Consider the following 144,179-nt stretch of genomic DNA (forward strand, 5'->3'; position numbering starts at 1 on the left):
AAAGTGCTATTTCACTCAGACCTCCGGCTTCAGCTCGTTTACAGGTTATTAATAACAGCAGAGAAAGGAGCAAGCGAGAAAGAAACATATTTCCATGGAAAAAAAAAAGCAAGTTTTTTTCACACATGCACTTTGTAGTCAAAGGAAATATTTACCACCAGCAAACTCCAGCGTGTCAGAACATGTTTCCTCCGAAGCAGAAGAGAGCCTTAAAAATGAGAGAAAAAGCATGTGCAATTCAAAGATGAAATGAAGTGCATGAAAGCTTTCCAAACTCAGTACCACCAGCCCGGAGCCTGATGTCAAGACAATGTTGTAGCACTGTAACACAAAGCTGCAGAGAGGGAAACAAGGAAATTAGCAAACGCCATTGGTTTTCTAATATTCATTTATATATATTTTCAGTAAATTATGTTTCTGTCATCCCTCTCTGCCCCCCCCCCCAAAAAAAAAAACCCACCAAAAAAAGAGGGGGGGACCTCTAACTGCAGCTGGACGACACTGAGAGCCTGGGCGTGGGATGGACTGCCGGGAGCTCCTTCCAGAGCCCCGGTGGTCACGCAGTGGGAAGGACACGGAGGCAGGTCGGCGCGTGTGAAGGAGAATCTGAGTGTTCTCTTCATTAAATGTGTGAGATAAGGCCGGACGAGGAAGGAGAAGAATCCTACAGTAAGCAAGGGGGCAGAAAAAAAGTAAAAAAGATTCTCCTCCCACCCACATTTCTAAGTTTCGAATTTAAGCACAACGGGCAAATAACCCCCCTCTGAAGAAGACCCTCCAGCCCCCCTCCCAGAAAAAGCAGCCCCTGTAGACTTTGCCTATATCCTCGTCCTCTTTACGAGAGCGGGTGACATAAGTGGGGAGCGTGGGGACCCCTGGCCGGCTGAGGTGTCGCAGGCGGGAGGACAGCTGCCGCAGGTGCGCGGCGGCAGCTCCGCGGGCGCGGAGCGGGGCCGGCGGGGCCGCCTGCACGTCCCGCGGCGCGGCCAAGGTGGCAGCAGAGCCCAGCGCTCGGCGGGCGGCAGGGACGGACGGACGGACGGAGGGAGGGAGGGAGGGACGGAGGGAGGGCGGGTGGCGCCGGAGCCGCGGGGGGAGACCTCCGCCGCCTGCTCCCCCCCACTCGCTCTGCTTAAACTGGTGCATCCCGCCCCACCCCCCCGCGCCTTTTTAATCCCCGTTATAGTCTGATTACTTGGACTTTAAACAATTCCCCACCCCCCAATCGCTGTGTGAGGCACGTAGGTATTTATTAGCGCACTGTTTTGCACGGCTGAAAGGCAGCAAACTGAAAGGAGAATATAGAAACGTACTCTCTTTAAATTATCTGTGATCATACGAGACGGCTAGCCTGGAGTGATGGTCCATTGATCCATAATACAACCTCACTTATTTTAAAGAGAATGTGAAATGGGCTAACATTAAGAAATATTATAAAAATGAAAGTGTCTTTTTCATAAATGTCTTTTTTTTTCCCCCGCTATATTGTTGCGATGACTTCTGCAGCTTGCAAGACAGAGGGTAAAAGGAGCTGGGAGTAGCTCTGTAACTGGGAGGCAGGTCTAACACATACTGAATAATCTAAATTTTTGTCAATAACGTCAAATTTTGGTTCAGGCCTCAAATTCATGATGCTAACAGAAGGAAAGAAAATAACAAAGTGAATTCCTCATCAAATCTGGGGAAATCAGCTTATTTAAAAAAAAATGGGGGAAGGGAAGGGAAGGGAAGGGAAGGGAAGGAAAGAGGAAAGGAAAGGAAAGAGGAAAGGAAAGAGGAAAGGGAAAGGAAAGGAAAGGAAAGGAAAGGAGAGGAAAGGAAAGGAAAGGAAAGGAAAGGAAAGGAAAGGAAAGGAAAGGAAAGGAAAGGAAAGGAAAGGAAAGGAAAGGAAAGGAAAGGAAAGGAAAGGAAAGGAAAGGAAAGGGAAGGAAAGGGAAGGAAAGGGAAGGAAAGGGAAGGAAAGGGAAGGAAAGGAAAGGAAAGGGGACATTTAGAATAGCAGACCAATGAGTTATTAAGATATTGTTATTGTATTGAATTCTGTATTATAACAATTAAGATATTGTTATATTATATACTAGACAAGATGAAGGTATGAATGTGTTCCTTTCCACTTTAATAAAACAAATTAAGCACCTTTAACTAGAACTACATTAGATTGGAAAACATCCACACCCAACGAGTATTTTCTTTGAGCTCTGACTTCTATGCTGAACCTACTGGTTCTGAAACAGTCTTTGGCAGAGTTTGTGATATGACTCAAATGGTAAATTTCTACCATTTTGGAGTGTAGGGATTGAATTTTATTTCCAAATAAGATTAGTAATAAAACTTAAGTATGCCATCAGACTGTCCTTGTTTGTCGTGTTTCTCACCAGCTTTCTTCCCTCCCCCTTTCCCTTCAGCCCACTGTTACCTTCTTTTCTTGACTTGTATATGTTGTTAGGTATCACCTTGTAGTACTATGCATAATGCCTTGGGTTGCTGCACTTCATAGCCTTGACCTAGCAGAGGTTCTCCCTTCTTTACTCCAAGGGACTTCTGCATTTAGCTTTTGACAGTATCATGATAAACTCTTTCTATAGATTGCCTTTGGCCATCCTTCACTGCCTTGTCCCAGGAGACACAGGAATCTGGGAGCCTTATAGATCTTTTTGTGTGTGTGTGTGTTGAAGACCAAGGAGGATTTTCCCAAGGTTTTCTGTTTGCAGCCTCTTTGTCAAGTTGATTTCCAATAAAAACACAAAATAAGCTGGTCAAAATCTATTGAAAATCTTTTTTTTTTTTTTTTTGTCCCCTTCCCTTGTGAATACCTTAGAGACTCATGTCAAATTTTGTTCAAATCAAAATAGATCTACTGAGATGCCATCTGATAGACATGTTGGAAATAGATACGTAAATAGGTAAGACAGGAAGACCGGACTGTAACATTTTATTATATTTAAAACAATAAAAAGTATATTTTTCTGACCACATTTTGTGACCAAAGTAAACTATGACAAATTGCATCACATATCATGCCATCTCATTTTAAGCAAAAAGTCTATAGGGAAGACAAATTTCTATGTATAATTTGCTGGTTGCTCACTTTAATTTTCATGCTGAAGACAGTTGCACAAATATAGATTAATCCAGCCAGCAATTAATTGCATCTGATGAAATTTAGGTAATTTAAATGGCTAAATCATGATAGACATAAGAATCCAGCAGTCGTTAAACATTGTTATGCATCAGTTCTTTGTTTTTTTTTCTTGTATGCAAAATGCAAGAGAAAAATAGAATAATGAGAAAAACAACTGGCTGAAATCAACACACGTATGAAAAAAAAAAAGTTCATTTATGATTGACCTAACTACTTACCATGGTGGGAGAGGAAGGCATAAGTAAAAGCTGGAGAATATCTTACAAATGGCCTACGTAAGTTGTTTCTTTAACATTTTCTAAGCAAAATCATTAAGGTCCTTTTCATTGTTATAGCCAGCTTTTAAAATAAAGGAAATTTTTCCATCTCTGGTTTTGTCACTGAACCTTTATGTTTCTGGAAAAAAATCCACACACTTGTATCAGACATACTGTAGCTGCACTATATAGAATGGAAACACCACCACAGTGAAAGTCACAGAGCATTCATTAAGTTGCCCCTTATACATTCATCGGTCTTCTTTTATTCTAAGTGGAGAAGGCTAGAAGGCAGACTATCAATCTACTCTAGAAAAAGCATCACTTTCTGATCGCAAGGCCATCTGCATTATCTCCCGAGGGACCTCAGGAGCTCACTCATTCTAATTTTCTACTGATTAAAAAAACAGATTCATTTGTACTTTCTTATCCACAGGTTCAGCAAGCTAAAACCATTCTTTCACTTTTGTGTCTGTTGAGTCCATTTCTGTAACTTTTTGTATTTTCAAAGGGATGGTTACAATTATGGAAGAGTGCCTTTATCTAAGAGGAGCCAGTTTTCTTTCAGCTCAGTAAATATGCATGGACAGATTTTAGAATTATGAATATTTATAAAAGTTGGACGAGAGAAAATTATTTTTAAACAATTAGCCTGGTCAAAGTCGCTCAATATTATTTAAAGATATAACATGAAAAAATTGCTACAATTTATAATATAGACCCAGGGCTCATAGCATAGCTCTTATAGCTTTATAGCTGCTTGATTTCCATGCAGCACTTTATGCAAGACTAGTAAACTTTGTTCTTCAACATTTTAAAAAACCTTGAGCTCTATCTGACAACTGTTGTTAACTCCCTTTCTATTCCAGTATAAGCTAATTATATGTAATAGGATACAAAGGAGAATGTAGATTTTCTATTGAAATGTATTGATTTTTGCTTTTTCTAGATTAATCCCTTGATTATGATAAAGAGGTAATGCCATTTTGTAAAGCCTTTTCTAATCCTTCCTGTTTATTTATTTTAGAAGATACTGTTGTAAAAGGGATAGGTGAAAGGGAAAATTGGTTTCAATTACCTAAAGAAGAAGGTATAAAACCATTACCCTGACCATCAAGGTCAAGAATCAGAGGGTCATGATTACACCTCTAAACTCAGAAATAAATGAGCAATAATCTTTGCATGCTGCTGTACCAGAAGGTCCCCTTTCCAGGGGCTATTACTAGAGGGCAGAAAAGCATGTCACCATGGTACAGACTGATCACCTGAAAGGAAAGCAAAAAAAAGAAAAAAAACAACCCAGGCAGAATGACTAGGCAGATGGTATCTGTTTTGAATCCTGATAAATTGGCAGTAAGCTTTCAGGTCTTTGAGAGGATTTTGAGGCAGTGAAAATATCTTGTGAAACCATTTGTCTTGCTCTTCAGCAGTGCAAAGCACCCACATCGCAGATTTGTGGACTGAGGGGGATAGGAAGGTTGTCACAGCAGTCAACAAGTCTTCACCAGTTTTGAAACACAGGGCACCAGCTTAATTTTGTTCAGTCCTAAACTTTTTCTTAAGATCTAGTAAAAGAGAGCTTATGCCACTTCAATAATCTCTTTATGAACAGGAAGGCATTGCCTTTTAGACTTGGAAATGTTAGAAGGAACAAGGATCTCTGATGAGATACACTGAACCAGTGAAAGGTTCAGCACCCATCCAGGTAACCATGGTCTGCTGGCAGAGAAACAGAAAAAATGTGCTTTAATGAGGGATGTGTGCTATGTGGAGGCAGAAATGCACTGCTGAAAGGTATGAGGCTACTTACTACATTGATGCTATGAAGAATATTTAGTCACTAGTACCAGTAGATTTTTTCTTAATTTCATTCCCATACTATAGCAGAACTGGGAAAGATTCTAAATTTATTTCCCCAATGGGATACTGAAGGAACCTTCTGGTGTGAAAACCAATCTGCAGAATTGCACCAGGATTGCAAATTTAGGGTGAGTTTAATTCAGCTAGGGGTTGTTGTTAGGGAATTCCACTCCTCTTGGTTTTCCATTTTGCAGTCTTTGCAGTTCTCAAGACCTTGAACAGTCCCTGGGGAATGACCTATATCAGCTTTGTGTGTACTATATTCATTCAGCCTGTGAGAAAGTGCTGAGCATTTTGTATAAAGAAAACAGCTGTATGCAAATGTAACAGCACATGGGAAGGTTTTTCTGGGGATATATATATATATATATTTAATTGTCTTGCAGAATGAATAATTAAGTGCTTGCGGTCTGTTGCTCCTTTGCTTTTGCCTCGAACAGACCCTTCCTCAATTCACAACGAGCTTCCCTTCAGTTAATTCTCCTTACTTGTTGGTGATAAATTTCACTTGAAATCAACCATGGGCTTATTTAGTTAAACGCACCACACATACAATGTCCTAGGCAGAGTAGTTAGGAAGAAGAGTCAGAAATATACCCCCAGGATAAATTGAACTTTTTACTCGCATCATAAAATGATCTTCCTTTCTGTGCCTTAGGCAAAAAGAATGCTAAGAAGTTAAGCTATTCTTTTGGTAGGGTTAGAGAAGGCAGTGAAATCCTCCCTGAAGAGAAGGAAGCAGCTTGACTGTGTAATAGTTTATTGGTGACTTTTAGTCAGTCCAAAAAAAAAAAAAAAAGAGTTAGGGAGAGGAGAGTTTTCGGGATTTGACTCATTTATTTTATTTCTGAAGCACATGCATGGTTGTCAGCGTTCGTTCAGCAGAGGGACAGATTTCTGCAAGCTCAGAGACAAACTAGGTTTTCACTATAGGAAGGAACATCTTTGGAGTTTGTTTTGTTCATTTGCTCAACACAATTTGCCTCAACCGCTATTGAACAAAATAGGCTAACGGTATACTTCCATTGTCATTGTTCTTGGATTTCTCTGGTCTCTGACCCGTTGTTGGCTATTAAACGTTGTTATGGCCAGTCTTGGCATTCTCATGGTTACTGGCTTATTGCTGGACTTATTGTCAGGGAGCAGTGAGAGCAAGGCTGCTCCACAAGGGAGGACGAGCTGGAAGCTAAGGGTGACGCCAGGCAGAGGCAGTGCCCTCAGCCAGTCCTGCAGCAGGGAGGTAGGGTGGGCAGAGCAGGGTCCTGGGCACAGGGTCTGTTAGCAGTCCCAGCCACAGCAGGGTGAAGAGTCAGGCTCAGGATCCACCCGGGGCCAGAGGCAGGGCTGGAAAGAAGGCTATCCCATTATGTCCAAGGTTCATCCAGAAGATAGGACTGGAGACCTGCACACCTCCAGCAGTGGTCAGTCCAGGTCTGGGTGCCAGCCCCAAGCTGACACGGAGCCCCTGCACCAGAGCAGAGGGTGTGCGGGGGCTCCCAGGGGAGGATGGACCATAGCCTATGGGTGCCCCCAGGACTCTGGCATTTATGATATTAACCACCAGCAACTGCATACTTGACTTACTAAAACCATGTAATACTTCATTAATACATAACATCAGCTCTCTGAAAGGCCATTTCATAAGTTCACAAGCAAGCTCCAGCTCTTGTCTCAGATTTTTATGATTTTACTAATCCATACTGGATATTCTATTACATTAAATATTTGAAAGATATGATATTTCATCTACATGTGAGAAAGCTTTTAAGCTCATTGAAGATAGTATCAGTGCTTCACTTTTCTTAGTCTTTCTCATTGCTGTACAGATTGAACAGTCTCACAGAGGAGCTGCACTATTACCATTTTGAACAATTGTATTATTTTCCTTATAATTGATAATTTGACAGAGGTAACTTCTAGAGTAAGGTGATTACTTGAGACACTCAGACTTTTGCAGTCACCTAAACTAAGGTGGTTTAAGAAATTATTGCTCTTTGCTGTGCTCCTGCAGGTACTTTCTGTGCAGCAGTTATTACTGAGATGTATTCTTGAACCTCTGCAGTTGACAGCAAAAGATGTACTAGCACTGACCAGGGTCAATTTTCAGCTTCCTTTTTTATGGTAGGCTGTAAACTGGTAACTATCAGGAGTTGCTGCCCATCTGAAAAAGCTCCTCCTGTTGAGGGAAAATGAGGAAAGAGTTGGGTGGACAACTGGGGGAGGTAACAACTTTAACCAGCCCTGCTTGATCCCCCACTGCAAATGAGTCAATAGTCACAGCCTTAATTTAAAGGGAAAAAAATAATCTCTAACTTTCAAGAACACAAATCCTCAAACTGTAAAAAACCCCATAAAACTAACAAGCCTATCAACCAACCAATACAAAGGAAGGGAATAAGATAATTACTGGAAAAAAAGAAATTCCTAATCAATATTGGGTTAGATTTCCACATCATGTTGTAGATTACCATCATGATTTCCACTAGAAAGGCAGGGTTTGAATCTCATGATTTTCAATTTTGTGACTGAGAAAGGATTGGACTTAGCAGTTCTGGTTTTATCTCACTTCTTGTTACTGCGAAGGCTGCATTTACCTGTGTTGGGTTGTTTGTTTTTCCTTTTTTATTTTCCCTTCTTTTTTTTTCTTTCCGTATTCCAAACTGGCCAGAAATGCTGAATCGTGTTTGTGCCATGTGATATCTAAGCTAAGGAGCACATTGCAGTACCTGTGCACTCTTTGTTGCCCATACCCATGCCCATACCAGGGCCTGCTCTACTGTCACTTACCTTATGCTCTTATAGAATTGATTTGATTTCGCTAGGCTTATTCTAGATTGGCAGGGGATAATATTGAGAAATTTATCATCTCCTAGGAAATGTGTCCCTGGAGACATGAGAGTAGATCCTTTGGGCATATCTCTTCTGTAGTTGTACTAAAAGAGAGGGCATGAAATTGCTTCCTGTAGATTTGGTTACTATTACAAATCTGTCGTTCTATACTTCTGAGAGATAAACGGACAAAAAATGTCTCCTGCTTTTGCAGGGCAAACTCTATTGAGTCAGCTGAGTCAGATCACACTGACTGCACAGCTTTTGATGCCATGAATCAAAGAATTGGTATAGCTATGCCAACACCCTGCTACTTCTGGCTGTGCCATTGTTTGACACTTTAGAGAAATGTGCAAAAAATCCATAAACTTCCTGGCCAATTGTTCAAGTTACATATCTTGATTAAAAAAGTTATGGATGAAGAAACAGAAGTCAGGGAAACTGATGATCTTTTTCTAGCTGAGTGCTCAGATAGACACCTTGCATTTAACAGTACGTGAAGAAGCTCCCTTTTGTTTCTCACTATTTTTCTAAATGCTCATATTTTATGAAGCATGCGCATACTAATTCACAGACATACACGATTGGACTATTAAGACTCATTAAATGCATTGATTTGTCTTTCTTCTTTCTGTTTCTTATCAGTCATTAATGATGCACAATGACTTGTCTGCTGATTTTTTTATCTGTTTTCATCTATATTCCTCATATTTTATCTCGAACAAAGAGTAGTCTTGTGCCATGAAGGCTCATCAAAGTCATAATTACATTTCATTCATCTGCATTGAACTGTCTGTCATCTGTTAGCATTTTGAATGCTCTATATGTCTTTCTGCACTTGTCTGCATTCTTCCTCATTATTTACTCCTCCTCGACCATCCATTACTGATTGCTAACTGCTTTCTGCTTTCTGTTTTTAATTTTTTTAATTACCAGCTGTGTTTGTAACCTTCTAGCAGTTTCAAATCAGAAATACTGGTAATTCTTTTTTTCCACATTAAGCAAGTGTTTATACTTTTAACACTAATGTTTATCTACAAGACCAATGTGCCAAAGCAAGGCAGGATAAATCTCAGGACTGGGGATCTGTTATATCCCACAGCTGTTTACACACTTCCCAGTCAATCTTTTATGCTCTGGACACTGTCCTTGACATAGCCTAAAACTCAAAAGCACTCCAAATTCTTTGTTGTAAGTAATTTTTTTTTGTGATGTAAAATTGTCAGCTGATAATTATTAGGGGGTAAGGACTGTTACTGATGTTTTTCATTCCTTCTTGGTTTTATTATGCATCATGTTTTATTTTTATGTTATTAAAATATTTCCTTAGTTTTTTTCTTCTCATGTAACTGCTTATGCTTGTCTTTGAGATCTTTTTCCTCCTAAGTACCTGTTTCATCATTTATTACATCTTATTTTAAAAGAGTATGTGTTATCAGCAAAGCTGTCTTTTCACATATATGCAATACCTGGCAAAGCTGGGTCCCAAAAAGTGATTTGCAACTTAGATGAAGAGCCCAAATTTCAAAGGCCTGCTTTGAAATAAATAAAGGTCAAAAATATTAATTATGGGCTGTACAGATACTGTATTCCTTATCTGTAAAATGGGACAAATGAGCATCATTTCCTTCACAAGGAAATCCTTCTCATGGGTAGAGGAAGGTTATCAGATGGAAGGTTCCTGTAGAAGGATAAAATAGTATATACTTTATGGTTCAGATTCTTAACTGACATGCATTGGTATAACTTAAATGGAGTCAATGAAACTCTGGTGGTTTATATAAAAGGAAAACATGAATGTGCATGGGTTTGTTTATTTGTTTTTGCTTTTAACAGAGATTCAGGCAGATCTAACTGTGGCATCATTACATCATACAGGCCGGTTTCAGAGGCCTAGGAACTTTATTTACTTGAGTTCAGGTGAACAAAGCACTAGTTATTGCTTAGTAATTCTTTAGACTAGAAATAGTAACAGGCCACAAAAAATCTGCTGAGGCTTGGTTTACTTTCATATTTCTCTGTAATTCATTTTTCTACTTTCACTAAAACAGAAATTTCTGAAAGTGTGTGCAAACTGTTAAATAGCATTAAGAAGAGCAGAAGGCATCACAATATTGAACAATACTTCACCAGCCTTCTTAACTTTTCATATGCTGGTTTAATTTAAATTAATTTTGTAAATACCAGAAATACTTTATATACTCTGTACCACAAAATTAAGCAAAACAATCTTTAACAGGTGTTATATTTTTAAAGTAGCAGTGTAATCATCTAAAAAGTCTATGAATCATTGCTAGAGTATGCCTAATTTGATTTTAAAATGTTTGTATTAAGCTAGTAAGTTTTAACTGAGAAAGATAACCAAACTCTTGATAATCCATCATGATGGTTAATTGTCTTCAATGCTAATTATACATTTGAGTTGGTCTATCTTGAATTTTCAGCCATTGGTCCCTACTACAGACTATACATAATTTTATTCATGCAACTACTTATAAATGAAGATCAAATGACATATGAACCTTCTCTTCACAAGCAAAATGGATTCAGGTCAACTCTCTTAAGTAATGAATTTTTTTTTCCTCTTTTCCATTCTTTTGTTGGCTACCAGTTCCTTGTCAACTACAGCATCACCCATCCACACATCCCAGCTGCCAAAACAGCAGAATGTATCACCTGTTATCAATAGTGCCATTCATTCTCAAGAGACAATCAAGAAATAGGTACTTATCCAAGACTCCTGGCAGCTATCCATGTTTGAAAGATTGAGGAATTCTATTTCTAGTCTATTTCCTGATCTTCATCAGCATAGAGCATAACATGACTCTGGAGAACTTCTGAACTTCCACTAGAAACAGCTAGTCACACAATGGGAATGGGAATGGAACAAGTTTGCGGTATCGCCTAGGCAGCCGGTGAAAACCTCATTTCCAACTGCAGCAGCCAGAAGGATCTCCAGTCTCCTGACCCTCAGGGCTACAGACAGGACTTTACCTTTCTTCCCATGTCCTCTGCCTCTCTGCTGCTCTGTCGCAAATGCTGTCAGTTTTTTGTCCAGCCATTTCACAGCTTGCTTGTTCCTGCCATTTAATTTGCCTTGCTAAATGCTATAGCACATTCAAGCCTTTTGACTGACTCTTCTTTGCTGCCATTTAATCACCTTTGCTAGCTTTCACCTCCTTTCTGTCAATGGATTGGCTGTTCCACTGCTGCCACTTGTGTAATTAAGGTTGTTATTTTATTCATTTTTGCTGAGGTATGCTGTGGATTAACTATTTCTTACTATTAGTTCTTAACTTTGACTTATTTATTGCTTCAAAGGACATAACTCTTCATGCTGCCTATTTTTCTCCTGTACTCCTTTTCCCTCGTACTCCTTTCCCCTCCTTCTTTCCCCTACCCTTTCATTTCTTATCTTCCCCTTATCTTACCCCAGAATCTCAAGCCCTAAATCACAAAGTGCAATGTAATAAGCACAAGTGACTGTGCTCTTATAACTTACAAAAGAAAATGAAAAAGGGTCAGGGAAAATGCCCCAGTTAATCTCTGCTCCTTTATTTTATACAGCCATTTTCACTCCTGCAGGACAGATAGCAAATGCCAGCAACTTTCAACTTTGCCCCAACTTGCCCACAGGCAAAGACAATGTGAAGTGGAAGATGAAATGGCCGTGCCCCATGGACATGCACATCTTCTAAAATGACATATTCTTACTTTTTTTTTCTTTTTTCTCCCCACAAACAATATCTTCCCTTAAAGTTTTCTCCTTCTGTGTTACCACCAGTGTTTTGTTGTATCTAAACACAGCACATGATATACCAGGGACCACCGCAGTCTTCGTTCTCAGTTCTGCTTAGCAATGGCAGGTGAAAGCGAAAACTCCGTTCCAGCTTATATAGCTGACAGCGTCATTTAGAGCTACTGTCCGCTTGACTGGTTATTGCTACAGCCTCTCCACCTAACAGTAACTGCCCAAATTCAGTGTTTTCTGGCTCTCCTACTCCTGTCACACCACTTCCAAGGAAGTTTATGAGACGAAGCAGCCTGAGACAGCTGTAAGCTAAAGAGATATTGAGCCAGAGGCAGAATCTAACTGTGTTCAGGACCTTGTGGCACAATTCCTGATCAAGAAGAGGGTCTCCCACTCTGTGGGGTTGCCACTGAGAATCTTCTTCATTAACCAAATTGGGGGGAAAGAACTTTTGACTGGAATGGGTGCAGCAGTGTTTTAGGCCACATATCCTAAGTCCTTGCCCCTCTTCTGATAACAATAAGACTATGCTGTGACTGAAGCTTAATAGATACCTTCTGGTCATCCATCAGAGCACAGAAGCATTTTCGAAAAAAGAAGGATGTGACCTGTTTTACATTTTGGGAATACAGTGGCCATATTTTGGTCATTTGCTGAGGGAGGATTATGAGGGCCTTCTAAAATGAGGCAACCCTTGCCATCTTCATCCAAATAGTTCATCTGACTTCTACTGTATTTTCTGCATGTCTGTGACCTCTCTCTCCTCACCAGCTCCTCCCTCCAGAGTGAAAGGGTGACAAGATTGCAGGTGGCACCACAGTTGATTTGAAAGCTATTAACAAAGTGAATCCCCTAAAACAGATGCAGGGAGCAGTCTATAATTTACACTATGTGCAGCCTTTAATGGAAGTGTGAGAGGAAGGCTGAAAGGAAAATCAATGATATGAAAACTAAAAAGCGTGAGGTAGGGATGGAGGAAAGTTTGGGAGCAGTGGATATTTGAAAGCTGTTTCATATTCATTCATTTAGATTCAGTATATTGTTAATCAGCAGCCTGCCATTTTTAATGTTTTGTTTTTTTCTTTTGGATGTACTTCTCAAACCATGAAACAACAGGACAAACCAATTACTTTTCAGTGTTAAATGCAAATTAAGGTTGTTTGCTCTATTACCTTTTGCAACACAATATTCTGTGAAAATAATTTTTCATTAGTTCTTTCTAGCATAGGCAGGGATCTTCATGCATACATATGTACAGTGTACAAATGTACATATACACAAATAAATATATTTGTATAGCCAGGGATGGGCCTATACTGGAACAATCTTTAAGCCAAATTCAACATTTATACAACTTGTCTCTCTGTATTATCCTAGTGTGTTTGGATTAAGCAGGTCTGCAGCTGATAAAAGACCAGACACTCTCCCTTCTGCCCTGTACAGCCTGTACATCTAGGAGATGATTTTGGAAGTGCTAAGAAGAGGAAAAATCACTTCCTGGCATGCGTCCTACTTCAGCTAAACATGGCAGCAGGCTCTTTTCCATTGCTTACCTGGTGGTAGTGCTCTGCGAAGGGATCCCCTCACCACAGGACTGTCTCCTGCTCAGGTTAGTGGATATTGTCGAATTATGTCGGCCCTCTACCAATCCCAAATCCAGCTGGACAGTGGTGAAAGAGCAATGCCCTTTTTGAGCCAGTGGGAATCACAGAGCATCTAGTCTGGATGTCTTGCTCAGTGGCAAATCACTGAATGCTGGGTGGGGAAGGAGTCTCTTGGTATCGTCAGAATGGAAAAACCCCCTCTCCTATCTTCTCAGAAGACAATGATTAGCTGAAGGTAAACCCTTGTGGACTCCAGTCTTTCAAAAGATCCCATAAAACTCACAAGTCATCATGGCTAGCAGTAAATGCCTTGCTGTGTTGAAACATCAAAAACTTCAAGTTTTCTTGCAGGCTCTGAACTCTTGAGTCATAAAAATTACATCAGTCTGATTGCCTGCTTGCTTTTCCCCTGTGGTTTTTTTTTTCTAACTTAAGAGAAGTAGTTATTTTCATAGCAATATCATCTCTTAAAACTGGAAAAGCCTTACAAATGATGTTGCAAAGGTTTGATATTTTCTCAGGGATGGCAAACCTGTGCTGTTTCCTTCACCCTGCCATTCTGGATTTCTGTAAAGTAGGCAGGAGTTGTTCTCACTGATTTAATCCTCAGTTTCAGTCATACCTGTTACAAAGTAGGTGGCAGATGTTCTGCATCCTCCGCATCTCAGAAAAAGGTTTACATTGATAGCAACTGTATTAGTCTTAGATGTCATAAAAACATGCAGATGAGTGCAGCATGCCAATATTTTTGGCACTGGTAAGCAAAAAGTTGAATTATGAACAAGTTGCTGCTGTAATCTCAGCTGATCCAGTGATTAATTGTGTACCTACTGGAACTTTGTGCACATTTCTGGTGGTTTGTAGCAATATTCAGGTTTAGCATTGTTTTTCATAGGTATGCTTGACTTGCAGCTAAAGAGTAGAGAGACTTTTTAAAAGCTGTAAAATATATCATACGGGCAAATAGAAGAATATGGGAGAAATGTGCTAATTACTACTAAGGATGTTTAAATGAGTTTCCTGTGTATATTTACCTGGGAGACTCACGCTGCTTGATAGGAATTTTCAGTGATTATTGTCTAACCTCCTAAATAATGTCCTCTTTAATTCTAATGGAAAAGAAATAGGCTGGAAAGTCATAAGCAAGGCTTTAATTTAATTTACTTGCTTAACTAAAGATAAACAAAATTTTAAGATAGCTCACACTTAAATAACCAAAATGCAACAAACCCAGAGAGAAATAGATACTTAATGGAAATTCAGTAAGCCAGAGATCTGAGACCAGAGATCACAAAGATTTGTGAAATATGTTTCTGATGGACAGAGATATTAAGAAGTTCATGACCAATATATACATCTTGACTGGCACAAATGCCTTTGACATAGTCATTCCAAAATGTGCTGTGACTTGAATAGCTTATTTTCCTTGGTGGGAAATTAGCATGAACCAGAAGAGGAAAAGTAGAGTTTATTCAGAATGATGTGTAATATCTCCAGTAGTACCTTGCACAAGTGCTAGAGAGGTATATGGGCATTCAGGACAAAATCCTTAATGAGACAACCTGACACCCAGGGCATCGCTTCTCTTCCAGGGGCTTCCTTTCCACTGTTAGCACAGTACTGGTTTACTCTAGTTCAACACATTGCTGAAAGCAGGGTCAACTCATTGGCAGATGAAGTTGCTCAGGGCTTTACCCTATCGGACCTTTAAAATGTCCAAGGATGGGGACTGTACAACCTCTCTGGGCAACCTATCTCATCTTGACTGCTCTTGTGGGGAGAAAGTTTTTCCACGTATCATGTGAACTGCTCTGTTTATGCTCCTTGTCTCTCATCGTCCCACCACACATCACCGGGAAGAGGCTGGCGCTGTCTTCTCAACACCCTCCATGTAGGTGTTAGGTCACCCCGAGGCCATTTTCTTCTCCAGGCTGAACAAGCCCTGGTCCCTCAACCTCTCTTCACAGGGCAAGTGATCCAACCGTGTTGGTGCCCCCTGCAGAACTCACTCCTCTTTATCAATGTCTTTACTGTATGGAGTGGGCCAACACTGGACAAAGTAGTCCTGTAGTGGTCTAGAGAGGCGTGTAAATGGGAATACGCACTTCTCTTTTAATTTCCTGAATGTGCTCTCCTCCTGATCCTACAGCTCAGGATGCAGTTGGCCCTTGCTGTTGCAGGTGCACACTGCTGGCCCCTGCTCAGCTTGCTGCCCACTATGACCCCCAGGACCTTTTCAGCTGAACTGCCGGCAACTGGTCCATTCTCAGCCTGTAACACTGCAAGAGGCTCTGCTTCCCATGTGCAGGACTTTACCTTTGTCTTTGCTGAATTCGATAAGGCTCCTGTTGGCCCCATTCCTTCAGCGGGTCTGGATCCCTCCACCCTCAACTGTATTGACTGTTCCCCCCCTTCTTGGTGTCACCTGCAAACTTGAAGAAAGAGCACTTCATCACCTCCTTCAGGTTATTGTTAGAGGTGCTAAACAGGACAGATATGTATGCAACATTTGTGTTTCAAGAATTCAAGTAGTTTGTTGGGTCTTTCTGGTTCTAAGACTCAGAAAGTCTCTCTCCTAGCTGTTCTTAATTCTGACCAGCTGAAGTGATTTGAACTAAGGTTAAATTGATGGGCTGTATTATAACACCAGAAAGTGTTTTTATTTCACTGAAAATGTTGTCTGAATGAAGATTGAAAGATTGTGTGGTTCATAATATTAGGCAGGCTTTCAACAAAGGGATTTCAAGAAAATCTCTGGTTCAGCAAATGCATAAAAGCAAGTCTTTTGATTTTCATAGCTGTACAGTGTGGTGCTGGCAGGGTGAGCTCGGTGTATAATTATCATTTCTAAGAATGAATTCTATTAAAATTGAAATAAAAGATCTTTGTGAGGAAATACGAGCTCTAAAATGTGAGTGCTACATTTTATGGATTGTCATTATTTTGAAGCCTTAAAATAAATAAATGCTTCCAGAAGCAAACACAGGCTATTCAGATGCTAAATTCTTTTGTTTTCGTAAGTGTCCCTTTGAATGCATTGAATCCAGCATTTAGCACTTCGCATCTAATTAATTTGTTATCAGGGAGGAAGTCAGGGAGTGATGCAGTTCCCCATTCTCATAAGTACCAGAATCTGTTTTTAAAACTGCGGAGGTAGAGCACTAATAATAACAGGTTTCTCAGCTTAAATACTATTTCCCTTCCAGCTCCACATCATACCTTAAAGAAACCCTCCCCCAACCTCACGGGGAAAAAAATCCACATCCCCCAAAAAAACTCCTTAGCAAAATATAACCCTCAGGATTTTTTTCCATTTGTAAAGTAAATCACATCGTTCTTTTATTCTGCTTTGAGAAACCTCTTTCTCAGTACATTTTTAAGTTAATGGAGATAATATTCGGGGAAGATGAACCAAGGAGTTTGCATATTTTCTATAACTAAACTTCCAAGAGACCAATTAATTTTAACTGGAATGATGGAGGGACAGTTCTGTTATTCACCTTTTCAAAGTGCAGAACAGGCCTTGCTTTTACTGAGTAGGCTCATCAAATTTACATCACCATTTAATTAAATGTTTGTAGAAATAATTGACCTCAGGAGTAAGTCATCTGGTAATAAATAGATTCCACTGTTTCTAAATAGTATTTTACTGACTCTGAGATACTATTCATAGCCTGGTAGCTTTGCCACAAACCTCATCAGTAATTTGTTTAAATGCATATCCCATTGTAAAATTGACTGTGAATCAGAATGAAGTTGAACAGCAGAGATTTCAGAGCATTGTCCAAACCAGAAAATAACATGCATTTCTCTGAAACTTTTCTTTTCAGGGACAGATCAAAACTGAGATGAAAAACCCCAGACAAACAACTCAAACCCTGATTTATTTAGTGTCTTTATGTTTTTCTATTTTTTTGACCTGCTTAAGTAATTGCTTAAAGAATTTTGTGCATATCTCAATTTGAGTTCAATAATGTTTCAAGTAAAAAGGCAGGAGCTTTTTATTAGTTTTGATGAAATACAGTGATAACCTCAAGAAACCAAAATGCACATACATTTAATGTCCTCCCTCCTCCAAACTATCGATTTATTACTCTGCTTTTGTTTAAAACCTATGAGCTGAGTTCAGAGGTGATGTGTAAAGTGTGTAATTTAGAGTCCTTTATGCTCAGTTAGACACCTTAAGACCTACTTACACTCACTTACTAGAGTATAAGTCAGTGAAATGGAGTGTAAATTGATGTGATTTACATGTGGAGGAGCTGGAAGAGTGAGAAGGTATTACCTACAGGAGGGAACAGACTTTTTATGGGCACTTTCTAATATTTAGCTGGTTTTCTTCCTACACCTCTGTACCCTGAGTAAACACATTCGCCTTTGCCTGCTGAGCTCCTGTGCATTTAGTGAGACTTTCTGGGCCAAAGTCACTGATGATATGTAAGAAGGGTGATAGGAGTTGTGTGCTGAGGAGTGAGTATAAGGTTTATAAATAAGTAAGTAAAGGCTCTGGTTCACATTCCTCTTTGTAGTTAGCTGCAAATCCAGCAGTTTTGTAGTTACTTGTCATGACTGAAGATTTTCTCATCTAAGGTGCTTGCTCTGCCTTCTCTCGGGAAGAATTTTACATCCAGTGCACGCTGCATGTTGTGCCCTGGTGCCTTGTTTGACAAGCTGGCAGTAAGAGGTAAGCTCTGTCATGTTTTCTGTGGGATAAGAACGTGCACCTGGCAGCTACCACACTGCTGTAATTTCACACTCTTACCTTGTGGTAAGTTGCTCTTTTGCCAAGTGAGCTATGTAAAGCCTTGTCAGCTCCCAGAACTGTGCCATTTGAAACATGTTTGTTGAAGCCCTACCAGTACAGAGGCAATTCCTGCAGGATAAAGAACCATGAGCCCGTTAATCTCAATTTCTACTGCCTTAAAAAACTCTGCTGATAATACACCAATTTAATCATTTTAAAAAAATCCTGACCAAAATACTTACCCTAAAATCATGGTTATACATAAGCAAGACTCAAGTTTAAAATGAACCTGAAGCATAATGAACATATGTGGGGAGAAAAGAGAAGGAGGAGGAGGAGTAAAGGAGATATAAACTATCCTAGTTAAGACTCTGGGAAGACTTTGTCCTGGACTCCTCTGGTAAGTTTTGCAGCATATGTCAGATAAAGTGTGAAAAACAAAACAGAAAAATCTATCCAGCTTTTGCTATGCTGGCAAAACCAGACACATTTGTTCTGGCCAAAAAATGTTTCAGCAAGTGTAGTTCATTTTGCTCAAAGAACTAACATGGGCTTTTCTTTTTTTTTTTTTTTTTAGTGATACATTTTTATAGAAAACCTTTACTAACTCATTTTAGTGATGTAGTTATCTATTTTAGTATACAAGATGATAAAGGCATCCATATAGGTATGGTCTATATGTAAATTTTTTGTTAAGTATATTAGTATGGCATACAGGTACAGTTAAACTTTATATACGGGAAGAGTTAAGTCTTCATATTTTCCTGTGCAATATATTTTTTTTTTCAATTTTCTTCACAGCTAAACTGTAAATAGGTAGCTAAACCACAATAAGAAAACCTACTCTGGGATTAAACTGGTATTTCAGTTGGCATTCAAATCTTGATTTATTCTAAGAAGATTTTCCAGTTCAGCCAAAAGCTTTTTCTGTGTAGGACTGAATCCAATTAATGCTTTCTAAAACTGTAGTCAAGACAAGGAAAGTCGCTTTTTGTTACATATTAGAATGATCCTATGTCCCAATATTAACTCAATCCACTTTCTATACATCTAGCTTTGTCTTAATTAGAGTTTTTGAAGGTGCTAATTAGTTCCCGCTAGCAAATAAAATAAGAATTTTCATCTTTTTCTCTTTTTTTCATTCTTTTCTGAATGAAATCTTAGAATCACCCTTAAATTTAGGCATATGCTTTTTTCCCAGAGAGTAATTTTGGTTCTAAAATTATGTACTTTAGTGTCACCCACCTCATCTATTAAGTCCTTCTTTCAATAACAAAGACATGAAGCCATCAAAGAATTTTGCCTAATTGGTGGTCACAGTTACAGCCCATTTTCAGCTCATTGTTAAACTGTACCTCACAAATAAACAAATATTTCATCCTACCTGTTTCTATTTCAAAATAGTAAACATTATATTTTAAAACAAATGTTTTAGAAGAAAAAATAAAATCCAGACAAAATACAGCATTAATTCTGAGATGAGAAATAAAAAGGAGAGTTTGCGAGATATTGTAACTTAACTGAAAATAGGGATTTATCATGTTGCTCTTTGTTGAAAAAAGAAAGGTGAAAGTATAAGGAACTAAGAGACGAAATATGCCTGCTGGCTTACATAGAATATACCCAAAGAGGATAACAAATATGAGGTCACTTGGAGAAACTGCTGATGTCCACGTGAGCAAATCTTTATTTTAAGGGAAACTGACTCAGCAAAACAAAAAGTTACAGCAAATGTCAGTGAAACAATTTTCTAGGAACCAGCAAGGCATTAGAAAGAGTTTGTATGTGTAAATGCAGCTGAGGAACCAGCAGGCTGTCCCCGCAGGAGCTCTTTCACTGGCTGTGATCAGCAGAACGCCTTGAACAGGGTGAGACCAGGGCCACTCGCAGGGTAGCCCTAGCTGACATGGGAGCTTGTTGTAGCATAGTCATATGTGTGGAAGTGTTGATTTACCAGCACCATTCTGACATTTGGAAAGTCAGACTATGGCTGTGGTGTCATGCACAGATGTTTTGGAATTAACTAAAGGGAATATAATTATCTATGATATTTATGTGTCTCCAGTTACTGTACTATTTTGGTGTCAGCTGTAAAGCTAGGATAATGGCACTGGCCCAATGAGATACTTCTCTTGCCATGGTTCTGCTGAGTGTACAAGGAGAAGCTTTTATATTCCCTTGTCTTTCTGCATTTTTGCTTTTTGTAAGATACTTGCAGACACCTCATTGTGCCCCTAAGATTCAAAATTAACACAGTAAAAGACAGAAAATAAATCAGGATGGTGGATTTTTTGAATACAGTCACTGGAGATGTAAATCCACCTTGGCACAGACTAAGATAGCAGTTGAGGAAGTGGATTCAGACTGTGAACTCTTGTAAGACAAAGACCAAAAAATACTTCATAAAGAATTTATTACCTAGATTCAGTCATTCTTCTTTTTCTTTCTCCTGTTTAATTTGATCAGTTTTCTTGGGGAATTTTGAGCTGAAATTATATCTAAACTGTAGGGTTGGGGGTTTGGGGTTTTTTTTGTTGTTTTGGTTTGGGTTTTTTCATTTCTGTTTGGCAGACTTCAGACAGTTCAATTTGAGGATACCAGAATTCATCAAACAAAATTAAAAGCTATTTGCCAGCATCTTCATCTCCCCACACTTTTAGTAAACATCTTCAACATTTTTTTCACCAAATTCATCACTGTTGGTATCAGGCAAGGGAAGAAATATAAACCTGTGTAACTGCCTTTAAGCAGTTACCAATGCTATGTAATTTAAAGACAACAAGGTTTTGAGTGTATTAATTAATTTTCTGCTTTGTAGAAGCCTTAATAGCCTTTGCATGAGTAAATGAGGCATTTTCTTCAAACATTACCCTTACATCTAAGCAGTTCCTATAGATGTGTAAAATGTACAACATTAGCCAAATTCATCTGCTTGTTCAAGCCAAGATTCTTTTTTATAAAGGGAATGCATAGCTATTTGTAGCTGTTTATTCTATAGATGCTTATTGACTATGATCCTGAGTTACTTGGGAACAGTTTTTAAAAGCTATATTGTAGTCTTAAAGAGCAGATAGGTTGCTAGTGGGATTTTCAAAGGTACCTCACCTTCTTCACATTTAGGAGTTGAAATATTTTATAAAATCTGATCCCTGAGGTTTATACATTGACATAATCCCAACCTTTTATCTGTGCTCTTCTGTTTTGAAGGGCAGACTGGCATGCAAAGTTTTTGTTCGTGGGTTGCATATTTTTAGGGTGAAGAAAAATACACCTTCAATAGTTCACAAAGGCACACTAAAGTCAAGGACCCACATTCTGCTATGATTGAATGATTGTATCTTCACTGAAGTAGAAAGAGGTGCTCCAGATTGTCAGAAGTGTGAAATGAGAACAGGATCTTTCCCTAACATGCATCACTGTGAATTTTAACACCACACATATGTCTAGAATCCAAAGAAATTCATATCTATATTTGGCTTTGGAAGCATATGACATTTGAGTGAGCAGTTTTCTCAACCAAGAAGAATTAAAAATAGCAGATAAAGGTATCTAATGAAGAGCAAAATCAGACACAAATGGCATATGAATCAGTGAACAACTGAGGTTATGACCTCTTTCATTGATTCATGAATAGTTTATATCCTCTTGATCTTTATACTAAGCACAGATATTCCTGATTTTATGATTCTGCCTGCATTGAAAACAGCACATTCCCTGATCACGGACAGGTCTCTGTTGGGTCGGGTTTTTGCTACTGTGTTCATCAAACAAATTCGTATTTGCTGTTATAGAATGAGAAAGAGCAATCCACGGCAGTAGTGTTAATGTTATACCTCACCACCTGTATTTCAGCTTCAGCTGTAAAGGTAGCTATTGGTATTATTAAAAGAGAAGTTTATTGAAGTAATAATTTATTAAATGCCTAGACCAGAGTCACAGCAATCCATGAAGAGAAGTCTCTCTAAGGTCTGGTCTAATTGGTTGGGAGTGATCAGCTGTCCCACACAGAGGGAGACCTTGTGAACATTTCTTGGAGTAGAAATACTTATTGAGATCTTTAATGGAAAGCAGGAATAGTCTGTGCTTCAAAGTAAGTGAAATATTCAATGGGTCTGTCATATCCTGAGTTTCCTCCTCTCCATCTTTTTCCCTTTGTGAGATTTTGATGGTGATATTTTGGGCTTAGGCCCATGCCACTTATGATCTTGCTGAAACTTCCTTTTTGTATCTGATATCTCAAGCAATAAAGGAAGAGCACAGTTCCTAGACAGAGTCCCAGAGTGCTCTCCAGCTCCTTTTTCCTTTTGCCTGTAATATCTGCTTGAAAGGTGCAACATGGTTCTCAGGAAAGATGCATTTTCTATAAGCATTAGCAAAGCCCATTAAAAACTCCATGGAGTACTTTTCACTTGCTCATACAGGAGAGCAATTTTTCATTGTTTGGAGTGCTCTATCTGCATTGTTTTATTAAACAATATGAAAAGAAACAATCAAACTCCATCAAAGCACTTTTGATAAAAGATCCCGGCATGTATAGAACCCCAGGCAAATCCCTCCTCTTAGGTCAGTTGCCTACTCCCTACAGGGGGCACTGGTTTCACAAGTAGAGAGTGGTGGCAATTGGACCTTTTCTCAGTGAGGAGTAGCTGCTCTTTAACTGGACTGTCTATTGGATGAAGCTGAACAGGATCCTGAGCAACTCAGTCTTTCAAAGCTAAATCTAACTTAGATATTCTCCCTGCTTTGAGTGGGTATTGGACTAATGGCCTCTGGATGTCCTCTCTGTCCCTAATTACTGCATGATTCTAAGACGGTATTTTGGGGTTTTTTTGGTCCAGGTTGTGGGGCTTAAGACTGAAGTTTGTACCTCTCTATTTCTACAGGAAAAAAATTGTAGTCTTAAGAATAACTTCCTTAAGATAATTCAGTAACTTGCATCCTCAGGAATAACTGAGTCAATCAGTAAAAAGAGTAGGTGACACTGATCTTCAAAACATAAAGAAAGTACACTATATTTCACCATTAAAACTCACCTCCTTATCCTTGGGATTCCCTTTTAAGACAATTAGTGGGCTAGCCAAGTAAACTGCGTCTGAAGCCATTGTTCAGAACCTCAGAAATCACAGAGTACAGCCTGGCTGTTGATGTAGCCTGGTACCCCAGAGGGCAGGCTCTGCCCTGACAACATTGCGTGGAAACCATTCATTGAGTATGCTCTCACTGTTTTCAGAGTGTATCCTGGACATCCTGGTTAAGAAGTGTCAAGTGACTTCTCTCTTTCCCTCCTTGACTCTTCAGACAGACTTGAGTGGGATAAAGTGAATGACAGTAGTAACATCTTTCATTGTTTGTCTACTTTGGATAATCATTAGTTCAGAGTTTGGCTTGACTTGGATTTGAACTCTGATTATCTCCTCTTGCTATGTTATGAGCTGCCTCAAAAAAATGACAGGATAAGTGTAAAACTCTCCTACCAAGGACAGAAGAAGATAGCTAGCACAAGGCATATGCTGTGGCAGGAACAGCTGCACTAAAAGCTGTCTCTGTTTGGGACGGAGCTAATGAGAAGTAACTCAGAGAGAGAAGGAAGAAAAACTAAAGAGACACTATACTGTTGCAGTGATAATTTTTCCAGTTATGTTTTAAAGACCACACTGCCTTAGTCATTTCACCAGTGTTTGAATCTGGGAAAAATAGAGAAATAATACATGAGTTCCAGGAAGAAGTTAGAAATACATTTATAAATGTATTCACTAGAATTATTCTACAAAGAACTCGTAAGCAAATGTTGAAGACTTGACATATTCATAAAACTCCTGAAAGGTTCATCTCTGTGCCCAGTGTATTTCAGCTGTTATTTCTGCCTTCTGAGTACATTATCTTTATAATCTGGTTAAATAAACTGTGGCTATGAATCCAAGTTTTTATTTTGCTGGTGAGTCTTTGAGCAATACTTAGCATCACTACATGTGGTAATTACGAGCAGAGCAACATCAGTTTCTGCATTTAGGGACAATTAAACAAGGGATCAGTTGTAGGATACATAAACTACAGATAGATGGAAATAGTGATTCAAGTCACTGCTCCCTTCATAGATAATGGCTCTGCTCTCAAGTCGAGTTCTTGTGACGGTGTGTAAGTGCTGAAAGAATGAAATCAGCTCAAAATTTCAGTGTAGCAAAAGCTGTATCTTGAACTTTGCTCTGAACTTCTGATCCCATAGAGATAATGCTCTTCTTAGTGCTGCTGAACTCCTAAACTATATATAATATCCAGAGAGTCATCTCTGCACTGTCGTCTTCTTAAGAGAAAACTTTCTATTATGTGCCCATGAGTAAACAGATAGGATCTGAATATTACTTTTAAACAAAGCTTAGGAATCAGTCACTCTGCTTATTTACATATCTCTGGCTATATCCTGAAGGGCGGAAGAGAAGAAAATTGCTTAAGTACCTTTGAGGATATTGCTATTAGACACTAATGTTGCTCCTTTTGGCACAATGACATAGATAAAGAGAGATAGACAGCAAATATCAACTTATCAGGGACCTCAGCAGAGAGACATACTTATATACAACACATTTACATAAATCATTTTGCCTCCTTGCTTCGGTTTCCCCGTCTATTAAATAGCTCTGTTTACTCTTATCTATCAGAAAGGGTCTTCTAGGGATAACCCTCATGAACTGTGCTAGCATGCATTCAACATTAGCTCACCTACTTAGTAACAAATAATACCATAATTTCATAATTGTGATTGCAATAATGTGGTGAATTGACTCAAAAAATAGAGTAGAGAGAGTTTTTACAGTTATTTAAAAGTATAACTTCTGAAAGTTATCTGCTTTTTCACTGCTGTTCAATCTCTTCAGGGACATGAATTTCCTAGGAAAATTCCTGTTGCTCAGACAGAGGATCATGCGATCTCATGCTGCAAATATCCTCCCTCCTCTAAGCCAAGCAATTTTAACCCACTTACAATTCAGATCAGTTTATACTCAGGACAGTTGCTTCAGTGAACAGCTGGTTGTGTGCAGTTGTCTCAAGTCAGTTTTCTCTTTAATTTGCCTTAAAGTTCTCTCCCTTGAGATAACTTATTAATGGACTAGTGGACAAAACCCATCAGGTTCCACCACCAGTAGCCATAATTCTTAACTAAATATAATCAGAAATAAGGATTCACTTGCCTGAAATAAAGTGTAGCACAAAACTGGTGGGACAGCAGAATAAGGTTCCAGGGGCTTTACAGCATAATTCTGTTCTAGTTGATTGTTGACTTTGATGACAGCAAGGACAAGATCAGAGCTTTCATATCTTCTGAAGGGAAATTATCTTAGTAAATACAATCTTAACACAACTTTTAGGAAATGTATGTTCACTCATCTCACTCATCTTAATTTTGCTCTTTTTTGCCTGAATTTTGTTGCAAGGCTTGAAAAATATAAGTATCAGGACCTTTTAAATCAAGACTAGGGGAACAGAACTCTTTCAAAGTGTTAAATAGGTGTGCCACTGGCAGAGGAGGTCTAATGATTTGGTGCACTGGGCCCATGAAACAGAAACAAGAAGTTCCATTGGCAATTAATGAGAATTCTTGACTGATTTTTAGCCTGAATATCAAGGCTATAATTACAGTCTTAGGACCTTAGTGACTCGGTAAATTAAGGCACCTCGGCTCCCTCTTTATAGATTTTTTTTTTTGCATAGCCTTTCTAGCAATTTTGGGGCATGTAATCTTCTGGGTGCTGCATATCATTGTGTAAGCAATGTAAAATAAGTTCAGTTAAACAGGAAGCATGAACGACTGCACCGTGATCATGTTTTCAGTCACCCTTGTTTTCTGTTTCCAACGTCCATATTATACAGTCTTCCTTGACAGAGTTATTAAGGTTCTTTTCTCCCAGGAAAATGAAATTATACATATCAGATTTCCATTCAGGATGTGGTTTCTAAATAGCATCACCTTGCTTTTTACATAACTAGGACTCTGGGAGTGTCTTTCTTCTGTGCTCTTTTGATATCGGTGCACTGGCTTCACTGGACTACCTTCTAATTTGTAGCAATTTTGGTGAGAAGAGATTCAGGTCTGTCATGACGGAGATTTGCATGAGCAACTCTTCATTCCACAGGCAACACTGTCATTTAACTTTTGATGGGAAAGTAGAACTCAGAGTGTCTGACCTATTTATCACTTTTTTGTTCAGTTTTTTGAGATAAAAGTGTCATATAGATGAATCGCAGACAGCAGAGTATGTGTGTTTAGTTACTGTGTCACTTTTGGTAAATCAAATAGAAAAATCTTTTGTAATCAGCTAGCCTTTAGCTTAATAACACTTTTGATAAATTGCATATATACAGTAGGTTATCAAACCCAAACATTAAAGACTTCAGTTTGACACTGCAGGAATGAATCATATGGACACAAAAGGCCAAATTTACAATTCTTTATCTGGAGTAAAGAAAAAAAAAATCATATCAGTTTCAAGACCCGCACTAATGACTGAATAATGAATTTTGGATCTGGCCTAAGGAAGTTAAAGATATGCTTGAAGCGTAACTGCTCATTACAACAGCATTTCCAATTCCTTTACCAGTGAGTTTTAGCACTCTGTGGATCATTGTTCTGTAGTTTATTGTATGGTACCGTGAAGACAGTCCTCCTTATATTCTTTTTTTCCCCCTTCTTTTCCTAATTTATTTGCATGTGTTGTACCTTTTCAGCTTCCCCCACCCCCACCCCGTGCTCGAGCTGCCACACTCCAAAATAGGTGAGTGACAACAGGTTTGACAGCCTTTGGGGTGGTGAAGGATCTGGCGGGAGCAAGCCTCCCCAGCATGCTCATCAGGTTAGTAGGGATAGTGTCATGGATGGCAGTGCCATATACTCTTGTCAGCCAAGGGTGTAAAGTGATTGCAGCCAAACCTTTCCTCACAACAAAAGGAGGAAAGACTAAAGAAACCTTCACAAGATAGCGAGTTGAAAGATTATAATGCTTTCCAATTTATAAACCAAGGCTCCCTTCAAAGCACTTTGCAAACGCGCCTGCTTCTCATTTCTGTCACTTTCACACTGTAAAGAGGCCTTACAGTGACTGTAAATATAATTTATTTGAATTTTATAGTCTTTTATGTTGCTGGAACAGTGTGCCAAGGCTTCAGCGTAAATACAAATTAAAAGCCAGCTTGTGTCATTAAGGCCTTCACTGGCCTAATTTAGAAATTCCCCTCTCGAAAGGGACATCACGGAGGCAAAACAACTTTACAGGATAACCCTGACTGCACAAGGGAAACATTTACTTCAGTTTCCCCAGGACTCAAGCATGTCTTCTCTTCAGCATATGTGTGTGCGCACGCGTGTGCGCGGGCACGTGTGTGTACACCTACCTCCTTCCTGTACCTTTAGGTGGCCAACAGCTACAGAGACCCTCTCCAAGGAGATGACAGTAAAGCAGGTATGTCTGGCCCGTTCGCTGGAAAAAGGTGGGCGGATGCTGGCCGTAATGTGGTGGCAGGCCCGGGAAGCAGCTGTCCTTCTCAAGGTCAGCACCTCAGCAGCAGGGATCTACCAGCAATTTCAGTTTATGCTAACACGTTAAAACAAAAATACAATCTGTCCCATTTCAGTTTGCATTAAAACGTGCTCTGTTTTCCTTGCTGCAAAGGCAATAATCCTAACAACCACTGGCAGATGAGCAGGACAGAGTGAATAGTGAGCATTTACCATGTTTGTCATCCCTATTATAACACGCCACCAAACACACGACTAAACATCCCATTGCACACCCTCCTAATAGCCAGGTAAAACATGATTTTCACAAGCTCCTTTTGTCACAGGTAAAAATAATTGTAGCCTATTTAAATCTGGTAGGTGAAAGACTCAAAGCTAAGTGACATTTTCGGGGTCAGAAAGAGAATCAGCATCTGTATTTGCAGTGGAGTGCCAGAGCCCTGACTTTTGTCTTGTGCTCCCACTGCTAAATCGTATCTCGTAGAACTGAACGGTGGTGATGAATGTGCTGTGGAATTTGCTTTGCAAAACAAATATTTAACTTTCTACAGATCATTGAAGACCTGATAAAACTCTTAAGTGTCACCTAGCTGATTTCCTTTTCTTTTTAATCGAAAAATCTCTTTATTCTTTTCATCTAAATGTAAGGTTCAAATACAATTGGACAGGTCATTTACAGTTATTTTCAAATATCATTCATGCAAATAGGCTTCACAGAGTCAGAGTGTTCTGAATGAGACTTTGAAGGAAAAATTCCCATTAAAAGCATCAGTTATTTCAAAAATAGGAACCACATTCATGATTATTCAAGAGGGCCAATGCTTCCTTCTCGCTTTCGGGTGTGGAGAGGCAAATGGCCAGGAACGGGGTGGGGGGTGATGTGCAGAGCTTCGGCAGCCTGGGCGATGCTCCCCTGCACACAGGCTTGTGGTGCAAATTCCACAGTGGGGAAGGGCAGACCAGGAGCCAAGCAAGCACTTCAGAGAGCAAGATAGCCAGATAGATAATTCCTTCCCAGCAAAGGCAGGGGAATGCCGAATGCTGATAATTCATCCACGTCCAACCTCCAAAATGGGAGATTGAAGAGCACAAAAGGCATTCAGCATGTGACAGGAGAGGGTTGGGATTTTTTTTTATTGTTTATTGTTTACAGTACCTTCTTCTGAGAATTGAAGGCTTTATGTTTGGACAGATAAGCAAGGACAGCACAGATGCTGAAAAATATATCCAAATAAAATGTTGGTAGGAAAAGCCAGTCTGAAAATGCCAGTGTGATGGAGGGGTTCTGCGCATTTTACACAGTTGTTTTTCAGCTGTTTTCAATAAATTAACTAAATACTTTACCTACATCATTTGTTATTCATATTCATTTAGATAACTGTCAATAGCAAGATTATAATTTAACAGAATATTTATTTTTTTTTAGTTTAAGATCTTATAGATTAAAATTTGAAGTATTTCATGTCAAACTTTATTCCTCCTTCACTCCTCCCTAGAAAGCAAAGGAGGCCTTTTCACAAGTGTTGACATATTTAGACTTGTCGAGTTCTGATATATATTAAAAAAATGCTTAAAAGAAAAGCAGTCAAGGCTTAGGAAGTATTAGGAAAGGGACTGAGTATGAAATGGAAAACATCATTGTGTTGCCATATATGTTGGTGGACTGCCCATAGATTCAACATTGAATTAATTTCTGATCTTCTCATCCTAAAATAGGATACAGTAAAACAAAACAAGTTGCATCAAAAGGAGAGAAGGCTGATTAAAGAAACAAATGGCTTCTATATTAAGGACATACAAATAGGTAGGTTAGGATTATACAAGACAGAAAAGACACAAATAAGGGGGAAATTACAGAGATCTAAAGGAGCATTATTTGCCTTTAATTTGCCAGCATTATTGGCATGTTTATATGCAATGACTCTTCGCTGCTTCTCTGAATACAGGAAGCAATGGAAATCAAATTAGGTTTTCATATAGTAGGTTCAAGCCAAACAAAATGTTATGGGTTTTTTTTCTACACAAAAAAGTATTAGTCTTTTCAACTTGTTGCTACAGTATGTTGCCAATGCCAAAAATTTACATAAATGTAAAAAATTATTAAGCAGGCCCAGAGAGGAATAATCTAGCAAAGGCTAATAAGCATAAGGTACAAACTGCTACTTAGGAAGACCTTCAACTTCAGATCAGAGGAAGCTATTAGATTATACTAAGCAAGCACCTCTTTAATAAAATTTGCCATGTCTCTATACTGTTCTATAGATAACTACTGTTTTTGCGTCTTCCCTGGTCAGCACCGAAGACAAGAAACAGGACTACATGTATCTATCTTTTGTTCTACCAAGCTAAGTGACTCTTCTTCTGGAGAACAATAAGTCTGAACAAACATCCAAAATTTAGCAAAACTAAATATTTTGATTGTCAGAAAAATGTTTGCCAGGTTGCCATGATTTAAGGTAAAAGAGAAATAGTAAAAAGGCAAACTATCTATTTACAAGACAGAAAATTTTATTTTCCTCCCACACCTATTCATATCTACTTGCAGTCTTTACAGGTAAGAACATACTGCTGGTAAGGAGACTTAAACATATAATTACATTAAAGATATAGCTAGTAAAGTAGTAAAACAGATAGCACCAGATAATACAAAAGTAAGGCTTATTTTATATTGGACTATGTTTAAAATGAAATTTTATTATTATTTTTGGACCAGCTCCATTGAAAAGATTAAAGAATCCCTTCGTATTGTTTTTGTGATGTTTTACCTTGGAATTATTTTGTTATCCTGCTTGCCTCAGTTGGTTTCCCCAACTTTCACCATTTAGTCGTCTAAAAGAGCAATTTAGAAGATGTATATTTTAGCAAAACAAAGTAAGTGAATTTTTATTACGCTCTGCTCTGCAGTGAAATGATCTCTTCTGCTCTTTCTTTGCAGCTAATTATACAATCTCCTTCAAATTCTTAGTAAGCATAAATCTGCCTTTTATGGTGATTGATACCAAACTACCCTGATCTATAGAAATGGGGCACACCTAATCCTAATAGCACAAACCAAAAGGAACTGAATAAGAAAACAAAATTAAAAAAAAACCAAATCTTCAAAATGTGAGGAAAAAGCCTGACTTTATTGCCCCTAACTATGGTATTCTAAGTGTTCAAATTGGGTTTCACATCATTACATCTGGAAAGTCTTAGCTACTACTTATCAGATTTATACTACTATTACCACTTTTAAGTCAAGGAATCCTGATGTTGTATAGGAATAATTTTTGTTAAACCAACTGAAGCTAAACTAACTGTAGCTGGAAAAAAATCAGATAAGCTTTTACACAGAAACTGTTCTTTTTTCCTTAAAAAGAAGACATTTTCTTTTCTGTCTCAGAAAGCTGGACTATTTTTTTCAGTTATCACTCATTTCAGTGACAAATATTTCCTCTTCCTACAAAATCCGAATTTCTTCTAGCCTTAAGCAATCATGTCTCTGAGAGCGCTACTAAAATAAAGAGATCCTGAAGAACCAGCAGACTGAAAGGTGACTAAGAAGAGGTTGGAGCCATGACTATTTGCTTAGGAATAGATATCCTTCTGTTACCAGTATAAAGGGGCGGTGATGATCTAGCACAGTCAGAACTGAATCTGCTTGCTCTGAACAGCTGGGAGAGCAAAGGTGAAGCATGTGCTATTTAGTGTAATTCCTTGTGTCAGAAAAATCCTGAGTGTCATGGGAGTGATGCATTGCCTTGGTTCGTCAGACTGGTCCTCCTGTGGTACAGATTGTGTCTGAGTTTGTCTGAGTTTGCTCAGTGTTTGAGATAAGGAGACTTGGAATCTTTCTAAAATCCCTTAAGAAACCAGACACCTGAACTGCAAACAGATGACATAAGCAGCAGTGGTCAATAATTTAGAAGTTTATCTCTCCTTTGTACAATTCATTCAGTGTTTAAACATTGATTTTCTTGAAATCAGGATCAGGCTCCTGGGTTCTAAATTAATTTTTAACTAATGTACAGAAAGGAATGCTTCATTAAATTGCTGCTACTGCATTATTTGTGACAACCCCAACACCACTTTTTGCTCTTGCAGAGGCCTCAGTTCAGTGGCTCCTCATCCTCCAAGCTCCTGGAAATCAATAGCACTATCTTCAGTCCCCCATCAAACAACAAAAAGACTGTCAGCCTAAACCCCACATAGGAGTGAAGATACGGAAGCTCATGTGATCATTATTTGCATTTAAGAACAAAATAAGGGTTGAGAAATACTCTTTTAAAGCTGAAGTGTTATAGTTTGTTGTTTACCTAGGGCTTTGGGTGAGAAAGATCCTTTGCTTCATGGGCTCTTTGTGGACTCCCAGGTGTGTAAGAAATCCTGACCTGCCGCCTGAGGTCAAAGTCTGAATGTTTTTTTCCTGAAGCTTTCAATTTTGCATAGAGCTGCTGGACTAGAGTGTATTAATGTGATACTCAGTTTACCCTCATTTTCCTTCCATTAAGCAAAACGTGGACATTCAGTAAATCTGCCAATCTGTTATGCTTGGCGTTACTGGACTAGGTCAGGCAGTCTGAAGTTTTGAGAAGTGCCTTCCTTGCAGGAGCAATTAGGACCTGACAATCTTTTATTTGTTCTTGTCACTTGCAGGCTTGTTTTAAATATAATAACAACAACAAATATAAATACAATGGGATGATTTTTACTACACCAAGCTCATTTAACATTGTTATGTCAGGTTAAATTATATTTTTAAGAGGAAACCACAAAATTTCCCATTTATTGTACCAGTATGGTAAATTACAACACTATTATTAAGATAGAAAACTCTAAAAAAATAATACTATCCTCGCTAGTTTTTCAATTAATTCTACAACGCCTCTGCTATATAGGAATATACAGAGAAATAACAGCCAATATATGTCCATATAGATGAGTTTGCATGTAGCTGCTACACATTTCACTTAAAAATAAAGCTGCTTATGTACATTCTGTTGCATGTTCTTACAGCTGTAAATGGACAGAGCGTACTTTGCCTGTGAAAGCAAACACAATTCCACATCAACAGGTAGGTCATAGGGCTACATTGACCCTTTGTGGTCAATGAAAATAATGTTAGTGATTTCAGTGGGCTTTTCAGTTAGATTCTGGGTATATGTACCTATGTCATCGGAAATGTACATTTCAACTGCAATAGCAGACAAAAGTATTTACAGCAAAATTAATCATCCTTAAGGCATGACTATTTTGCTTTCTTTTACTAACCATAACTTGCTTGGTTTTATTCAGGAAGCTTTCACACAGCTTCACACTCATTGCAGTAAAATAAAAATAAAAATTATTTAAACCTTTTTTTTTGCCTCCTTGCATAATTTTACAAAAGAGTTTGGTGGTTCATGAATGGTTTCAATTAAGTAAAAATATGTTTAATTTGTATAAATCAATAATTTGAGATAATCATGTTTAGAAGTTCAAGTGAACAGAGTGAACAGAGGAAAATGCCTCTTCTAATCTTGATATTGTTTTAGGCTGAACACGTTTCGTTGCTGACATTTGATTTTGTTACTGGTTGAAGTTCAAATTACAGCCATGGAGGCTTATTTGTTTCAGGTTTAAACTTCTTTTTGTTTTAATGTAGCTGCCAAGTCATGAAAAAAAGTCAGATCATACAAATGACAGTTTTAAATAGAAAAATATTTTATAAGGCAGTTAAATTTCATGTCTTAGCTTCAAAGAAGAATGGGTTATTTCAAATTTGCAGAGTCGCTAGCAAGCAATTTTGTATCTGATTTGCTTCATTTGTAAAGGCAAGCTGAAGCAAGCAATTTCCTGCTGATGTTCACAGTAAACATATCCCAACATTTCACAAAGCATCAGAGATATTAGGTTCTAAAAGCTAATTTGGAATACCTGATGAAGAAAGAGCTTTTCTTCTAGTTGTCTGTTTCATCTGATAACCTTTCTAAATGCTCTGACAACAAGCTGGCTTACATGTAAATTTTGTGTCTATTCAGAATGAATCTCTTACAAAAGTTAAGAAATAGTCCAGGACAAAGAAATCTTGAAGGAATCATATTCTGTTGAAACGTATGATTCTGTCAAAACTGTATTTCTTATATCGGGTACAGTTTGCAAAGTTTCTTTTTGTGGGGGAAAAAAAAAGAACAGTCACCACAGTGTTAAAAAATCTCATTTTACCATTTTCATAACAATGACGTTTTGCTTTTGATTTTACCACTTGCATTTTACTTTCTATTTCTGCTGTGTTTCCCTCCCTTGTGTCACTCCTGCTAAAACTTACCTTCCTGGATGGTCTGGAGTCGTGGTGGTTTGTTATACAGTGGAAATTCTTCACAAAACAGAAGTTCTAGCTCCTGCACAGCTCTAAGAGCTGCCTCTAGTGTAAACAGATTTCCCAAAAGCTCTTTCCTGTCCTATGCAGATTTTATGTAAATGGGCAATAATTCTGCAAGAGCCCACTTGCAAAGTGTCCAGTGCTTGGTACAGCTAAAGTAGAGGTGACTAACTGAGGAGGTCATAGACACACATCGCAGGCAATTCAGGACAGACTTGGCTGTCCAAATTGAAAAGGGTACGCTCCCACAGCGATGGCCTGGGCCTGTGGGTTATTTTTAAAGTAAAACATGAAGTCTGCCCACTTCAGTGTAAGGAAAGGAACAAACAGGGGTTCTCGCTCCAGGAGGATGCGCAGGGCTGGAGATGAGGAACGGCAACTGCCCCTGTGCCACTGGGACCCCCACCCGAGGAGGGGTGGGTGACATTTCTGATGTGCTCCTGAGCACCGAGTGTCCCTGTTGGCTAATTCTCATCTAGTGATTGCTGAGCCGGGGGATGCTGAGTGGCTCCAGCCCTCCCAGCTGCCTTTCGGCGTGCTGCTGTGAGGGGTCTGGCTCGCTGAATGTGCTCTGCAGGGAGCCGGCACACTCAGCGCAGAGGTTTCTGTGCCCAATTTTTTTTAGTCACCTAAGTCCTTTGTAGGCTCTGGCCTTTTGTAAAAATAAAGCTGCAGCTGAATCTGAGGATATTTACGGTAGGGCTATCAAAAACGAAGTTGTTTGAAAAAATCATCTCTTGTTCAGATATCAGAGTGCACTATTTTGCAGTGAAACTATTTGCTGAATTTTAATTACTTGACAAATCTGAAGAAGAAAATTTTTCTGGCTTGATTTTAAAAGTTGTGTGTATTTGTAGTGTCAGTTAGGTTCAGTGCTTATACACTGTTGTTTATGTTAAGTATTCTTCATTGTTATTACATTTATATTGTTCACATAGTCACTTTGGTTTTTTGTTTTGTTTTGTTTTCCGCGGGGGTACATATTTTCTTCCTTTAAGGAAAGAATATATTTTTCATGGATGCACACAGCTTACTGTTTTGACTGTTGCTGTGTATTTCTGACAACATATTCAGGCTTTTTTGAAAGTTTTGATGTAACTGGCTGCCAGCATCAGAAAGAGTATTTCAGGACTGGTGCTTGAAAAGTATTTACTTTTTCCAGGCCCGTTGAATAATGAAAACATGTTTAATTATTTCCAGCCTTTGGAATGGTGTACAGTGTAATTAACTATGATGTGTATTTCCTGGCTAATTAGAGGAAACTGTAGCACCAAGCTAATTGGACACAATAGTACTTCTGAAGAGCAATAAAACAACTTTATCACTTCCTGCAATTGTCATAAAAGTAGTATGGATACAGTATGTAAAACAAAATTAGGAAAGCTGTGAAGATGATCTTCATAGCGAGATGAATTCCTAACTGTCAGTTCATTTCAGAATCAAGTGTGTCTTTGCTTTATTTCATTCAAGCCTCCTTCCTTTTAAGTCTAGCTGCCTGCCAGCATCCCAGACTTCACCTCTCACAACTCCCCACACTGCCTTCCGCGCAGGCAGCAAAATCTTCCCCTATAGCTACTTGGATTCTCACTAATCCACTGTTGCAAACTCTCAAGATTTTATGACACAGCTCACTGATATTTGCTATTTGTCCTAAAACCTTAGCTTCTGGAGTCATACTAATTTTTATGAATTTCAGCTTTCTTGGGAGGGGAAAAGCATCTATAGAATAAGTCTGAGAATGGATTCTGTCATGTGTTAAAAGGTAAAAAAGAAACTAGGCAAAAAAATACAAAGTACATCAATGATATCATAGAGATCATCTGAAGGATTTAAAGCTAGTTTCATCATATTGGTGAAGTCAGCCTCCAGCTCCTGAGCTTTGACTGTCCAAGATTAGAAAAAACTATTATCCTAAGTTCCATTACATGAGTGTCTGAGAAAGTCTGGCTATCCTTCCTCAGATTCTTTCAATACTTTAGTAATCTCATCTGAAAAAAAAAGAAAGAAAAAGAAAGAAAGGAAGAAAGAAAAGAAAGGAAGGAAGGAAGAAAGAAAAAAAAGGAAGAAAGAAAGAAAGAAAACTCTCCCTACCAAACACAAGTATTTCTATCTTGTTGCTTTTTCTTCATTGCTCTTTCCCCATTTTTGTTATTTCAGGTTTTAAATGATCATGGTCCTCGTTTTAAACAGAAAGGTAGTTTTGCCTGAATCCACCTAATGAAGCATTATATTTACATTTCTTTCAAAGTACAGCCTAAATCTTTCTCTCTGGGTCTGTGAAGTATTTCAGGGGTTGACTTCTGAGACACAGTACGCAGCAGAGTCAGGAAAAACTCAGCTAGGTTTAATGCCAGAGCAAAGTTGGTTTTAACTGTGGAAGTAAGAAAGTGGCAGAAATTTTCTTGTTATTCATAGAATGACTACAGGAAAGGCAAGTGAGTTGCTCCTTTGTGTATGTCAAAATCCTCAAAGTAGTTAAAGATGGAAAATTTAATTTTGCCTTTCTCTACTTCAGTACCAACCAAGAGACTAGTTCTGACCTCGTGGGAGGTGGCAGGTGCCTCTGCCACTGCTCCTCACCCCAGCCCAGGAGGCTCCAGACAGCGGCATCTCTCTTACAGCTCCGTGACCAGGGGTTTGGTGTCATGTAGTTGCCTTTCATGAAGAGGAGAATATGACACTACAATAAGATCCCTCTTTTAAAAGGCATAATCATCGTATTTCTTTCTTTGATTACAAACATGGATTATAGTCAGTACTTTCTCATCTGATCTGGGATATAAATGGAGAGTTAGGAGTGGAAAGCACATCAAAACCAAAACACAGCTGAAAAGTTCTTTTAAATCTTAACACCTATGATAATATTAGTGATCTTTACAGTGCAATCATGGGGAAGTGTCTCCATGTTCTATGCTTTCTTCTAGGCAGTCCCATGCAGTCATACCTGTGACAATGATGGTGCTGGGAAAAATTAGCAGTGGCCTGATCTGTGGTGGGATCTGTTTATGTCTAAAAAAGTACAGGTTACAGGTCATAACTACAGTTAAACTGTAACCTGAGACTGCTCATATGCACTCAGACATGAAATGAGACTGTAAGCTCCTGAACCCTCAGCAATAATACCATTCCCATTGATGTTATCACCAGTTAAACTGTACCCACTGGGAATTAATTGTCCAAAAAATCCAAGCATAGAAAAAGCCACTGTGAGTGCAATTATTCACTGCAAAGGGAAAGAGATTAAAAGCATTACAAAAAAGATATTTTCCCTACACATCCCATTGAATATGCACTTGTATAGATTAAATACAAAATGTTATGACATTTTCAGACTTTTACTTAAAATGGCTCACAGCTAACAAAAGTAGACACTTAATTCTGCTAGCTTTGATACACAAATGTTCAAATAAATTAGGCATTAGGGAGATAACCTGCAGAACTATTTGCACTTGAGCTTTTCTTAAAGGACTAAGTCTGTGTTTTCCTTTTAATTTCTCAAAGAAGAGCAGTAGGCCTTGTGTCCTCAGCACAGAGAAGATGGACAGCACAAAAAAATTAAGAGAAAACAGACACAGAACTGAGTTTTTGGGGGTTTGTTTGTATTTTATTTTTTTTTTTTTTCCCAAATCCTTCTCTGCCTACTGCAGTAAGAGGCAGCAACAATATCTTATAGTGACAGGGCCCTGAGGGTACTAATAGGCTTTAATGGTCCTGATCTGCCACACCTGGGGCATCCACCTGCAATGGTCCCAGAAGCCTCATTTAAGGTCAGATTTGGGAGTTTAGTTTTTTTCTGAGGTGATCTGTTTCTAGCTGTCAGTCCTGCATGGGCCACTTGTATGGGTATGTTGTGTTGTCTCCAGCCCTCTCTTTCTGTTCACAGTGTTCTTTTGTCACTGACTGGGCTCTCTGCTTGCCATGCTGGTGGCTCTGTTGGACCCTGTTGCCAGCAGTGGGTCTGCCAGCTGTGTTTGGCTCCTGTCCCCCTCAGCTCCCTGCTGCCGAGGGGGGCAGCTGGCCCTTGCTGTTCCCTGATGTGTACTACGTGTATGCTGCTTGATCCCCATGTGGTGCTCTGGAAGATAGTGACCATCTTGATGCCTTTCCGGTAATGTTCTGGGAGAAATTTCCCTTTAGACCATTGTTTAGTGCATCACTTTTATCTCAAGCATGAAAGGAAGAATGGTTTTTCTTAAGTAGTCAAGGATTACATGATAACTTAAAATACAGTGGACTAACTTTCGAAAACAGTGAGCAAGAGCTGTTTCTACCGGTGTCAGAGGCAGATATGGTGTTTGGTACTCCTGCAGCTCAACCCCCTCTACGTTAAGGTCCTGGCCCATGCCTTGGAGAAGTTTTAATAACTCCAGTTTTTCTGATTGCTCTGCAGGCTGATTTGTGCCTTTTGGAGGTAACTAAAGCACAGAGTAATTGAGCTGTGCTCTTAACTTGTTCCTACAATGGGGGCAAGAAACAGATGATTAAGAGCTATGCATACTGGATATATGCTAGCCAGGGGAGGAACATTTCTGCTGGAGGTACGGGATGGACTGCCTTTGATTCTGTTTGTTCCTTCACAGCAGTGAAAAGGGGGCAGAGTGAATATGTATGTCTCAGAACAGGCTAACCTTGCCTGTGTAAGTTCTGTTGTGTCTGAATCTCCACTAATATTAAAAGAGAATTTGAAGCAGTCACGGGTATATTGCATCCTAATGCACATAGAGCTAGGGGATGGATTTAAGTCCTTTGCATTTTTCTGTGATAGCATGGAAAGGAGATTAATTTATCCACTTGATGCACTTGGTTGCAGTTACAGTCGTCCAATAGAGCTGAGGCAAACTTCTAAGGTTTACTTATTAGCCCAGATTTAAAAACACTAATATATACTAGTTTTCATTTTGCAAAACCTATTGTGCATGTGGAAGAAGGAATAGCTCAGGTTTTGGTAGTTCACAGTGAAGTTTTTGTTCAGACTGGAACTGGACCTGAGGAAATGGTCTTTTTCTCTGGTTTGCCAGCTGATACTCAATCATTCCTAACAACGCTTACAAGGAACCGTCTTTTGTGCATTGTCCTCATCCTCATTCCAGGTTTTGACTAGGACTGTGAAACAAATAAAGGTGGGGGGGGAACAACTTAGAACAGAATTACTCTCAGTACAAAGCCTCAGTTACATTTCCTTTCTTAAGTACAGTAAGAGATTCATGAGTGAAGGACCCTTAGGATGAACACATACATGTGACATATGCAATACTTTTCAGTGAAGGATAAACAAATGCAAAGTACTCTTATGGGCCACATTTTTTGTTGTAAAATATCTTTGTATACTGTGTTGGGAAGGGTTCCAGTGATTCTACAACTACACTGGGCCACAGAGGGGTACCAGTACATAAAACACTTACTAAAAAAGAATAGCTTATACCACCACCTCCCTGGCTAAGTTTAGATACCTTTTTTGCCTGTTGGTTATGGGTAAGGAAAAGATGACTCTGAGCTAACTCATTCACAGCCTCCCTCGTGTCTCCATTAGGTTTTATGGACATATAACAAACAGGGGCAGTTCACAGCTCCTTGATTTTTAGCAAGTTATGGTTGGTGCACACACAAGGCTGAAGACAAGACTAGCTAGTGTTAACTTTAATTCTTATTCACTCTTCCCTTCTCCACTTACATTGTGTACCACTCCTTTACTTCTCTGTGCTTAGTTCTTATTCTTCCCTCTTTTTAATTTTTTTGTTTTGTTTCAGAAACAAAGACTAATTAAACTGATATTAACACTTACAATGCAATGCTACTGTGCAAAGTACGATAAATTTCTAATAAAATCTGTTGGGTAAATACATAACCAGAAGAAAAAGAAGTGTAAAGAGGGCATGAAAGAGTTGAGCAGTTTCCAGAAAATTTACACTTCTGGTATGTTTTTGTCTGAGTTTCAGGAAGTATTTAGGAGAACAAAGACTTGATTTGATAAGTTAAAAATGTGCATATAATGGAATTGTCTGGAGATATGTCACATACTGTTGTAACTGAAGTCATGTTCATTAACAGAGGCTTTTCAAGTGTTAGTATGTATTGATTAATGACAGGATTAGAAGGATCAACAGCCACTGTGACATGCATGCTGACAGACACTATTCTGCCATCTGCAAAAGGTACAAATTAAACTAAAATGCTGAAAGTGAAGACTCTTAAAAAGCGGTGAAAGTCATGGTTTCTGTGCCTCCTGTTTGCTTGGCAGTTGCCTTGAGTTTTAAAACCTTGGACATGTAGATTTCTTCTGCAATGTGCTGGGGAGGTACCAGCACAGATACCAGGACCCAGCTTCTCAACAGCCAAGACTCTAACCTGGGGATGGGACATGGGAGAAGAAGATAGATTAGGCACCTTAGATAGTCAATAAGAAAAACAGAAAGAAGATGCTTGTTTGATTCTGCCCACTCCCTTTCTCTACTTGTAGGCTGAAGTCTCAGACTTTTCCATGTTTATTCAATCTTTTCCTTTAAAATGGTGCTAGGGGTGTGGGACAGTGACAACCTTCCTTATATTTATTGATGATTATGGTGAGCTAGTCTGGCTGAAACTCTGAAACAGTAGACTCAAATTCAAGTTCCTGCCAGTCTACAGACATTCAGATCAGCAGTGTCCAACCTCCTAAGAGAACAAACTGTTCAGGAGAATGGTAGATTGTCTCTTTCTTGCTGCTTTCAAATCAAGTGAGTGTTTTTCTGAAATCATATTTCAGTTGACATAGAGCATTTGGCTCTCTGTCAATGATAGCTAACTAAAATTCCTTAGATTACAGCATGCAGACAATCTAATACTCACCTCTGGCTTTACAATCTGTTGTCAACAGCCTGCGACTTGTAGGTCAACTGCTAATCCCTACTAGACTGTTCAATAGACTATGATTTCAGCTTCATTGTTTTTTCTCTCACTGTGTGCATTGTATTGCTACATGCTTTAAATTGTTTTCTTAGTTGTGGAATTTATCATTTCAAAGAACTGATAGAACTGTTCTTGAGATTTACTATTGGGCTTGGAGTCCTTTTCACGTATTGATAACTTGTCTGGCATAACTGTGATGGAAGAAGATTGGGTTTTTGACCTTTTCTTTCTTCTCAGTCTTGTTTATGGATCAGATTTTTTTCTTGCCTTAGAATAATATCTACAAGCTAGTAAATATCAAGCATACTTCCTTGAGCTTACTGGCTGCTAATTATTGCCCTACCAGACAACTTATTGGTTTTGTATGTATGTATTATTAGCATGCTTTTTTCCCCCCACTTCATTACAGACCACGTTTATACAAATGCTGGATGGCTGCCTAGTTTTGTTTTTCTGTATATACAGAAATAACAGAAAGATGTGTATAGTGCTTTAGAGTTGGCAATGGTCAGATCATGTGAAATCAGTTTTGAGGACAGTGTTAGAAAGTTAAGTGATATGCTTTTTCTAGCAATGGTATTAGTACACTGAGTAGAAATGAGCTTCAGCTTCACTGGTAGTAAAGATTATTTGATTGTTCTTGGGAAGGACTGCAAGAACTGTAGAGACATCCATAACTATCAGCAGTGTATCAGGTGCAGACTTGAGGTCAGGTGATAGGCTGGAGAGAAGGCTGCAGCAGGCGGTACGCTGGAAATTCTGGGAATGTTATGTACTACAGGACACCTCACATATTGTTTATTCAGGCTTCAGTTTTCTACTAAGTACAGTTATGAAGACCCCAGACAAAAAAGCAGGCTAGAAGAAGGTGACACTTAAAGCCTCTCTGGCTTCTTTCTTTTCTCCCACCCATTATGTTTTACAGCCAGAATATAGTATGCTATTTATCTAGTAAAAAAGGATGTCTTAAAAAAAAAAAAAAAGGCAAAAAAAGAGTGTAGAATTTCTGTGATCCTGTCTATGTATTTATATTTTAAAGATTTCACTTTCATATAAAATCTCAAGCTAGCTGTCCACCCACTCTGCTGGGGAGTGATGTGTGTCAAGCGAAGCATCTCCAAGTCCCAGAAGAAAATGCTATCTTTGTAAGCTTCTCTGCAAGACATCTTCTTGATAGGATAGTCCACTTTCACCCCCTCACTTAGTCTGCAGCAGTTTTCCCACCCAGTCTGCTCCTTTTCATGTTTTATTTTCTTAAGGCTTTCCCATTTCCATCCTTAACCTATGCACACTTTTTCCAGATGTGTGGCAAACATTGCCTTTTCAGAACACAGTTCTAAAAACAAAAACATTCCAACGGCTAATTTATCTCAGAACATTGATGTCTTTGTGTGAGCAGATACCAGATGAGTTCAGAAGCTTGGGGGAGGCCTCTCCTTCTAGCCTTCCTGGTAATATGAGTCAAAACTCTGTGTACTCAGCATGAAGAGGAAACCTGCTTCCTCTGGCACCGGATGGGGCAGAAAAATATCTGCAGCTGAGCTGATATTAGTCCTTATGATGTTTTAGTTGTTGATTTTGAGATTTGTAATTTTATGATTTGGTATAGCCATTCTGTAATGATTACAAGGTGTGCAATGCTTTGAATTCCTTTTAGCAAAATGCTTGAAGCTGATTTCAGTGACAGATTGCAAATTTGAAGTCAGAATTGGGTCCTGCAATTTGGCCTTTCTTCTCTGATGGGATGACCTGACCCCTATAAGAAAGTGATGTAGTACCTATTGAAGCTGCAGGAGATCATGGCCCAGGTTTATGGAGGTACAAGCCTTTTTAATAAGCTGCCATTTTATCTCCTAGTGGTGGAGAATGGGAAAATTAAGGCACTGAGGTGAATGTATAAGCTAGATCTAGGTGGTGGCATGAAGTTTGTCTCTGAGAACATGAGTAAATAAACACCAGTAAGATGAGACCAGAAGTTCTGGGATAACTCCAGATAAAGCTCATAATAAAAACTCTTGTGTGTTGGGAATTTCTTCTGAAACTCCAAGCGTTCTGGAGAAAGTGTAGTCTTCAAATTAACTTAATGAATCTTAAATTATTTACTGTTTCGCTGTACATGGAGGTGCTTCTTAAAGGCATTTTAGTTAGCGTTTGCTTTGAGGCTGTTGACTTTCCTTGAAAGCTAATCCAAGCCCTTGTTTTGTTCAAACAGCTCATATGTGTTCAGATTATTTCTTAGAGCTTTATGGAAAGAGCCTGAAATATTTCTTGGCTATGTTAACTGCTGAATATGCATTCCAGGAAATATCTAATGGCTCAAACCAAGCCCATTGCAGCTGCAGTAAAAGAGATGTTCATAATCTTAAACATCTTTGAAAGATAAATGCTGTAGTAATGGATCATGACAGTTAAAAACAAGGTCCTTTCTGGTCTTTGTCATTACTCAGTAAGATAGAGACTTAGCACTACTTGAATAGTGTCAAGAATTATTTGTGAGTAATTTAGTTCACAACTGACACAAACACTTATTGAATACACCCTTTCTACGTGTGATCCATCCTAGTAGAGGCATAGTTTGAAAGCAAATGTACAGAACATTTCCTTTCAAACAGGCTTTTCTAAATGCAGATGAAAAGTGTCAGTTTCCAAGAAATGTTTTAGTAATGACAGGACAAACATATTGGGTAGCACAAGTATCTGCATAATTTTTTGATCCCGAATTTTACATTGTGATAAAATGGAAATTACTTTCCCTGCCCATTCATTCCTTGATCACAGCTCTGAGATTGACAGTAAAGTGGAGCCTTGTGTAGGTAGATGGATAGGGTGAAATCTATGCAAAGTACAGTATTTTCCCACTGAGTGTTTTCCTGCAAGTTGTCAACCATTCACAAGACAATAATGATCTTTAGTCTCAGTCAGCTTGGATCAGGAAAGATGCATTGATTGTTTTCATCATACCTTCCTATGTCGTGCACAAACAGCATAGTACTTGTTAATTTTAATTTAATTTTTATTACCTAAAAGTTTTTTCATATGTGCCTATGAAATAGGGTAAAAGTTTTTCTTTGATTATACACTTTCATTCATTTTGTTGCATCTCCTTTGGATCTTCAGAGTTTGAACCTGAGACCTACCTTTTATCTTCAGAGGTTTTTGGGTGACTGTTAGTACTGTTCATGTGTTAAATGCAGGAGATTCTTCAACAGTTTGACAGAAAGTGTGAGTGACATTTGATTAGATAGATTAGGTTGAACTACTCAAGTTTGTCTTGTCAGTTGTAAACATTGTTTCATTCCCTCTCTGCAGATGAGGGACAGATTTGTGTACTGTATACCATCAGATCAATATGCATTAAAGGCAGTCAGTTAAAGGAAAAAAAAAAAAAAGATTTTGTGTAATTGGCTCACTAAGGACTACAAATGAATTTATGGCAGGCCGTGGTTTCAGTGGCGTAAATTATCCACTGTTTTACTGATTATTAAGCATAAATGGAAGGATAATCTAATGTCATTACACGATCACTTGCAGGATTTAAACTTCCTTTTCCAGAAGACTGATTTTCCTGGCTTCTATTTAAGAAATGTTGAGTACTGCTTGTTCTTTAAAAAAAAAAAAAAAAAACACCACTGGAGCTCCTTCAGAAAGAGGCTTCACTGAAGGATGGTTTCATTCCTAGTCATGTTTGTCATGTCCTGTCTATGTAATTAAAACTAATTTTTTTTCCTCCATTAATAGGGTTATTCACTGTCTTTCAAAGGACTAAATAGTAATTTCTTGGCTTAATATTCTTAAAACTGTTTCTTGAATGAAGTTTGCATTTTTACCAGTGTTTTCAAAGCCCAAAGAAATCCATTGTGAATTCCTGTGATCCCTCAAGGCCAACAGGAAACCAAGCATTTACCTTTACTTTAGCTACTTTTAAAGAAATGTGGTTAATCAGGGATAAGAAGGATCTGTTTTTTGAGGAATTAAGAATGTGCTAGAATGTCATACAGATTAACCTGTGGGTTGATAAAAACACAGGGACTAGATTTCCCCTAGATTTCCTCTTCAGATGAGTTTGCACCTGAGAAGTGGATGGAATGCTGATTCACCAAAACTGCTTGTCAGAATCTTATAGTTTATATAGTTTAATATTTTGTAGCCATTAAGGATCCTCCCTTCTGGTTGCATTCCTCTGAGCTGAAAAGGAGGAGGAGGAATGCAATCATGATTCAGAGTGAGCAGGCAGGACCATCTGAGCATTGTTTCTAACAGTTTTTGCTGAACAGTTACTGTCCCTACACATCACCTTTCTGTATGGTAGCTGCTAAGTTGACCCTGACCTTTCAGCATTAAAAATATAAAACAAATAAAGGTTATTGTGGACTCTTTGGGATCCTGAACTATCAGACTGTTACTACAGTTTGGCATTGATGCTTTCTGTGTCTTTGCTTGCTGTAATTTCATTTATTATAAGCAAGGTTGAACTTGTTTGGTAATAGAATAGTTTATCTCCAGAGTTATCAGCAGGCAGTAGTCTGTCTTCTGAGAAAGAAGTCAACAGAGTTACCTTCTAACTGGTTTTCAACCTGCCTGGCAGGTATATTGCAGAGCATCCTTGACTTTAGAGACACCAGGTCTTGCATCCTCAACCAGTCTGGTGTATGAATGTCTGGAAGCTGGTGTCACCATGCTGATTCAGCCAGCTGGGAATGAAGGAGTGTCTGTGTGGTTGCACAAACCTGGAATACAGCTCCCACGGCTGCTGAGATTAGATCAGCCTGAAGGACAGCATTAAGAAATTGGAGTCTGTGCATGTGCGGCAGGCACCCTGTCAAAGCTGATTGGATCATTTTTACTTTTCTGATGTTCCAAACCTAGAAGTGCTAGGGAATGTTACACTGCTATAAAAAAAACATTCTTTACTACACCTACCACCAAGCACAGTGTCTTCTAAGGCTTGAAATATTTTATTTAACTAATATGCAAATTTAATTTTAAGTTGACTGCTTGGATAAGAAATTAAAGATGATGTGTTTTCTTTAGCTGCACTAATGAATATATTTTCACACTAAGGATGATTGACTTTAAACCTTGTCTGCTCCATTAACCAGTGACAGCATACAGCATTAATCCAAAACTACTTCAGTACCTGATTTTACAATTGAAAAATAAAAATGTTTGTCTTGCAGGAGAATATTGTTGGTGAATTAATAAATATTTCCGATGCTGAGCCAAAACTCCATCTGGAAGTATCTGAGAACTAATGTCTGTGATTTTTTTTTTAAAAGACTTTTTGGCATTTTTTTGGCAAGAACAGAAGTGATAATAGTACTGAGAGCACCATAGCCAGATTGCTCCTCGGGGAGGGCAGGAGTGGTTTGGTTTCTATGTTGTTGCTGCTGTTGTGAATCTGCTGACATCCCTGAAATCTCATGGCGTTGTTTTGAGTTTGAGGGCTACAATTAAGATTAAAATCTAGTTCATCATCACAGCTTAGTCCTAAAGGCAGTCTCTGGGCCAGAACAGGCCCAAGGGGTGTTTTATCCAAATTGTGCTTTTATGCCAGGGGAGGCAGAGAATAACTGGCTGGGCAATAAACCATTCTGTAACAACTAACGCTGTTTATTACTCCTGGAAGTGGCTTGGCATAAAGATAGGTGGATATCACTGTCACCATGATACTTACACTGACCAAGGAGTGGACACTTTCGGTGTCTAATATAATATCCATCTCCCATGGTGACCAAGACTGGGTCCTGATTAAGAAACTGAGACTCAGATTAGCATTGTCTTTGTTCAGTCCTGTTGGACAAGCCATGTCTCTCATTGTTCCTTAATACCTTCTTATTCTTTCCTTCATCAATAAGTCAAGTAATTCTTACTTGTCAGTCTTGGGAGAAGTGATGGATTTAATTTTAGGATTTGTCAGAAAAACAGCAATTTCCAGTTTCCGCTAGACAATACTGTTTTTCACTGAGTAGAGCTTTCTCTGAGAATGTCTGAAACATTATTTTAACTGTTTTTACAGCAAAAGTCTAGGTGGAAACAATCAGCTGATAAATACAGGATCTGAAAACATTTGGGCATGTGCAAGAACTGCGGGAAAAGTAGATAATATAGATCACAAACTGAGTAAAAAACATGCATGCTGTTGCTAAAAAACGAACATCAAATTGGGCATGTGAACAAAGCTGTAGTTTGGAAGTCACAAGGGTAAACTGTAAGGATTAGGCTTTCAAACATGAGCACTTTTTGAGCTCATTGCTTGAGTGATTGCTAGCCCAACTGAAGAGAGCTAAGAAAACAGTTTAGGAGATAACCTACAAATCTGGAATGAAACAACAGTGTTTTACATCACAGAAGATAAAGAGAAATATGCCAACAGCTTTTAAAGGCATAAAAGGTTGCTGAGAAGGAGGGTGTAATCTGTTATTTGTTTATGTAGTTGGTGGAGCAAGAAGTAATGGGTTTAAACTGCACAAAGAAATTCCTCCCGAGGTCTGTTTTAGCCCCTTTTGCCTATGATTATATATTACTATAAATATTCTAAGCTACATTAAATGCAGTTGCAAATGGAGTCTTCTTTTAGATAAATGTGAGAAATGAAGGAAGCTGATTAAAAAAACCAAAACACCCCCCCCCCCCAACATAGCACACCACCACTAAACCAGTTTCAACTCCCCAGGAGATTTTCATGTTGCTATGTGGTCTGTGAGCTTTGGAAGCTGGTGTTTTGAGTAGGGAGGTGAATATTTTTGTGGGAGAAATCAGGGCACTCAAACAGATTCAGAGAAACAAAAAATCAGGACTGTTCAGAGATGAACTCACAGGAAGAGAGTGAAGACTTCTGAGTTGAGATCCTACTCAGAAACTTGGAGAAGTGATGAGGCTACTGTTGATTTGCTTTGTTATGTTCTCATAGGAAAAAATCTTCCTTCATTTAAGAATAGAAATTAACAATAAAAGCCTAGTTCTTTTGATATAAGCCTTCTTACTTTTATAAAATATAAAAAATGTGCAAGATATACTTTATTTATAATTATTCTGGTCAATAAAGAGTATAACTTGATTATTAAAATATTCAGAAATAATTTTAGTCCTGACTTGGAACTGGAGAAAATTTCCTAATGAAAAGCAATTCTGGGCGTGTGTTTTATTTCTTATGTTTTTATTGACATACCATAATTAACTAGGTATGGCACAGAACTACTAAGTGTACTCAGTATTTTGTTATATCAAGTGAATGTGTGGGAATAATATCTGGATCAAAGCCTTTTTAGAGACCCTTACTACACATATGAATACACATATGAATTTTGGGTCACCAAGATACTTGGACAAAAGGATGTTTCTTTCAAATGAGGCAAAAATTGATAAACTATATAATAACTAAAAACCTGACAAGCATGCTTAACTTGTCTTCCAGGATAGGTCTGATCCACATTGCAATTAACATTTCAAATGTCGCCAAAGTTCAAATCCTGAATCTTTATTTTTGCAAAGTGCCAGCGATCAGACTGATCCTAAATTAAAGTTTTTTGGTCTTCTGTTCTCTTTCTACTTCAGGATTATATATAAATCATAGCATAGATCAGGTAGTTTACTGTATAAATCATATTAGATCTGTTATATCAGGTTACTTCTGTGTTTGAGAATATCATTCACCTATGTGGTCATAAATGTGAGTAATCAAATCTCATGCTTCAGGGCATTGTTTGATCACTTTTTAGCACAAAAAAGCCATTGTAGCATAGCTTCCTGGAAAGCATTGTACCATTGACTCTTGATTTCATCTCTCTGATAAGTGCTTCGTTCAATAGAACAATGGAATAGAAAGCCTGTGTTTGTAAACAAATGAACTTTATTCAATGTAAAAAGCTATGACCCTCAGCAGATAAATGCCTGGTCACTGGCAGTCTTAGACACAGACAGGGCTATCAACATTATTTGGGATGTTCTTAAAGAGATAAGGGACTCTGTGAAATTAAAGTTAGGGAGAAGTCTGATGGTGTTATTTCCAGTTGAAACGAGTATTAATACACAGTTCATTTCACAGGGCAAATAAACACATTAACAAAAAAGGAGCATGTCCAACCAAAAAACCCCACCATTAAATCCTTAAGATATAAATAATATTGACAGCAATGTGTTTCCTACTTGGAATTGGTAATTAAGAGCAGAATGATGACCTACAGGATATTGACTGAGGTGCTGCGTGTGAGAAAATCCCAAATGACTAAGTTCTCACTCTGTAGAATACACCATTTGTCAGTAAGAGCATGTTACACATGCTTAGAAATATAACATCCTTTTTATGAGGAGTATAAAATGATTTTGGTTATGACACTAACTTACCTTTTTACATGGTATTTATTTCTTTTTGTATAAAATTAGGGCGAAACTAGTAAGTCTGCAAAAGATCCAATAATACTGAATTATTGTTATTAAGACTTTTTATAACCATTTACATCACATTGCATTTTTTTTTCCTAGCACACGTTAGGAAATATCATGACCTGTCTCTTTGCCAGAGTTGTCAGAATGAGTTCTATACATTTTTTTTTTTGCGATATAAGATTTGTCTTAGTGGAACTATCAACCCTAGAGCTATGTCTCCTGCTATGGATAATGGTGGAAATGGGAAGTTTAATGTACTCCCTCCCACTCCTACTCTCACAATCCACCCAATTCCAATACTTCATCATGGAAAGATATTTCCTTCTGATCCCTTTTCAAGCTCTGGAACACACTTATTGACAAACCTTGTAGTTTTGTACCTGTAGGTATCTGTAAAAGTTGATTTTTATATTAGTAAATGTATAATCCCTTTCAAGAATGCACCCTAGTAATATTTTGCAATAGTGAATTCCACAGTTCAATTAGATATTATACTCATGATGATGTCTGTGGTTGAGACTTATTTATAGTTCTACTGTTTTAAATTTGGTTACAAGTGGCTTTGTGAAGCAAATAGATTTTGTGGTACAGCACCAATGAGGAAAAAATAAAGTAGAAGAGACCATAAGCAATTACAAACAAATGCAGCACCTTGTCTCAGGTTTCAATATATTCTGCTTCTCAAAAGATACTGAGATGAGTTTTCTCTTAAGGCTTGGACAATCACTGTAAGATCCTGTTACAAGACTGACTACTGAAGAAAGGTTATGAAGCTTAGAGTAAGACAGATCTGTCTTCATAAATATTGGATGGAGAAATGGATATCTCGTCATCAAGCGGGAAATCTTACAATTTAGATTATTTTCCCCAGATGTTGTATCTCATTTAAAAATAGTCTTGCAAGGTTCTTATCCAGAGAAGCTCTGCTGGCCTCATCACTCTGACGCTGTAGCTGAGCTGTCTGGCAAGGGAGTTCTTCCAGCTTGTTCATTCCTACCAACTGGTAGGACTTTGTCATCAGATGTCACTCCTGACAAATCTGATGTCCACTGACAAATTTAACTGTAGAGCAAGCCTATTCCCTGCTGGTGACCAAGTGAGCTGGGACTTCTTCTCAGAGTATGTGGCTGTATTTAATTGTGTAAGTTTAGACTTTACATTTTGATGCCTCCTGGAGGAATAGCTTGACTGGGCTCCTGTTTCAGTGCTCAGGAAATTTCCCTGCAGTCTTTGTGGACTTGCCAAATAAGCTGCTCTCACCTCGAGCAGATAAATGGGGCCTCCCTCTCTCCGCTCTCAGTGAGCGCCATGTTGTTGCCCACACATATGCGGAGGGGTAAGAGTCACTTGCCACTGTTGACGCAACAAGGGTGTAAATCATACAAGCAATTTTTGTTTTGTGTGTGCCCTGTGTGTGTAGTAGGAAGAATTGGGAGTGCCTGACTCATGTTTTGCCAGCAATCAAAAAATCTTCCCTGTATCAGAAACAGGGTAATTTCAGTGTGTTGAGGTCTGATCACGTCTTTCCCACGGATTGCAAAACTAGATTATTCACTGGCTCTATCCTTTCTGGCCTTATTATACAGCTTCAAATTAAGTGCTAGCAAAGGGCTATACTACTCTCCATCCTTTGTATGACAAAACTAGGTAATTCAGGCCCTGAATTGTGAAGCTGTGGTTATCTTGATAACTGTTCAGTGGAAACTCCATTCGTTACTCTCTAATATTATCATCTTTCCAGATTTTTCTTCCCCAAAATCTCCTAAGTATAAGAGCATCTTTTCTTTCAGTCCCTTTGAAAGACTGATTTATTATCTGCTGGTCTTGTTGAAATTTTTACTTCAATTGCTGTAAGAAATTCAATCCTATGGCTGATATTGTGAAGCATTAGAATAGATTCATAGATGTTTAAAGCTAATAGCTACCTGTTAGTCATGTAAATATGATCGACAGTTATCATAGTAACTTATATTTAATTAGAACTTACCTTAAAAAAAGTTAGCTTACTGCCAAAAGAAGTAATAAATAAAGCTATATGTTATTTCTATTTTCAGTGTGTATCTTCAACTTTCAGTAACTCACTTGCTTTGCTTTGATTAGTCATTTAGTATTTTTTTTTCTTAAGGTCATTAAACACTGTAATAAGTCACTTTCTTTTTGATAAGCAAAAGAGATGGACCTCTCTATGCATCCCCTCACTACATTCCCCGCCCCCTGCCCCCCCCCCCCCCCGGTGTGTTTTCCTCAAAGTCCTGTATAAATAGTAGATCTTGTTGTAGTTTAATATCAATCTTGCCAATTCCTGGGTGGGGGGTGGGGTGGGGGTGGAATCTTCAGTCTTACTTGCCACTCCTCTACTCACATTTTCTAGGATTTCATTACATCTTCTTCCTGTGGCAATATGGTGATTTTGAGAAGTGTCTCCACATCCTTTACCTGTCTAGACAGCTGGGTGGAAAGCAGAAGAATCATGCCATAAGGAATTCAGTCATGTACAGTGCTTCAGCGGATTGGGACCCAGAAATTGACTGTGCTCATGAATGTTGCTGTAATGTAAATAATGCTTAGCCAGTCTTACCTGGCTCCCAGGTCTGCATGCTTGCAAAAAAGTAACATGTTTTGTCTGGTATTATTCCACTTGATGAGCCCTTTCTGTATTTCTTAAAGATCTTTTTAATAGGTGAAAAAAAAAATCATTATTTCTCAGGCTTTATTTCTCTAAACAGCCATTTTGGCTTTGTTTCCGAACCCAATCAGGTACTATGTATTGAAGTTATAACTCACTTTTCTTAGTTTTAGTTTTTTTACTAGTCCTTTTTTTGACATAAGGGAGAAATTGCGAAAAAAAAAAAATCTGCTCATTACTATTAAGCAGTTGAAAAGTACAAACTGCATTACAGACATTTCCCTGGAGTTAAAAGTATTTTGGGAGGCATGCAAAAGTGTTTAAGATTCAGGTGTCTGTCTCTTTCCTTCAAAGACATGAAAAGAAACAGACTGACTAACCAGTAGGTGTAACTTAGTCACAAAATCCTACATGTAGTCATCATAATTCTAAACTATTATTCCACTGCCTATTTTCATTAGTGCTATCAACTCCCCTGCACAGCAGGATTTAGAGGTAAACTATATCTTGTAGACATTTTTCAAAATAAATATGTTCTTTTCACTGAAGTGTCAAAGTTGAAGAGTTTATAATATCATGATGATATTTAAAAATATAATGTGAAATAATCCAAAAAGATGGTGGGGTTTTTGCACATGGAGCTCCTACCTCAGTTAAAATTAAGCATCTTATTTGACTTTCCTCCCTTCCTCTGAACAAATTCTGTGAGATTTAACACCAAAGTAGTCTAGGCGAAAACTATATTTCCTGGTGAAACTGTCATGAAAAATTTTACTTTGGCTTTCTAGCACAGTAATGTTTCAAAAAGTAATATGCTCTACTAGAATATTTGAATCGAGTTTTTATACCATTAGCAACCCTTTTTCTGTGATCATATGTGTTGTATACAGAGATCTTCAGGCCTTAACATGGGGTTGTGTGTCCCAGAACATATCTGAAAGATGTCACAGAAGTTCTCTGAGTTTTATGGACTCCCAAGCATGAGTAGCTCCATAGAGGTATAAGACATAATGTATTTCTGACAAGCAATAGAGCATTTTATATGTAATTCAAGAATAATCTTATTTTAAATCAATATTTAAACTCTAGCTACAAAATTCAAAATGAATGAAACCTTGGTATCATCTTACAAGTTGGAGTCATGAGATTAAAGTTAATTTTACGGATTGGGTAACTGAAGCACAAAAGTATCAGGTATGTGATTCTACAAAAGGTTGAGTCTACTGAACTCTCTTTAAATCAGGTCTGAGTTAGGCCTTGTCATGATCTTGGTGGGCATGCTCAATGTTGTTATAAGTTGTTCAAACTTACGGAAAAAAGGTCTGTGCCATAGATAGTGATAGAATTTTTCTTGAGGATGAAACAAAACAACTATAATTTTTTTCCCAGATGGGCTTTCCTGAACGTCATTTTATTTTGTTGTGTGTATGAGAGATCAAAACAACCAAATGAGCCTTGGCTCTCAAAATATGAAATAGAATCAGTGTCATAAAAGATTTTGGCTGTCACATCCACAGCCCTAGTTAGCATATGCTTGGTTGAATTTAAGTACTGAAAAGGCTGGGAAGAGCAAGTAAATCCCCATAGTGGTGCCAATTGTGAAACAAATATTAGAAAACTGGAATTACAACACATGTGACCAATGTTGACCCACAACTATTTTGAAGGTATCTGAAGCTCTGACTTTAAAAAGGAGTCAAACATAATTTAACCAGGAAAACACAATGCTGAGTTGCTAATCACTTCACTTACATGATGATGTGCAACTCTCAGGAAACTTTAGTTCCCAATGGGAAGTAAAACTGATAATGGGCCATGAAATAGCCTATAGGATTCTTAATAGGATGTGGGATACTTTGCTTGCAAATTGTCTGATGAAATTCAGTCTATGTCCTTTATGACTGGCTGTCATATCATGCAGTGGTGGTGAAGTGCCTACTGTGTAGGAAATTAATTGCTGCCTTTCAATTAAATACATTCCCAGTGAGTGGACAAGGGTCACAGCTGGTGAGGTTTTTTAGACCCTGCAACTTAGGAAACTAAGAATGAATGGGACTTCCTGGCTCATTAAATCCAGTCCCGTAGTTCTCTAGACTGTCTGTATCTTAATTGTTATTTTGTAAACCAATCAAATTTCATATTAAATCTACTTTTTTGTGCTCAACTCATGCTGTTACAGAAAAAAAGTTGGATAGTGAGAACATGATGCAGATGCTTTAGAAACCATTAGAAATCTTCTAGTCACATAATAAATGTGTTCTGTGTGTAAACCACTGATTTCTCTACCAGCTTAATCTTTTATTTGAATAACTCTTAATCCTCTATAGAGCTTAACTCATATGCTCTCTTTATACATGGCAATAATATTTTCTTCAAAACTCTTTTTTTTGGTGGACTATGAAAGTAAAATTCTTTTAATCTGTATTTTTTCATTCTTTCAATCATCTCAGACTTTAATTTTTTCTGAAAACTAGTGATAACAATACATATCGTTCTAGATGAGATCTTAGTGCCTTCTATTTCTTCTGTTTCTATCTTGCCTGATACTCACTAAAATTATTCTTTTTTTAAGGTGTATCAACACATGGCTTGCAGTCAGTCTCTAATTTACTCTGCTTTTCTTAAGGTTCTTACCTGCTGTGGTTAGAATTCTAAGACCTTTCAGTTTTATTGTGGACAGTCTTGATCCAGTCTTGAAGTAAGACTTACTGCATAACCTTGCATTTCATTCTGTTGTAATGCATCAAATTAGTTTTTACTGCAATTTTCAAGGTCATCCAGTCCTTTTGTGTGTCATTCTGATCCTTAGTTAGCAAACATATATACCTACTACTGAATATTGAGAGTATATGCATAATTGACAATGTCTATGACAGAACTTTAATAGGCGAAGTTGGTGATTGGTGATCTTTTCCATACATGTAATCCTGTGGTTGGCTTCGTTATAAACTTATCCATAAGGCTATTTCAATACCATAACCAATGTATTTATCTAGAAAGAATGCAAGCATCATTATATATAGTGAAGCATATATATAACCATGTAAGTGGATTTATATGCATATATACATCGTATATGTAGTTGTCTTTCACTTCTTACATTCTCAACTATAAGCTCCTTCTTGTCATTTTATGGCTTTAGATTACATCTTGGGTAATACGCTTTGCATGTAGATGTGCCCTTCAGTCTACAGTACATTTTTAAGAATCATGTTGTAAGTTATTTGACTGGTTTTTGCAGTACATTTTGACTGATGAACCAGAAGAACACAGAGCCAGCCTTGCCACGTAATAAAATAGTTAACAATGGATTTTAGATGTAAATATATATAGGGATAATAATGCTATGTTGATTGCTGCGTTGATTTCTTTTGCTGAATATGATTAAGAGAAGATGCTAACCCTAAGCTATTTAACGTTTTTCTCACCGAATTAGAAAATAAACTTTAATCCTAGTTGGTGTCAAGAACGCCAAAACTTACGTAGTGATAAATAATGTAGTGGTTTTAATAAAGGTAATAGGTCAGTGATACAGGCTTGATCTACTGGTGACCTGGATACAGAAAAACATACAGTTGCCAAATGTAGGGTCCTTATAGGAACAAAATAATTAGATTATATTTCAGAATGGAGGCATCTTTTATGGGAAATAAAAAAGCTCAAGTCTGTGTAGAATGGAAAATACTTATATTGCAGTATAATGTCCTATAGCTTACAGGGCATCTGTGTGATATCAACCCTGAATGCCTGGAGATAAATCAAAAGAAGTTATTAGAAAAACCTGACAAGAATGGTAAAAGGGTGCCCTTGAATCTTCATCTCCAAAGATGGTCTGGATAATAAATATGAGTGGATATTTCTTACTCTTCACCTTCCTGATGGAGACCTTTTTGCCAAAGTTGATGGAATAGATCAGATATCAGTGATTTTTTAAGATCCAACTAGAGGACTGAAAATGAAAGTTCCAGACTCCTGCATGCTGGCATGGACTGAGACAGGATCTACAGTGAGCTTGCTATTACTTGGTCATTAAGAGAGCACAAGATACCAAAACTCAGTCAACCCTTACTGAAATAATGCTAATGTATGAAGAAAAAAACTTATTACAGGACTGATTTTAAATATCTCTCTCTCTCTCCACACACACTCATTGCATAGTGTAGCAGAAACAAAAGAAACTACCATCCAAAAATAGTATTGCATTTTAGTTAAGGAACAAAACCCCCAAAGTATATTTAAGAAAGGTATTAGGCATGTGTATGTGCAACAGTATCTTGGCAGGTAAAAGGAAGCTCTCTGTGTTCCCAGAAACTCAGATGGAAGGTGATTGAACCATGAGGTTTCATCCCCCAAAACAGGGGGAATAGACTGATCATTTCAAGAATGTGGAAAAGCAAGCTGGAAAGTGGCACCTAGCCAGAGACTGTAAAGGAAATCCTTGTAACCAATCAGCTGAACATGTGCTTAAGGCCAAAAAGGCAAAGAAAATCTGTGGATGTTCAAAGTCCTACAGAGAAAAAAAAAAACCCTGATAAATTTTTGGTAGGGAAAGAAAGGCATACAGCTTGCTAATCACCGTAGTAGACAGGGAGTTAAGGCTCAGATTTTTCCTTTTCCTTTAGATCTTTATGGCTACTCTGTTCAAAATAAAAGATTCAATTTAGATTTCATAAATAACCTCTCACTGACTGGTCAAGTGCTTGATATATCTCAAAATAATTCCCTTATCTGAAGTCTAATATGAACTTTGTACCTCAATATCAGATTGCTCTTTATAGAGAATTTTATACTCTATGCTCACTGGGCATCTTTCAGCACTCACATTGTGTAGTCATTTACACTTGCAAAAAGCAGCACACTGAAACATTGGTTCATTTTACATCCATATCACAATCATCATTTGTATGGATGACTACTTAGGATTCAAGGCAAGTAAGAACTGGGACATGCACAAGCCTTTTTGTCCTGCTCCTCTGAATAAGTTTATTCCCTCAAGGCTACAGAAATGTTCAAGAAGTTAAGTGTTCAGTCAGAACAGAAGTTCTGTAGGCTGCGTGGGGGCAGAAACTACCAAGGAATGTTTCGTATCAAATTTACACCCAACCGAGTGGGGATGAGTAATTGTTAGGTGAGAAGTTGCTATAACTTTGTGTTAGCAGTTCTGAGTTCAGCTACAAGATATTATCTAAGACTCAATGGAGAGCTGACTAGGTGACTCAGAAAATTAGTAATGGCTTATACAATCATTTCTAGGTCAACAGTTTGTATATATTTAACTTTATTGTTGCAAATCATCGCTAGCTTATGTGGTCTCTGAACTAATTGTTATTCTGTATTTGTTTTAGTCAATGGATCATTTAAAATAACTGCCACAGCAGGCCTTATTTGGCATAGCTGCTCATTACTGCAGTAGAAACTAAGACCTGGATGGGTGAGGAGGATATAAATGCTCTCTCAGCCCTAGAAGTAGCTCTTTCAAAGCAGGAATAAGATGCGTGCAGTGTAATATGGAAAAGGTAGAACTAAGAAGTTTAAAACCAGCTGAGACAACTGAACTGTCTAGTCTGATACTCACTATAAGAAACTTAAATTTACTAAGTTTTCCCTGAGCTGACCCTGGTATCTTGTGTAAGTGACAGCCAGAAAGATGTTTAGAGCCAGAATCACCTTGTAAGATGCTTTCTCCTCTCACTTGGTTACTAGAAGAGTGAAGGCTTTTTATTTTGAGCACATTATTAAAATGCTTGAAGCTGGATGACACAAATGCAGGTCGGTCTGAATCTGAAGAATCATGTTGCTTCCTTTAGCTGCTTATCTCCAAATCAATGTTTTTCCAGTGCTTTTTCACTTCTTCTCTCTAAAGAATTGTGTGCTTTATTTCTAATTGGAATTTGCCTGACTTCAGCTTGCAGTCATTAGTTATGATTGTCTTTTCCTAAGGGTTTGGATAGGTCTTTATTACCAAGTATTGCCTTCCTGTGAAAGTTACTATGTATCATAGGTAGGTTAATTGAACAATTGTAAATGTTAGTGATCTATTAATGAAGAATATGCTGTGCTTGAATTAGAACTGAACAATAATACTGACTTTTAAATGCTGAACATTTCCTTAATGCTTTGAAATTATCTAGCAAGTCTAGAAGAATCTGTTGTCTGAGGAAACTGGGTTATGTATGGTTAAATACGTAATAGCAAATCACTGATACTTATTTATACATAGTCCCCATTTCTCTTGCTGTGTCTGAAAAGAATTGATTATATGTTAGTGTTATTGTGCAAGAATTAGGCATTTGAGATAATTTTAATGAGTTTTGTTAGATGCTGAAAAAACAGAAAATATGTTCATTTTACAGGCTTTTTTATTTTTGAAGTGTTGTCCATTACTATAAAACTTAAAGTCATGGTGTTAAAGAGAAACAGTTCAAACAAGTGATATCGCCAGGCCTTTTTCCACAATACCAATAAAATATCTTTTGCAAAAAATTATACTGCTTTTATTTAAAAAGCAGTATTTTCATTCATACACACTGTATGTTGCTTAAGAAGCAAGTAAGAGCAAGACAGGCATATCTGATTTTAATAGAGTCAGAAGTTCTGAAGGAGAGGTTTTCTGAGGCTTATAATTCAAATTTTCAGATTCAGTATTCTTTATTAGCCTTGGAGGGGGGGGAACAGATAGCTTTGGGCATCTGTGTACTTCAAAGATCCGGACCTCCTGAGGACTACCCGCTTCTACTCACACATTATATCTGAACTGGACATTTTAGAAATTGTGTTCCTGGTTCCTATTTACACTTAAATTTTCCATGAAAAGGTTTAAATTAAAGGAATCAAATAAGACTTTTCTTTTACATTTAGATTGCATCTAGATGCATCTTCTGCCCATAAAGCAGGCTTGCCCAAAGTTCTCTGAAGACTAAGTTGGTTCTTTCCTTACATATTAATTCTACAGGTGTTAAAGCTGGTTTTGACATGACTGCAGGAAATAATGTTTTCTACTCTCTTTACAGTAGTTTCCATGTATTTTTCATTCCGTTGACTTCTTTGTCATTTCAGTGTGGCTCAAAGAGTACCTTTGAAATCTCATGAACACACTATTTACCAAATCATTAATACCAAACATGTGTCAAAACCAGCAATAAGTTTTCCAAACCACATTTTCAAAGTTGATAAGGAGATAGTTGGGGTTTTTTTGGTGGTTTTTTTTTGTTGTTGTTTTTTTTTCTTCCCCAAAATTTCTGTTACGCAGGACTTCAGAGTGTGGTTCTGCACAACTGTAGAAGACAAACATGTCAAAACCCAAGACTGCTATATGCAACATCAAAATAGAATGAGGACTATATCTTCACCACCAGTGCTCTTCAGCCCCTACTTCCTCTTTTTCTCTGATAGCCTGTTCATTTGTGCTGATTTCTTCCTTGTGGAGATTAGTGTTGAGCCCACCCTTACCCCCACCCTCTTTGAAAATGTTATCACTTTCTTGCTTCTCAGGGAGAGTTCATTAGAGCCCCAGTGTGACTGATGAATTTGAGCAGGTACGGGTGGAAAGGAAAAAAAAAACATTTGGGAAAATAAGAAAGCTCAAGAAATAGCTTGACAGTTCAGCTTGTAATAGGAAAAATGGAAAGAACAATGAAAAATAAATGCATAGTGTAAATCTGTCTCCCATATTCTTACAGCTGTGGAAAAGCTGCATTTATTTTCTTGATTCCATCTTGAATTGTTGCTATGGATTGGGGATAATTTTACATAACGCTTTTGTGGTGTCAGGTACCTCCAATTATATTACACCATGCAGAACAGTGTGAAGACACTGTTGAAGAGGGATTTCTTTTTTTACTATTAGTATTCAAGAAATCAGGTTTTTGAAGTATCTCAACAGTGTTACTGTATTTCTGTGACAACAGGTGCTTGGATGATCTTAGAAGCAAAAGCTGGGTTTTGTGCACATGTGGGGGATGTGTGTTTTCAATATGTCTGTGTGTGCGTTTTAGTATTGATTAGAAACTTCAGTGTTTACTGAAGTCTTGGAAACTGAAATAATTTTCTTTAAGGAATAGATATCACATAGGTGGCAATATTTACCTGAATCAATGGTGCTAGAAGTAATGGGAAAGTAATTTTCACTCTTTGGGGTGCTTGTGACACTAGCTCATCTCATACAGACACATCGCTTAGGGATAATGCCAAAAGACCATCACTTAGCCTGGCAAAAACCCTCAAGCAATCTAGACAGGTCTAGATTTAAATTCTGATGGCACTAGAAAGTGCCAGCGCAAGACCAGTGTATCACCTGACTCTCCATACTTCACCATGAATGGTTAATGGGTTCATGATCATCAGGTACAGGAATGAATTTGATTCATCAGTCCATCAGTGTTGATGCTCTAGTTACCTTTTGATGTTAGTTACATGAACTGGGAGGACAGAATTTTGCTCACTTTTGAAACATAGTGCACCATGGTCTTTAGGCAGTAATATGTTAGAATTACAGCTGAATGCAGGAAACTAAGCAAAAACACAGAATTTGTTACTCCTCTGTCTCAGCACATGTTTAAATGTAAATGTAAAATGTTTTCCTAAATAAGGATGTCTTTGCTAATTTGAGCTGTAATGAAGATGACAAATGTTAATGAATGGTGTGATCTTCCTCCCCCCAAATGTATTATTCAAAATGCTTTATTTTTCATTGTTCACCAAGCTGTGCTGGAATCAAAGAAACTATAAACATCTTCCTGCTAGAGTAAGATTTTTACTCTGCAGAATATTTAAAGTGTTGGGGTTTTTTTTCTTCCAGTCTACTTTTAAAAGTCTCAGTGGATAGAGATTTGGTAACTTTTCTTCATAAACTATTACATATTCTAGTAGAAGCAACTTTCACCTGCTCTTTTGCTCTCAGTTTTGTCCCATTAATATTATTTTTCCAGACCTTAAAGTGGTAAGTAGGGTAGACTGTAAATTCTTATACATAGGCGTAACAGCTGTAATAGTTTTTCTTGCAGGTTCTAGACCTTTAGCCTGATATTCTATAGGAATTTGTGTAGAATGTCATATTTCAATTTTCTTATGTCATCCCTTAGCCAAGCTATATGTGTGGATATTCCCTGTGAAAGATTCTTGTTAGTACAATATTTAATAGATCACGCTTTAAGAGGTGTTTATTACTAATGTTGTCACATATTTAAAATGATGTTAAGTGAGTGTAACTTTTTCCTTGCAACTCTGTCTCATCAGATGATGTCTTTTGTTAGACTAGTTACTAGAATTGGAAGCATCTGACAACTTTGGGTGTATATAAACTTAATTGGCTCTAATCTTAGACCACTAATTCAACAACAGTATCCCTCCTGATTAAAACTCCAAGGCCACACTGCACATGAGAACTCCCTGTGTCACTGTTTGTGGCTGCTGTGAACCCCACATACCTGGAAACATATCTATTATCTGCTCAAGGGTAGGAAGGCTCTACAGAGGGATCTGGACAGGCTGGATCGATGGGCCAAGGCCAATTGTATGAGGTTCAACAAGGCTGAATGCTGGGTCCTGCAGTTTGGTCACAGCAACCCCATACAGCACTACAGGCCTGGGGAAGGGTGGCTGGAAAACTGCCTGGTGGAAAAAGACCTGGGGGTGCTGGTTGACAGCCGGCTGAATATGAGCCAGCAGTGTGCCCAGGTGGCCAAGAAGGCCAACGGCATCCTGGCCTGTATCAGAAATGGTGTGGCCGGCAGGAGCAGGGAGGTGATTATTATCCCCCTGTATTCAGCACTGGTGAGGCCGCACCTGGAGTCCTGTGTTCAGTTTTGGGCCCCTCACTACAGGAAAGACATGAAGGTGCTGGAGCATGTCCAGAGAAGGGCAACCAAGCTGGTGAGGGGCCTGGAGCACAAGTCCTATGAGGAGCGGCTGAGGGAACTGGGGTTGTTTAGCCTGGAGAAAAGGAGGCTGAGGGGAGACCTTCTCGCTCTCTACAACTACCTGAAAGGAGATTGTAGTGAGGGGGGTGCTGGTCTCTTCTGTCAAGTAACTAGTGATAGGATGAGATGAAATGGCCTCAAGTTGCACCAGGGGAGATTTAGATTGGATAGTAAGAAAAATTTCTTCACTGAGAGGATTGTCAGGCATTGGAACAGGCTGCCCAGGGAAGTGGTGGAGTCACCATCCCTGGAGGTATGCAAAAAGCACGTAGATGTGGCACTTCAGGACATGGTTTAGTGAGCATGGTTGATGGTTGGACTCGGTGATCTTAAAGGTCTTTTCCAACCTAAATGATTCTATGATTCTATCCCTTGGTGTGAAAGGTAGCATATAGGATGCAATAGAAGCATCTCTCCAGAAAAAAAGTATGAATATTTGGAGTATATGGAAGATATCTTTTTTTTTTTTCCCTGAATGTTTTGCACACACATTCTAAGGTGTATTTACAGCAGTCAAAATCCTCAGACCTAATTTGTGCTTGGTTTGAAAACAACTAAAAAATGATCAGACAGGAAGCTCTACCCTGTGGTCACAAGAATGTGTTGCTTACATGTCTTCATTTACAGAGCTCTTTTTTGCCTAGAGGCAACAAGGTAGTTTTCACACTGTTAGTAGTATACAGTGAGGTTTAAATAGTCCACTTCACCCTTTTCTACCTATCATTTATTTTCTCTGTGAGCAGTCCTGAGACCCTTGGTAGACCAGGGAGATCCTCAAATTTGCTACATTTCTGAAATGATGCAGTCAGTGCAATAGGTAATTGACAAATGCTATATATACACTGCTGAAATGTATGCACAAGGTGCCACTTATTTGTTTTCTTTTGTGCTTTTATGAAGGCAGCAAAAAGATTTCAGGCTAAAAAAAAAAAAAAAGAACAACCAAAAACCCAAACCCAAAAATCCCATAACCAACCAACCCCCACCCACACCTCTCTCCCAAAGCTAAATTGGACTTGCCATTTTGACTTCTTTATGAATCAATTGTCCTTTTTGAGGCTTAAAGTTCTTCAGTTTGTAGCACTGGCACACTTACCATGCAATTGCCCATTTCATATTAGCAATATAGGTACAACCTATTCCTGTTCCAGAGGAAAGAAAGACTTTTTTTTTTCCCCACCTTTTAGTCCTCAAGAGTCCAAACTTATGTCCTTTTAGTGAAAAATTTTATATTTAGTAGAGTCTAACAATTTTTCTATTTTCTTTAAGAACTTCATAAAAAGTAATTTTGAGTTAAGGAGAAGGGAAGGAGGAGCCTGTCCTTCAGAAAAGACAGGATCTTCAGATGAGAGGCAGATCTTACCAAGGGCATGTTCCATTTGGCTTGTTTCCTAGGTATGAGATGAAACAAGCCATGTTGCTTCAGGCAGATGAAAGCTGGGAAGGAGATGGGGGTTGGTTCTGACCCCAGTTCCTGCTTGTCAAAAATGTGTGATTTGTTCTCTATTTAAATATATTACAAAGAGCAGAGGGGGGGCGGGTGAAAAATGGAGGAAGAAAGCCAAAAAAAATCAACTATTTTCTGGCAGGTTAGCCACCAAGTCTCATCATGAGAATGACTATTATGGTATGATACCAACCTTGCAATGTAGAATGCAAATATGCCTTTTGCTGAGAGTGATTTTTTTTTTTAAAGGGCCTATGCTCAAAGAGACTCTCCAGGAAACAGCTTAATATTGCAATCTTAAGGTCAAAAAGTTTATTTTAACAGGAACTTTGTTCTTCAACGTTAACAAACCTTTAACACTACCTTAAGGAGCAGGTTATTAAAAAGTAAAATGTGATAGGTATATCTCATTTAGGTCTCCTTTCTAATTTAATTTAAAAAAGCAGAATGCTCAGACCTACTGTAGGATGGACAACACTTCTTTCTGAGAGAGTTTTAACAGATTACAAACTTTAGTGTCAGGCCCCAGGCATATCAGATTGCCACTGCTCTCTATTCATATTCAATAGTCCTTATTAAATGAGATGCATCAATCTCTGCTGGTGTCTGAACTACAACTCTTACAGGTAACTAGGGAAGAAGGTTATTTGTTCTGAGTAGAGTTCCCTCCTGGGAGAGATCCAGCTTAGTGTTTAATAATCTTTATGTAGGGTTCAGGCTTCCAGTCTTTGCTCGAAAAAAACTTCTGCTGAAGTCACTAGCATTATCTTGTAACTTAAGAAATAACATAGTTGTTATATTTAACATTTATATCTTGAAAACCTGTACAAATTGTCAAGCTAACAGGATGAACAAAACCTTTTATCCTGGGAGAAATTTCCTTCTCCCCAAAAATCTCAGGGTTGCACGTCATCTTCGTCTCTTGTTAATTTATGGTCTGTATCTTATCCTTTGTATGCATTAAGCAATCCAGGTGAAGTCATTAGGAAGCAAGGATATTAGAAATCTTTGGCTAGTGCCAGAGTTTGTAATTGTATTGCTGCCTGTTAGAGGTGTGAATGATAACTTTGCCCAAACTCAAGAGCTGTGAATGATAACTTTGCCCAAACTCAAGCACTGTTAGAAAATATTGGTAGCTGAACATATCCATCTTTAGTTCCAGCATGTTCTGCTGTATAATCTCCTACAAGTTCTTCATGTACCTTGCTTTGTTCTATATCTATTTGCAAGTTGAAGAGAAAGGGCAGGAATTTGACAGAAAGATATAGTAAATAGTTAAATAGTAAAGTTACCATAGTAAATAGTTAAATATTGGCAGTCATAAAATGAAATACCAAACATACCCATTACCAGTGAATACATCTTTTTTTGTGACTCATTTAAATTGTGTAATGTCTCACAAAATTCAGTCTCATCAATATTATTAAATTATATCTCTATTAGGTAGATTATGCCTTCTTAAAGATACCAATTGCTTTTGAGAAATTAAGCAGCTTGTTCTATGCAGAGCCTCCTTAGCTATGCTAAGCCTTGGAAATGTTGCAAACATTTGCATTTGGTATGACTACTTCTTTTATCATAGTTTATGAAAAACAGTCAGTATCACAAGTCAATAGCTTTAGCAGAAGGTCTATTTGCTCTCTGAATGCCACATCAGAAAAAAAGGTGACTAATTTTCAGAAAAAGTAGTTCTACTGGACATTTCCAAATTTCTGCAAGAGCTAACTAGTGCATTCAGTTAACCTCGTGATACTGAAAATCAGTTCAAACTTCAGATCTGAAGATCAGACTGAATCTAAGCTTCCAGACACTTGGGAAAATAACAACCTAGATGTGCTTATACATTAGCTGGAAATCCTCCTATTTAATAAAAGGACTTAAAGACAATATTGTGGTAAAATGAATAAGTACTAGGGATCTAAATAAGAGTGTGAATTTGAGCATTTGTTTGATAAGATGATATAACAATTGCGATGATTTAAACTGTATAGAAAAAAAAAAATCAAAATTCCTAGGAAGAAAAAATAACTTTGTCAGAAAATTTTTGATTCTCTAAAATTTTGGTTAATCTCATCTTTCAATCAAAATATTGTTTTAATAATCTCCTGGAAGGCTCCTATATCTGGATTTGAGATCAGATTGTGGAACATTGATGTTACTTGAACCATGCATATTTTATGGAATCCATGCCTTCTAGAAATTTAGGAAGTGCCTAGGTAAGATTAATCTTTCAAAAAATAAATACTCTGGATTTTTCAGATCAATACAGAAAGGGCAGGTTATTTTCCTCAGTTTTAAGTCTATTTTATCTATGCTGTATGCACTGGTTAATAACAACATGCTGTTGTCTCTGCCATATGTCTAGGGGACATGAGATGTCACAGAGCCATGAGGAGTCATCGTATCCGATGGGAAGAAGAGTTCCAGGTCATGTGGTAAAACCATGCAACAGTTAGCCAGAAATCATGCTACCTACTTTCTAATTATGGCTTCTCTACCTACTAGCTGTATATCATGGAACAACTTATTTAACTCCAGAATTAAGAGGCACTCAAAGGTCTACATTGTTACACAAGGCTGCGTGAACATACATACTAGAAGCTGTTCCACCCCCGGTCTGATTGACATTCTACCACTGTAAACCAACACAGAATAGCAATGGTCCTCAAGGGGAGAATGCGTGCCTTGGTAAGGCACTGTTGAACAGATAAGTACTGCCTGAGCAAGGACCAGAGGGGAGGCTAGAGAGGTCAGGTCCAGTCCAGAACTAGGTCAGCCAGAGCATCTGGATCTCTGGAGTGGCAAAGAAGGTGGCTGGGGTAGGAGCAAGGAGAAATGAGATGGCAGAGTTTACCCTAGAGAATGAGGAGGGGGGTGGAACTGGATGCAGTGTTTTGCACATTTATTTTGCCCACTAGATAAAGTTTTCAAAAAATTTAGAGGTGGCTGTGCTATATACTCTGTGTGTGTACACTTGAAAGGAATACAGGGAAATAGATTGGTTATCTCACATAGGATGCAAGTGGTCTGCTGTGTTGCTTGTATCCTTTACCTCTGAGTAAGTACAGTGTGCTCTGCCTATATAGACTTCTTTAGCCTGTCTGAAGAAAAGTGGTTCTACACTTCTGTGACATAGCAGACACTATGGAAGATGCTGTCAGTGATGTAATCAAGGTCTTTATCCCTCTGTTAAAAGAAGAAAGTAATACCTATGTTCTGATTATTTTCATATGAAGGTCAATCATAATGACTGAGGAGAAGGATGCTATCTAGAATTTGTTTTTGTCAAACTGCTAAAAACTTGACCTAGAACATTGATTTGTATAGTTGTGATGGTATCCATTTTTGACTATTGACTAAATACATTACAATACAGTTGCATCACTAAACATATAAAGCAGTCCTAGTAAATTACTGAAAAAGAAAGTGCACATACCTTTTTTCTTATGTGACATATACCATCTATAGTAAAACAGGTTTAAATGGTTAAACTGATCTAGGTTATTTCACAATTGGAAGACTAATAAAATTCTTGGCTAGAATGACATGTGCAGGGGTATATGTGCCACTCTGTATGTGTGAAATTCTGTACTTATGCAGAGTATCAAAACACTAAGCTTTTGAGGTAGCTCAATAAAATTATAAATTTATTGAGTCTCAATATGATATTTCCTTAGCTAAAAATGTATTTCTTTGAATTAATAGTAAATTTATTTTTCTTACATACCTCTGTCACCATGGGTGTGCAAGGTTAAGTCAATATACTTGAGTTTTGTTTTCTAAGTGAACCCAATGGTTCCTTTTTCATATACTGAAAGTTAATATACAGAGGTAGACCTTGAACTATGGCAATCCACAAACTAAGCATAATAAACCAGGACTTCATTATTAATGCAGACAGCAAAGCAACATCCAAGGACCAAGTGTTCTCATTGCAAGTTTCAGATGAAAGGCTTGGAATATCTTGTGTATCAGAGAATGGGACACGGCCCTTTGTAGACACCTGGTACTTTGCCTACAGGGGTAACACCTGAGTAAGCTACATGCTATTTCTATGGTTCAAATCTTTACTGGTCACAGAATAGCAAAAGAATAAGAAAAACCAGATTCAGAAGGAGAATAGGAAGTCAGCTGCAGATGACAACATTGTAAAGAACTGCCTTAGCTATAGGAATTTATCAGAAGAACAAAGAAATCTCAGCATCCTCCTCTCAACATCACCAGCTGCATCAGAGCAGACAGTCTTTGTCATCAAAGTCTTTGCAAAAGACTGCTGACAGTGATAGCGTGTGGTGGGGTGGGGAAACTGAGGGAAGGAAAAGGAGTTTACTGCACTGGTATAGTCACCACAACTAAATCTGCTCCTAGGTTGTACTTTCTCCTCATGTACTTCAATCACACTGTGGTGCAGGCAAGGGAAAAATGGATTATAAAATCTAAAGAGAAGATGTCTTCTAGTGACTAAATATTTTTCTCCTGTTTTTTCAACCCCTGTTGTATTTTGGGCTCCATGCTACTGTCGTTTCTCTTCTGATCTAGAAGAAAACTGAAGTTGATGCAGAAAGAACTGAAATGAAGTTTTAGGGAATCAGACAGAATGCAGTTGAGATTTGGAGGACTCTGAGAAGACTATTCAGCACTTTCAGACAAAACTGAACATAACAAGCAACTACATTGTTGAGAAGGGAGAGAAGCTAGCGGTTTTTTTATGCTATATATTTTTAGGTAGAACAATAGGGTTTTTAGAAGGTGGAAAATACTAGAGGTATATTGTAGTACCATTAATGGGTATTTTAATGTTACTTTGCTTCCATTGCATTTCCTTGGATCTCTGATTTTGGACCCAAACTAGGCTAGGCACTGTAAAAATTTCTCAAAGGGATTAAGTGAGGTTGGTATCACTGCTCCTTTCCAGCTTCTCAGCTGCACTTCCAGCTGATCATCATGCTAACCAACCCTATAGGGTACATAGGCTTTTGTGGCAGAACAGCATTGCTTTTGTAACAGTGTTGCAGCTGTACAACCAGGCACTAGTCCTCAAAATACACTTGGGGCTGCTTTCCCAGCCCTGCATGTCCTGTGTAACCTGGTGCTGCTGGCTCAGGGTGTCACTTTGCATGGCTAACTGTAGGGCAGACACCTTCGCTGTGTTCCATTTGCTCCTTAAATCAAGGCTGCGGGCGTCTGTGCTAACATTACTGAGCAGAAATAGTTCTCTGTCTCAAAGTACTTAAAACACTGGGAGAAAGGGAGAAGAAAAAACATGAGTAGTGTATGCAAGTAAAAAACCCTGGATAACAATATCTAAAACAGTGGCAAAATTTCTGGTAACCAAAATCAGGACCTGAAGATTGTTTTATCTGTTTCCACTGGAGATTAATTGAAGAGGCATGTGTATATCCTGAAAAATAGATTTCTGCTGAACTCAGTGACTGTTCACTGCAGCTTCTTGAGTGAGATATAATGCAGGCATCATAATCTCTTAAAATGTTTAAAGATGTATGAGAGGTGATGTGGTTGTGAATGATAATAAAGAGTTAAAAAGTCAAGAAATATTAAGGACACTTTAATTATTAACTAGATTAAAACTTCTGCATTCTTGCTTATAAATATCCACAGTCATTTAATACTGGCAGTTAACTAATGGCTTGCTGATGCTGCATTGGTGAAATTAATTTTTTGGCTGAAAGGAGAAAATTCTCCAAAATCTGAAAACAATGGAAGCTGAAACAAAGAATGAGAATACAAAGGTTTTTACAGAAAGCACTAGAAAGAAAAACAGTAGCCTCCTGTTTTTCACTTTATAAACAGTTGATTTAATTAATACATGGTATTTTTTTATTTGGCTAAATTTTGAAATGTTACTTCAATTTGAATCCTACTGTATTAAAGAAGGAGTAGCCATGCACACAAGTCAACTATGGGTTTGTCTACATGAAGACATTCAGAAAAACTTTGAAGTCCAAGGTTAATCTACATAAGTAGCTTATGCTTGCATTCAGAAATTAAAAGATCTCTACAGGACTAAACAACACTTTGATCCTGAATGATAACAAATGCAAGGACTATTACACATTTTAACTTATGCACATTGATTTAGGCTGTAGTGGCTTTGCATTAACTTTCCTAACCATTCCAGTGTCCAGGTGTTAGATAATGGCCTAAACAAATTCTACAAAGTTAACAAATGACTTAAAGTGCTATAATGCTAATTGCAGCCTCCTTCTATGGCATTAAAACTCACAAAACCAATGTCACCTTCCCATGTCAGTTTTTCTCACTAGGCCTAAGTAGCCTATTCCCATAGGAGGAAAACCCATCACCATTCCACTATGTCCTTGAGTCAGGGTTAGGACTGGGGACTATAGGATGAAGAATAAAGCAATTGAGATTTACAGTCGTTACATCATCAATTTTGTAAGCCTTTTTCCTAACTCTTTAGGACAACCTATCAAATACGATAGATTCCTTTGGTTTCAGAATGGAATATGTTGAGTGTAGCTAATGCCAAAGATGTCTAAAGAACCAACATCTTCTGTTTCCTCTCTTCCCAGATATTTCTTCACTTTGAATTGTTTGTTCATTCTCTAGAAGATCACTTATTCCCTCTTCTGAAGTGCTTTGTCATTTGCTGCTCAAAGTGGTGTTTCTATTGAGGAAAAACAATGCAGAAAAGCAAGCTTCTTAATAAAAAAAAATTTATTTTTTTTTTTAAAAAAAGCAAGCTTCTTAAGCTTCCTGAATTCCAAATCCCACTTTAGGAAAATGCACAAAAGAACACAGACAATAACAGGGCATACAAGGCTTTTCTAAACCACAGCTATGGAAAGGATTTCATGCTTTTTGAACAATTATATGCTAATCCTAATTCTAATCCTATAATGCTGCTGTATAACCAAAGAGCTAACTGACTTCAGACATGGTTAACCAAGCGGGATCATCTTCTCATCTCAGGAAAGGGTTTATAGAATAAAGAAAGTAAAAATTGCATAGAATCAAAATCACTTTCTATCTATTCTTGTATCTGTCTTATGTATTTTTCTGCCTGTTTTCCAATACTTTTGGACTACCATTAAAATGGGTGATTAAAAAAAAAAAAAATATAAAAATTAATTGTACTCATGTTTTAGGATCCAAAAACTGCCTACAGAGATAAGGAAGTATAGGTAGTTTTCATTCATGCACAATGGGCCTGGATTTTTTTTTTTCCCTTTCAAACTTCTAATGTATCTGGACAATTTTACAGTCAGAGAGCTAGATAACAGAGCAAAAAGATGGGTGATCTGATCTATTATGGCAAGTCTTACTTCCTGTGTTGGCTTTTTCTCCTTGAAATGCTAAAAGTCTTTTACTCAATCTTCATAGAGGAAAAGCTCAGCTGTGCTTGAGTTAAGATTTTCTGTGCTTTAAATTATGTTCTATACTTGTAAACCTGGGAGTTAAACTGATGGTGAGAGACCTAAAGAAATATCTTATGCTATTCCTAAACCATATTTTAATGAATATCTAGTGTAAAATCTACTGGTCTCAAGGTTCTTCCATGACCTGGGTTCAGGCTGAAGTAGTGAGAATACCAAGGCAAAACATGCTTGTTTTAGTGTGACATGAGGGGGTCTTTCAAACTTTCTTACATTGATAATACAAGAGTTTTGCATAGATGCCAATATCAGGACAATGAGACAATCCTGATTTCTCTGGAGAAAGCTTTGATGGCAGCCACAAAGGTGAATAGCACCAGTGGGTGTCTGTGGTTGGTACTGGTCAGTGTGGATAAACTGGACCTGGGCATTGTGAGCACATGCAGCTTCAAGTGGCTTTCAGTAAAGGTCATCTCAGGGCTAATGTAGATGAAGCGTTACATACCTGAAGAGGATATTACTCAATTTAGGCACTTTGTGTTCAGAACTATCATCCTGACGCACCCAGTCCTAATAACTGCAAATGCTCCACATATTAAAATTTAAATTTTGAGCCAAGCTGTTTAATTCCTTGAATGCCAAAGTGTCTGCCTCAGCTCCACTGACATCAAGGTGCTAACATGCCTCAAAAATCCTCTGAGGTGCCAGCGAGACTCTGATATCTGATAAACATATATTTTAAACTACCTCTTGCCCCCCACTTATGACTGAGCAAAATAGCCAGGATCATTCAAATAAAAAATAAAAAATCATAGGTTTATGCTGCTTTCAGTATTTTTTTTTTCCTGCAGCCTGGTAGTCACTGCTGATACCGAGGAAGTAGAAATAATTCAGTAATTAATTTTTGGCTTTCCTTAGTATGTTGGGATTTATACTAGAATCAAAGAATTCCTCAAGCAGTGGCCTATGCTAACCAAAAGAGGGCTGAACTCTTCCCTCATCTTGATGCATTAGCGCCAGATAGGAAGGAATACCAAATTTGTAGATTAGAGAGGCAGAGAGTGATTGTGGTGGATTGACCTTGGCTGGTTGCCAGGTGCCCACACAAGCCACTGTATTGCTCCCCCTCCATCAGTAACACAGGGAGAGAAAAATACAATTAAAAGGTCATAGGTTGAGATAAGGGTAGGGAGATCGCTTACCAATTACCATCACAGGCAAAACAGACTCAACTTGTGGAAATTAATTTAATTTACTGCCAATCAAAATCAGAGTAGGATAATGAGAAATAAGAACAAATCTAAAACCACCTTCCTTCTTCCTAGGCTCAACTTCACTCCTGATGTCTCTTCCTCCTTCCCTCAAGTGGCGCAGGGGGATGGGGAGTGGGGGTTGTGGTCAGTTCATCACACGTTGTCTCTGCCGTTCCTTCCTCTTCACTCTCTTCCCCTGCTCCAGCATGGGGTGCCACCCACACGAGACAGTCCTTCACGACCTTCTCTAATGTGGGTCCTCCCCATGGGCTGCAGTTCTTCACAACCTGTTCCAACATTGGTCCTTTCCATGGAGTGCAGTCCTCCAGGAACGGACTGCTCCTGTGTGGGTTCCCCATAGGGCCACAAGTCCTGCCAGAAGCCTGCTCCAGTGTGGGCTCCTCTCTCATGGGGTCACAGGTCCTGTCAGGAGCCTGCTCTAACATGGTCTCTCCCATGGGGTCACAGCTTCCTTCAGGGTATAGCCACCTGCCCCAGCGTGGGGTCCTCCCCGGGCTGCAGGTGGAGATCTGCTCTACCGTGGACCTCCCTGGGCTGCAGGGGGACAGCCTGCCTCACCGTGGTCTTCACCACGGGCTGCAGGGGAATCTCTGCTCTGGCACCTGGACCATCTCCTCCCCCTCCTTCTTCACTGACCTGGGGGTCTGCAGGGCTGTTTTTCTCACACATTCTCACTCCTCTCCCCAAGCTGCTTTGCACAGTGTTTTGTATGCCTTCTTAAACATGTCATCACAGAAGGTGCCACTACTGTAGCTGATGGGGTCAGCTTCGGCCAGTGGTGGGTCCCTCTTGGAGCTGGCTGGAACTGGCTCTGTCAGACATGTGCGGCAGCTTCTGGCATCTTCTCACAGAAACCAGCCCTGCAGCCCCCCTGCTACCAAAACCTTGCCACATAAACCCAAGACAGTGAGCAAGAATTAAAATGGGTAAAAAAGTCCCTAAATGTCAGGTCAATAAGGAGCCAAGGAAAGGTCAATTGTGTTACTTCATATCTCAAGACACAAAAATTTAAAATTGGATTGATTATTTTCTTATTTAAATGATACATAATGATTCTGCATGTGAAATGTGTGGGTTTGAGGTTTCAGAAAATATTTACACTAAATATAATTGAACAGCTTAATAGTAGTTTTTTATTCTTAAAAAAACCCCAACAACAGTATTATTACTATAATGAGTCATGGATTTACTGGCTAGATAAAGAACACATCATAGCAAGACTGACTAGGATGTTAGAAACCAGCTAGGAAAAGGCAGGCATCACTAGGATGAATTTTAGCTGGAATACCCTGCACTTTTGCAAATAAACAATTCCTGATCTAGCGATTGAGGTAGAAGGTCACAGAAGCACTCAAGCATTAAAGATAGCACTTATAAGATTTCTAAGAACAAGTTTCTAAACCTGTGTAGGAGGCTTGCATCATGGAAAAGATGTTTTCCACACGTATATCATCTGATAGCTGAGCTCATCAGAGTTGAAGAAGATTGTAAATAAACTGAAGTGAAATATTTTGGCCAAAACATTGATGCCTTATTTTTTTTTTGGCAGAAAATGCAATCAGTGACTCTGAAACATGTTGTGAACTTCAGTCAGTTTCACCACATTATGTGTTTAGGGGAATCTGGGAAATTTTAAATATTTCATTTTAACACTTTCTAATGAAATATTTTGCTTTCTAGGCTTTGAAAGAAAAACAGAAAAAAACCCTATAGCTGTACCTTGTAAACTCCTAACAGTTATTTGGACTGTTATAAACACTCCAAACTGAAGTAATATTTTGGTTTCACCACTGAACAAAATCTTTTTTCCAGTCTTCTAGAACTACCCCTAGAGCAAAGACAGTTATTGCAACTGTTCCAACTGTAGGAGTTGAAAACGTTCCTGTGAACTTTGGTTGTGATCAAAGCATGATCAAATGAGGTGTTAGGGCAGGGGGCTAGAATCCATTGTGTGCTACTTAGATATGGATAGTTGCTATTTCAGGTTTACTTGAGGGGAGTCCTTTATTATCTAAAGCTTGGTCTGCACTTGCATATTTTATGGAGATATTTTATGCACTTGCATATTTAAAGGACACAAGCCAGGAGAGGAGCAATCTTTAAGTCTCAAGGCTCTAGAGGCTGCAAACTCAGATTAGCTATTAGATCTGAGCTGCAGCTATGCCTTTGCTGACAGAAAAGCAACAGCACAAGTCACTGAGGTGAAGGTTTATTAATTCTTCCCTGCCTTCACTGGGTTTACATGGGAAAGATAATGGTCTCTAAAGTTAGACGGTGTAAGATAAGAGTAACTGGTATTTTATATGCTGATACCTGTGTAACTTTTGACACATGCTACAAATTACTGTTTGAGCATCAGCTAAGGACCAGTCACCTATTAACCTGCTGCTAGTTACACAGGCTCCAGACTGATTGCTGACAAGATTTTGCTGTGTTTGGCGCGGGGGGGGGGGGGTGGGGGGGGTGGGGTGGTGAAGACTGATATTCTTCTCTAGTTCTGAAGAGCCATGGGGACACAAAAGAAATCTTACAGCTGTGATAAAACCCCCTGAAAGTTGCCTATAATACAGACTTCAAGTATATTTTGCTGGGGGTTATGAACAATTGTAATCACTAATTAACTTAGCTATGCAGATAAAAGCTGTTTTGTCAACACAGGAAGTTTCACTGAGGAGTGGGGGAAACTTAGGGTGGGTCATAACATGCAGCTCTCAAAAAAGTTTTTGGTGGTGTCAGATAAAGTTCTACTTGTCTATACTGGCAAAATGCTTGTGGTATAGACATCTGATAAATCACCCACAAAAGAAAATTGTAAGAGGGAATGTTTGTGTGCACACACTAAAGTGCAGAGCTGTGAATGTTGCATTGGAAATTAGTATTTATATTTTTTGGATGAGTAATAAAGTCAAAGAGTTTATGGGGAGGGGAGGAAGGAATTATTGACTTAGTTTTACTTAGAGGTAATTCATAGATATTATAATAGTATTTGCTTTCTTTATAATATTTATCACATTCTTTATGGACAGCGAAATATTTTCCTGACTCTGAAATGACAATGTACCAGTTCTTTGCACACTGACTGGGAACTGTGAGAATTATGTAAACTTCACAGTTGTTAATGCTTAAGTTTTACACTGTGTAATAGTTTCAAAAAAGAAAATAATTAAGCTGAGTTTCAAGAGAAAGGGTAGAGTTAGACTAGAATTATGCATAATTTTGCTTCCATGTCATTTTTTCTCACTATATTTCCAGTGTTTCAAAATAAATGTGATAGGCAAGGAACCAAAAGGGGATGGTATAGATAATATTTCCATACTAGTTGTTAGGTTGTGAGAGGGTAGGCTGGCATATTTATGGGCTGAGAGAGTGAGAGAAGATGTAATTTACATCACTTTATTCTCCTTTAAACTTATTTACACATCAGATCTGAGCTTGGACCAAGGACTAATTTGTCAGGTAAAATCTGTTCTGCAGCATTCTATCCCAACATTACAATTCATAATTTTGTTTTTGTTGTTAATTTTCTGATGTAAGTCTTTGTAGGCTGTTATGGTATAAACTTACTTGCTTGCCTCTTATGTTATTCAAGTTCTTAATATGGCCTAGATATATAAAAGAAATGTGAGACCATAATGTAACTTACTGGAAAGAGCAATGATGGCCTTATTTATATGCTGCTGAAAGCAGAGGCTGCAGCGCAGACCTCAGACTGCAGAAAGTGCCTAGACCTTGCTCCTGGGGCAGGGACAGGCAGCAGACCTGCCTGTCAAAGGTGTGCCCAGGTGGAGGACCTCCTGCAGCAGGTGGCTGAGCTGCAGGAGGTGGTGAGAAGGCTGCAGAGCATCAGAAAGGCTGAGAAGGAGTCAGATAGCTGGTTCCAAGTGCAGTCCGTAGTGGACTCACAGCTCATGGCCAAATAACCAAAAACTCCCTCACCGGCACACATGGAAGGGAGACCTTGTTACCCAGGACATGGAGAAGGCTGAGGTACTCAATGACTTTTTTGCCTCAGTCTTCACTGGCCAGTGCTCCAGCCATACTGCCCAGGTTGCAGAAGGCAAAGGCAGGGATTGGGAGAATGAAAAACCACCCACCGTAGGAGAAGATCAAGTTTGAGACCATCTAAGGAACCTGAAAGTGCACAAGTCCATGGAACCTGATGAGGTGCATCTGAGAGTCCTGAGGGAACCTGTGGGCAAAGTGGCTAAGTGACTATCCATCATATTTGAGAAGTTGTGGCAGTCCAGGGAAGTTCCCACTGACTGGAAAAGGGGAAACATAACCCCTATTTATAAAAAGGGGGAAAAAGGAAGGCCCAGGGAGCTATAGGCCAGTCAGTCTCACCTCTGTGCCCAGCAAGACCATGGAGCAGATCCTCTGGAAACTGTGCTAAGGCGCATGGAAAATAAGGAGGTGATTGGTGACAGCCACCATGGCTTCACTAAGGGCAAATCGTGCCTGACAAATTTGGTGGCCTTCTATGATGACGTTACAGCATTGATGGATAAGGGAAGAGTGACTGACATCTTCTCCTTGCACTTGTGCAAAGCGTTTGACACTGTCCTGCACAACAGCCTTGTCTCTAAATTGGAGAGACATGGATTTGATGGGTGGACCCCTCAATGGATAAGGAATTGGTGGGATGGTTGCACTCAAAGCGTTGCTGTCAACGGCTCGATGTCCAAGTGGAGAGCAGTGACGAGTGGTGTTCCTCAGGGATTGGTACTGGGACTAGTGCTGTTTAACATCTTTGTCAGGGACATGGACAGTGGGATTGAGTGCACCCTCAGCAATTTTGCCGATGTCACCAAGCTGTGTGTTGCGGTCGATGCACTGGAGGGAAGGGATGCCATCCAGAGGGACCTTGACAGGCTTGAGAGGGTGGCCTGTGCAAACCTCATGAAGTTCAACAAGGCCAAGTGCAAGGTCCTGCACGTGAGTCTGGGCAATCCCAAGCACAAATACAGGCTGGGAAGAGAATGGATTGAGAGCAGCCCTGAGGAGAAGGACTTGGGGGTGTTGGTTGACAAGAAGCTCAACGTGACCCAGCAATGTGTGCTTGCAGCCCAGAAAGCCAATTGCATCCTGGGTTGCATCAAAAGAAGCGTGGCCAGCAGGTCAAGGGAGGTGATTCTCCCCCTCCACTCTCATGAGACCCCACCCAGAGTACTGCATTCAGCTCTGGGGCCCACAACATAAGAAGGACATGAACCTGTTGGAGCAAGTCCAGAGAAGGGCCATGAAGATGATTAGAGGGCTGGAGCACCTCTCCTATGAAGACAGGCTGAGAGATTTGGTGTTGTTCACCCTTGAGAAGAGAAGGCTCCAGGGAGACTGGATAGCAGCCTTCCAGTACTTAAAGGGGGCTTACAGGAAAGATGGGGAGGGAATGTAATGATAGGATGAGGGGTAATGGCTTTAAACTGATAGAGGGTAGATTTAGATTAGATGTAAGGAAGTTCTTCACTGTGAGTATGTATGGTGAGGCACTGGAAGAGGTTGCCCAGAGAGGCTGTGGATGCCCCATCCCTGGCAGTGTTCAAGGCCAGGATGGATGGGGTTTTGAGCAACCTGGTCTAGTAGAAGGTGTCCCTGCCCATGGCAGGGGGGTTGGAACTAGAAGTTCTTCAAGGTCCCTTCCAACCCAAACCATTCTATGGTTCTATGTTTCTATATCATTGCCTGGGAAGAAAAAAGTTCAGTTGAAGTAATAAATACTCTACAATATGACATCTCAGTAACCCCAAATTATACACAGCAAGGGTTATAGGTGAACCTGTAATAGAACATTGGGGAGTGGGGAACAGCTAGATGTCAATTTAATATCAGCCATATAATATTGCAGTATATTGAAGGAAGAGGTATTACCATTTCCACCTGTGTGCATATTTCACTCTTCTTCTGTAACTACTCTGATTATAGAGATATTTACATAGTTGCACATTTTATTTTTCTATGTTTGGAAATACATTAGTGATGAGTGATCTGTTTAAAAAAGATCAAATGTTTTTCTAAACATTTTCTCTCAAACAGTTGATCATAAATGCTTTTGTATTTGGTTTAATTTGAGGCGTGCTGATCCCATTGGCTTACAGGAGATATTTATTAGAGGACCAGTTTCCTCTCTGTGGTGTGCATTTGAAAGTTTATGAATTGAGATATTAGGCATGGGCAAATTGATTTGGGGGAAGTGGAAGAAGCAGTTGTTGGATTGATGCACTGCAGATAATTGCACTTTTCTCATTGTCTATTTAGAAAATTACATACATGGAAGAATGACAAGGTTTCATTTCTCATCCAGTTTTTCAGCTTCTCCTAGGGCATGAGGTCCAATTGGTACCTTTTATGAAGCTATGGATAGACATTCATTAAAATGAAGAGTTAAGAATAGATGGAACCTGGACTCTGATCCAAAAACCTTGCAAAATAAATTTCAGTTTCTACATTGAGTTCAGTGGATTTTGGATTAAGCTTCAAGGTACTGAAGGTTTGGGAAATGTAATATACACTGCTTCAAAAAATCCTAATGAAGCTGTAATTCACTTTGTTGGCTTCCAAGTTCTACTTCTGTCTTGGAAATGTGTGCTGATATATCCTCAACTGTATAGCCTCTAGTCTTGGTTGCAGGGACATACACAAGGGGTTGCCCTACTCTGCCCTCGCAGTGTTTTGTCATAGTGACAGCTCAGATTTTATTATTATGGACTACCTGGAATTTATTATTATGGACTGTCCATATCACTGTATTATGGACTGTATCAAGCCTCAAAGAAACTGAGGAAGTAATTTTATCTGTCATTTTATTCACTTTATTTTAAAGATAATAAACACATCTCTTATCAATTTGTTTATAGGACTTAACCCACCTTAAAATGGGAAGATGTTAACCTAATGCTGTTAAAATAAAATTAGAAATTACTAATGTCAAGTCTTTAATCAGCTTCAGACTTTTGACTTACCTATTTCTACTTCATATCAACCATATGTATCATATAACATACCTGTTGTCTGTTTTCCTCCCTCTATGGTAATTTCTGAAAAATGATACTATTTGCATTGCTTGCACTGAATCTGTGTAAAAAGCATGCTGAAAAAAAGAGCAAACAAGTGGGCTTATCCTTTTAGAATAGTGAAGATGATCACTATTGGCCTGTCAATTCTCTTTTCAGTATGTACTACTTCAGCATAGTCCAGGGGAAGAGATTGTGGGAAAATCCATCCTCAGCCGTGCTGTGTCCTGATACAGGGCCCACGCCACCCACTGTCCACTGGATGATCTCCTGCCTCCCCAGAGCCCCTTCTCTGGCTCAGAGGCAGGAGGCTGCCCTGGGAGGCGTCCAGCTCCCCATCACCAGCTCTGCTCCCACTGGCTCCCACCACATCCCTGGAATGAGCTGATACTCTCTGGCAGTACATCTCTGCTACTCCTCTGTAATAACTTTACCAGAAGTGAAACAGAATGGAAAGGTACCTGAGATTTCTGAGCAAAACGGTGCTACTTATTTTAGCAGAGTTCTATAAATATTTTATTCAATCTAAGTTCTCTATTATGTTGTGAATCCTGAGAAGGAAGTTCCTACAAAAGTAAGTTTATTAGGAAAAAGAATGATGCCCCTCTAAACTGAAGACATACAGAGCAAAAAAATTTTTTCCACTACTCTCATTTCTGAGTAATAAAGAAATATGGGGAGTTTTTTCTTTCATTTGGATTTCTCTTTATTTGAAGTGGTTTTGATTCCCAGTGTTCAGTTTTGAGACTGACTTACTCTGCATCATTTTCAATGCAGATTTTACTTACCTCTGCCAGATTGTATCAGATTAGGGAACAGAAATTTTAGGGGGTGACAGCCTAGGGGATAGCAGAAGAGCTCTTGTGTAAATAAACTCTGCCTAAATCTGAGGAAGTGACTTATGAGATCTGCACCAAAGCATTTGTTAGGAAAGTCTTTTGACACCTGGAGGACTTATCCTACCTAATTTCAGGCATTAAAGAACAAGTATGGATTTTAGTTTCTTAATATCCTATTAAAGTGGAGATAAGCTCTCCCAGAGAGTCAGTCAGCTTGCTGAAGATCTGAATTGCTTTTTAGAAGTGACTGACTACTGCTGTTTGTTCACAGAGCAAGCCTAGGGTGGCTAGGCTCCTGGCTAAGCTCTTGAGGTTGTACAGGGATGAATTTGGGTTTATGTGTGCTACTACTTTGTAAGTGAAGAATGCAGTCATCCTGTCAGAGCTGGATGTCACTGTGCTAAGGCAGTCTCAGAGCAGGTCTCGGGCTTCTCCTGACAGGTTTGGCTGGTTTTGGCACATGCATGTTACACATAGCACAGCACCTAGATCTCAGCTGTGAATCCAGAGGCATTTAATTTTGTCGATCATTAGGTACCCAAAGCAAGGAAAAAGACCAGATTTCAAATAGTCTCTTCTCAGCATTTCTCACTGCTTCCTACCCTGCTCAATAAGGTGACTACTGTTAAATTCACTTTAATGCTCCAAAATACCATCTTTATTTAGGTAAATACACAAACATGTGATCTACTGTTTGTAGATACATAAATAAGCTTTGTGAATTCAAACAGTTTGGCAGTTGAGAGTTAGGAATATCCACACTAAAGTCTTCCTCAATCTGGGATGAAGTCACCTTGCAACACCAGAGAAAGGCTGTAAAAGAGCATGGCTCTGAACCAGTGTGTCTTTTATATAGCCATTAGATCATATTTCCTCTTCTGTTCCACAATAGATTTTTAGCAAAGTAAAGGACCTGTGCCTCAGGTGCATCTGGACTGCACTTTTTGTTTAGACAGTGGCAATAGAAATAGCTGCTACAATCATCCCCAAAGTTTATTTCTGATAATGCCTTGAAGAACTAAATGGTTTATTTGCAGATCTGTGTGAATGTCCACAATAATGAAAAGCAAAAAACCCAAACAAACAACAACTCCCCCCAAACACCACAAAAACAAAACCCAGAAAATTCGTTCTGAAAATTGTCTTTGGTTTAGGGCAAGTAACAGCTCCTTTTCTGAAGACACAGTCTTATCTTTTTTGTTATTCCCTCACACAGTTTGTTCAGCTTATTTAACTAGGAAGAAATTATTAGAAGGCAAACAGAGAATTCATTCAATTCAGAAGGCTTATCCATGCCTTACTGAACTATGAACTTACTGAGCTATACTGAAACATGCAGTACTATAAATGCCCTCATTGTAAGTTAGACATAAATATTGTCTATAAATACTGGCTCCTGAATAATATACTTTCTTAAAAAGGTTCAAAGATGTACTGTATTTTAAACTGTAGTAATACCAATGTCGCTTGCATTACAAACATCTGTTCAGAACATTTCTTTAGTCAGCACTACTTCTTTTACAAGCAAAAACTGAAGAAAACATCAAGCTATAACCATTACATCAGTTAAAGACTTTTCACACCTCTGTAAGGTACAAGTTTATACAAGCTTTCACAAATCAATAAACTTTAAATGAAAGCCTGCCACCATTTTGTGCACAGAAGCATTGCCAAAATTCACTCACTGACAGGTAAAAAGAAAATAAATGTCCCTGGCTAAGAATGGGTCCTTTAATTGTGTGTGTAAACAAAGTATTTTTTCAATCTCTTCTTGGCTAGATTCCATCTCACTAAGAAAGTAATATCATGGGTAATGCTATCAGAAAGCTGATGATAGAAGACATCAAAAGTTTTGGTATCAGCAGAGAAAAGTTCTTTCCAAAACATCCCTGGAGAAAAGTCTTATGAAGCCTATGGAATTTAAACCTTTACAGTGAGCACATAAGGTTAGCCACTGTCTTTCTTTGATTTCTCTGGCAGAACTACAGAATAATTTTGGAGGACCCTGCAACAGCACTTCTGTAAGGATAGAGGTATGTATGGCTCATAGTATGACCTTATTTGTAATAGGAATCAAAAGAATAAAAGGGATCTTATTCATGTTAAGTAACATTCACATTCCTGATATAGTAGTGTGCCTTTCTCAGAAATGGCAGGTGGATCGGGAGGGTTGATGATATATATTAAACAGCATCAAAAAGGAGTTGTGTGTATCTACTGTATTTACATTGATAATTCCTTCTTTGGTGTCGTTCTCAGGAATTACCACCATAATATCCAAACACATATTATGGATGCTTTTTTTCTTCATATGTATTGAATGTGTTTCCTATATATATTTTGCTTTAGGTAATAGAATTCCATACAGTTTTCTCATTTTATCTCTAAATTACTTCAGAGGAAACAGCTCAGGAGACATACGTCTTACCTTTCTTATTGTGTTCAGGAGCTTTGGCTAGGTCAACTAAAGTTTAAATGAAAAGCTAAACTACTTATAACTAAATCTCTGAAGCATTTGCAATTAATTTCTTACTACTTTTTTTTTTCCCTAATGTGATGCTCTTGTTTGTGATTTTTAAATTATTATTTTTATTGTTATGAAGCTAACAAGGGCCATCATTCATCTTGTTGGGGATAAATGCCATCTTTTTATATCATAAGGGGACTTTCTAAATGTATGTTCTGACATCATATATAGTAAAGCCAAGTTTAGCCAAACTGTGCTCTTCAATGAATTGTCCTTTCAAAGCAAGAAGAATAGACTGAACCCTGCTATTCACGTGGAATGGCCTGAGACTCATTTTACCATGGAGTTTGTGCAATCACAACAGGCCTGTGCCAGTCCTCAAAACCAAAGCTAATTCCTTTTTTATGCCAGTGCAGCTCTGTTATTGTAGAGATTAAAATTCAAAGGTGAAAACATGATAAATTTTAGCTTTGTCTTGACTAGACTGTTGGTATAATGTTCTTTGTGAACCAAAAGGAAGCTTGCTTAGATTAACTAAGTGTTTATTGTTACATGCTAATAGATGAGTATCTTGGGAAAGACAATGGTAAGGGACAATGAACAGAGTTACTGTTCACTCAGAGTACATGATGTGCTGTAGATTTAGACAAGTGTCACCCCGTTCCTTCACAACTATCAGATCAAGACAGGTGCCACAGTCATTCTAAGACACAAAATATAGATGACACCTATTCCCTAAATAGTCTTTCACTACTTCTTTTGAAGATTCATGCAGAACTTATGTGATATAAGATTATTTGTAATAACTGCTTACCTTTTTTGTGTGTTTTTTTTAATCTACAAGTTGTTTTATTAGATATCAGATTTCAAAATGGAGCTACATGCTATTCTAAAGTTCTTATAACTAAGAACAAGATATTTGATTCCTGCAGTGGTGTTTGTGTTGTGGGTTTTTTTGTGTGGGTTTTTTTGTTTGTTTTTTTTTGTGTTTTTTTTTGTTGGTTTCTTTTTTTCCTTGTTTGTGTCTTCTAAATGATTTCTCTGGTATTCAGCTGAGCATTTATTTATTCATTTATGAAAGGCAGGGGTTTTGTTAATGCTTCGATACTTACCTTACAAATCTAATGACCTTATGTGGTTCTTCTAACATCTTCAGTGGTTAAGTGGAGAATACTGACTTCTCAGGAGTAAAATAAATCCTCTAGTTTATACAACACATTTTGTGTACAGAGTGTTTATGAAAAAGTTCATAGAGAGGGTCAAATTCAAGGATACAATTCCAGGAATGGACACCAAGTTTTTTTGTAGAATTTCTTCATAATTTAGCTCTCTAAGTATTGCAGACAGAAAATGAGGCATGAGTCAAGCACTGTTCTGCATTACTGCCATTTCTCTCTATTTTTATGTTGGTTTTGCTATATATATTATTGTGAGAGACTATGTGGGAAGATATATCCATTAAGACAGCATTTTTAAGGGACTTGATGGAAAATATATAGGTGTTTTGTTTATAATTGTAAATATTTGGATCAGTAACACAATGAGAACATGTGCATGGATCAAATAAAAAAATATTCAAATGATAGTTCATACCTGCATCATTATTTGAAATGCAATATTAAAACCCACTATAAGGAGATGCTTTATTGTTTTTTAATTATTTGGGGAGCTGATTGCATCAAGAAGATTAAAATTCTCATCATTATATTCAGCATGTTAGCAAGCTGCTCTGCTTTGAGCCCTAAGTTCACACTGTGGTAGCTGTATTTATATGGTTCCTGTCATATGTGATGTATTGCCATTTCTTTACATAGACAGGGCCTGAGAGTTTTATTAGGACAGATGAAAACAGTGACAACTAGATTTCTGAGCTGTTCCAAGACTTTTTTCAATATATCTAAACAAAAAAAAAACAACAAAAAACCCAACCAAAAATCTGCTATTTTTAACAGTCAGAATGTTTCGTCTGGTTGTTTTAGGATAACCAATTTTGGCAATGTGCCTGTAGGAATCTTTTGGCTGAATACCTTAATTTCTTCTAGAAATAGAAATGAAAACTTTGAAGTTTCTACAGAGGCAAAAAGGATAATTCTTTAAATACCTTTTCTGAAGGAGGCACCTCCAGAGAACCTCTATCCAGCTTGCTGAAGAAATGCCAATTTTCACATAAACACAGGTTATTAAACTAAACTGTGCATTATTTTCATGTTGATAATGCTGATAATGGAAATTAGTTTTTACCAGAGTGGCTACTAAGTTAACTGCACAGGTGGAATTTATTTTGTTCTATAAATTCAAAGGTATTTGTTTAAGGACTACTTGTTTGATTTCATGCTTACCTATTATCAGTTTAGTTTTCAAATGCCATCTTTATTCAGAGCTAGAAATACCAAACACACTATCATAATTGATCATTCTCTACACTGACCCAGAACACAAAATGATTGTCTGACTGCAGACAGGAACTAGAGTAGGTCACTGTTACCAACGATCGGGGGGAGATGGAAACAAACAAACAGAAAACCCAACACAGCCCTTGACCTTCTTTTTCCTGCAGGGTTTGGTATTCAAACTGTAAAATTTGCTTCAAAGCATACATTTCCAGATTTTGGGATGCTTTTTAGTAAGATCTGGGTCCTATTCAGAATACTTGCTGAATCAAGTTTAGATGAACTTTCATATACTTTTTTCACTTGTGAATGGTTTCTTTTATTCAATGGTGTCTTTTATCTCTGTATTTTCAAGCATTATTTAATTGGGATGTTTCACAGGTAGTATTCATCTCCTACCAAAAAAGAGATTTCATCAGCTGAAAGGGTTTTTTTTTTCAGTACAATAAAAGTTATTTTATTCATCAGAAAGTGTTTGTTTTCTGCATTTGTGCCTCAACCAAACTGTTTCTTTTCCTCCTCAGCTAACCTTAGTTTCATATTGGAGCAAATCTCCCATTTCAAGTACTGATGGTAAAATATTTTTCCTAGAAGCAGAACGATTACTCCTTTAATACTAGAAGAACCTTTCTTAAAAAAGCAACACTAAGATACTAGAAGTCAGTTCTAAGGTTTCTAAAATATTTTTCCTCTCATTTTTTCTGTCCTTTTTTCCTACCCCATCTCACAAAGACTCTTCATGTGACATTTGTACTGTAACTTTACAGCTGAAGAAAAACTGTAAAAACATTTTCAAAACTCTCCAATGATTTTTTTTTAAAATAGATTTTTATGGAATAGGTCCTTGTACAGAATACCTGATGGTTATTTGTGGTTTGATGAATGTATTGCCATAATTCATTTGCTACTAATAAGAAATTCACATATCCCAAATATCTGCAGATATATTGCTTATTCTTTACTATAACATCACAGTAGTAGTGTGTGATATCATGTAGCCCCTTATTGTAAGTCTATGTAATGTAAGTATATAGGTATATATTTGCTTAGTTAAAAAAAAAGTCCAATGGAGTGTTCTTTATGTTCTTTTTCTGTGGTCCTCGCTACAAGAAGTGCATGTAAAGATTTCACTATTTAAATGGTGCTGTAGCTATTTCTTCATCAGCAATTGGTGAATGCAAGATATTCATTAAAGTTAAATTTTTCTTTTTCATGCACTCATCCTTGAGTGTTGCCAATTGAATTCTTGTTGTATAGATTTATAATCAACACTGATCAGTCACTGGTATGACTTTGCTCTTCATAATGTGCTAAAGTACATGGTTGATGTTCTAGGATGATTACCAGCTCCCAGAAAGCTATTTTGCCACTATTTACAATAATTAATGAAAGACACGTGTGTAGACCTACCTACTTTCGTTGAACTCCAAATGACTGTGCAGTACAATTTTTTTAAATATATGGCATACATTGTGGAGACTGACATGATTATAAGTAAAACTATTCATATATATGCAGTATTTATTTATCTTTCACTTTTTGGAGTCTCCTATCATTTTTTATTTTTTAAATGATACCCTGAGAGATATTCCTAGGATAAAAATATAAAAAAGATTATGAAAGGCAGTGCATTTAGTTGTAGGCAAATGTCATTAGAATGAAAACTTCTCCTGACAAAATCATTGCTTTTAACCAAAATTCTCTCAGGCTTAAATATGATTCTGCTTGTCCCAGAAAGGAAATGCCTTTAAGTTTGTTTTATTTCAGACTGGTCTTTCCTAAGAGCACTCTGAGGCCAGCTCAGGTCTCAATCTATTCATTAGAAGGACACTGGGTTTTTCAAAACATCAGATGTGCAGCAGGGCTGTCTGAAACATAGGTGCTCTGTAATGAACATTTCAATAGTTTCCATTGAGGCTTTCCAGCATTGGAAAGAATTCAAAATTTGTGTTAGATTAAACACAAAAATGATGTCGCAATTCAAACTTATCTGAATTTTTTACAACGGTTCTTTGGAATAATGTGCAAGTATCTTAATTTTAATTGATTTTCTTCTTTTTTGAAACCTATGGTAAATAACCAAATGGAGTTGAAGTCAGAACACATATATGCTGACTAGTGCTTAAAGAAATTAGGCAAGCACTCACATTAAAGGCAAAAGTCACTTGTGCTCTCTTGAAATTCAAGATTTTATCTGTATATGTTTTATCCATATCTGAATATTTTTGAACAACCCTGAGTTCAATTAAAAGAAAAAATAGCAAAATTGTCTTTCTGCAGATAGTTTGTGATAACAGTCTAATAAAGAAGAGCCAAACAATGAATTAGAAAACAATGGTACAGTGAAGGAATAATATGGGAGTTTGCCATCTTATAAAATAGTACTAGCCAATACTTATGACATCTGGGGCACAGAAGGAAGTTGAATTTGATGCCTCAAAAATATTTGTTTTCTGTGGAAAAACTAGCCCTTGTTTGTCTTTGTGGTCTTCTGTATAGACGATTTCCTTTTTTTTTTTTTTTTTTTGACCAGAATGGTGTTGTTTTATTTTTATTCTGTACTGATGAGGAAGAGTCTTTGCACTTCAAGGAATAGAGAAATGAGTCATTTATTCACTTGTGTTTAGGAAGTATATTGAATATGAAATGATTATGCTTTTAAAGTATACAAACAAGGGTAGAGGTGAAAAGGTACAAGGACTGATTCAAATGAAGTAGAAATGTAAGGTCCTTGTTTGATGGTTTGAATGAATGCTTTCTTGGCTAAGAGCCATTTTAACAAAGATCAAAGTTGAAACTGAGCAGAGTAGGTAGCATTGCAACCTGTGCTCCAACAAAAGATTGTTTTTGAAAGGCAAGTATCTACCTGATTTTCTGATGAACCTTAATCTCTTTCAAATCCTAGAACAGTTTGAGAAGTTAGTAAGAGCTTTGGATATATATACACACACATATGCATGTATGTATATATTTACACATATAAACACAGCACCATTTTTTTCAGTTATTGGATATAAAGTTTTTGTAGAATAAATATACACAGAAAGTGTGCTATCATTGACATCTGCTGCAGAGTCAAATATTCAGAGCATGATACGTGGCTTCAGTGTTATGATGAAGTGTAATATGAGGTGCCCCTGAAATTCGTGACTTACTTGGTAGGTTCCTACTAGGGACAATGTTATTACAAAGAAATTTGTTTAAAATGCTGATAATATCAGTAAAAATTAAGTAGTTAAATAGCATACCTAGTGAAATAATGGTATGGTAAAATTTAGAAGAAATATTCTGTCTTATACGGAACTACTGTGATGGAAAATTTCTCTGGGGACTGGAAGCTTGAGAACAAGTCATGCATAAACTAAAGCAGCTTATGGGTAGCAAAAGGTATTTCTGGGACTTAGGATACAGTGCAATAGTAATGGCAAATTACATTTCCTGACCTGAGTCAGCTGCACCACTTAATGTATGAGAGAGGAGTTCTCCCTATTTCCTCCTCACATATATCTTGTCTGTTTTCTTAGGGAGAGAAATATACAGTGTCAAGGAGGGGAATAATTAATGTCTTTCAGGGGCTTGCAGTATTCAGGAATTTAGTATTCAGGAATATTTGCTGATAGATAAAGGCAATGAATCTTTCCTCTCACATCAGTTAGTTCACCAAACACCTTGTATCTGTTGCAACATTGTATTTGCTTAGCCAGTGGGTAAATCTTTGCACCTGATTTTAAGCTGGTGAGTGAGATGTTGGCTAAGGATTAAATCACCACTTGCCCAGGTAGAGAGTTTAGGTGCTGTGCCTTTTATCTAGGCACCTTGGTTGAAGTGTCTGTGGATCAGAGGGGCACAGGGAGTAGTTATGGCTACATGACCAGCCGCGAAAGACATTGCAGGAGCATTTTGGTGGCATGATTTATTGATTATTTTTTCCCCTTAAGTATGTTATACTATAATCTATATATAAAGCTTATAGATTACTAAATATAGTACACAATAATACACTTTCAGAATTCCCCCTCTGAGTGATCTCTCATTCTGACCATCACTATCTGCAGAAGAGAAGGTGCGAGAAAGCCATATTTTGACATAATATCTTCCATCCACAAGGGTAATAACCCTGGAGGGATTACTGTGTGAGGAAGCCACTCCACTTGGGAACTACAACAGGGCTCATCTAGAGCCATTCATAGCTGAGAAGTACATGGGTGCAGTTCTGGCTTTGTGGTCCTTATCCATCTAAGATCAAATGACAAACAGTAAAAAACAAAGCCAGAAAATACATGCTGATGCATATCAGCCAGTTTACCCAAATGTTCACTCTAACGTTTTTCAGATCAAGTTTTACTCCCCTTTTTGTTCAACCCCCTTTTTTATTTGGTAAGAAAAGAAGGAGGGAACAGTTACACTCTAGATGGGTTCATAACCACTTTTGGGAACTGTGATTCATATATTAAGACTATACTCTACTACATCCTTTGCAGAGATGCAGGCAATATTTGAAAGTTGAAAAATATATATGTACATGTATTTAAGTGTATTAAGAAATGGTAAAATATTTTTGAACTTTAATTATTTTAGGAAAATTTTAGACATGAAGTCTCTTTCCTCAGGAAAAACAAAATTCAGGCAGGCCATGAGTGGAATTTATATGGGTTACTGTTGTTATTGTTGGGAAACTGTTAAGACATTGAAATATTTTTTATGCCAGTATTTCAACCTTTGATATTTTATTGTACGTTAAATGGAATTTGGTTGTTTAAGCCTTGTTCCAGGTGAGGTGATAACACTTCAGGTTAGAGATAGGCAGGAGCCAAAATGAAGGCAGAAGTTGCAGAAGAGTCAGGAAGTGCCTTTATGTATTACTCATGGGGAATGGACGACATCATCGTTGCTAATCAGTAAAGATATTTTTGCCAGTTACTTAAAATATTAATATCTCCTGAATAAGATGTTTCCTATGTGATATGAATCCACAGCTACCCTTCACAGAGTGTCAATGTCTGAAGAGGTGCCAGGCTAATGCAGAATGCCAAGTGCCATCTCTCAAAGCAAATTCAAATATAGGTACCTTTCTTACAGTAGACTAGAATAGCAGTCACTAAAGACTGTATCTAGAAGAAGGGACTTTTGTTATGATTTTTTATTAAGAAATCTCATGGGAACTGTTTATTTGCTTCCCCTCCAAGCCACACAGCTGTTCCTTTCATTTGTGGTCTTAGGGCTAATTACATAATGTCCCTAATTTATACTCACTGGTAAATCAGATCAGAGCATTACCTGGAGGGCAAGCTCTAATTAGAGGAATTTCAGAACAAATTGTCTAAAGAGCTTGTTTAGTGTGATTAAATGCAAGTGATGGGCCTTTCTCTCCCCGCCCCCCCCCCCCTTTTTAAAAACATGAATATTTACCTTACACAAACTCCTTCCAGATTAAAAAAGAATCCCAGCAATGACAGTTTTAATTAAAGGGATATAAAAAAAAAAATTGGCAGTGCTACCCAAGAGAGAAAAATGAATTCCCTATTTGTGGATATATGCAGGTGAATGTTGTATTCTCTTACTACTGTTTTAATATCTTAGAAATAACAAAGTGGACAGTAAGTGGCTTACATCATGTATGACTGAAAGAGATACATGTGAATCCCTGAACATATTGTGTCTGCTGCATGTTGTCTAGGAACAGAGAAAAACAAAGAAGAAATGTATGCAGTAATTTGTCCTATAGAGCCTTGGAAAATACATGATTTCATATTTATAATGGCATATACTGGTTGAGACATGTTACCAAAATCCCTGTTGAGCAGTAGAAAGGATCAAATAGAAATGACCCTCTGTACTTTGGCTGGGGAAGGATGAAAAGCTCCTCATTTTATATCACCAAGAGTTAAATAACCTGGAAGTGGGACAATCCCCGTCTCATACAAACTGTCTCAAATAGCTGTCTGGAGTTCATAAGAACAGCGGGCAGCAAAGAAAAGTGTGAAGTCAAACAAAAGAGATGTGACTCTTCTGTTTTGCTGGTGGTGCAGATTCTGGTTGGAGACTTTGGAATCAGATTCATCCGCCAAAACGCACCGACAGAGTAAAAGAAGCGAATGGAGGTTTAGGAAATGAATACTGACATTTTAATACTCTATCTTGTATTGTGCTTATGGAAATGTAAATGATCTGTTTTACACGAAAGAATGAAGGGAGTGATATATTACCATGCTCTGCCCTATTCCTGATACCTTTGAAATCCTACTGTACCATGTGAATTTGAGGTTGTTTGACATTCTATAATTAAATTTCTTGTCCTGGGTTGACCTTGAATACGTTGACTCCATTATCAAACAGCAGCTAATGTAACATAATGTCAGCCTTCTTCCTGAAGTGACATCTCATTTGTGTGAAAGGATAGCATGTGAACTTTTTTTCCCTGAAGAGGATACCCTGAACTCCTTTTTTTACCACCACCTTGTATAAAAATAACAAGACTTTGGAACCAATACTACAGAGGTTATTTTAATATGTACCCACTTCTTGGGCACATGAAGGTAATATAGTAATTATCAGCTGAAATAATAGCTCCCCTTCCCTGCCTTTTGATTAGAGACAAAAAGAAACAAATCATGTGAGCAGTGTATGAAGCCTGCTGCATGGGTTTTGAGACACTTTGGTTTGCTCTCAGACTGATCTTTACAGCATTTAGGAACAAGTACCTTTCTAGTCTCCCTAGCTAAACAGCTCTGTTGAGAAAATATTAACCAACTGAAAGTGGTATATAGATTCCTAAGGGAAAATTCCCCATTACAGAGCAGCAAATGCTGCTAGAAGTAGGTGACTGCCAAGATATCTGTAATAAAAGCAGTAGTTCATAACACAGGCAAAGTGAAATAAAGGAAAACAAAATCCTCATGGGCTACAAGTCCTCATGGTACCAATCTCCCAGAAGGCTTAAAAAAATTCTCAGAAAAAAAAAAATACTTTAAACTTTTTTTTTTTCTTTTTCAGAAGAAAAACACTTTTGTGCTTTTCCTTTTATAAGATAGGTTCATTTCTCCAAGTCTTTGGCTACAGCATTGGTAGACATATCCTGACTAATATTATTTCAACTGGTGAAGTTTGTTCCCAAGAAGTTCTGTGCATATATATAGGCACTAATAAAAGTTCTAAAACCTTTTGTCTTGAACTTTGAAAGAGCTGAAATATAATAATGTACAATCTGCTGTTATCTCTAATAATAAGTATTGTTGATACCCTCTACCCGTATCCCAGCTCTGTTTCACTGGTTTGACTACAAATACAGTTTCTTGCAGTTGTAGGATGCATGAGCCCATCTCCTCCATGGAGGAACCATACATAGAAGCTGTCTCAGGTGTGTAGTGTACAGCAAGAAACAGTTACTTGTTGTAACTTCTGGTTTTTTAATCGTTCCTTCATAGTGTGCTCCCTTTATGACTGGTCAGCTCTGCGGTTTTTAAACATGGTTTGTGTCTGAGGGGTTGTGATCTACCTTGACACAGGGACCTATGATTATGTCACAGGGGGGACTTGGAAGGAGTAAAAGATAAGTGGAAGAAATCACTCCTCAAATTTTATACTTTCTTTTAATTGTTTTTGGAGTTCAGAGAAGGAGTAGCCAGCATGTGATGAAAGTCAGCTTGCTATCAGAGAGTCATGTTGCTACTAGTGAGCCTTTTTTGCCATGTCTGAAATAGCTGCTTAGCAAAATAGTTTGTAATTTGGAGTGCTATGTAAATAAAATAATTTTAATTGTTGAAAGACTCATTCAACTTACCTCAGTTATGAATTTAACATTCATAACCTCAGTTATGTGGTTACTAGAAGAAATGTGAAGAAAGGTGGTGATAAAATGTCATGTTGCAGGATACTGGTGTGGGAGTGGGGACAGAGGTGGCAACAGCCCCTGGGGAAAAGATTTATCTCCTTAATTCCATCTTGCAGAAGCAGTGGTGGTGCTTCCAGCAGCTCTGTGCTGGAGGGGAGGTGGGACAGTGCTGGAGATGATCCCCAGGGGCAATGCTGCCCGGGTGACTTGGAGGCACAACCTGATCCCTTGCAGCATGACCCATGGCCAAAAGGTGGGGGAAACTCAGCCATTTGCTATGTAGTAGAGATGCACCTACTTTTGTACATATTGGGTGAAAGTTTCTATCAGCAGTACACCACTAGGTCTGTCTTCTGCCAGTGGCTTGGAGGCTGCCTTCAGGATTAGGCTTGTGAGGCACAGTCAAGGAGAGGTCCTGTGTGTTTTGGTTTAGGTATATGCGTTCTACACATGCACTTGCTATTCACCCATGCGAGGCCAGAAGAATGGAGGTTTGTGGCTCATCCAGGTTCAAAAGTCACATGGACAACTAACAGAGAGGAAGCAGAGGGTTTGGTGAAGAGTGGCCACTGATATTTTAGACTGAACATGACAAGCTGCCAAGAACATCTAATGTGAATGCCCTATCCCTACTTTCTGTGAGTAATCACACAGTTATCTATATGAACACATAAGTGTGTTCCCCTTGGCTTGAGGATAACAAGAAATAGCTAAAGTTCCTACCATGTAGTCAGCTTTAAATTTAGAGGTAATAAAATGTTTCTCTGGAATGACTGGGAGATCTTGCATGCTCTCCGAAAACTATGAAGATTTGTATTTTGTACACCTGGTGTGATCTTGAAGAAATCCTTTAATCTACCTATGCCTGAATTTTTCTTCCCCAAAGATGATAATAGTGCCTTTCTCTTCAACATTTATTTCTCTTATCAGTGTAAATTTCTAGTAAAGAAACTGTCTGTATACTGGTACTTGTGCAGAATCTAATGGACTGAGGCCCAAATCTTGGTTCATGCTCTAGGTAGTACTGTCATACAGGTAATAATAGTATTGATATACTTTTGAGGGGTGTAATATGTATAAAAATACTGCTTGGAGTGAAACAGATGATAGAATTACAGTAAACGGAGATTTAAGACTCTGACTCTGCAGAGGAAAGTTTTACAGGTATTTTAAAGTGATATTTTTGAAGCAGTGATCTCGAAGATTTAAATAGCAGTTATGCTGCACACTTTAATTTCCATTATGTGGTGATTAGCTATTATTAGATATTTTTGTCTTTGAAAAATATCTTTCTAAAACAGATCTATAAAGGTCATTGCTGTTCAATGGAATAATGTTACAAGTAAATTTCTAAAATACATTTGAGATCCTTAATTCATAATCATTCATAGTAATTATTTGTGATGTTCATGGTTGGAATAAATGCCAACAATTGCCAAATAAATGACAGCTTGAAAGCAGAGGTCTCACACACTAGTCAAAATCATGTCAAACCTCTTTTTTGAATGTTTCATCCATTAGCCAATTCAATGAACACAGTCAATAGCTAAATCTTGGCTTCACACACCAGAACTTCTGAGCAAGGGAGAGTGGCAGGAAGAAATTTTTAACTTTATAACTGATTCCCATTCTTTCTGTTAACTGCTCTATTAGGACAAGTGAAGTTTAAATTGCTTGATTGAAAATTTATTTTATTTGCTCAACCTTGAAGTTAAAACTGTGCTCTTCCTTGACTCTCTGTGCCTATAAAATGGACAGAGTTGACAGCCCATAAAATAGACTAACTTTTCACTGGCATCCTATCAATATTTTGTCATCTGAAAAGATCAGAGAAAATAGAATTATGTGGGTTTGTTTCTCCTTGGAAAAAGATGTTATAGAAAACTAAAACTTTAATTCTGACAGGAAGTGGTAGCATTTGTTTGGTTGTGTATTTTTGTTTGGTTGCTTGGTTTGGTTTTTTTTTATTTTAAATTTAAAAATGGTTTGTTTTCAAAGGGAAAATATTACCAACTTTTTTGATTCACCAAAGTTTCCAAAAGCAGCTGAGGAGTTTGCCTGCAGAACTAGATTGCCAGATGGATAATCCAATATTTAAAGGATCCCTAATCATCAAGTTTGTTGAAAATATTTGTCACAAAATTGTATACTGTATTGAATAGAGATTTAAGATTCTAGTACTCCATAGTATACATAATATACAATTTAATCCATATTTTTACTTTCCCATGCACTTTAGGTGAATGTTCTAATGGATGACTGTATCTGAATGACTTGGCTCTTCACTGCTGGTGGCGGTTCAAAGATCCAAACTTAATGTTACATATAATATACCATCCTCTTTCTTTCAGCTTCTCTATGAATTCCTCAAGAACTTTTAAATGGGTATAGGAAAGAAGGTGTCTTATAGAGCATCAGACCTGACAAATTGGAGACTAGATAGCAACAATTCATAAGATAAGTCCCTGGCAGTATGCTGAGAAGGAATCTTCAAGGATCATCGGTTTTCCAAATAGCAAGTTCAGAATATGTGTTTAATATACCTGTTGGAAAAAATAAATTTGATTATTTTAAAAGTAACTGTCTGTTTACATCCAGCTGTCAAACAACAAACACAGCTAATGACCTTTCTGTTTTAGCAAGTAAAACTACAGTTATTGTGCAGACTTGGCTTTTTTCTTATGCATACAATACTAAAGAATCTTTACAAGTTAGTAGGTTCTAACAAGGTTTTTTTGGTAATTTTCCAATCTGCTTTCAGAGAGGTGGTGTAATGAAAATCCTAGTCAAACTACTCTCATAGGAATTCAGAATCATAGAATAATTTCGGCTGGTAGAGACCTCCAGAGGTCTCTAGTACAAACCCTGCTGAGGGGAGTAGGGCTAACTTCAAAGTTAGATCCGACTGTTCTGGACCTTACTGGGTTTTGAATATATTCAGGGTTGGAAGGTCAACAACATTTCTGGGCAATATTTTCCACTGCATGTCTATGCTTATCGTGAATTTTTTTACCTTGTACCTGATCAGAATTTCCCTTGTTTCAACACACAGCTTGCAGCCAGAAAAGTCTGTCTCAGCCTTCCCTACAATTCCCCTCTAGGTAGTTGAAGACTGCAATTATATCCCCCTTAATCGGGGAACATTCACTCCCTCACACTCTCTTCATGGATCATATACTCCATATCCCTGTTGGGCTTGCTCCAATTGGTCAATATGTATTATGTATTGAGGAACCCAAAACTGAGCAAAGAAAACATGACCCCAGAAGTGCCTCAGGTAGAGGAATACTCCATTTGGTCTTCTAGTAATGTGCTACCTTATGCAGGGCATCTCTGAGCACTTTTACTTGTCTTTTCCTCTTTGTGGCACTGGATCCACCCCCAGTCAGGCACGGCTTAACCAGAAGCCTCTGAGCACACCTTCCCTGCTTTCCTTTTCCCAGGTGCCTCTGCAGGTTCTCCAGGTGACCGTTTGTAAATGAAAGGAAACTACAGTCCTCCAGCCTCCACCATCTCTGCTCCTGTCTGCTCCTCGCTCAAGCATAGCTTTCGGCTCTCCCTCCTGGCAGCTCTTTCATCTGTTTTGTCTGTGTGTCTACCAGAGCTTGTCTCCCAAAGGTGAGGCCACAGTCCCCAGCCCTGACCTTGGAGAGGGGCTCAGCCACCCCCTGGAGCCCGAGACCTCGGGAGCGACCTTGGGGCCTGGGCTGCTGCAGCGTGAGGGCTGATCGTTGTAGCCTGTGCCCAGGGTTGTGCTCCCTGACACATCTCCATCAGCCTCCTTGGGCAGTCACCCTCCGTCCAGCACCCCTGGACTCGATGGACACCCTCAGCCTATCCTCTCTATTGTTTTCCCTGGGGTTGTGCAGATAAAGGCGGATGGAATCTATCCTTAATTTTGAGATTCCCCTGCACCCTAGGACTGAATAAAAGCAGTAATAAAATAGGAGGAAAAAACCCAACTTCATCTAGTTGAAAGGAAGAGTTTTTACATGTCTGAAGTGAATTCTAGCTCTCTATGAAGGAATAACAGTGGACTTCAGTGCAGTTGGACTTATCCCTGTTATTTATGGAGAATCCCTTCTCTGGTGAGCATCTGGGATCTGAAATAACCTGTAGCCTCTGACATACAAAGCAGAAGTTTATCTTTATTCAAAGTTTTATGAAATTAATATAACAAAACCAAATCAAACTCTTTTTTTCCCCTGAGGAAATATGCCTTTAATAACTGGATGGCAAATATATTACATGCAAGTCTTGTTCTACTAAATATAAATGGTAAATTTATTAGGTTGACTATTGAACATAACTTTAATAACAAGTGATTATTAAAGACATTTTCATTTCACTGTCATTGAGTATTCATAGTTCTTACACACTCCTGTTAATTGTTCTGGAATATAATTAATCAAATTAAATTAAGTTGCTCTGTGATCAATAATGATGTTACTGTGCCATACAAGGGTCAGGAAGAGTTCATGAAATAAGGAACAGAAAATTATCATGAATGTATTTAGGAGAGACAAGGAGAAGAGAGATATTTTACAAAGCACAGGAGTGACCAGTTGAGGTCTTTTCTTAATACCTTTCTCTAATAGGACACAAGGGATTTGTGGGAATACCATTTTTTAAAACTAAAAGACAAAATTACATGAATCATGTTGACTTCCTTGCCATGGGAAAATCTGCAGAAAGGTGGCCCAGTAAGGTTCGGATAAAGGTTAGATTCACATTAGTAAGAATGTAAAAGAGGGCAGGAATAACACCTGAAGTTTTTTTAGCTCAGAAGACGGCTGCAAAGGCTATTTTTTAATTACTCTGGTGATAAGCCAAACACACCCATGATAAGAAGAAAAGAAACCATTACTATTGTGATGGATTTCATAAACCATCTCATCATGGTCTATTTTACCTTTCTTTAAGGATCACCCCTACTTGAACAAGAGGTGATGCACTGATCTTGTCAGGTAACAGCAAATTTTGTGAGACTTTTCTTGCTGTTAACCTAAACAAACACAGACTATGATGTCTGTAGACTCTCCCCTATTAGAAGAAAGGTAACAGGTCAGCTTGTGGGTTTACTTCATGGCATACATTTATCAGCTGCTTGTTCTTCCTTCAGTCATATCATTAATCTGCAGAAAGTTCAGCCAGTTTAAAAGCCCAGATTTCCTTTCCATGGAAAACAGTGCAGGAACAGAGGTGATCTCAGAGCTGATCTCATCCCAGGATCAGGCTGGTACATGATCTAGGAATGGGCGGAAACTCTGGAGCTTGTGAGCACTCCTGGGTCCTCTAGACAAACACAGCCTTATCTAAAGCTGTATATAGCAACTGACGCTCCATTTTGAAAGGTGTTCTTCTAAGATTAGAATTACAGATCTGTGGTCTTAGGGTTTTTGGCTGAGGCTGTTTTGAAACTCTCAAAATGCTTTGATCCCTTTTGCACCTTTTTTAAAAATGTATTTTGGTTTGCTAGAACCTGGTCTTGCAGACCTCTGTGTTCATGCATGACCAGGTTACAGCTAACCTTTAGAGAATTTAGCAATCACCTTTTCTATACCAGTATCTGTACCAAATTTCAGTGTATTAATAATGTGCAGTTATACTTTAGACTGTTGTAGTAAAACCATTAGAAAAGAACAAGAAGAACAAACAAAACAAAAGCCCTACAGAGTCTGATGACAGGACAATATTTTATGTCTTACATAAATACAATATAACACTAAAAGCAAAAAGTTGCATTATTGAAATAAATGGTAGCAGATAAAGCATTCTCTATTTGATAGAAACCGGACCTACCAAATCACTGAGCAGCCACCCACTTTCCTCCTTTCCTCTTGGTGCATTGCAGCCCATAAGACAAGCCAGTGTTTAAATGACAGCTGCTCATAACCAGATGCTATTTTCTGGTAGACTTTGGTACATTGAATCCTGCTTAAGAAGGAAAATGCCAGTGAATGTGTATCTGTGATATTTTAGTTTTGGAACTTGGCAAGTGTGTGTGTGTTTGCCCAGCAGTACTCTGACAACTTTAGAACATTTTAATGTATTATTTTGATACAGGGACTTTGTTAGAAAGCTTATTCTGAAACCAGTGGACCCTTAAGGGATGTTAAATAATAGAAATGAATGCGTTAATAAGGAAAGAAGATTTCATTCTATGAGATCCTTGTTCAGACTGGCCAATCCAAGGACTTTACATCTGATCAGAGAGATTTCATTTTTATTTCTATTGTGGTGTTCTAAACTTTCCAGATATTTCACTGAATTGTTTTTACACCTGCTTTTGCTAACCTTCCTCCATGAAAGTTTCTTGAGTGCCAACAAGAAGAACAAAGAAAACAGTATAAAGTGGTATTAATTTCTTAAGGTTAATAGTGTGCTTAAGGGCAACTTTAATTAGGTGGATCTGTAAAGAACATATTGATTTTTTAAAATAAAAATAATTGGAAGAGTTTTAACTTTCATTATCATCATAAAAAATAAGTGGTTCCTTCATCAAAAATGTTTTGAACTTCAAGCTCGACTGAACTTGAAAGATTCAGAGCAAAATTCTGCCAGTTTTCATCTGAATCCTTCTCTGGCATGTAAAACTTGGATGAGGTTTTGATACTTCTGGAGCACATTGAGAAAAGAGGTCCAACCTTCAGATTTCTAAGAAAACTGTCTTGTGTTCATTTTCAAGGATTTTCTTTCTTAATCTTTCACTGACTTTATATGACCTTGAACAGTACAAATAACTTCAAAATTTTTTATGCTTAATTTTGCCTATATATAGGAACGATGTACTACATTATCAGGGATGCTATGGGTTTAAGTAATTAATTTATTTTAATTTTTTCAATTTAATTTTTAAGACATAGCAGTAAATGAGCATTACAACTTTACAACTGTAACAATTTCACAGTAAGAAATAGAGGTACAACAGCATTGCTTCAGATATTCTTTCCTATTTTAAAATCAGTTCACATGAATCAAGCTTATGCCCCCTTTATTTTCTCTAAGTACTCATTCTCTGAAGCACTTTGTGTGAATAGGTTTAGCTGGCTAGACTGTTTGTGAAACCTGCATTTAACATTTATACAAAATGAGCATTCACTACTGGCAGTGTTAACACAGACAGCCAATCAGAGATTGGTAGCAATTTTGTGCAAATTAATTGACTAATCACATCTAACAGTTTAAATAGCAAATATAATGTGGGACAGAGTTTGACATGTTTGAATAGTCCTTTTGTTTGCTACACTTCGGCTCCCACAGAAAGCTGCTATTCAGGGTAAGTGTGAGTACTGACTGAGGGCTAATCCGTATTTTCTACAGACAAGAGATTTTCATGACCAAGCTATAAAAATTAAGGAATAATAATTAATTGGATAATTTAAAACACGTATCTAATAAAAATATTAGTAATGGTCAGAAGTCTCTCATGAGCAGAAAAATTAGATCATTGCAGAATGATTCACTGTGAATTATTCACACAGCTGTAGAAATGATTCAGACTGACAGATTGATGGGTAGAACATGCCCATAAAAACAGGATATTCCCCACATCCTTTGTGTGTTACACATTCTATGGCTTTGACTGAGATTCTACAAGTACATGCAAAGCAAGGAACGTTAGCCAGCAGAATGTTCTCTGATTTTCCTGCAAGCACAAAATTAAAGGATATGACCCAACAGGAGCAACTAGCTGAAGAAAGAAATGGAAATTACATTCTCAGTTAATAGTGGAGTTATCAACTGAAACACATATTATGTACTCTTTGGCTTCAGTTTTATGAGAGATGTGCATAAAAGTTCAGAGTCAGCTGTTTTGGTTTTGGTTTTTTTTTTCTGGTCAAGCAACACGCTTCTTAGTAATAAACAAATGAACAATCCTACCTAGGAAATGTTGGGGGTTTTTTATTGCAATCCAGAGCAAACTTCCAATGGTTAAATTAGTGTGAAAAAATATGCTGTAAAATTTCAGTGACAGGGGCATAATATTTTTCTGAAATAACATGTTTTGGCACTGATGTCTCCCTGCTTCTTCATGTAAGAGTAATAATATTTCTGTAGTTTTAGATATATTTTTTTCTGTTGAAGTTAGTTACAGTAATACTGATCTCAGTGAAGTTTAACCTGATGAATTTACAAATAGTTCCTTTCAATTTTTAGCATGAAGAACTTTCCTTTATCTAAAGCTATCTTCTGTACTGGCAGTTCAACAGCTTAGTGACTGTAAAGCATTTACAATAAATGGACCATAGTCTTCAAAAAGACAGAAAATAAGTCTGTCATTCTTACTTGAATATGTAGCTGCTCCTTTTAAAACACCACAGCTGGTACCCTTTGATTAAGTAACGCCTATCAAGTGGATTACTGTAAACTGAAATTTTATAGTGCTTGTATTTGGGTAGCAGAAGCTAGATTTGTAGACACATGTGCACTGTGTTTCAGCTGCATAACGCAATGAAGGTTTTAAGCAAAGAAGCAGCATAAAGTATTTGACCTTTTGGATTTTTATTTGTACTCTTCTGAAGTCATGCCAGTAAGATTTGATACTGAACATGAAATCAGAAGATATTTTGCCTTTATTTTTTTGTATGCTATGGTGTGCTAGGTACCTTCTAGAAAAACAAACAAACAAACAAACAAAACACCCCCCCCTCCCTTCCTCAAAGAACTGTCACAGTATGTTCTTAACCCTGCTCTAGCCTTTGGGGTGGATTATTAAATCAGATAATTTCACTTACATAGAGCTCCTAAAGTGTATTACTTCTATTATAGACAGGAATGAAGAAATGAATCCTATCTTAAAGATTTTGTGTTCTGTTACCAGGAATCTAAGAATCCTTGGGCCATGGAATACAATAGTTTCAGTAAATATCATATGCATGGACCTCAAGCCCTACTTTTCTCTAAGAAACATAGGCAGCAAGCATCACTTCATTTACAGTTTAAGTGCTCAGCTCCAATAGTGAATTATAGATCTTGTTTAATTGTTAAGGAGTCTTGAGATGCATAGATATCTTTGTTCATAAAGTTAGCATTCCTGTACAGCCTGATCCAGTAAGTATTTACACATACAGAATGTTCATTCAAAAACCACTGTCCATAAATAAGAGTGGGAGGAGATGGCCAAGATCTTTTTGATAATACACTCATGACTGGAGAAGTTATGTGGGAAGTACTAAACTTGGGTTCCCTTCTCACATTTAAAAAGCTCAAACCTATATCTTCCACTTCAGTCACTACGTTTTCTTCCATAGTGCTTTTCAAAAGAGTTTTCTGAAGACACTTTCCACTTCTTTTATCCAAGCTAGTTCACTGCATGGCAAGGAATACGGGAGTCATAGGGCCAGAAGAATAAATGAATGAATGAATACATAAATAAATAAATAAAGGAAAAAATTGTCTTGACTCTATATTAGAATAAAAGGGCATTGCTTCTGCATTTTTCAGTACAGTAACATCCATAAACATCACTGGGCATCAGAATGAGAATCCAGAGTCACCTTCTCCATGCTCTCTCTTAGGAATCTCAGTTGCAGTTCCTGGAAAATTCAATGGCGAATGAGATAAAAACTTTGAAGTCTTTTGGAAAATGAAAACTTAGTCCTGAGAAAAAGAGGAATTCACTTTCCTTGCAGTGCCTAGGAGAGCTGCACACACACTGAATAATGTAACAGGCGGCGTGGGTGGGTGTGCATGTGCAGGCAGAACATCCCAGTGCCACTGCTGGTTCACAATGAAAATTCATTCCCAGACATGTCTTTTCCACACAATCATTTTAACACATTCCTCCTAACCTGAACATGTTGAGCACAAAGGAACTTCATGCATCATGCTGTTTATCCTTGACCTTTCCTGTTGGGTTCAGGGAGGTACACATGTCTTCTACAGTCTCTTGGAAAATTCTAATTAAAAGAGAGGGGAGAGATTTAAATGTGTGAAATTTTAATAAAGTTTCCCACTGTAGCAATTGTACGTTATGTCATCCTGGATAAATTTTGACTGAATTAGCTTTTGCAGAAGGTCCACCAGACCTGCTTTCACAGGCTGTTTTGCCATCTGCACTATTAAAGCATCCCCATTAAGTGTGCATCAGGTCTAATCTTTCACAACCGATTACAAATTGTCCATAATGCACAGTCTAAAATAAAATTGCAGGAATTAATTTTTAAAAATTAAACTTGCAAATTCATTATACCAGAAACAAAAGGGTATATCTAGTTATAATAATTTTAACCTGGAAATGATGAAGATTAGGTTCGCCACAGACACTGATAATAAAGATCAGATACTAATAAAATACAGTCATTTGACTCAGGGTTATTCAGGAAAGTTTTAATGTGTTTAGATTGCAAGTCTGACAGAAGCTTTTGTATTTCTCTGGAAGTCTGGTTGGAAAATCCCACTGTATGTGAATCACTGCCCTCAGACTGGAATTAAATGATACATACTCATAGACTAAACAAAAATTACCAAAAAACTGCTTTGAAAACCAAGTATCTGTTCTTCTAGATATCTGGAAGGGAGAAAGCCTTGCTGTTTTCCTATATCCACCTTAACAATGATCTTGTTATAAAATATTCTTCCTCATTTTTGTTTCTGAAAGAGAGTCTAGAAGGTACTGCCTGAAAAGTGGACATATAGGTTCAAATCTTGCTCTGTGACTATCACCTTCTCCCTGTTCAGACAAGTCATGTATATCCTGCCCTGCACTGCAGTTTCCTCCTCAGTTATTCTTACCTATCTCATGGAAGATATGGTTCCCGTATTAAGACAGAGCGTGATAAATATTCATATGGAGCTAACTCAAGGTCAGCTTTGAAGCAGTTGGAAGTCAGTAAAGTCAATAGATTTCTGGAATGCATGTCTATTGTTCTACTATTAATGATGTATTTCCTGCTTGGGGGTCTCTTCTGCAGCAAAAAAAAAAAGGCCACTGTGGGGATTCTGCTTAGAATATGGATTCCTAAAATAAGATTTTTTAGCTTGGTTCCATATCTATTTAGAAGTAAGTAAGATATGGAAGGAGAAGGCAAAGAAGTAAAAGTCAGGAATAGTTCAGGTATTTTTAAATATCAGAGCTGTAAAAAGCCACGAAGGGTGTTGTAAGTCTTAGCTTGAACTGGTACTCCCATGATTTCCAGGCTCATTTTGGCAAAACTGAAACCTGAAACCCTAGGAACATCCTTTAGTTTGAACTCCTATTCCTGTCAACTTTGAGGTTTCCACTGCAGTGCAATTTACATCATGAGTGTGCACCAAGCCACAGCAGCTGGGAGCCCTAGCCACTGCAAAAGAAAATGGGCATATGTTGTCATGGTTTGACAACAGGTTTTTAGAACTATAATGCTTCATTAGAATTGAGACATTCAATAGAAAGCCTACAAATTATGATTTTGGATGCAGAAAATGTTTCTTTTGAAAATTACTGATTCCATTTCTAGCATGCTGAAGGAAATGGCATTTTCTGATGACAGCCTTAGTATCTACCATGTGGAGCTGTATGATGTATGAAGTCATCTTCTGCACTTTTCTCCCCTCTGTGTCCATTTTTGTACCTGGAAATCTCTCAAAAGCTAAATATCTGAACATTTCTTTCCTAAAAAAAGATAGGGAAAAGACTCTATTCAGATTTTTAAGGTAAAAAATCCAATCCTAAAGCTGTTCTTGAAGGAGTAAAGAGAAAGCAGATCCCTCTCAACACTGAAACAGCATCCTTGCATCCCTCTGAAGAATCCATCTGGATTTCTCAGGCTATCAGTACTCCTTGGAGCATTCATTCCTCGGATGTCTTGGAGCTCTGAAGTTTGACTGCCATATCAGGGCTCAGAGTCTCTACTCTTGGTTCAGCGCTCCAGAGTACCTTTTCTTTTACTACTGCTGACCTAAGAGCAGCAATGAATAATGATTGGGAGATAGAGAAGTATGCCCTCATCTAACCCTCAAATGGCTGTCACCATTCTCTAGCAGATGAATAGTGCATTGATCAGCATGTGCCTTCTTACCTTGTGCATACAAAGACATTGTGGTGGCACATTTCCTCTTTCCCCTGCACTTTGCACACCACATCTATCAAGAAGAAATATGGGCTAGGCAGCTCAAAAGGCAAAAGAAACTGTTTCAGCAATAGGGGGATGACTCAACAGGGAAATGACACAGGGAGAATTCAGTGTTTATCTCTTCAGAAAGATGCAGACAGATAAGTACTCACGCCTTCAGAAGCACTAGGTGTGGCACTTCTTAACTCTCTCTCTCTCCCCCCTCCTTCCCTCTTTCTGATCTTGTATCCAGTCTAAACAGCAGCTCATAACGGTGTTACCAAATAAGGCAATGCATTTAAGAAGTCCAAATGAACATCTGCATCATGTAGCTGCCTTTCCTTCAATAAGGTCTAAACACCAGGGAGGGAGCTTGCTCAATACTAAACTTGAAATAACTGGGCTGTAGCTGTTTGCAATGACTTAAATGGACAGAGAAAAAATCCAGTTCAGGCTAGTGCAAGGCAGAGCGTTTTTTCAGAAATACCTATCAGCTCTGATTTATTCACGTCTTATTATTTTCCACAAGGCAAAAAGATCGTATGTATTCCAAACCAGACCAGCAGCAAGAACACAAGGGAAAGGGAATTCTAGAGTTTGGGGTAAGGCCAGAGTGTGAGCAATGCTCAGGACCTCTAGATTCTCTAATAGCAGTTCTTTCTGAGCCTCTTAGGAGATGGTTTGCTTGTGCTAGGATCAATATTTAGACCGTTAATAGAGGAAAGCTAAAAAGAAGCGGAGGAAACCAAGCAAGTGGATGCCACAACATGCTGATTCATACTTTAAAAATTCCATAGTGACCCTGGTAAATCCAGCAGCAGCAGCAGGGATTTTCCGTGGGTTCTCTGAAGTGAAGGGAAATAAAGTCCTCTTTTGCAGCTATTGCCTGGACATGCCTCGGAGCTGGGCCTTTCCCAGGCTTGCTGAAAGCCTTCTAATCCTGGCTTCCACCTGCTCCAGCACATCACATTTCGCATCTCGGCAAGACTCTATCTTTAGCCTCTCAGCAGTGGGACATTTTAGGCAGAAGAGGATTAAGCAGGCCAGCACAGATTTAAGTGTAGCCTGCAACTAGCCACAAATGTATTATCTACATAAGCTGTTGGTATTGGCAAGAACATAAAACATGATTGTTGCTTTGGACTATTTTTATTAATTGGTTTCTGTTAAGGCATGAAGGAATAGTTTCTCTAGCTAAATAATAGTGATATTTATTGCAATAAAAGTTCATTACACCATGTCTGTATAATTTAGCATTTGTTTGAACAAGGGGAACTAAGCCTTATAAAGAAACATGAGGGAAAAGATGACTGAAGAAAATGTACCACACCAAACATTACTACTATAATGTCAGTGACATATGTTTGACAAATCTAGCTGGCTAAATCAAAGTGTGGGCATGGGGAACTTTTAATACTGATTTGGGTGCTGCTTATGTTTCAGATTTTACAGTATTAAAACATTTATTCCTAAAATCACAGTGTCTTAACTTCACTAGATGTTGTCATACAATTTCTTCACTGTGGAGTCACAGCAATAACAGGAACACGATTTTATTCTATCTTGCTTTTTCTATGAAGACTTGAAGAGGTGTTGGCATTTAGAAATTATTTACATGAATCCTCAAGAGCAGGTGGTTTAAATTGGAAAGATTCATTACTGTGACTGGGTGCACTACACGTATGCAAGCATCTTTGTTTTTGTGAGGATGAGGTTCCTCATGTAAGATTCTCTCCTCTTTGGAAATGTTCTTCTTTTGGAACTGAGATGTGTCCTCATGCTGAACTTGGGTTTGGCAGAGTATTTCCCTGTACCTGGGATCTCTGCCAGAAAGGCATGAACACACAGGGTCGGACAGAGGGAAGAATGGGCTAGCCTGAGGGAGAGGTTAGCAACCTGTGGCCAAGGGTTACAGAAACTCAAAGTATAAAACCTTCACTAAAGCTTAATTTAAAAAAAAATGAAAAATTATTCAGGGGACAATTCTTCCAACCCATAAGAGGGTTCAGATGGAGATGTGCTGGGCTGGACTCCTAATTTCTGCACATAGCAGAACTCCACTGATGGTAACTGGAGTATTACATATTTATAGTGGTAGAAATGATATTGTAATTCAGACTCGTTATTTTGTCTTTTTTCTTCAGACTGACAAGGTGGAAATCAATTATTATTTGACATTTTGACTGCATTTTCATCAGCCAAGTTTGAGATTTTTTTTTTTTCTTTTGTTTTTCTTTGTAAGGTTTAAAGAGAATCCATGTATCTGGCATGGAACTATCAGGTAAAAGAAAAGATGTTTTATGTTCTGAAAAAAATTTCACTTTTCTGTGTGAACCCACAACTCAAAACCAGGTTGATTTTAAACAACTACTTTGTAATGAGGAGACAGCTTTTCCTGGTCTGAAGAGAGATAGGGTTGAAATAATATATGCACATCTATTTAAAATCATAATTTGTTAATATGAAATACAGTGCTAACTGTGTTTCTTTAGGCAGCTATGACAAAGTCAATTATTTTTAATGAGAACAAAAGAGTTAGAAATAAGGAAAACACTCAAAAGTACTGTATAATTTTTTTTTGCCTCAGATAACTAACCCTTTGAGCAATATGACTTCAACTTTTGTTTAACTTACATTTGGCTCCTTTTTGTTGGTAAATCATAAATCCTTTTATCTTCTGCTTCCATTCCCAATAGAAAATAGTCCATTTATGAAGAAAAAATTGCTCTTGTTGCAGGGGTAGATAAGTTTAATTGTGAAGCCAGTGTTATCCAGGGAGACAGACTTGATTGGCTAAAATTCCTTTCTGTTTGTAAATCTATAAATCTTTAGGTAGTTGGTTCACTGTCCCAAATCCTTGTATGTAACATTGTCTTTTAAGACTAAGAGCTACACTTGGAGGTCGATGTGCAGCTATCGCTGTTGTGGATGGACGTAAGCCGTGTAATTACATATGCACTTGTCCCCTAGCAACACATAAACGGTCATGACAGTTGTGAGAATGATTTTAACTCAAATAAACCTTGCCTTTGGAGCAACCAAGATTGTACCCAGACACTGCATCATCTCTGCCTGGAAGAGCGGTGGGAACAGGAAAATAGGGTGTGACACCAACTGTGTGGCTTCTACATGCAAATGTTGTTGTCCAGCCTTTATGAGTCATTATGTGCATGGTTCAGATTTAATAAAAAATTTAATTGTTGCTGGAAGTAGTGGGTTTTGTCTAGTGAGACCCTCAGGGCAAGTAATCCAGAATAAAATCTGCATAGAGCTGCCCTATCTCTTTGCATTGTTCAACTCTGTCCACACCCCATGCTGGAAGACTTGTCAGAATTGTCTGATTTATTAGTCACTGCAATTGCTTGTGTGACAGAGCAGCTCCTCCTCTTCTAAGAATGCAAATGTTGTCCTTCTATAACAGGCAGTCATTATTTAGGGAAGCACAGGGGGCTCTGGAGATCTGGAATATATTTAGCAAGACATAGTTTATCAATTTGCATAAAGTTTCCTCACATTGTGTGTACTGCCGTATTGATTCACTCTCTTAAATTAAAGACTAGATATCTATGTGAATGTTGTTAGCATAGTAATAATTTTCTTAATTCATGATGACCTTGGTCAAGTCACAGATATAGTAGATGCCTCAGATAGTATTAACATTCTTCACAGCCTTATAAGCACTCAAACTCCTTTTTCTAATGCTAAGACTCCTACGTAGTTCCTCATCAGGTGATTTGTGTGAATATCACACTTGAGTTAAAGCAGAAGAACTATGCTGATGCTTATTAAATTCATCATCATCTCTCTGCTGTACCTCTAAGTATACAGAAAGGAAGAGAGAGATTCAGTCTTTGTTAAAGGGAACGGAGCCTCTTCTTTCTAGTTCTCTACCTTTCTTGTTCTAACATACCTTGCCAACTTTATAATTGCATGCAATTTATATATATGATTTGAAAAGCAAACCCCAAATTGTCCTTTCAGATCCTTTCATCCATCAATCTATCCCTTTAAAGTGATGATGTTACAAATTTGATTAGCAGACAACAAAGCAACAAAATACATATCTTATTCTTAGCTCATATTTATAAAATCTTCAGTAAGGAAGATGTTGATGGTCTATATAACAGAGAAACTGAAGCTGGCTACCCACCAAAATCTTTCTCAGAATAAAGTTTTTAAAAACTTGTGGGAAAATTAATTATGAGAATGGCAGTTGTTACCTACAAATAGACAGTAAAATGGTTTTCCAAACTGATAGTGTCCCATTAAAGCAGTAAAGAGCTGTGTGCAGACAGTTTTGGATGAAGAATTTGGTCATAATTCTTGAAACCTCAGAAGAAAGCAAAATAATTTGTACATTAGCTTCTAGCTTTCTGGCAGAAAATGTAGAAAGAGTTAGATTGGAACTTCAGAGCATGTTCTTGAGTGTGTGGTATTGAAAATTTTGTATACTGAACGAAGAACATCTTAAAAATAAAGTGAAATAGAAAGGGGTTTGTTTGCTTGTTTTAATGTAGGAACTTTTTCATACCTATTCAGTTTTGAAATTGCTCACAAGTATTAAGGTCACTGAACAAAGACTATAAGCAAGTATACTAAATATTATTGCTAAACAGGTCAAAACAAATAGGCGATAAATTTTGAGTTTGTGGCTCATATAAAACCACATCATAATCTGAGAGATAAATGAAAGAGAAAGATCTCTGAAATTATGCATTATTTTTCAATATTTCAGTTAAATTCTTGTCTTTTATGTTTATATGAATACATATATGCAGACACACACAAATATAAATATATATATATAGTGTATATATCTGCATATATATATCTGAAATGACGACATAATTTAAAAATAAACCTAGAAGAAAATTTCTCAGTGTCTGAAAACTGTCATTGATGTTAAAGGAGTTGTATTTTGACATATCAGTGGAGAATATAGTCTGTATAAATCATTAGGGCAAACTTTCAGAAATATTGCTGCATTCAAGAAGACAATCACAGATTCAATTTACATCAAGGTTAATGTAAAAAAGGTACTGAACTGGAACCCATCAGAATGTACATCTAGTGTCCAAATTCACAGCCACAAAACAACATATAAGCAAAAGTTAATCTTTATTGTTCTCCTAAATTGCTGAATTTGGAATTTAATTATTTTGTCAGCAAAAGCTGAAGTTCAGAGAAGAGCAATCTAGAATAACTAGCAGGACATGTCAGATGGTGGTGTCCTCACTCAGCACAAAGCAGAAATCCCTCAGGTTTACATCCACATACCATAATTAACATAGACATGACATCAGGATGCTAAAAAGAAATAAAATATCTGATACTGTCCATGACGAGCTTCCAACAGGTTCAGAACTTATCCTGAAAACATGTAATAGAAACTCCTCCTAGGATTAATAGGAGTTTGCCTTTAAAAAAAAAATAAAAAGAATCTCTGTTTATATCCTCTATATGTCTATCTACACTGTCCCCTAAATAGCAAGATATATGGGTTTCTTACAGAGTGTCAAAAATATATGTGATGGAAAAATGTCTTTGCTTTAAGTGCATTTTGAATTATATTGGAAAGAACAAGAAATACATCACAGAAAATATTTTATTCAAAGCTCATATAGAGTGCAATGGAGACACAAACAATTATATTACAATTCTCACTGTGCCCTGGGACCGCATATTTCTAAATATTTCTACTTTAAACTGAAGTATTCCACAGTGGGAACATTCATAGAACAAACACAAAAAATAATTAAGATTTTAATCCATAAAATAAAATAAATCCATAAATCCCAGATATTTGAAGCACATTTTCAATTAGTCATCAGTATTCCCTGCAAGAAATGATCTGACAGAAAAAGAATTGCCAGCCAGCCAGCTTTTTTTTTTTTTTTTTTTTTTTCCCCAGATGCTGCCTGAAATTTTGATTTCAGGTTCTTTAACTGACTAAAGTGACACCTGTGTAGCTCAGAATTGGAGTGACACGTAATTTTAGTCACTTAACTGAGTGCAAATTCCTTATGTTTCCACTACCTTTAATTTAGAGAGATGGACACTCTAAACTTGTAATTCAGCTTCAGGGTGAATTGTCTATTATATTAGACTGACTACAAGAGGAATTTAGGCTTAGTAAGTTCCTAATTTAAGTGTGTCTTTTAGGTACTCAAAGCAAGGTTTCATAAATCTCAACAAAATGCTACCAATTTATAAGAATGAAGGGGTACATGTTGTCTTGTACTTTATATTTCAGTGATATGGCAGAAGTACAAATGAACTCTGAACTCTGGACTTTTCCAGCTTGTATGAAAGGTCTTTTGATACTGAAATATCTTGCTTTTGGCTGAAGTTATTTGTCATTCACATCTTCACTTTCTAATGATCTTAGGGAGTTTATTTTTTTATTAGCAAAACCTTTGCCACTCTCCTTCAAATCTTTAAATGAGTAGCAATAGCTTACATACATTAAAAACATGTACAGTTATCCACCAGAGAAGAAAAATTATCATTTCAACATATTAAAACAAACAAATAAGTACTTGTTTGACAAAACCACCCCAAAGCCTTGCTGGAAACTAACACATGATATGACAAGTGGTTTATTTTTCATACCAGTCTCTTTTTTGCTATTGTATATTCAAGTTATGGCACTTGATATTAAATTGCACACAGTCTAAAACACACAGCTCTGTGGCTATAATGATCTATCCCTGCTTTGCCCAGACTGAAGTAAACATCATACATGTGGTACTCATTTCACATAAATTTCAGTTTCTGATCGGTGGTTACTGTCACTTGTTCAAGATAACAAACACAAAATTATGGGAGAGCAATGTGGTGCAAAGTAGCCTGGAAGTTATCCACCGAGCACGTCTTTTATATCTCAAGTTGTAATCCAGCTCACAAGAATGCCTTTCATGTATGAAGAAAGAGGTTATTATCCTATCAGTATACAATCTGTTAATAACAAACATCAGGGGAGAGCAATTCATTTGCCCTGACAGCTTTGTTGAACAGGCTTAGAAACTGTTCTGAATAGTGAAATACATTAAGAAAAATATGTTATTTATGGCAGAAGACAGGAAAGGGAGCTTTCCTCCTGGAATTTAGGAAACTTCAGCCAGCCAAAACATAGCAAAATTTCCAAAATATGTTTGCAAGATTAATGAAAGACAGACCTTCTTATTTTCACCTCAGATTTAAAGGTGAAGGCCATGTCACTTGGTGACACTTTTTTCAAGGTACAATATTGAAAATCTATCCATTTTACTCATACAAAAACATAGGCAGATTTAAGTTCTTATGAAAAGCTGATAATTTTATTGGTCTGGCTTCTGATTTAATTTTATTTCAATATTGTTAACCTGAAAAATTCATTTTATTCAGCCTCGCTTCTCCATGTTCTGATCCTATCTGGACTTTCTCAAGAAACATCATGGAATAGGAGACGAAGGTAACTTGCTCATGCTTACATGGGCCTAGATGCATAGTCTGCTGATGTAATAAACCTCCAGACTTACTGTATGTGATTGCTGTATCTGATATTATGTTTGTATTTGATATTATATTTATATTTTTTAAATATATATAATATATATGTACACACTCCTATACTGAAGGATATTTTTGTTACTGAATATCCTTCTCTCTGATTATGACCATGGCATTGCCAACAATTACACCTACAGCTAATAAAGCAAGAAATGAAAATTAAAAAAAAAAAGAAATTAAAAACAATTATGCTGATCATTATTTTGTGGTACCTTAAGAAATGGTTGCACAGACATGGACATGTATCTGAACAATTCAGAAATTTGGATTTTCTAATTGAGTGTATTTTATACACTGGGATTTGCAATAGATTCTTGTTAGTTGTAGCAAAAAAGTTTTGAAAGAGTTCAGCAAAGGATACTGTGTGCTCCTTCAATCAGTAAAAGGAGTTTCTCCCTGTTTTAAGAGCTTACGTACTTCATAAATAGAGGTGGAAACAGAGCTAGAGAATTCCTTCCTTCCTCTCCTTCCCCATGAATGCCAAATCTGAGAATAAAATCCAGGTTTCCTCCAGGTCTTGTGCCTCCATTACCTTCCTCTCAGGGAAGCTGCTACCACCTGCGTGGGTCATGCAGGTACAGGTGGGTGTCAGAGGGGCTGCTTGGGAAGGCAGGACCTGGGCCAGCCACATGAGGTCAGTAGGCTCTGACAGCTGCTCAGAAAATACGTGTGTCGAAGATGATGAGCATGATACAGAATTTATCAAGCTGGGTGAGCATTTCGAACAATAGCACAAAAATCCCATTGTTGAATCTGGCTTTCTTTGGTTACCTGTTACCTTCCTGTCCCGGTCTCCCATAATTTTTTGGAATGAACCTTTGGTTTTGTACTAAGAATATGTACCTCCCACCTGCAATTTTACAAGTGTGAAATAATAACATCTGCAACCTTTAGTGAAAAGAGGCCTAATAATTTTTTTACTGTTATGTTGTAAAATACATTTATAGTTCCTGCCCTTGTTATTTGTGTTTTAAACTCACATGCCATATTTTCAAAGAAATAAAGTGAGAGATTAAAAAAGAAATCCCATATGTAGCAATTTAGTTTTCCATTTATGAAGCAAAAGTTACTGTCCTTAATAGAAAAGATAATTCAGCAATCCAATTAAAGTGTTATTGATCTGTTATGGTCATTACACAGTGGAAAGATTGACTATGAGCTATTTTCATTATAATTATTTATTCACATCTCATGGTGTTTTGTTTTGTTTTTTTTTTTTTAAATGAACTTATCAGCTGATGAAAAGGTGCTGAACTTGCAGGCTGAAGTTCACTATTTATGTAAAAAAGACAGGTGAAAGCAGAAAAGAAGCATTTTCATTTGTTAAGAGGAAACATTTTCTGTAAGGATCCAACATTTTGTCTCTGTGGGACTAACAAGAGAAATCCATGTGGGGTAATTCACTGAAAAAAATCCAACAAACTATATCATAGGTTTTTTTTGAAGAGCACAGACACTAGGCAACATAAAGAAATTAATTACTATTGGGTCTGGAACTCTGACTCATCAATCAAACAATGAACTTCCCCACTCTGTGTTGTGTTAGAATGTGTCAGCCTACTCCAATAAGAGCTGGAAATCCTTGGTAAAGAAAGCATTACCTGTGAAGTGATGGCCAAACAGGTATGTACTAAATCACAAAGACTGAACTAGTTGGGGAAATCCATTTTGCATCTTTTGCCATTTCATAGACGGAGGGAGGAGTGGATGAAAGATTTGAAGAATGTTTTTCTATCCCAACGGTATTTTTTTGTTATCAGTCTTGTAACTTCAGGATTAACAGTTCATTAATATTAGACACATGGATGCCTTATGGTTTAAATTTCTATCAAGTCTCCCACACAAGCTGAAGTGAAATCCACATTTGCATTCAAAAATTCACATTTTCATTACCAGCTTGTGACTAAAAGGCACAGTTATCAAAATCACATGTGCAGTAAAGATCAAGGATGTCAAGGTCTGAGGACCAGAAAAGCTTTGCCCACAGGTGCATTTTTAAGTTCAAGTGTTTTCATATGAAAATAGCAGTTCTGATTCTAGGGCTTGGGTGATTAAGACGAAGAAGGAATTAGGTTCTCCAAGTACAAGAAAACGTCCACCACCACAAGTCCACACACAAACATATTTTTATTCTCATTTAGGCTTAGATGATTTTTAGGTGGCCTTTCTTCACAAGCGTGACCTTTCTGTGAGAGTGAGGATGTACTGAATCCTCTGATTCAAATGAAGAAAAAGAAGATTGAGAAAAGACAGTTTTGCAAGTTCACACAGAAGCAGGTGGGTGGAGTTAAGTGAGATCCCTCATTAACACAAAATTAAATATACTTCTAGAGGAAGTCCCTTTTTTTATCCAGCTTACTGAGATTATAATTTAAGTGTTGGACATGACTGCAGCCCTCACTGCAGCATTTTTTTCTGCTGCTTACTGCCATTTTAGCACTGTGGAGATTGGCCACACAATACACTCCCATGCTTTGAGCCTCGGGCTTTGTATTGTAAACAAACATTCCCCTTTAAATTCTGTATAATAAATTGGAAGTTCTGACTGTGACATTTTCTCAACAGAAAGGTCTGTAGAAGGTGGAAAATCCATTTGGAAAGTCACCGGACAAAGTGACTTTGGATCTGAAAGACCAGTACTAGTGGCATTTAATTCAAGAGGGATCCATAGGGCATCCAGAGCGGGAGAGTCATTCAGACAGCTGCCAGGCTTTTCCCATGTTATGACTACTCATGGTGTATTTATGTTCTCTATGTGCTCCAGAGAGACAAGCCAATCTTCACCCCACCGTTGCAAGACAGATAAAAGTTATTATCTGTGGTATAAAGTTGAGGAACCTGAAACTGAGAGATGGAGATTTGCTCAAAGCCTCACAGTGACTCAAGCAAAAAGTTGGATTAAGAAACAGTTTTCAACCATTACTATGCTTCATCACGTTTTCTGTCTGGAAATTTGTCTTTGTTCATGGTCAGAAAAAAATCGTTGTGGAAAGAAAAATTCAGAATAGATGTTTTTTCCAGATAGCTGTGGACATTTGGGAGAGGCAGGCAGCTATGTGCACACACATGTACAGACATATAACCCCACACCCACTATATTAAACTGTTTTGGAATGTACTAGTAGTGTCTTGCCTTTTCTCTAATGGCTTTCATCTGAGAAGATCCTAGAGAGTCCTATAAAGTGTTAAGAGCTCTGCTGAAAACCAACCAACTTCCTATATACCTGTTGACTAGTGGGGAGGGGAGGAAGTTATGCAAAGGCAGAAAAATAGAAATCCTTGTGTTTAAAAATTGTATGAGTTTGTTCCAGAGAGTCCCTACTAGCTTTGAAAAGGCACACTAGATTTTCTTTTCTTTCAACATTTCATGAGGAAGATGATCTCTTTCACCTTAGTAAGACTGAAGAGAATGTGGAGAAAAGTAGCTTGAACCTACTTCATAAGCCATGAGGAAACACCAGCAGCTAAGTCATAGTATGGATTTTTTTCTCCTTTCAGTAAGTTCTTAAGGTCTTATTCAGTGTTTCTCTTGCCCCATGCTGAGACCTGTGCTATCTCTATGAGCTGAGGAAAACTTATTGGTGACATCAATTGTCCCTTAATGAATGCTCATGGGCATTAGATTTTGTTTCCAACAAAAACGAAGACAGAGAAAGAACTGCAAATAGTTACTCATGTGGATGTCTGAGCTAGTCTCTATGACTTCCTAGAAAGTTATAGAGAGAGCAGAAAAAAAAGTTGCTAAACATATAGCTCAAATAGCAAAATAGCTATAGCAGATACTGTGATTCTGATGGAAAACACATAAAAAATGCCTAGTATGGACTGAAATGTCTTCCACCAAATAAATTTGAAAACTACAGAAATAAACATTTTTGGTTTGCATTTTGGAATTGTTTCTTAAGAATAATGTTAGACTACAATTATATTAGTCAAAATAATTTTTGTTCATCAGTATCATCTGCTGAATTAGTCACAGCTATTTGAAAGATTTTACTTCAGTGATGGGTTTGTTCTTATTTTTACAGTGCCAGCAGTAAACTAAGTGTTCAAGACCTTCACCTTTTGGAATGAGGAGGTACTAAAGAATATTTTGCTAAGTGAAAATGTGATAAGTTGCCTAAAATAACTTTTTATCTTTCAAGAACTTTGGTTAGAGCTTATGGTGAGCCAGTCCTTGAACAACAGACCATCTTTAAAAGCCTTTAATACTTGCCGATTTGCTTTTATTTCACAGTTTCAATACAACAAACAATATTTCTGGATTTCTGTCCATTGCAGCTATTGTGTGTGGATGATTGCTAGACTGGCTTGACACTTTTGTACTAGAAAAAAATTACCCAATCAAAAGGATATAACAAGTCTGGATCACTCAAATGTTTCCAAGGAGTCAAATCAGGATTCCATCTTAAAGTGAAAAAGACATATGTTTTTAACTAGAATGGTAAGTATTAGAAAATACTGTGATGAAGACAGTTCTCACAAGACCCTGGCACCAGTGAACTCAATGAAGAAAAACCCACTAACTAAATTAAACATGTCTGGATTTTAATATAACTTTCTTGAAATGCATATAGCTATGAAATAGATGATGAGGTGGCAAGGCTACATTTTCCTTTATATGTACTCTTTTTTTTATGTTACTGTCTGTAGGCGGTTTGTGAGACAGACTTGATTCAGCATGTTACAAATAAATATACACTGTATTCTCTAATAGAGACATTACCTTTGTTCTTATTTCCATTTATATTTTTCCCTTATAATAAAATAAATTATTCAAACTGAAGTGTATCTCTGGGTTTCAGGATTTTTCAATTGGCTGGTTGTCATTGGTTTTGGTTTTCATGTGCTTATGACTATTACATTTTAGAAGAAAAAACAGATGCAAGATATCTCACAGGAGAGTTTTTATCACATTATATTTCCAGTTCAGTTCCCAATCCAGATATCTGAGTAATGAATACATATCCAACAAAACCCCCTAAACTTCCAAATATGTCAGGGTTCAGCAGAAAGTGCCAGTGTATTTCATACACGCCATTTTGATATCTTTGAGATGTTATGATGCTAAATCCCCTCAGAGGTGTCTTAAGCTAGGGTTTTCCAAAGAGCCTCAGGGTATAGGGAACAGTTGCCTGTTTTCTTTAGTTTCTCCTAGCTATATTTGGCTTAGCTTCAGAAGACCTTATTTCTCCCTTTAAAAGTCCCATGACCATAAATGTTATGTCAAAGGGTTTTGTTTTGTTTTTTTAATCTTGTGATTACTAGCTACAAATTCAAAACATCTTAAAATGAAATCACCTTTGGATTCCTGATTTGTGGGAAGTGTTTGAACTGTTTGTAAGGTATGAACACACTAAAACATATCAGCTGTTAATGCACTAACATTAAAGTTACTACTTTAATGCTACTAACATTAAAGTTAATAAATATTTCATATTTATTTATATTTTTGATAATTATGTCTCATGTTGATAATTATTATTATTGTTATTATTAACAATAGGGATTAAATATGTCTGAAGAAAGTCTAGGCTAATTCTGTAACAGATTATACAAATGTGAAAGTGGAGACATCTTAATTTTTACCAAACCCCATAAAACCATGTAAAAGAGAGTGTAAAGTCTTTACATATTTTGTGACTTGTACACTAATACAAGTCAGTGAATTGGCGGTGTTGAGGAAGACAGGCATAGAACAGGCTTCAGCTTCTGGCACGCTGCCTTGCTAGTGTGCTCCATCAGGGCCCCCCCACACATTTCTGTGGCAGAGTAGAAGCTTTTTCTTTGATTCTAAGATCACACCACTAATGCATCAGCTAAATATTATCAGGATGATTACACCTTGTATATATTTTATCATTGCTTCCAGAAACAGCAACAGCTTCCTTCAGGCACTCTGCAATAGAAAAGTATCCATAGTACCTACCCTGAGGAATCTGCTATATATAATAGCTAACTATGTCTAATGTAGATGTGGGTTTATGTTTTTTTCTTTCAGTTTGGGCAATATTTTTTGCCTCCACAGTTAATAAAACTCCAAAGGATAGGAAAAAATGACATTTAATTTTCTTGGCTTTGGCTACCACATTGTTGTGTCTATATATGCACGCACTCATCTACGGCTGCTCACACCCACCCTTCCACCCACCCATGTACACACAAAACTAATCACAGTGTTTTTAAAATGAAATAATTCCTTACTGCCTAACCACAATGGCAACCTTGCCAGCTCATTTAGTTCACCATGAATAAAATACACAGAATATCCCACTAGTGAATCTTTTGGTTAAAATGAACATTATTTAAAACCACAGTATTTAAGCTTCTGGTAGTCGAGCTGTGTTGTCTTCATTGTGATTCTGTGACAGTGTTAACAGAATTTGAGTTCACAGAGTTCATGATAAGTCAAGATCATGAAGCACTGCAGACCAAATGTGCTAATCTGCTCTGGAATGTTGCCTCAGCCCATCTGAAAAGCCTGTATTTGTGTTGAAGACATAACAAAAAGAACTTCTGCTTTCAGAGTCACCAAAGGTATTTTAAATACTCATCATGCTAGGGATCTCATTTATCATTAGTGCATTCGGATATCAATTTTACAAATGTACGTTTGTATATATTATCTAGACACTGGAGATTTCCACCTCTCACCTTCTCCACTCAGGGAATCAAAGAAATAAAACTATCAGCTTTTTTAAAAATGTATTTTTTTTTCTTTTTGTTTTTCCTTTTTTTATTTCCTTCCTGCAGGGCTGGTTCTTTTGCTTTAAAACTGGGAATCAGAGTATATAAGCTAAAGCCAAATCCCACAGTTGGAGTGCTTTTAAGACTTGGAACAAGTTAAGATGTAAGTTTTCTTATTTATGAAGGAGGTAAAGAATGGCAGACAAAAGAATGATGGGACAAAGAGAAACTGCACTTCTGTAATTATAATGTAAGTGTGTAGTTGCAAACTGAGAGCTCTTTGCAGAAATTGTGTGATGTTGGCCTTTCTCACAAAACAGGAGAACATAACACTTTAACAATGTTTAAAGAAGCTGAAATGCTTTGCACTAAACAGAACAAACTCATCCTTTGTTGCATACTCCTTAATGGAACGTGCCTGTAATTACTTTCTCCAATAACCCGTTTTCAGCAATGTTTGGGTATAACCTTTAACAGCTTTCATTACTCATATTGACAGAGGTATGGCTATAATACAGGGGCACACACGAGCATATTTCCACATTCACACTGCGTTGAAAGGTGATTGAAAAAGTGTTGCAATCTCAAGGCATCAAAAATAAGAAAATGCAGTTTTAATTCCACCTGCTTTGGCACACCCATTCTGCAAAGTTTTGGATTTTGTGATCCCATACTGCCTCAGTCACTGCCAAGGTTGAATGATGTACTACAATGAGCAATTTATTTATTTTTTTTTCCCCTTTATATTTAAATTCTTACTGATATAACAGAATTACTGCACCACTCCAGGTGGGGTCTCACCAGAGCGGAGTGGAGGGGGAGAATCAATTCCCTTGACCTGCTGGCCACGCTTCTTTCGATGCAGCCCAGGATGCATTGGCTTTCTGGGCCGCAAGCACACATTGCTGGGTCATGTTGAGCTTCTTGTCAACCAACACCCCCAAGTCCTTCTCCTCAGGGCTGCTCTCAATCCATTCTCTGCCCAGCCTGTATTTGTGCTTGGGATTGCCCAGACTCACGTGCAGTACCTTGCACTTGGCCTTGTTGAACTTCATGAGGTTTGCACAGGCCCACCTCTCAAGCCTGTCAAGGTCCCTCTGGATGGCATCCCTTCCCTCCAGTGCATCGACCGCAACACACAGCTTGGTGACATCGGCAAAATTGCTGAGGGTGCACTCAATCCCACTGTCCATGTCCCTGACAAAGATGTTAAACAGCACTAGTCCCAGTACCAATCCCTGAGGAACACCACTCGTCACTGCTCTCCACTTGGACATCGAGCCGTTGACAGCAACGCTTTGAGTGCAACCATCCCACCAATTCCTTATCCATTGAGGGGTCCACCCATCAAATCCATGTCTCTCCAATTTAGAGACAAGGCTGTTGTGCAGGACAGTGTCAAACGCTTTGCACAAGTGCAAGGAGAAGATGTCAGTCACTCTTCCCTTATCCATCAATGCTGTAACGTCATCATAGAAGGCCACCAAATTTGTCAGGCACGATTTGCCCTTAGTGAAGCCATGGTGGCTGTCACCAATCACCTCCTTATTTCCCATGCGCCTTAGCACAGTTTCCAGAGGATCTGCTCCATGGTCTTGCTGGGCACAGAGGTGAGACTGACTGGCCTATAGCTCCCTGGGCCTTCCTTTTTCCCCCTTTTTATAAATAGGGGTTACGTTTCCCCTTTTCCAGTCAGTGGGAACCTCAGTAGTGTGCCACAACTTTTCTAATATGATGGATAGTGGCTTAGCAACTTCATCTGTCAGTTCCCTCAGGACTCTCAGATGCATCTCATCAGGTCCCATGAACTTGTACACTTTCAGGTTCCTTAGATGGTCTCAAACTTGCTCTTCTCCTACAGTGCGCAGTATTTCATTCTACCAGTCCCTGCCTTTGGATTCTGTATTTCATTTTTTTGTAGTCTGTGGGGTATGGAAAAGGAACTATTAAAATCACAGAATGGGTTTAGATTTCTATGTATAGGAATGAAAATAAAAATCTTCTTAGATAGTTCCCTTTTAATTCTTAGAATAGTTTTTGATTTCTTTCTTTCCTTCCATCATTCTTAATTAATTAATTTCACTTTGGTTTGGGGGCAAAATTTTTGGTGTTCTTTGGAAGCTGACAACTTGTTGGTGTGGTTCGGTTACAAAAGCTGTTGTTGAAAAAGTGAAAAGAGTTATTTATCTAGTGTAACATTTGCCAGCGTTTGGCTCCTTTTGGTTCCTGATGGCCACTTTTCAGGACATGGACAATATATCTCTTTCAAATGAAATAAAAAACAACACAGTAGCCAATTTTTTTTTAGCAGGATAGTACCAGAAAAAACCCCAAACAAAACAACAACCTATTATGATTAGTACTAAGACTTTTAAGGTTACAATAATACTGGCTACATTACATCTGATGTGGAAATAGTTATACTGGTATGATGTATGTTGGATCAGTACAGTTTAATTCTCTTTTGCAAGAAATTTCAGCCTGAGATATTAATTACATTTCAAGTCTTCATAGAATAATTTCCTGTAAGAAATCTTTTTTTTGTTTTCCACACAGTAATCCTTCTTGTGAATTAACATTATCATTTAGAAGCAAGATTACACCACATAAAATGACCATTGTCATATTTGATATTTTATTATTTCTATTTAACAATTAATATTTAATATTTTACTACCTATAGATTTGACCAATGCAAATAATAACATGCATATAAGAGAGCAGAAAGAACCCATTTTAGGTTACCAGAAAAACCCACTTTCTAAATTAAAAGTAAATAGCCTTGATTCATATAATGACTTTTAAAGGAAACCTTTCTCAAAAAGTGTTTGTGGCAAACATATGTTTGTCTAAGTTTGACAGTAATAAGAAACTAGGTGATGCAAAAAAGGAGGAAGAAAAAGGACGTAAAACCTTTTTTCACTGTGTTATTTCTGTTGATGTGAACTTCTAACAGCTTACTTTCTCTGACAGACCTGATTAGCTCAGAGGAAGACACTAAAGGGGATATAAAAATTGAGGTGGGGGGGAATCCACCCCTGTACCGCTGGGGAGAAAGAAGAGAGAGTCCCTATCAAAAGAGCTCCCTTGGAGTCTGGGCAGCATATGAGTAAACACAACAGCAGTCACAAAACTCGTGGGAAAGAAAACAAAACCTCTTTGAAAACCTGGCAGTCATCAGCGTGAGATCCACTCATTCCACCAGAGGTGTGGGGTACTGGGGTTAGGAAGTGAGAAGATCAGAACCCCACATCGTGCTAGAAGAAATCATGACTATAGGAAAAAGACAAGTAAATGCAAAGCAATTATTGTGATCCTTCGCTTCCTAGGAGTCATCTTCTTTCTAACAAAAAAAAATTAAAAAAAAAAGAAAAAGAAACAAAAAAACTACAGGAAAGATTTTGGGCCAACTATGCAATAGTATTATAGTGCTAGCCCTTTAAAATTTATCATATAACTATTTCTGTAAGGTATTTTTATTATGGTGCCATAGTCTTTATCCATTAAGAAGCCCAGCAATTATCACTATTTAATATTCTGGTTTTAAAACAAGCATTCATTTCAAATTTTGGAGAAAATCTTAGTAAGAAATCCACTGTTTTCTGAACTAAGACTTAGTACTTTTAATTTGGAAAAATCCCATACATAATAAACAAAGGAAATGCAGATGAAGATTTAAGGTATACTATACCAATCAAATTCTTCAGTCATTTTTTGAGCTGAATATTTAGACAGAATCCACAAATTTTGTTTCTTTACTAAAGGGTTTCCTACTGTCCTTAAAAACCCAACGACTTTCTAAGAAGATTTTAATATGGAATTTCATCAGTTTGCTGAGGAAGGTAAGCCTTATGCTGTAAAGGTAAAATCTCTGACAGCAGTAATCCTTCATGCATAAAATCTAATGGCTGAAGTCAGAGCTTTAACATAGTTAAGGTCTCAAGTACTATGTCTAAAAGCTGGGATTTCCTGGCTTTAACTAATGAAACTTCTTATTCATGGCAATGGAATTGTGTCCACTTGTGAACTTGGCCCTAGATATGGAAAGAAGGCCTTTTCAGTTTAGTTTTATTGTATTAATTTTCCCTGTAAAGTACTGATATATTAACAACAATGTAGCTGTCTAACTTGCCATTTTACTCAGTTTCATAGTAAATGACAAGTAGTTTTCAGCTTTTTGAATAAGCTTTCCAGCATGCAGACATTTATCTGAAGATATGTCTGATGATCACACAGGTGTAAAACACTAATGCATCTTCTGACGTTCATTGTTAAGTGTACAATTATCTGGTTTACCTTTAAGAGTTTGTTTTGGAAATTATGCGTATTGTATAACAACAAAGTAAGACTGTGAATTTCAATTGAATGCACATTGAGAACAACTTTACAAATAGTGTTTCTGATTTTTCAAGTTATACTTCTTGGATAACTTTCTACTTAAATTGACTTAAATTTGGATAACTTTCTACTTAAATTGAAGTTAGATATCCAAAAATAAGGAAATAATTGTTTTATTTTTAGCAGTTTCCCTTGCCATAGTGAACAACCTGGTACATTTCTTTGCCAAGTTTAAGAAAATGACTTTGTGTTCCGTTTCTCCAAACCGTAACAATAGACTATCAGAACAAAAAATTACCAACTTCAGTTCTGTTCTTAAAGGGATATTGTCTCCAACCTTAAAAATGAAATAAGGCAGAAGAAAATGAAAAAGTAACAGAAGGGTAGTTAATACTTTTTGCATCTTCACTGTCAGTCTCAACTAACACCAGCAAGATTCTCTGCCTAAAATGACTAAGAACAACCTAAAGTGAAGTCCTAATCCAACAGAGGACCTTTGCCAATACATCAGCAAATACATTTTCTGAAAATAGCTATGACCATTCAGCAAATAAGATCGCACAGACATGTGAACATTGGTGTTATGTGCACACATGTGTACAGGCACAAAGCCCTGAAAAAAAACCCAGTCAATCCTTCCATACATAGCTAAACTTGTCAACCCCCCTGATTTTGATATGGATATGCCAACAACACTGTCCTTGCTTTGGTACATCCTACTCCAGTCAGAGAGGTCAACTCTGGTGAAAATGTGTATCTCTGTAGTGAGTGGCTACATGGACAAAAAGTTTCTAGAATGGGCAAAACTATAATGAAGATACTTACAGCGCAAGGGTTCTACCACTGTAAGAATTAGAATATATTTCCCTTCCAGTTCACCTATCCAGCATCTCTTATACCACTTCTGCTTAAAATATAGTACTCTAAGGATGAAAGAGTTAAGAGTTGACTACATTTAAGGGTTTTGTAGACATTTGACTTTACGCTTCAAACACCTTCATGATAACGCCTATGCCATGACACACATGGTTACACCCACATTATCACATTGCATAAGAATGTTACAGGATTTTTTTGAAAATTATTTCTCAATCTCATATTGAATAGACATTTACACAATAGAATTGTAGAGTTTTATGCAAACGTCCTCTACCCACCTACACAAAAATTTGAATTAAAATGGGTAGAGATCCAGACAAGCTATTTACAAAATATCAAGCTCATGAGATATATGCAGATCAAACACTTCTCTTAAACTAGACATCCAAGAGAGACAACAAGAAGTGATAAAAAGATTCTAATAAGCTTCCAAAACACACCACTGCAGTTATCAAAAGTGACATTACCTGTACAGTAATTAACGTACTTAATTTATTCAAAGCAGTTCAAGATTTGCAAATAGGACTAATGTCTGACTGAAAGTGGAACCCCAGAGACAAAAGGAAATAATCAGAGGCTAAGAAAAAAATAATAGCTGTACGCAAAAATGTTAAAAACCTCCTAGATAATATGCATGACATGTTCTAGTAGGAGATCAGAGTTCAATGTTCTCACTGTTTTCTCCAGACAGTACTAATTTGTTTCCAATTAGTAGAAAATGTAATGCAACTGACTTAACAGACTAAAGTGGTCACAAGAATATTGTCTCCACTTGTGATCTTGCCACAGAAATCTGTTCTCCCTTGTGCTACCTTGTTCTGAAAAATTATATGCAGTCAGTTGTCTGCTTGCCACGTACTCAGTCTTTTTTTTTTTTCTTTTTTTTTTAATAGGATATCATTTGTGAGAACACACATTAATTTAGACATCCCCTCAACCACATTAGATGCTACTACATAAGAGAGGATTTGTAGCTGCTCTGGTGGAAATAACAATGGAGTAATTGAAACTGATTATAGTACTGTACTTAAGCCACTTGCAACAGTCTGCAAGGATCTTGCATGGGAATTATATACTGAGCAAAGATTAATGAACTTCTGTTCTCGATGTGTGGTGTTTCTTTTTTTTTTTTTTTTTTCCCAGGCAGTTGTTAATGCCCTAATTTTTAGTAGGAATGTTTTTTGCACTGTTGTAGGAGTAGGTAATTTTTTCCTTATGAGTCTAATCTTTCTGATGCCTTTGCAGTGGCATGCGAGTCACCCTCGGCACTGGAGGAAAAGAAGCTGCAGAAGGTGAGAAGAGCACAGTTTCTAAAGGACAATAGTGGACCTTTGCATTGAGGTGACACCATTGCTTGTCTTCCCAAACAAACACTGGGAAATTCTTCTAATTTGTTCTCTCCTGCTCTTGCTAAGCTGTAGTTAAAAGATCAGGAGATTGAAGAAATGTTGACATCTCAAAAGATAAACGATTTCAGGAAACAAAAATTAAAAGAAAAATAGCAAATTTATACTTGGGAGATCCCCAATGGGTGCAACTCCCCAACCCTTCAGCTACATAAACATCTCTTCAGTAAGGCAAGGATGCACATAACTTGAGTGGCACATGGAAAAACTCCTAAGCCAAGAACCTGGTCCAACTGGGCAGGAGATTCATTACCACTTCTCCAACAAACTTTGTGAAATCGGCTAGGTAATGGAAGGGCCAAATGTCAGATACTGGAAAATGAAGGGCTGCACATAGAATAATTAGAAAGTTGAGAGATATGAGTGTTTAAGGAAAGAAATGAAGACTAAATATCTTGCCAATTCATGCTAAATGGCAGGTAACATTTTTCATTATTTGGCAAAATGGTGCAGAGATAAGACAGTGGTCTGAGAATGAGATTTCCTAAGCTTGACCTTTGCCATTCACCAACTGTGGGTCATGTTATAGGCAGGTCACTTCAATCTCTGTGCTTGGATTCTTCGGATGTAAATTAGGATTAAAATATTCTCTCTCTTTAAAAAAAAAAAAATTAAATTAAATTAAATACACATCTCTATCAAAGATGAAACATTAAGTAATCCCGACTATTTCTGAATTTTTTTTGCTCTCTTACCATATGGGATTCAATGAAAAGAAAGAATATATTGCAAACTTAGATGAAGAGATCTAATAAATAGAAATTTATTACCTTTGTCATTAAGTAAAGGCTCTGTAATATTATGTTTTGATTTAAAAAAAAAAAAAGTCTATTTCCTTAATTTATTGTTGTCACTGGGAGATGAGATTAGATTTTACTTTTTCATAGCCCCAGTTTTTGTCACTTCTTGCATAACTGTTACACCAATGTTGCCCTACATTTTCAATTAACAATCTCATCAAATGGACAAGAAACTTCCAGCCTCTATTAAGCCTTGGTCTGACCTGCTTGGGAAAGTCACTTGACATTCTTGTGCCTCAGTTTTCTCAGGTTTAAAACAAGTTTGTTAAGGGTAATCATCCTATATTATTGACTCTGCTCTTTACCTCCTAAATAGCAGCTGCCTCCAAAGTTTTACTTTTTCTAAATCATCACTTCTCATTGAAAATGCATTTAGTCACAACCTTTCTGATCACTTCAGGTTAGCACATTACCATCAGAGAATAACATATACTTTTCCTAGATACACATAAATAATATATAAGATATTTTTCAACTTGATGTGCTTACACCTATAGGCCAAATGAATAAAAACAATTTATGTTAGCAGTCAGCATTAGTTTACATTTCTTACAGTTGTTTAGAGGACTGACAAAAATATAAGATCTGAAAATCAAAGTCTTCTTATCAGATTGTGTACTCATTTGGTTTGTTTTTGCTCCTTCATTTTGCAACTCTTGCTACTGCCATGCACAGCAGGAAATTCAGCTGAAGTCAAAAGACTAAGCAAATAAACAAAGCAGCTGCTTTAGAATACTTCAGACAGGGCCAAGTCCTGAGTTACAGGGCAAGTCAGCTAAAATAAGGAAGGTGAAAAATTAAAACAGTATAAAAATACTTTATATCTGTCCCATCATAAAGGGCATTTCATTCAGTTTTTAATTAACTCAGTGTTGTTTTTTTTTTTAAATGAAGGATGAGTGATGGAGGGAGATTGTTAGCTAAAGACTAAGGGTTTAGTTCTAGTTTTGGACACATATGTGTGGTTCCTATTTGATTCAGAAGAGGCCTGAGGCCACAGTTTGGCCCTGAGTGATTTGTGACAGATGGTGAATAACAAATAAACTCTCTGAGCAGAGATCAAGGGCTTGGGGTAAGCATCTCAGTTTCTTGCCTGGGAAGATGCAAAGGCTTTGTTACAACTTGTATTTCAGCAACTTTTACCTGTCATTACACCTCACATAAACACAGAAAGCATGAGGATGGGAGAAATATATTAAACAAATGTAGGCACAGATGCTCAAAGCTTGTTGCTTCTGACTGCTGACCATTCTCATCTTCTTTAACAAAGCACAATATCTAGCCTGACATATGGACATGGTGGAAAACAGAGACAGTTGACCATTTCTGCATTATACCAGAGTGACCAACCCAACGGACAACATGAAACTTTCTGCTGAGAAAGCCCTTTGTCATGCCATCACCTTAGTATGATATTATCAATCTACTATTGTACTGTGCCAAGATGCTTCAATGTGCCTCCATGAAAGAAGTTTACTGTAAAATAAATGTGTTTTGGAAATGAGAACCTCTTAAAAGTAATAGGTGCAGTATCCAGATTTGGGCCTGGGTTTAGGCAGAGGCTGTTAACGGATAGTGCAGAAGGCTTATTTTAGAGAAGACTGTGTTTGTTGTAGACATTGCCTGGAAACAGGTACATAGATTTGTGAAGACATACTGTTTACTGCAAGTTTTATGCAAACATGAACCGACATCCTAGCCAACGTTCTATTGGACTGTGTCATTTGACTAAAAGATCCCTCATTCAGTAAAAGAATAGCTTAGCAGTCTGCAATGTGGTGTTCTCATGTTAACTCCAAGAAAAGTAGGGCTAAATTGATGTTACCAGTTTCATTCTGTACCCACGGTATTAGTTTTGACACTGACTGCATGCAGGTGGATTATAATGCATAATATTGATCTGGAGGATTTTTTTTCCCTTTCAGCTGCACCTTAGCTTCTAGCCTTGATCTTAAAAGTTAAGATGGATGTTCGATATTATCATCTAACAGAAAGGGTAAAAAATCAATTTTATCTCCTGGTGCTTCATTCCCTTGTCTTCCAGTGCTTGAGTGGTGGGGTTGTAACAACCGTCAGCGTAAAATCATTTATTAGCTGATGTTATGACAACTTCTGGCAGATGAATATATTACTGTATGTTGATGCTCCTGAAATCAACTTTCTGATTAAAGATATGAAAAGAGTATGGCAACCAATTAACTTTTTAAATGGAGTAATAATTTCATAAAGCACTGCTTTGCAGAAGGAGAGTAGCAAGATCTAGCTAAGAAAAACCTGTGCGTGAGCCATGCATTTTCCAAGACTGATGGTGATAGATGATAGTTGCTCATTATAGTTTATGGATTTTAAAGGTGACCTGAACACATGAAAAAGGACAGTTTCGAAAATTTTGCCTTTCTACTTTCCAAAAGGTAATGAATTCAAACAAAGGAAGGATTCTCATCTTTACTAACCCTGTGCTAAGTTACCAGAAAAACTTTGATTCATCTGTAGCTGGAATTCTAGATGTAGATAATTTTCAATTAAAATGTATTGATGAGTCCTCTAAACTTCATTGGAGGACTTCTTTATCTCACAGGATGTCTTGGTACTGGGAAGTAAAAACCTGCCTTCCCACTCTGCTTTCAGGACAATATTCAGCCATAGCTGAGGATTTCTGCCACTATCCCTTGGTCTTCCTAACCTTTTAAACCTCATTAATCCTTTCCTGCCATGTCCTCTATAATTCAATTTGTTAAATGCAGGCCTCATTCAGCCCTTCATTAGCCCAGTAAATCTTTTTATGTTTGATTATTTTATACAGATGTAATGTAGATCAGAATCTAAGAGAAATCTTCACTACTGAAAGCAACATTGAACTGTTTGTTTTTCCTCATCATGTAGATAGTTCTGTGCTCATACATAACAATTTCTTGTACAATCTTGTCTATACGATATAGATAAAAATGTAACAGAACAAGTTATCAAGCTACACTGACAGTATTTATGCAATAAATGTATTCCTTTAAAAAGATATCATGCAGGCTGCTGACCTACCAAAAAAGCTGAGACCAGGTAAAGTTTATAAAATACATATGTTTTTCTGATCTCCCTTAAAACAATATAGTAAGGGGTAGTTCTGTTGAAATGTGCAGAATTTTATGCTTAAACTCACTGAATAGCACTCTAAATGACTGCATATAATGAAATCATCAGAGGATTAGTGTTTTACATATTTTATAAGATGGTATTAAAATGCTGTTAAGACACCACCTATCTTTCTTCACCTTCAAATAGAATCCAATCTATTTCTGACAGTTTCAATATTCCTATTAAAAATGGAGCCAAAAGTCATGAGATTAGATTAAACATGAAGGAATGTAAAATAAATGCTATACATTTACTTTTTTGCTTCTTTCTTTCCCCTTTGCTTTCTTTTTTCTAAGCATTCAAGGTTATTAAAGGAAAGAATTAAAAGAGATTTTTTTTTTTTTTTTTCCAAATGGCTGATATATTTGGGAAAAATAATAGCAAAGCAGTAATAGTAGCAATAAATAATTAAACCAGCCAATACTAGCATATAATGACCTGACACCATGAGTTGAAAATTATGAAGAATTAAATGTCAGGAAACATTGCTGTGTTTTTGTTTTTCTTTCTGTTGTTTGTTTTTTACAATTCAGCTTGTATTTACGGAGGTTTGACTTTCATTTTCTGCTTATAATGAATATATATTTAAGTTCTTTAAAAGCATTTAGACAGTTTATGTTTATAGTCATATGACCCTGCATTACTAAATATAACTTTAAAAAGCAAAACTTTTAGATGTTTATATATCTGCACAAAATGTTATAAAACAGGCCCATTGTTTTATCTTCTAAGGATTTTATTAAAATCCTAAAATTTTAAAGAGTATATGTTTTGTATTTAAAAAGCAAATATATTACTTCAGTCTTTGTTAAATGGTTTCAGTCAAGATAAATGTCATAGGAATTTTTTCAGAAAATAGTAACAAATTATAATTTTTGTTATATTTTACATTAAATAATAGAAACCAAGATCAGAAATATAAATCTCTGATAAATTCTTTGTTATATCAGAATAAGGATATTTTGTTTGATTTGTGTAAATTTTAAAGCAATTTCTCTTGATTTCTATCAAGGTATCCTGATTAGCATAAATTCTAACAATAAGTATTTAACTGAGATCAAATAGGTAGACTTTATTGAATTGCCTGCACACCTTAAACCAGCTGGCCATTCATTTCTGTACCCCAAGATTTTAAATCAATCCATTTTTCTTTAAGAAATAAAAAGCAGAAGCTTTAGCAGCATGGAGTAGATTACTGCAGTGCACAGAGCTAAATATAATAAACCCACTCATTTTAATGATGTTTACATATGTGCCAACACATCTATGAAAATTATTCACATGTGAGCTGTAAATATAAAGACTGGCACTGAAGCCAATTGAAATTCCTATCAAAGGTAATTCTATACCTGGGAAAATAGTAATTTTGTTGTGCAGAAAAGTCTGTGTTTATGGTGAAAACAGCACCAAGTAAAAAAATGATAAGGCATAATTCTTCACCTCCCTCTATGCTGTTGCCATGCTGTCTGTCATTTCTTTAAAAGATAAAACACACACAAGCACACACAGGCTATACTTGGAAAGGCTGGGATATTTAGACTCCTCTAGGGTTGTTATATGCAGGTACCATGCTGATGAACCTGCATTTATGGTGGTGTCGACATCCTTTCTCTTCTCATCTGGCTGATTTTTTCCATTGCTTCTCATCTATGGACAATGGATAGTGAATTTAATTATCATCTATACCTCCATCTGTTTTAAGGAATGAACAGAAAACTTGGACTGTAATAGAAGACATTACTGATTTGTCCCAGTGAGAGCATGTCCCAGTGTTTTATCTATAGGGGTAAATAAATCCAGGTATTTAGCAGAGTAATGCTATCCTGAACAGTAATTTGCTTTTATCCTCATCTTTAGCTGGGTATCTCTCAGGTCTTCCATAGTAGCAGATGGCACAGTAGAAATAATTCTGTTGCAAAAAGCACATGCAATTGAGAAACTAATTTGGTTTCCAATGAAATAAACCTGATATTCATAAAATCCAAGAAAAGAAAATAAGTAACTGTAATAATGGGGTTTAATTCATCCCCCATGTCCATGCATCTAAATATTAACGTACAAAGGAAATGTGGCTGATCTATACTAGCAACAACCCTTCCAGATTTAGGTCTGTGAAGTTATTTGTCTTCAGTCAAACTGTAAATTATACATGCCTGATAATTGTCTATGAGGCAGAAAAATAAATAAATTCTGGAAGACCAAGTAGAAATTCAGTATAAAATTAATTGTATCATATTCATGTAACTGTGTGTGCTTGAAGAGGTGGGTTTCTGAAGAGCATAATTTAATGTAGGACTTATGAGCAGCACTGAACTGCTGTCATGAAGCTGAAAGAAACTAGTGTCAGAAGAACAATATGTGAAGATACAGAAATCACAGCATATCAGAAACTCAGAAAGTGGAACACATCATTTTTTATATGTTTCTGTGTGGACTGTGTGCCACACATATTTCTGGAATGGTATTTTTGGATCTGAAAGCATATTTTTTTTCCCTTAGGAAAGCAATGCTTGTCTTAAAAGCATTGCTTTGCCTGAACTGTTTTCTTTAGAGCTTACATTTTTATTTTATCTTACGAAATTCAGGCCCAATACATAGGGTCATATAAGTATTATTTAGATCTGACCAATTTAAAACTTTTCCTTGAAATGGAAGGCCTGGACTGACCTATACTTTAGCAACGTTACCCCTTAATCTACATTCCTACTACTTCAAGAGAAAAGCATTGGGTTTTTAGGATTTTGCAATTCATATATCAATTTATTTCAAATCATGTTCAAGAAAACCAAACATATATCTATTAAAAAACCTATAATGAAAACAATCTTACAATATTTTTCATTTTAAATAACTATTGTGATCAGAACAATCTGAGGAATATTAGCCTATTTCAAACACTAAGAGCCTAAGCTCTGCTTTCAAACAGCATGTGGGCAATTAGATGAAAAGGATCTGTTGCAAAGGGCCAAAGTCTAAGAAGGTGTGTATTCCCCAGATCTCCTTACCTTCTGCAGAATTGCACCATCTGAAACCCAAAGCAATTGTAAACTCCTGGAAACACCTGCTGGTACATTATATTTTCAGCTCATGTCTCAGTGGCTTCATTTCTACGACAGCCTTGTGATGAGGGAACAAAAATAAACCCAAAGACCGTAGTTAAAATTGATAAGTTATGTAAATGTCACATGCAGAATAAAATTTTGTTTCTGAGTAGAGAAATGTTATTGTCAAGAATACTACTGGGCATGTCTACATGTACTCAGAACACTGCTCTTTTCACTGTTGTTTGGAGTGAACAGTACTGCCACTAAATATCCACCTCCTAGGGAAGATCCGGGCATTAACATTCAGAAGCTGAAAGTTTCACTTTTAAACACAAGAAAAGGACTACATGTAACCAAAAGAATTACTTTCATAGCTATTGCACCTTTGTCTAGGGATTTAAATGGAAAAAAAAAAAAAAAGAGTGAAGCAATTAGGGAATTAATTTGGTGACAGTTTCCCCACTGACTTTTCTGCATGTCCTTAAATAAATTGTTTAGAATAATTGTTAATTATTCTGTGTTGCATGTATAAAATAACTTAAATGGAGATATCATTTATTTTAGATGAAAATAAGGGATTCAAAAGAAAAAAAGCCCCAACAGTCTATACATCCTAGTTTGGCATTTTACCTCAACAAACCTATTTAAAATTACATGGAGGGTTCCCTAAAAAATAAACATAATGTGGGGCTGTGTGGATGTGTATGTACATATAAACAAACTGCTGACTTACTGAATAGTAGTTCCATGTATTTAAGGTTTACTAGGTTTCTGGCTATGGGAAGCATACGTGCCTATTAACGCAATTAATACTAAGTGACAGAGAAAAACTTTAGCAGCGAAAAATATCTAAGTTCTTGGCTGTCTTTTAGCTTAGTTAAAAAGTTTCAGGATTATTTTAAAATACCACCCACTTCTGGTTCTCCTGCCAACCTTCTAAAGGATTTGGGACAAATTCTTTCTCTGTGTACAGTTATTCTGCATTTTTGCTGAGGTGTGATAATGGAGTTTGTGACTGAGCACTGAGGATGCCATAGAGCTAGATGCTTTTACACCACAGGGATCAACTTCTCAAAGTGACTTATACTTCTTTTCCTCTCTTAAGGAGAATGACAAAAGATTAGGCCATCTGCAGAGATGTCATGTAGCTCTGTAGTAGCTCTGGGGATCCCTGCTGTAGATATAGGGAAGAGAAAAACAGTAGTAATACTGTTGAGGTTTGTTTTTGGAGTACAAACTGATTAAAAATGTGATCCAGCATGGTGGAAATTCATACTGAAATACATTCTTGCTTTTCATTCCTATTACTTCTCATTTATTCTCCATTCCGCTTGACTCATGTGTCTTATGGAAGAAAAATCCCAGTATTTTCAACTGAAAATATTGTTGAAACTTTATTTATAGAAAGTTTGAGTAATGTAATGGCATATAAAACAGGTAACTACCTGAACTGATGAATAAAACTAATTAAAAACCAAAATACATCATTCATTCTCTGCCTTAGTTTAAATCCAGGGAAATCATGTCTTCTGTCTTCCCTCAGGGTATTGGCATTTCTCCTCAGAACTGTAGGGTACTCATAGAAACTCTTTTTCCCTTTCATTTTTTGATTTTTTTGTTGGTGTCCTTTTCAGACTTTCCAGGGAAATGAAGCATGTGTCTGAAACTGGGCCTCTGAGGACTATTAATGAGGCGCCTAAAACTCCCAGCAACGTTAAACAACAAAAATGGCTCACAGAAGTTCTTCATATGTATCGCAGGTCACTGCAAGGGAAATACCCTTTAGCTCAGTTATGAACTTTAGCTAGCAGATATCTTTGGGCATTTAATCCTTTTTGAACTCCGCTGAATTTGTTTGATATATCTAGTCCAGCCTACTTCAAGTCTCTCAGTTTCTCATTAATACAGTGATATAGAATGCACATAGTGAAATACTTCAAAATTCCATGTTACCACACACTACTTCTAATTAAAACTAACTGAAAATGCCATAGACTTATCTATAAATGTGGAACAAAATGTCCACAAATATTTTTATCAGAAGTTAATCACAGTAATCCCATATGCATTCCTGATTTTTTCAGTTTTTTTTGCTTGAGAAGAAATGCTGAGTTTTTAGTAAAAATAAAATAAAAAAACCCCAACAAACTTGGTGAGGTTTGGAATGAGGGCCAGAATCCATATGCATCTAGGAAGTTAGGGGTTTGAGCTCTCTCTGTGTGTTTGCCTCTGTATATACAAAAATAAGAAAAATGATTTCCTTTTGTTGTTGTCAATTCCCTCTAGGTTTATTTCTGAAACTTTTTTCACAGTCCAAACTTATAAAGCATGTATATTGAAAAAAAAAAATCACTTTGGTTATCTAATTGATTATAAAAATATAGTTTTGATTATATAAAAACATCAAAATTTGATTATCTAAATTGGATTATCAAAATATCATTTTGAAAATATCTAACAGACAGTCGATCAAACCATTATGATTCACTATGCAGTGGGATAGAATTCTACCTGCCTGGACAAAACCTGTTTATTTTTGCCTATTATTTCTTTAGAATTTTGTTCTGAATTATTTAATAATATCCTATTGAATACTGTATAGCATAATCTCCCATATTGAAATCATATCCTGGAGTTCTACAGCAGAGCATGAGGTATATGCAGGAACTCTTTTATGGAAACATTATTTTCCCCAAACAAGTGCTCTGTGACCCATACCATCCCTGCTTATTTTTTCTTTTTTTTACTATTTGTTGCATTACTAATGCATGATGCCATCCTAATGTTTTTTTTAACTATTTATTCAACATCTGTATTCCAGTTATGATTATGATTGCCATCTTCAATGCTGTATTGTTACTGTCAAGGGATAATGCCAAAGACAGCACTCATATGAGTGGCACTAGTTGCATCCTTATACTTTTTCAGGGTCAAGTCTGTTTAACAAGTCTTCTGTTAAAGAAAATCACTAGTAATAAGAAATGGAATTTTAAAAAAAGAGTAAAATAAGGAAACAGCAGTATGCCTGTTCTGCGGCTGTTTCTCATTCCTCTTTTTCTGATGGGCATAGCAAGAGTTTAGGTTGTAATCCATAACAATGCAGTACTTTCCCATTCAAGGTGACTGCAAATTCAATTCTTCCTGGCAGCACAAATTACTCACCTCTCAAGCTTTCCTTCTGACACTGAAATCGGTTGCACAAGAAAATGTGTCTAGCAGCCTTGAAATGGAAACAGACAAATTGTAAAGAAGAGTAGCAAGGCATCTAAGCGCTTCTGCCGCATCTTGCTGACAGATGGGAGCTGTAACACCAGTCACCAGTGCTTGCAACTCCAGTGCAGTTAAAGAAAAGGAAGCATTCATCAAACCATTCATTTCTCATTCCTCAAACAGAAGGCTGTTTACATCATGTCAGCAAATGATTACCCTCTGCTGCTGTTGTTGTGCTACCTATTGGAAAAGGTGAAGAGGTTATGTTTTGAAATCCCATGGAGATGTTGATTAAGGAAACAAAAGAAGCTGGTTCTTAACACCCAAAATCGGAAGCAGGCATCATCACACTCACATCTCTGACATGAGAAATGAGTTCTTCTTGGAGAGAACAATGAATTTAAAGCACAAACTGCTTACATATATCAAGGGAGAACCAAAGGGTCTAAGCACTTTCCCTTCCAACTGGGTCATGTCTTTAGGTCCTTTCTGTGGTTTTAGGTCCTTATTCAGCTCATATCTGAGAGCTGACCTCAGATGGAATAGATCCTAGATTTCCTTGGCTTCTTCTTAAGGCTTCATTAACTGTGCCTATGAAAACAAAGCTACATAACCTGTGTGGAAGTCTGCAAATGTGTAACTTTGTAAATGAGCCTATATTGGACCATCACTGGAAAAAAATAAGAATCAATAAACTGAAAAAGATTGAGAACTACTGTTTTAGCATTGAATTCCTACCAAGCTTAAGTTAAAATGTGCTCAGGACTGCTAGGTAATCATCCAGTCTCTGCAGGGTCTTTGTCAAGAAGAGGACTCAGTTTAACTACTCATGAATTTTTGAGACTTGGAGCTAAACTCTTTGGCTCTCAAAGAAGACACATGAAATGATTCTACTGTTAAAGGTAGAACTTGGCTTATTTGAAAATATCAGGTGTAACTGCTCACAAAATTATTGTGTTGATTTCCATGTTTTATGTTACTCCGGGCTGTTGCCGAGACCTTCTTTTTGTTTGAATGTGTGCATTTCACCACTCTTGAAGAACTGATTTTTCTCCCTCAGAGATGTAATCTAATATCTGGGCTCAGATTATTGTTTAGAAAATTATCTCATGTGTATGTAAAATAGAAAATAGCACATTCAGTTTAAGCAGGATCAACATGTCTTCTTTGCTTCCTGTTCTAAACTGTTATGTAAACAACCCAAACCTTCTACCTGTGTGATGGCTTTATTTCACTTCAAGCCTTTGAAGTCTAGTAGACCTTCAGTGCCTTTTCTGTCTTGGAAGATGAATTCTATTTTAAAAATGTATAATTACTATTCAAAAAACTCATGCATTCTTATTGTAGGGTAATTTAAATTTTAGGATTCCAGGACTATTGCTCAGTAAGAGGCTATTATATTATGTAGAATATTTTCTTCTTTCTCATTCATATTTATCTCTAGTCCACCAGAGACTTCATCTTGTCTCAGAGTGGCAAACTTCTACCATGTACATTGCATTGGATTTCTTTTAGTTCAGCAATGCACATTTTAATTGAGACTGGTTTCAGCTTTTTTCCCATGCTTTATGAAGTGTGGCTGCCTTTCCTTTTTATCCCGTGCAAGCTGTACACAAGTGACACACCCCGAGTTCTGTCCAAATATTTATTTCCTCTCTGTGCACCTGAGTTGCTCCTACAAAATGAAGTAGCTCCCAGCACTGAAACTCTTTTATCCTTAGTTGTGTCCTACAGGAGAATTTTGGGGTTTGTATTGTTTCCGTTCCCAGACAGAGTCCCTGAAGAGGCTAAACTGCATATGAAAGCTCCAATGTAATGAATAAATAAATAAATCATTATCTTTGTGGATATTGGATGTGGAATACAGTTTCCCTGAATGTTTATATTTATAAAACTATCTCAGTTTCATATTCAAAGAAAATGAGCAGCCACATCTTATCCGTGTGGTTAACCCAAAATTCACATTCTGATTTGGAAAAAGATGAAACTACATCTAATATTTTTTCTCTTTACTATGACAATTTCATGTTATAATGAAAAACATAATCATCATTTTCAAGTTTTTTTTGGGTATCAGTGGCTGTAATTACTGTGTCTGGATACGACATGAGTTCTCGAGATGTTTCTACAATGTTTTTAGTCAGAAGATTGCAACCAGAAAATACCATGTGTATATGCGGAAGCTCTCATGCTGAAGAAACAGAGCCAGCTTTAGAAAAGACATAGTACATAAAACTATAAAAAAATAAAGAAAGAGAATAAGGCTTTCATATTTAGCTGATATGCCCAAGGTGGAAATTAGGAAAAAGAGAAATAAAAGGTCTGCCTGGTATAGCACACAGTTCTGTTTTGCCTGTATGGCTGAGCAGCTTCCCCACATCACAACTAGAGTCCCCCCTGGTAATTTTGGAGGTAAGAAAAATGGACAGGGTCTTTATTTAATAATTATGCTCTCAAAAAATTAAATAATCATACTCAAAACCCAGCACTATTAGAAGACACTAACGTCAGAGTCAGAATGGAATACCTAATTTCAAAGGCATAACTTGAAAATCATGTGAATCAAGAATATTAACCAAAAATATTTAGTGCATTGATGAATTAGCTGCATGTTATACAAATCTTTCATCCTTTGATTTTGGTATATAATGTATATTTTTGTTATTTGACATAACATATTAAACCAAATACTGTAAAAAATCTGAACCTCATAACAGCAGATCTGAAATATCCATACTACTTTGACTGAACATGATTGTAGACATAGTACACAGAGCAGAACAAGCATGTTAAACATGAAACTGTCTGCTTTTACAGCAATACTCTAACCCCTGTTAGCAACAAAGATTTTGAGCAACTGGGAATTGTGTACAGACAGTCAGCTTGTCATTAATACAATACACACAATGTTACTTTTCTTATTTCTAACCAATGTTTATATGCTATTCATTTGGCAGTTCTCCTAAACTTTGCTCTGTTTCTGATTCTAAACCTCAGGTGCGTGGTAACTTACCACTAAGACTGTAACTTCTGCATAGGACTCTGCTAGGTTTTATGATCCTAGGTTAGGTAATTCACACCACTGCTGATGATGTTATGAATGGCTAGCATAAAATGAACACATGATTAACTTTAACTAAGTCACATACATTGACAATAAAAAGAAAATTGCAATTTGCGCTGCAGAAGTCTAGATAGTTAAAGCAGACCCTGTTGAAAACAGGACTGTTTTGAGTGTATTTGAAATTTTTAACTTATGCCAGGCAAGTATTTAAAGACATACAACTAAGTACATGTATATAAATCGTCAAGTATAAATACATGGTCTGTACAGATATGAATATATAGGTGGTGAGACTGTTTCACAACCAGAACTTCAGCAGTATCAGTGGGGCAACAACTATATGCCAATCTTAAGCAGGGCATATATGGGGCAGGTTAATGTATTCTTTTAATAAGAATATAGTAAACTTCTACATCTGGAACCAGTATACCACCTGAATTAAGCCTGGGGTTAGGTATTTTTGGATTTCTGACAACATTTTTCTTTCATCTTTAAGCTGGATTTTCAACCTCCTCAAAGGAACACAATCAGACCTAGGATCATTGCCTGGTTCTCAAAACCCTTCCAGAAACCATTTCAAAAGTCTTTCACGCTACATAGCAAATCACAAAAAACTGCAGATTATTCCATACCAGCACCTGGAGACTTTCTTCCTTACACCTGAGGAGATAAGAGGTGGAATTGGTTCATACACTACTTCAGCACCTACAGAAACAGATTTAGATTCAGCCTCAGGTGCAGTACTGATGTGACATACTCAGAGACTGTAATCTTTCTCTAAGTCAGAATGACAGACCCCTTTCTATATTTGTAAAAAAAAAAAAAAAAGAAAAAAAAAAGTTATTTAAGCAAAAAAGTACAATGTGCAGAGCAATATGAGTAAGTTACTATGTCGATATACCCGTAGAAGAGCAAAGGGGAAAGCAACATTTTAGTAATGAGGTAAGCTAGAAAACCGTTGTTAATGAGAGTTTGTTAATACATGGAGAATGTTCCTGTATCCTGTATCAGGACTGAAATCAATTAGCATTATGGTAAGAGAGGCAAGAGAATAAGATAAAGAACAGACCTGCAAGGGATTTCCAGGGATGATCTAGCTTATTCATTCTCCCAGGCCATAACTGTTAATTAGCCTTTCCTAACAACAACAACAAAAAATTATAAAAGGCAATAGCTAGGAGCACTGCAAATCAAAACAGAGATGTATCAACATGTTACTGGTGAGGAGCAAGACAAACATAAAAGTGGCAAACTATGGTGAACAACTTCAGGGGCTGGTTCTGGGCCCTCACCTGAACATAGCCAAAACAAACAGCACACAAAAGTGACTCAAAATATTAAGATAAAAATGAAATAGTAAAAAAATTACAATACTTTGCTATAAAAATATTAAAACATTGCTATTTAAAAAATAATTTATAATGCAAGAACACTATTATAATAATAATAGTAATTATAATTTAATAATTATAATGCAACATGTAGTATTTTTATAGAATATATAATATATGAAAATTTTAAGTATGATTATCATATAAAATTGTCATTTACAATATATTATAATATGTTATAACTTATAATAATTAGTATATTAATTTAAAATGTTTCTGTTAAAATTACTAAAAATATCTTACTGTCTGAAGATACTGAAATCTACAATATGTTCTTTAAGAAAACTTAATCAGCCAAGTAACTTTACAACATGTTTAGTTTTTCTTAATTAATTATTAATGCATGAGATGAGTATGACCTTATTTCTCTCCTCCCACCCCCCTGATCTTTTCACTCATACCTATATACTTTGTCTTTCCAAAGGATGCTGCTACACTGTCGTGGTTTAACCCCAGTCTGCAACTAAGCACCACTGTCCTGGTTTCAGCTGGGTTAGAGTTAATTGTCTTCCTAGTAGCTGGTACGGTGCTGTGTTTTGAGTTCAGTATGAGAAGAATGTTGATAACACACTGATGTTTTCAGTTGTTGCTCAGTAGTGTTTAGACTATAGTCAAGGATTTTTCAGCTTCTCATGCCCAGTCAGCGAGAAAGCTGGAGGGGCACAAGAAGTTGGCACAGGACACAGCCAGGGCAGCTGACCCAAAGTGGCCAACGGTGTATTCCATACCATGGGACGTCCCATCTAGTTTAGGAACTGGGGAGTGGGGGCGGGGAATCGCTGCTCGGGGACTGGCGGGGTGTCAGTCGGCAGGTGGTGAGCAATTGCCCTGAGCATCGTTTGTACATTCCAATCCTTTTATTACTACTGTTGCCATTTTATTAGTGTTATCATTATCATTAATTATTAGTTTCTTCTTTTCTGTTTAAACGGTTTAAAACCGTTCTTATCTCAACCCACGAGTTTTACTTCTTTTCCCCATTTTCTCCCCCATCCCACTGGGTGGGGAGGGGGGAGTGACTGAGTGGCTGCATGGTGCTTAGTTGCTGGCTGGGGTTAAACCACGACAGCCACGCAGCCTCTCACTCACTTCCCTCCCCCAGTGGGATGGGGGAGAAAATCAGGAAAAGAAGTAAAACTCCTGGATTGAGATAAGAACGGTTTAATAGAACAGAAAAGAAGAAACTAATAATGATAATGATAACACTAATAAAATGACAACAGTAAGTAATAAAAGGATTGAAATGTACAAATGATGCGCAGGGCAATTGCTCACCACCCGCCGACCGACACCCAGCCAGTCCCCGAGCGGCGAATCCCTGCCCCCCCTTTCCCAGTTCCTAAACTAGATGGGACGTCCCATGGTATGGAATACACCGTTGGCCAGTTTAGGTCAGGTGCCCTGGCTGTGTCCCCTCCAAACTTCTTCTGTCCCTCCAGCTTTCTCGCTGGCTGGGCATGAGAAGCTGAAAAATCCTTGACTTTAGATTAAACATTACTTGGCAACAACTGAAAACATCAGTGTGTTACCAACGTTCTTCTCATACCTAACTCAAAAACATAGCACTATATGAGCTACTAGGAAGACAATTAACTCTATCCCAGCTGAAACCAGGACATACACTTAGGGCAAAATCTTCCTACTGTTCTGCTCCTGCTATTTGAAACAACATTCCTGTAATTCTTTGTCTCATTAAGTCATAAATAATCTGAAAAGCTCTCTTCTTTTCAGGTCTGTGAGTTTTAGCTTCTTTTTCTTTCTAACACCTTCTAACACCATATCCAGTCTATGAGTGCTTACGTCAAGACATGTGGATCCTAATACCAAATTTTGCATAGGCTTAGTGTATGTCTCTAAATGTAAACTAATCTCTTTGCAGAACAAATAGTGTATAAAAAGTGTATAAAATGCACCCCTTGCAGATATCAGTCCATAAAATTGATTCTATTTATTCATCATGCACAGAAGCATTCTGTAATATGAATTAAGGTAAATTAGGAACCTGTTGATGTGAAAGACATTACCTAAATTAAACTGGAATGATGTTGTGTTATGATCAGAATCACTGACTATTTAAGAATATCTTCAGTACATGTTTCCAAACTGATTCATTATCAGAATATATGGCTTGATTTTCAAAGTTGTGCAGTTCCACAGACTAGCAGATATCTCAGTTACCCGTGCACTTAGCCATTTTAATGGATAAATAACTTATTAGGTTATTCTAATAGTAAATTATTTTGCATAGATACTTACATGCATTCATTGCTTGGTCATCAAATTCCCTTTGGTATTTATGGACATGAATAAAGGTTTCAGTTAATTAGGAAAAATCAATTTGCGACTTGTTCTCTAAATTTCTTCTTACAGAGAAACTTTAGTTGGGTTTTGTAGCTGGGGCACTAGACTGTGAACTTTGTGATTACAGTACTGAACTTGGTACATTTTTCTTTTTAGGTATAAAGCAAAGGAATATGACATTCTTAACAATCTTCCTTTATAACAGTTCCCAGGGTTTGGAGGAAATGGGTCACTGGTGTTGTTAACAGTATTGAACAGTTCACTGATGCAAAGAAATATATTTTTCTTTCTGACATGGCAAAAGTAACTGAATAGAAAAGCTCTTGTTCATTGGCACTTAACCATACTGTCTTCTACCAGTCATGCAACAAATACATTTAATATATTTTTCAAAAGGAATCAACAGAATAATACTACTAGACAACCCAACATTTAATGCTGTGTTCCATTCCTAGATCTGTCAGTGACTTACTGCTTAGCCCTGTAGAGGTAGTTCATTTAACCAATGTGTAATTTTATATATTGAAGCATTTAGAGTTTTGATAACATAATTTGCTTAAATATTTATGCAACATGGTGTGTTTTGATGTTATAAAATACATAAGAACATATTGTACTTAATGGTAGGGCAAGCAACAGAATGTTAAGAAAGCTGTTTTGAATAATACTTTGCCAAATGTTAAAACTTTCATTTTCACCTTTTTTTTTTCTTTTTAGTTTGGGATAAAACATAGTCATCAAAATCTGAAATAGCCAAATTACATCCTTGTGTCTGTGAGATCTGTGTGTTTCAGTGTAATGGTCTGTTAGTGGTGTGCTATGCACTAGTCTTACAGAACATATTAATTCCAATGAAAAATCAGATATCAGAACAGTAAAATTTCTGAACATTCTTACATAATGCCACAATCCTGAAAATTTCCAACTTGTGATTTGCTTCATATGCCTGATGGATTGAATACAAGTTACTCAAATACGTAAAATTATTTATATGCTTATTTTGTTCAGCATCAGAGTCTCAATCCTTATAACACTGTTAAAATTATCTAACTCCAAAACTCTCATTTGATATTCTGTTTTGTATGAAGGCTAACTACCTCTAACTATTTAGTTTAAGGGATGATAATTGGAAAGTGTTTTTGAAACTGACTTTGTAAAACATTCATTAATGAGCAATCTGTTACCATAGTTATTATTAAAAAAACAATAATAAAATTCTATCATTATAAGAGTGTTGCTTTAGAAACAAAAAACAAACGAAAGCTGAATTACATTTGATCTAATATGAGCATCAAGGTATCATGTAAATGAGAAAAAGTGAAGCAGAGCCTGGTTTTCCCAGGGAAAAGAACACATCTTTGGTACTATGCCAGGTTTACTGCTGTAACCCTACAAGAAAAACAATAAGAAAGTAATTCAGAACAGAAGCTTTTATTTTCTCTGTAAGATAAAGGGGTAAGGCAACAGGATAAAGAAGCCAAACCCAGCTGAGGGTCATTTTAGAAAAGAAAGTGTGTGTCTACATCTGAGCTTTGGTGATGTTCAGCTAATCGTGATCCCCATGTTTTGACCACGATTTATTTTTAATCACCTCTGTCTTTTGGTTTACAATGTAAACACTAACTGAGATGAAGGTTTGGGGTAATTCCTAAACTATACAAAGTATTTATACTATTTTCCTGTTGCCGCTTAAAGACCCAATGGTAAGACCATATTGATCCAATTTGTTTAGGGATAACTGATTTTTAAATTTCTGAGCCTGGAAAATCTTTGAGTACATCTGTAAGCAAGGAAAAGAACATAATTTAGACAAATTTTTTCAAGTTCCACAATTTTAATCTTTATAAAAAAAAAGTCACATTCAGGACACGCCTTTTTAG

General features: G+C 37.4%; 1 long non-coding RNA gene across 1 annotated transcript; it reads left to right on the forward strand.

Moving 5' to 3' along the window:
• Positions 1-18,216: 18,216 nt before the first annotated feature.
• Positions 18,217-97,128, forward strand: LOC142032018 (uncharacterized). The gene is made up of 3 exons (XR_012650703.1): positions 18,217-18,587; positions 81,757-81,809; positions 95,908-97,128. It is a non-coding gene; the product is annotated as an uncharacterized LOC142032018 (long non-coding RNA).
• Positions 97,129-144,179: the final 47,051 nt, after the last annotated feature.

The sequence above is a fragment of the Buteo buteo genome, chromosome 6 (assembly GCF_964188355.1).
Source record: "Buteo buteo chromosome 6, bButBut1.hap1.1, whole genome shotgun sequence".
Taxonomy (NCBI): Eukaryota; Metazoa; Chordata; class Aves; order Accipitriformes; family Accipitridae; genus Buteo; species Buteo buteo.